Raw genomic sequence first — 143143 nt, 5'->3', positions numbered from 1 at the left:
TAATATTTGTGATGATGCAAAGTCAATAAGTGAAGCTGAAAGTTTAGCTAATTCAATCGAAAAATTTGAATTTTTACTTGGTATGATCATTTGGTATGATATCTTATTTGCTATAAACATGGTGAATAAGAAATTACAATCAAAATCTATGTGCATTGACTCTACCATGAAACAATTAGAAGGTGTAATCTCATTTTTTGAAAAGTATAGGAATGATGGTTATGCTGCAAGTTTGATTATTGCTAAGAGTCTTGCATTAGATATGAATATAGAGCCAATATTTACAACAAAGCGTCGTATTTTTAGAAAAAGATAATTTAATGATAGAGAAGATGATGAAGTTTCACTATAATTAGAAGAGTCTTTTAGAATTGATTATTTTATTGTTGTTGTGGACATGACAATTACTTCTTTAAAATGTAGATTAGAACAAATGAAAACCTTTGAAAATATATTTGGTTTTTTATTTGATTCAAAAACATTAAGAACTTTGAATGATGATGAATTAAGAAAATATTGTGTCAATTTAAAATCAACTCTAACTCATGACAACTCATCAGATGTTGAGTTAGATGATTTATTTGCTGAATTAAAAATATTACAAACGACTTTACCAAATATGATAATGTCTGCAATTGATATTCTTGAATTTGTTCAAAGTGTAGATTGTTATCCAAATCTTGTAATATATTGCTTACAGAATTTTGTTGACTATGCCTATTACAGTAGAATCGGCTGAAAGGAGTTTTTCAAAATTAAAATTATTAAAAACATATATGAGATCATCAATGTCTCAAGAAAGATTAAATGGATTGACAATTTTATGTATTGAGAAAGATATCTTGGAAATTTTTGAAATTGATAGTATTATAGAAGATTTTACAAATAGAAATGCTAGAAGAAGTTATTATAGATAAATTATGTATTATTAAAAATTTATTTAGGATCTTATTTTATTGTTTCGCCCAGGACCTCTTCAGCCGAAGGACCGGAGTTATATATATATATATATATAACATGTTTATCAATTGATAAAGTAATAAAAAAAAATTAATTTAATTGAATAAGTCTCTTTGCGTCTCGGCCGCAGTCGTCTGCGATCCCTTGTCGTGGCCGACGAGCCTCGCAAGGCCGAAATCTGCCAGCTTGGCGATGAAAGCGGAGCCCAGCGTCACGTTGCTCGGCTTCCCGTCGCCGTGCACCACGCACTGCTCCCACTCCTCGTGGACGGGATTCCTCTTTTTCTACCAGGACAAGATGGTGGATTGGATGTAGGCATGCCGTTTCAATTGAAACGGTAAAGAGAATAGACGACGAGATCAAGTGGAAATATATATTACACCTTTTAAAACTGCTGCTATAAATTCCTTCAATAAACGAATTAATTTATGTTCATTCATCTATAAATTAATTATTACATTGTCGTTGTTTTAAAATAAATATTTATTTATTTATTTCTCTTCTCTTGTTTTTTTTTTAATTTCCCCTCTATCACATCTCCGTTGACACACAAATGCTGCTCCGCACTATTTTTTTTTTGTAAAATAAATAGTTTCTAAAGCACCCGTTAAATTTTAGTTAATTTACAAGGAAAATACCATCAATCATGTTTAATATTTTAGCAGATAAAGGATATAACAACTCACAAGTAAATTGAAAGATCTTACACATAAAGACATGGTACCGGAAAAACAGTTGCAAGTTAAAGTTTTAGTTGCTCCATTTCTTCGCTCCCTCCGGCCTCTTTGAAAGACACAACTTCAGCATAAGCAGAAACATCTATCAGCCATAAAAACATATAATATGTTAGATTTTATAACATATACATTACTTGCCTCACGGCTAACTGAGCATTTGTCATCGTAATTTACCTCCTCCGTGTTGACTGTTGATCCTGAACAGACCGGGCAACTGGCCGCTTCCGCCGGGAGAAGTTGCCGAGATACCTGGCTCGGAACTCCTCGTTGGTGAGGTCGGCGAACTGGTTGATCGCGAGCCGAAAGGAGTGCTCCCCGCGGTCGGCCGCCGCGTTGTGCTCGTCCACGCGCCTGAGGTTGTCCTTGAAGACCTCGAAGCGGTCGGCGTCCAGATCGAGGGCGTCCTGGACGATGGGGCGATGCTTCGCCCTCCACTCCAGGTAGAGCAGTCGCACCTCCTCCTCGCTGCGGCCGGTCACGGCACCGGCGGAAGCCATGAGCGGAAAAGGCTTCCTTCCTGTTGATGGAAAAGGAAAGATGCCTTCTTTTCCTGTCGATGGAAAAGGCCTTTTTTTATACAAAACGAGCGCATAGAGTCACTGAGAAGATGATGAATATTTTATGGGTTCATTTATGGGAATTAATTAAATGTATTTAATTAATTAAATAATAAACACTGTTTAATAGGACTGCTGTTTACTTGAAAGTGAGGGACGAATATTAGAAGATAAGATCAACGTTAACTAATGGAAAGTTATTCACGTTTATTTTAATTAGCATTAGTTAAGTCTCCTTTCTTAGCTTCCTCATTTCCATCCCTTCCTCTCCTCTGTGTATCCCCTCTGATAAACATAGCCGTGGAAGGAAAATAATTGATGGTGACAGACTGGAGGACTGTAAATAGTTTCTTTTGTTCTTTCATTTTAATTTAAATATTTTGGATTGCAACCAATTAACGTTATCCTAATTAAGTAATCTAGCTACCTTTTGTTGACGATAATTATTATTTTTTTTTAAAAAAAATATAGTTAATGTTAAAAAACAAACTAAGAAATTAAGAAAATTGAATTCGACTGTACCATTTGACCGAACCCAACTGATAAATTTAAAGAAGTCGAAATAATATGAAATTAATTTATTTATGTTCATCTAGTTTTTTAAATTATAAAAATACTATCAATATCAATTTAATTGAGCAGTAATTTTTTAAATATGAACATATTCAAAAAAAAATTAATTCGTATTTAAAAATCACTATTCTCAACCTATTGGGTCAAATTAGTATTTGAGTGCATAGATATAATCATAAGAATTAAAAGGACTGTTTTCACTTTATTCTGAGGTCTCTAGGTCTATCGATCAATTTTGGTTAAATGAATTTATATTGATTTTATTTAGATTCGACCATAGTTTTAAAAAAAATTACTCTCAATATATTGTGTCAAATTGATATTTGATAGTATTTTTTACGATCAAGAGAACTAGACGAATATATAGGAGTCCATCAGTCAGTTTCAACCAAAATCGGCTGATGGATCTAGAGATTTCGGAATGATATGAAATCAGTTTTTTTTGTTCGTCTGATTTTTTTGAATATTAAAATGCCATTAAATATCAATTTGACATAATATATTGAGAACAAAGATTTTTTGAATACGAATATGTTCGAAAAACTAATTTATGTTCAAAAAATCACAGTTCTCAATATATTGAGTCAAATTGATATTTGATAATATTTTTATATAGGAGACATAGACGAACATATATAAACTGATTTCATATCATTTCGAGATCTCTAAGTCTATCAATACATTTTAATTAAAATTGATTGATAGATTTTTCAAATAAAATGAAATCGATTTGACTATAAAGATAAAATGAAATCGATTTTTCAATCGAATTGATTTGAAATTAAAGATAAAATAGAAAAATATGAAATGAATATATAATTTAATAATTTTAAAATGATGATACGTAAGTTAGATATTTTGAAATTTTTTTTAATGGGTTAGGTATTAAACTGAACGAAAAAACCGAAAGTAACGCGTAACGGATTAGAAAAATATCAATGAATTTCGCGGGATTGTGTACCCACCCGCCACTTACTATCTGTCACGCCGTGAGAGTCCTGTGAGCCCAAGGACTCTATCGTGCACCCGTAAGATCCATACACTTGGCAAAAATCCACTGGAAATATAAAGAGAGAAAATAATATACTGATTAATTAATTAATTTTAAAATGAAAAAAATGATGCACCGTCCATTTATTTGGTAAGTTTTTTAAGCTACTATTAGTTTTTGATTGGATATATTTGTATTACTCCACCTCATTTGGATTGAAGCTAAACGGCGATATTTCAAAGTTGTTGAACTAAACACAATCTTTTTTCAAGTCTTAGTCAAGAAAAACAATAAGAGAAATAGTGATAGTTGAGAAAAGCAATGAAGCAACTATATCATCCTCCTATGAGATGATTCAAGAGTCTTCACATCATGATGATTAGTTGATGATGTAATGATCCGGCCCCTCGGCCTTTTGGGCGGCACAACTGTCGGTCATTTGATTATCAGAATTCATAAACTCTAGTATTTAAGTCTGGAGGTCTAGAGTTCGAATCCTGGGGAAGACAAAAAAATTCACTGGCCAGGGGTGGAAAGTTCTAGTGAGTAACGGCACGGTCGATGATCGACGACCCGAGGGTCGTCAAATGGACCGCCAAATGGGTCGGGTCGTTACAGATGATAAATTCATTATTATAAGATAAAATATTAATTTTTATGGACACATATCTTTAAAAAAAAATCTCTTTTATCTCATAGTTAATTTGACGATGATTATAAACTGTCTTTGTTATTGAATTTCCTTCATATAACCTTGGGATAAATTATGAGAGGACAAAACTTCTAGTCATATTGTTTACCACATGGAAGGACAATGATTACTCATCAATAAGACAATCTCATCAGAATTTTCAAGATGAAATTTAGAAGGTTGTGATCTAGAGGTCCCCGGTCTCATGATTATGATTTTAATTTCTTCAAAATAGCTCGACCAATTGTCAAAAATAATTGTATAGTTATGGTGTTGGAATTCTTCATAAATGACATATTTCTTAAGTTGAGTTGATGATTTACTATGTTTAAATTGCAATCATAATTATATTTATCATTCTTTATATATTTAATATTATCATAGCTATCGATAATATATTACCATATTTATCATAATATTTTTCATATATTACTTTGACAATCTATATAAATAAACTTGTTACAATTATCAATAAAGAATCAATTGTTTTCTCTCTATTCTAATATTTGCGTTTCAATAGGCTATTAGAGTCATATTTCTCTTTACTCTTATTCCTTTTTTTTTAAATTTCTTTAGCCTTTTCAAAGAGTTTCATCTGATTCATCGCCACACTTCCTTTCCACCTTCTTCCATGTTGTTCTAAATTTCACTTTCTCTCTTTTTATTTTTCCTTGCAAAAGAATTAGGTTGCTCTTCCCTTTCTTACATGTTTTCATCTAAAATTCTACTACAGTCACCTCCTTCTTCCTGGCCATTCTCTTATTATCTTTTTTTTTTCAATAAACAACAATAACAGGTCTTCCCTTCCCTTTCTCCATCCCAATACCCTTCCTCCTTTATTTCCGGCAAGCAATAGAGTTTTTATCGTTGTCGTGAGGCACTCGTTGAAGCTCCTCCTCGCGGTGACCTTCTTTCTTTCTCCGCCTCCTTTCCATAGAATCTTGTTCTCCTATCTTATTTCCTTCCTTTGTACATTCTTCTAATATTATTTCTCTATTTTTATTTTTCTACGAGGAACCCATTGTTTTTTTCCCTTCTGAATATTTAGAATTTCTCTCCCTTCTTTTTCTTTTCTTATGTACGTTTTCCCCTTAAAAAAACTTTCCCCTTAAAAAACAATAATGGGTTGCTACCTCCTGCTTTCTCATTCAGGCACTACCCTCTCCCTCCTCTTCCACTACCCGCAATCAAAATCATTTTTTCTCAATTTCAATTGTTTCATATTCTCCTTCTCCCTCTACTTGTGCTTTAGCAATGTCAACACTATTAGGACACTCCTGCACAAGGCTAACGCTTTTAATTTTACTCGGTATCCACCTCCTTGAGTTGATTAATCTAAGGATCTACTCCTCACTTATAGATATACTATGAAAACCATCTTCGTGGAGGTGGAGAAGCCTCGTATAAGTAAATACAACTTAACTTTGAACTCTTTGTCATTATCAAAACATAGATTCGATCGTCTGATACTTCCTGTACCAACAATCTCCTCTCCGCCGAAGCTAAGGTTTCCTCGCCGACCCTCCCTCTCTCGCCGTGACGAGCTCCATTCCTCGCTATGCCTTCCTCTCTCACCGACGAGGTCCTTTCGTTACTTTTATCAAGCTTCCAGATTCTTTCTGCATGGGGATTATTTGCCATAATTTACCTTATAATATTTGTGTTTTTGTTCTTTCATCATTTATTGTTCTTAAACCTCTCTTTTAGCTTACATTTTCTTTGATAATTTGTACTTCCATTCTTTTATTTGAGGGAATAAAAAGCAAAATGACATATTAAATTCCTGGAATAGATAAATGCTTGTTAAGTGAGGTGAGAAATGAAAGATAATAAATTTGGAAATAAAAATTCAATGGGTCTACTGTAGGTGTTCTTGAAGGCATGAGATAAGCCCAGTGGATACATGTGAGATATGTTTCGTTTCAAATCCAAAAATCACTTGAGATATGTCTTACAAAGGTGTAGTTGTTTTCGATTATGTAATTATTAGTTATCTTGCTTAGGTATAGTTCATACAATCATGCCACAATTAATTTAATAAGTGTTAGTTTAATAACCTTATTTGTTTTTTAATCTGTTATTTTTTAAGGAAATTTGCAAAACATCCTTTCCTTTTATCAAAGAATGATAAATCATTTTATTTTAAGTTCTAATATTTTAGTTTATTCAAAAATCTGAATGTTGTTTTTAGTATAAGGAAAAACACATGTTGTGTTTGTTGGACAAAATCCGGACATTTATAGAACATGGATATAAGCATCAAGTCAAGTTACTAACTTTAAGGGCATCATATACTATACTTACAAAAGTAAAGAGAATGCACAAAAAGCTTTTCAAGAACACCTAGATATAGACAAATTAGATATAACTTCAACTTCATATTAAAATCAAATTCAGATAGAAAAATTTTGAAGTTTGAAAAAATAATAAGTTGAAGGATACATTGAAAAAGATCGAGTAACTTTTTGATTCTTTAGAAATTAGTGATAGTGATTAGGCATGTTATGTTGTTTCAAATTGTTTGTGTTGAAAATCAAAGATAATTTTTATTTGAGTTCAAGTTGAAACAATAGTGTTGTAAGTGGTGTATTGAATTTGAAACATATGTAATCTAATATATTGCAAGTGGTGTATTGAATTTGAATTTGGTATTAAAAAACATCTTAATGCATGTTGAAGGAAATGAAAAACATCTTGTAATTGGAATAAATTGAATCAGTGTGGGATTCCTCCTACATTTGTGAACAAATATCTCAAACCTGGAAGGATCATAACATCCAAAGTATCCTAAAAAGATTCAAAGAAAAAACACTACAAATTGGTACCTATAACTAAGGTTGATCATCAAGTCAATCAACTGCCAACAATCTCACTTTCTCTATGAACATTGACCTCATCGAAACCAAAGTCAAGGCAAAGCTTCTCTAACACTGGATTCACAGAAAGAAAGCACACATCAAGATAAATACAACAACAAGGATAGAAATGTTTAACCTTAAACTCTAGAAAAATTATACCTGGGGAGGGAGATCCTTTCCATTTCCATAAACAAAAACTTGTGTTTGTCACCTCAGATCATTCATACCTGCAGCTATGATTTCAACAAATATAGTTAACTAAATATGTGAGAACAAAATGTTGTATATCTGTAATAACAAAATGCAGTTTATATATGAATCTGTTATAAATGCAGAAATTATAGTCTGAAAACTTGTTTATAGACTTGAGTAGTGAGTGAAAGAAATAGGAAAAAAACAAAGGAATGCACACTGTATGCAAATAAAGAAGCATATTGTATGCAAATACCTCAATACAAGAAATGCACTAAACCAATCAAATATACAAACAAAGGAAATAGATGAATATCAACTATAGATAATAACAATAATCCTAGTGCATATTATTAGAATCTACAACAATAAAGATAATTTATTAATTTCATTTTCTCAATAAACCACTATAATTTAACAAATTATAATTTTGATAATACCAGCTATAGATTCCAAATCATGTTCATATATATCGTCAACACTGTTATAATTATTATCTTCAATTGATCTAATAATTAACACATTGTCATATTTACAAAATGTAATAAAATAAATGTGTTTCCAAGTAAACTTATAATAAAAATACAGAATAACACACGGTTGTTGTAAATTTGGAAAGTTACGTTTATCATGTAACACTCTTCGATGTCCACATCCATGACAAAGCCTGGAATTTAAGGTTAATTTCTCCTTTAAGGATTTTAATCTCTTCCCACATCTCTTAGTTTTTACAAAAGAAGGATCAATAATACCAAGACCCTCATGGATTTCTTTATTTGACTTCTATCATTGGATGTTCTACTAGTGTTCATCTCTTGAATTTTATTGTTGTAAATACAATCGAATTGTTCATCCAAGAAGGTGTCCCCTCATTAGTCAAAGATGCATTATTAACTAATACTGAAGCTTTATAGGATAACCTCGAGTGTTTCGACATCAAAAACCTTTCTGAATTTGGATCATCAATGAAATTTTGCTCCCCTAAAGCATATATTGCTACAACTTTTGCATCTTATGTCCATCGTTTGAGTATATACGTATCAAGAAAATAAACACTTGGTTGATATGAAAAAAAAATTAATATATGCTTGCATGGAATGCCCTCAAACTCAAATTTAGTGTAACTACACGATATGTAGTCCCTTTATTTGTCATGTATGAGCCGTCTTGGTTTTGAGGAAGAACAACTTGGAAATTTTATCATATGAGACAACTCCTGTAAATGTCTGTTGCACATAATAACCATGACTCTTGGTCATTTCACTTTGAAACTCCAGCCATTTCTTTTTTGTGTACAGCTTAACCATTTGAGTTTTTATTGGCCAGTTTATCTTAACCTTGGAATACTTATTCATATCAATATGGTTCGTAACTAATTCATTGTATCTTTGGTGTCTCAGTACTCTATTAAAATAGGTAATAAAATCCATTAATGAGTTCTTATTTGAGACATATTTCTTGAAAAATACATATGAGCCTTCAGATCTTTTGACTACTTGATATTCTTGCAAAAAAATACATGGCTAAAATATGCTAGCACTCATCTGTGTTGCAATTCATACATTATAGATAACCAATCATTTTTCTCTAAGTTAGCACACTTGATAGTCTCTTTTCATGACTTCTCAAAATCATCAGGTGCTGTAGAATTTACAATCAGGTTCTTTATGCTTTGAAAGTGGTTTCGAAAAGTTAAAGGGTGTAATTTATTTGGGAATTTGTTCAATATGTGTCACAAACAATATCGATGCACTGTTTGAGGGATAACTTGTGCAATGACTTTTGTTGTAGCAGGGTCCTAATCAGTGATGATAATGTTTGGTGAACCTTTAGGCATGGCTTTTAAAAACTTTGCAAGCAACCAAATAAATGACTCAGTTTTCTCATCACTTAGAAACCCGCAACCAAAAAGAATTGTCTGATGATGATGATTAACCCCTATAAATGGTGTCAAAATCAAGTCATATTTGTTGGTATTATATGTCATATCAAATATAACTACATCACCAAATATACTGTATGCCCTTTTTGATACATGATCAGCTTAAAAATACTTACTAAATATGTTATCTGAATCAGCCTTGTAATTAAAGAAAAATGTTAAATTCTTCTCTTGCTCAGATGTAAAAATTCGATCAGTGTTTCAACATCAATACCCTTTTGTTCATCCTTTTGATTTCTCTCAAAGTTTCTAATATTTTTTTCTATGCAACTTACCCCCTCAGGATCTCCATACTATATCTCCAATAATATTATTTGTTAACAAGTTGGTACATTGGCCTCTGAAAATTATTTTGTCAAAATTTTCGTTGTTGCAGAAACATTACGATGTGAGCATAACAAATATACCTTTAATGGAGTCGAGAGCGGATGACTATGAGTTTCTATGAAGTTACTGATAACCCAATTAAGTCTCGTCTATTTTTTGACAAATGTAATATTTGACATCCAACCTATTCTAACTACGTCACGTGCTCTTTCCCTTGTTAGTTGATCAACGTTTGTATGTTTATTGTTCTGCATTAGATCTGTATGTCCTTTAAAATATATAATTTGTTTCTATATCACTTCATTTGTCATCTTGTTATACCTGCTTGTGTTATTTTTTGAACTAAATCCGGCTTCTCGTGCATATTGGTTATAGAACAAATATGCATCCTCTAGTGATGAGAATTTTATTCTAATTTTTAGTTTTCGATGATATGAAACTTGGGGAATGAATTCCTAATTATCAATTCTATTTTCTTCCTTTTCTGGCGCCCTCGCATTATAGTTGATAATAGATAAGTAGATAAATAAATAACAACTGTTCCAATTAACTTGACAGAGACACTAAACTCTAACAGTTTTCTAAAGCAAAATAACAGAATAAAATAACAGAAGTAAAATAATAGTTTTCTAAAGCAAAATAATTTATTTTTCTGCTGGTATAAAATAGAAATAATTCTGATATATAAAAACAAATTATGCAATTTCTAAAGCAACACAAATTAGCTTCTCTATATACACAAATTAGCTTCTCTATATAAAACAATACAAACAATCAACTTTAATCGAAAGAAATGTCATTCTGCTTTTTATTCCCTCTAATAAAAGAATGGAAGTATAAATTATCAAAGAAAATGCAAACTAAAAGAGAGGTTTAAGAACAATAATTGATGAAAGAACAAAAACACAAATACTTTAAGGTAAATTCCGGCAAATAATCTCCTTGCAGAAAGAATCTGGAAGCCTGATAAAAGCAAGGAAAGGAGCTCGTCGGTGAGAGAGGAAGTCACAGCGGGGAACAGAGCTTGTCGTAGCGAGAGAGGGAGGGCCAGCGGGGAAACCCTAGCTTCGGCGGAGAGGAGGTCGCGGCGTCAGAGAGCTCGGTGCGAGAGAGTCGTAGGCCCCGTAGAGGCACGACAAATGGTCTCGTAGCTTCGACGGAGAGGTGAGAGAGTCATAGGTGCAAGAGAGAGACGAGCGACTAGGGTTTCCACCAAGAGGAACACGTTGTTGGTTTGACATGATAATTTTTTTTTGCTTTAATGCATTATTTGCTTTAGCGCGGATGATGTGGAACATATTAGATCAGCATGTCACACCATTCCGCATGAACCATTCCGTAGGAGAGCTCTGTCATCCATGATATATTATGTATGATAAACGAGGACCATAATATGTTTAAGAGTATTCATTTTATGTAAATCATGTATATATATCGTCAGATATTTACCCATATCTAAGGGGGCGTTTGGTTCTTTCCTAAGAATAGGAATCAGAATGGGAATCATTGTATTGTGGAATGAGAATGAGTATGAGCATGAATATCGCTCTTAAAAGCAATGTTTAGTTAGTTGCATATTTTTTATCGGAATAAATCAAAATTTCCTTTTTTACCCTTAAAGGAAAATAAGAGAAAAAATTAGATGTGAGAGAAAGATGAATGTAAGAGAAAAATATGATGAAAGAGAATGATGAGAGAGAAAATATGATGAGAGAGAAAGTGTGATGAGAAAGAATGAAGAGAGAAAATGAGAAAAGAGAGTGCGATAAGAGAGAGCCCGGTGAGAGAAGATGAGAGAGAAAATATGATGAGAGAGGATGAAGAGAGAGAAAATGTAATGAGAAAAAATGAGGAGAGAGAGTTTGAGGAGAGATAAAGTGTGGTGAGAGAGAAAGTATGATGAGAAAAAAAGAGCACAGTGAGTGTGATGAGAGAAATTGAGGAGAGAGAAAGTATAATGAGAGAGAAAGTGTGTTGAGGAAAAAAAAAGGAGGGAGTGTGACAAGATAGATTGAAAAGAGAGAAAGTGTGATGAGAAAAAAAGAGAAAAGAGAGTGTGATGGGAGAGATTGAGGAGAGAGAAAGTATGATGAGAAAAAAAGAAGGAAGAGAGTGTGATGGAAGAGATTGAGGAAAGAGAAAGTATAATGAGAGAGAAAGTGTAATGAGAAAAAAAAAAGGAAAGAGAGTGTGATAGGAGATATTAAGGAGAGAGAAAGTATGTGATAAAATGATGAGAGAGGAAATATGACGAGAGAGAACAAGGAGAAAGAAGTGATATGAAAGAAAAAATAAATAAATATATTTTGATATTTGATATTAAGGGAGAAAATTTTAGTTTTAGGTCAAGGGTATTTTTGGAATAAGGAAATATTTTGATTGATGAAAATAGGGTAATGACTCATTGTAGGGGAGGTACATGAGAATGAGTTATTACCCAATTTCAAGGATTCATTACCTTATTTGTATTCCTATTTCTATAATCCAAACATTAACAATGATAATCAATGATTCTCATTCTCATTCTCCACTCCTATTCCCCTAAACCAAATACTTCCTAATACTTTATTAGATATAAGGTCCACATTGTACCTCTTACTTTATCATATATAACATTTTATTTTTCTTTTATAAAAGAAAGGTATTGTGAAATCAAAAGGATAAATAATTAAAAAAAACTTGTTGATGATAATAATAAAAAAGAGTGTGAAAAGTACAATAATAATAACTCAGTGTTATTCCACTAAATCTCATTTCATACTTACTCTATGCCTTACAATATTAAATAAAAGAGTTAATAACTTTAAACCTCCTTTATTTTACCGCCCCCCTCCCCCCCTCTATTTAAAAAACTACATTTAACTCTCTTTTGATATAAGTAAAAAAGTGAAACAAATAAATGATCAAAATAACTCTAATCTAAATTAGACTTTTAGAAAAAATAAAAATAATCTCGTAAGATCGTTGAAAACTTCACTTGTTCCTAGAAAAAATATCCTCACAAAATTCATACATACACCAACATAAATAACAAAAAAATAGGAACTCTGAGAGGTTTAATCAATTAAAAACTCATTCCACCAAATAAAAAAGCACCATAATTTTGAGCATATATATAAATCAGGTTGGGTAAATGTTAAACTTTTGACGATCTTACGAAATTATTTTTATTTTCATTTTTCATTTTCTTCTAAAAGTTTGATTTAGGTTAGGATTATTTTGGTTATTTACTTTTTTTTTTTCCTCTTTTCTACTTATGTCAAAAAGGGTTAAGTGTAGTTTTTTAAATAGAGGAGGGCAAAATGCAACCTGCTATAAAATATTAAAGGGGTTTAAAGTTATTAACCCTAAATAAAATTGAAATTAGAAAAATAAAATCAATTATATATTTAAAATTATAATCCTAATTCCATAATACACTTCTCCACTAAATTGTTTACTAAATAAGGAACAAGTCAGTGGAGAATAATCACAGAGAAATGAAGGAAGAACAAATCAAGTGTTCGCCGTCGACGAGGAAGAAGAACCTGGCGAAGTGTTGGTAGCATATCCAGTGACCGTTGAAGTCGTCGTCGTCGTCGCCACCGACGATGTGTACGAAAACCTGCACATCTCCATCGGCGGCGCGTAGAACATCAGCACCGGCATCGCCGGCGGCAGGTCCGGCAACGGCCCGCCGTCGGAATTCATCACGCTGATCGCCTGCTTCATAGACGGCCGCATCGCGTAATCCGGGTGCGCGCACCAGAGGCCCACCACCATCATCCTCTCCATCTCCTCCCCGTCGAACTTACCCCGGAGCCTCCCGTCGGCCGCCTCCAGAACCCTTCTCCGGCCGTAGAGCCCCCACACCCACTCCACTAGCCTGACGTCACTCTCGGCCGGTCGCCTCCCGCAAGCGACCTCCAGCATCACGACCCCGAAGCTGTACACGTCGGACTCCCTGCCGGCTTTCCCGGCGGCGACGCATTCCGGCGCCAGGTACCCCATCGTCCCGGCCGCCGCCGTCGTCTGCGATCCCCTGTCGTGGTCGACGAGCCTCGCGAGGCCGAAATCTCCCAGCTTGGCGTTGAAGGCGGAGTCCAGCATCACGTTGCTCGGCTTCACGTCGCGGTGCACCACGCACTGCTCCCACTCCTCGTGGAGGTACACCAGCGCCGCCGCCAGCCCCTGCGTCACCTGTCGGAAAATTTCGATAATATCGAACCAAACTATTGGATCCCAACGTTCCAACGACGACTACCTTTCGTCTCGCCGGCCAGTCGAGCACCTTCTCGCCGTGGAGGTGGCTATCGAGGCTGCCGTTGGGGACGAACTCGTACACCAGCAGGAACTCGCCGTTCTCGTGGCACCACCCGACGAGCTGCACCAGGTTCCGGTGGCGCAGCCGGCTTATGATCTTCACCTCCGACATGTACTCCTTCCTCCCCTGCTTCGACCCTCTCGCCACTCTCTTGATCGCCACCTCCTTCTTCGACTCCTCCAAGACTCCTCTGTACACCGCCCCGAATCCCCCCTCCCCCAGCTTCACCTCGTCGGAGAATTCCCTTGTCGCGGCGGCGAGTTCCCGGGAAGAAAACCCCATGGGGCCTCTCTCTCCCTCCAACTCTATGTCGATTCGATCTTCTTCCTTTTCTTCATTTATCTTCTTGCAAATCTTGTTCTTAAGTAGCCAAATTGCGAGTCCTGGAACGGAAATTAATCCGGCGACCGAGCCGAGTAGGAGGAGAAGCAGAGGAAACAGAGGATTCCTCTTTTTCTTTCTCGGCTGGAGAGTAGAGGTGAAGGACCAGGAGAGGAGGTTATGAATCTCCGTCGACAGGCCGGTGGCAGCCGAGAAACCGACGGCGACGGTCTCCGGAAGCAGCTCCCGGAGGTCTACCGCGTAGGAGAGGGTGGAGTTTCTGCCGAACACCGGGTTGTCTTTGTAGGTCAAGAAGACTGTCAAGTTGCGGGCGGTGGAGTTGTAGCTCACCCACACGTTGGCCGTCCTGCCGTCCTTGATGCTGCTGTTCCACGTCGACACCGCTGAGGACCGAACGGAGTTGACGTCGATACCGACGTGGTGGTCGTCTTCGTCCCAGTCGTTCTTGTAGGTGTCGAACTCGACGGCGATGAAGACGGCGCTGGCGTTTCCGATGAGGCCGAGGTGGCCGCCGGAGGAGACGTCGGGGATGAAGGAAGGGTAGGGCGAGAGGAAGAAGGCGAGGCCGTCGCCGTAGTCTGGCTGGCGGAAGGAGTCGATGACGAAGGAGAAGTGGGTGACGAAGTCGGTGAGCTCGCCGGTGGTGGCATCCCAGAGGAGGAGCGGTTCCCGGAACACGGCGCGGCCGGAGCTGGAGGTGATCGGAGCGCCGAGCTGGTTCTTGGTGAGGGAGATGTTGGGGTTGTTGTAGAAGGCGTCGCCTTGGAGGTCGATCATGGACGGAGTATCTCGGCCGAAGGTGGAGAAGTTGAAGGAGAGCGAGCCCGCCGAGGTAATCAAGCTCAAAGCTTGGAAGCAGAGGAAGGCGGCGGCGCCCACGGACGCCATTGTTACTGATTCTTGCAGCAGAAATTCAGCTCGAGAAGCAGAAGCATAAAGCTTGGAATTCTTCTTCTTCTTGTTCTTCTTCTCCGGCCATGGAATCTAGGAGATTTCGTCTACTTGAATCATCATCAGTCCTGCATATTAATGGCATTAAAAGACGGCCGGCGAGATTTGGAGTAGATTATTGGAGGATTGTGTGCTGGGAAGCCAAATGGAGGAGATTGATCGAGGGACAAACCGATAAGATCCTGTTTGGATTTGGTCGCCTTGGATTCATCTTCAGTTGGTGACAGTGATTTGTTGGCGTTGACTTCAGGGATCATCGTCCGATCGCCGCCGGTGAAAACAGTTTCAGAATCAATCTCCAACTAGTAATATGTCATTCATAGTACACTGAAGAAACTCTAGAGTTGAACTAAAATATGGGGAGAAAAAACTGAAAATTTTGCAACAATGGATTGAAATTCTAATCTGGTGAGTGAATGAATCAACATGACTAATGACACCGAACATATTCTCACTTATATAACAATTCCAACGATCATTTACAAAGAACACTGCAGGAAAAACAAAAAAGATAAACATAAGCAAAACCTCGGTTTATAATCTCCATCAGCGCTTCAATACCAAATCTGCCTTGAAGGAATCAGAAACTGGAATAGCATGGAATGGAGGTTAACACGGCTGTTGCTTCTTAGACTGCATCATTGCTCGATGGACTGAGAATGAATGAATACAAAAGAATGCAGGGGCAACTCAGATGGTTTATGTTTTATCCATTGGCGCACTTCCACAGAATTGATGGAAGTGTAGTTGTATTTTTGATGTAATTTGAATGATGGTTACCGGCTGCCGATGTACAGGTTGTAGATCTCCATGTATATATATAACTTTGATATGATAGAAGAAAATAAAGTTTACAGATTTGCTGTGCTGCCAATCATAGAAGCTTGCTGGTTCGACGTTTTGCTGGCCCTCCGGGGAAGAGTTTCATTATCCAACCCAACACCCGCTCGACCACCTAGGAGAAAGACAGGAAAAAAAAGGATGTTATTAATTTAGATTCTATAATGATATGGGTTATTGACAACCTATGGCAGACGGAAATCAAAATATCGGAACAAGTGTTTTGGCAACTCAAAGAGGATATATAAAACTTAAAAAAAATGCTAGCATTACAATTAACGATCGATACACAATTACTAAAGTTGCTTCAAATAGTCAGTGAAGTTACTAGCGCAAGGATTTGTCTAGATCCAAAAGGCATGCATCAGCAAAAGCCATTTGATTTGGGAATCCATTGGAGCAAGCAAAGATAGTTTGGCTCAGAAGGTTCATTGGGTAACTTAAAGAGGATATATGAATCTTAAGACAGATAAGTATTGACTCAATACAATAATAAATTTAAACTGCCCTTAATTCTCCAGAAGCTAAAATTACTTTACTAATCAGGAAATACTACTGCAAGGAGCTATCTAGATCCAAAGAGTATGCATGGATTTCCAATTCTCAGATCCAGCCATTTGACTTGGGAGGACAGGAACTGGAAAATTAGGAGGCACATCATCCATGCACAATGCAGTTTCAAGGAACCACCATCATAAATTTGGGTTTAGGGTTTCAACACCATCATAAATTTGGCAATTTTCTTTCCTAAATCCAGTCATGCTCTTTAAAAGAGTACAACATTAAACACCAATAGTGGATCATCATAAGTGAGTATACATGCTTATAAAACATTTCAAGAAGAGAGATAATCTTGGTTACTGTGAAAATAATCAAGAAAAGAAATGAGAACTACTTTGACAAGGCAGATGTGAAATAGGATGACTACAAAATTATTGATAAAATAAACAGAAAGCAAAAGAATATTGTCAAATGACTGGCATACCTCATCACCCTCATCAGCATATTCAGTCATATCATGTGCACCACGGTGGTCCATTGGTTTTACCAAGTGATTTTCGTTAGCCATTCTTTGAGCAGTCAAGAGTTCTAACCTCTGGGTTTGAACCTCAAGTTTCTGGGACAGTTCTTTATTCAATTCCTACAATATATGCAAACAAGTTAAATAGCAAATCACATTAGTTGCCAGTAATAAAGGGATTGAAACAATAATATGCAAACCAGTCAAACACTGAGATACATCTCTTTCCGGTGAATGCTAGCAATAAGAAATCTCAGGAAAAGATTTGCAATGAAAGGAGCCATTTGTACTTGGAGGTTTTCAAATTCCCTACCTGCCACTATAAAGTTCATGCCAAAAACAAATCCCTCTGAATGTAGTAATCTCATATGATACTTCTGTTGAGATCCATTCAGTAAAGCCAGCATACTAAATACTAGTCATGGTCTCTAATAATTAAGAATACGAATTATTTTAAATACCTAAAGTACTTTGTTAATTGTCTAATAGCCTACATTCAAGAGTTCAATGTCAGGGTAAGATGAGTGACCCTAATAATGGTAGTTGCAATTGTATGCATTGTTCAAAAGTTTACCCAACTCCAATTAACAAAAAACGTTGTTTTTAAAATATATATATATATATATATATATATGTGCACGAGGATTATATGTAAAGTGTAATATTTTAAGTTGAAAGAGAGTGCAAAGTAATCAGTTCAGAATGGTCAATGGATAATTTTGCCAAGAAGAGATTAGAGTCACAAACGAATTATAGTTTTTGGCATGAAAGACGTAAAATGAAAAAGATGTTAGCATTTTCTAAATTGAGAAACTAAGATAAATCAGGCAGCTAACCCAATTGAAAACAAAATCACCTAATCAAAAACAGATGATAAAATGGATAAGCTAATATGATCTGGCAAAGGCGTCTCACTTATTACCATCAAACTATCTATTGATAAAGGTTCATTACCTTCATTTTGGAACAGTTAGATGATTCGATTCTCAGAGCTTGTACCAACTCTTCTTTCTCCACCGCTAACTGCAAATGACAAATGTGTCTTAGTAATATGAAACCAGAAGAATTTAAAAAACTACCCACATAAGGGTCTTAACCATGTGCAGTTATTTCTATTAGCACAAATGTAAACTTGAGTAAGGAAAATGAAGTCCAACCTCAGATATTAATGCCCTGATGTTCTCAATCATTCGATGCTGATCATGTGGAAGATCAGCAGATGCATCTGGAAGGTCAATTGTTCTATCATCATGAAGAGAAGAGGATATAGAAGTATCACCAGATAGAGATTCAGATGGCCTGACATCGTGAGTCCTATTTATACTATTTTGCAGCATTGTTCCTTGGATACTAGTCTCAACATCTGAAGAAAAAATGAGAAACAAATAAAACCTCGAAGAAGCATTATCCAATAACTGAAAATCACATCATCAACCATCAAATTCCAAATAAAATTCATGATTTTCAGGCTGCCTAAGACCAAAGGACAGTTTTCAGGGTCAATTTGTTCTCCAAGGGGAAAATATCTGCTTCTAGCATCACATATTCTAACGAGAATAAAAAATACTGGAAACCAATTTATTGACTCCAAACAAGAATAAATTGTTGATTAATAATATATAAGAGGAAATCAAGAGTCCATCTTGAGAAGATAGATCAACATGAAAGGAGAATGCTAGAATTTGCAACACACTTATAACTTCCATATGTTACTCAATTTTGTTCTTCTCTATCCTCACTAGAATGGAAGCACAATAACCAATCTTAACCAAGAATAGTCCCTACTCATTCAATTATAGATATAGATTAAATAGTAGTTCAGTTGAACACAACTGAATGATGTAGTAAACTAGTAATGTTAATAATAGCTTCTATATGCTGTGTATAGCTGTGCTGACATTTCATTTTGTGTTGCAAATGGAAGTCAAAAGGCCCAACTTGCTATTTCAATAAATGTTGCTGCTCCAGCCTCTCCCCTTTTTTACTCTTTGCTATTGAGCTCCGAACTTTAGAAACCAGCCTAGCACTTGTTTTGTTAATTTAAACCAGAGCGGTGCCAAGATACCAAGTATATACCTCCATATCATGATATCAGTATCATTACTCTTAAGGCTCAAGTTAAAACAGTAGTAGTATACTAGATAGAACAGCTCAATATCACTAAAATAATTAAATATTTATATATTGAAAAGCCTTTTGATATAGATCTCTATCTGTCCTTAATTAGACTATTAAGAATTGTTGGTTCTTGTACTATTTCTCAAAAACTCAAACAAGTGGTATATATTTGAGCGAATTTTTAAACAACTAACAGTTTTTATTTCCGCAACAAAGCTAACCTAGCGGTATAGAAGAACTACTAATTACCTAGATCCTCGGTGGAGGTAGCTGCATCCTGTCTAGATGAGGAACTTCCTACTAAATCCTTTGCTTTTCCGTCATTAGATGCTTTTCGCAGCTTAGACTGTAAGACTTTCTTCTCTGTTTAAATACATGTACAAATGGAATCAGATTACTTCAGTAACATATACATGAGCTTGGAAAGATAACCCATATAAATAGTTATGGCAGCATGCAACATAAACAAAATTTCAGAGATATAATAATTGTTATGGCAGCATTAACATATAAATAGTTAAATGCAGAAAATAACTTTGAAGATAAAGACCATCTATTTCTTAGAGGTGGAGACAATAATCGGTACCAAACTACTAGATCAGATATGCTATTTTTTTCTTTTATAATTTTTTAGTGAGAAGACTTTGTTAGCAATGATAAAACATGATAAAATTTATTTAAATATGGATCATGATATAGTAGGGGATTGAGTCCAATGATATAAGAGGATCCATATAGCCGATCCCACTTAATGGGATAACACTTGGCTATTGTAGTTTTTTTAGTACACCTACTCTATGTTGTGGCTTAATAGACAGCTTTTTGTAAAGTTGTCTTATTGCTTTATTTATGAAGCACATTCATCTATTTTGAGAGTCTCTATTCCCTTCTCATGAGATTGTTGATTGAGACTGATTTTAAAATCTCCAATTGAGAAAAGCAACTTAGTGAGAACGTATACTAGTCTCGCATAACAACTAATAGCTAAATAAGCCACTCTTTTTATCTACAGACCAACAGTTGAAATTGTGTTTGCATTCCTCTAATGGGCATTCATAAATTGAATTTTTCACACACTTTAATTTAGAATTAAGAAAATGAAATATGCAACTTCACGAAATCAATTTTCATATTTTTCCCATACAAGAAGGCATGGTGAATTTATAAAATTTCATTGATTAATGGAGAAGCAACCAACAAAAGATACCAAAACTACATTAAAAAAATGAACCTTCTTGCAAGGCATCAACAGTAGATTGAAAATCTTGACGCTCTTTCTCAAGAATGGAAACTTTACGCCTGAACAATGGAAAATGAAGTGATCATACACTACAACAATGAATGCTCAAAGGTTATGTTTTACAAGACCATAGAGAAAAGGTTATATGTTCAAATAAATCCACTAGTTAAATTTTTTTAAAAAATAAATCTGCATTCGAGAGAAATCCACATATTAATAAGTAAGGTTCAAGAATTTGTGGTCCCATATTTGTTGGCAAAAGATGTATATTAGTCTCTAAAACAATAAGCCAGGAATCCTAACTAATTGAGAGTGGCTATGTGGATTTTAACTTAACATCAAACTCATATCACTGAGTAACACCAGATCTTTCAAATCATTTTCAATAATGTTGAGTAGAGTAGCTTATCAGGTTCTAATGTGAGCTAAATCCATATAGAAAAAGCCATGAGTTGATGAGCATTTACAAACATCAAAAATTGCTGGTTAAAATCATGGTCCATAACAGGAAGCATTGGGTAAAGTATTTTCTCACAAACCACAAAAGAAAAGCCATCTACTCACTAACTAATAGTTAACTTCCCTCGCTGGTTAATTATATCAAAACTATGACAATAATTGCTGGTGAAAATAACTGAAGTTATTTTTATTTAGCAGTAGTTAACTACAGCAGTAATACATGATTAAAAATTATTGAAACAGAAAAAATGAAGACAAAAAATGGCTGGAGTAAGCCAATCACAGCTGAAACAAGTTTGACAACATAACAATTCAATTTAATAAAGGCACTCCGTGCTAATTTTTCTTATATTAATACATGCAAAGAATCAAACGAAAAGGAAAAAAGTGTCGCAAAGCCATTGTGTTTTATACTGCATGTGGGAAAGGCATATGAAGTACTCCAAAAACTATATATAAACTTTAATTTCTAACTTTTATTAGTCAGAAAGTAGATAACTTCTTATCACTTGATTGAATTGATAATTTGTTTGAAAAAAATAGAAAAGATACTCAGACATATTATAATTGGTGTGTGTGAACTCTTATTTTCCAACACAAAATGGACACAAAGCCCATCTTGTTAAAAGAACAAAAAGATAAATAAGAGACCAGTAATCAACAAAATTGAAAGGAATGCCAATCTTACTGATATGGTGCTAAATCAGATTTCCAGTTCTCCAATTCCTTTTCCAACTTTAGCTCATTAGACCTCAACCTCAGTGCCTGTTTGAAGTGTACAGAAAAGAACAGGAATGAGTAACAATAAAAATGGCAACTACTTGTAATGTGGAATACGAATTAATTCAAAACCAATTCCTTAGCGAAGGATCAGCACTATCATCATAGAAGAACAAAAAAAAATAGAATTCAATTGACAAGTGTCTTTCCATTAATATAGTCACTCAGCGTGTAATAGATCTATACACCTCAGTCAGATATCTGATGGAGGACTGCAGGTCTCAGTTAGTGATCCCATGCAAGAGAAGAGTGGATACAAGGATAAATGTTTATTAAAGCTTCAATGAATAGAGAGGAACACTTCCACAGGCTTTTACAATAACATGGTCTTAGTAGAAATCATAGATTTGGCATACCAAAAGTAGTAAAAGTAGAAACAAATACATCACATAGGAACCATGTAAACAAAACTATCCACAAACAGTTAGTCAGATTTCAGGGATGCAGATATGTGATAAGCAGAATGCTTGACAGTAAGTAGCAGAAGAATGCAGAAGTGGAAGATAAGGAATTCACCAGGATCAGGTTAGAATGAATATCAACTATGTGCATAAAGTATACATCACATAGGAACCATGTAAACAAAACTATCCATAAACAGGTAGTCAGATTTCAAGGACGCAGATATGTGATAAGCAGTATGCTTGACAGTACGTAGCAGAAGAATGCAGAAATGGAAGATAAGGAATTCACCAGGATCAGGTTAGAATGAATATCAACTATGTGCATAAAGTACATCACATAGGAACCATGTAAACAAAACTATCCATAAACATGAAGAAGAGCAGAAAAAGGAATAACTTCTAGACTTAACTTGTTAAGGTAAATGAGAGTTGTAAAGCAAGTAAGGAATTGTTGACAATCATGGACGAACATAACATGGTTTTGTTAACAAAAGAGAGAGGAACCCCCTAACCCAGTGTTTCAAAAAAAAATCTCCAGGTAAATATTGGTAAGATGTAGCAAGTTAGTAACTTGGTGTCAAAATGTCTATTTCACATTGTTGGGGATTGTGCAAGGTGGGAGAGCATGGAGGAACTCCTAACCAGTGCTTTTGTACTGGAGATAATATCATAATAGAGACACAGAGGCCTGCTGTTTCTTAGTCTTTCCAGTTGAAACGCTAAAAGAACCGATTCAATTGGGTATTTTCCACTAATACAACCAAATTGATTTAGCCTCCACTTTTCAGCTGATCTGGATTTTAAAAACATTTCTTATAACTTGTGAGCTCTATGAACTGAAATGATTGACTTATCTTCCCTGGGAAACACAAACCATAGTGGTGGGTGAATGGGCATTGAATTCAATTTTCTTCTTCATCGTCCTTCTCCCTTCCTTGCTCCTCTTCCTCTTCTTTCTCCTCTATCACGATACATTACCAGCACAAACAATTGGTAACGTCCTGTACCATGTGTCGGCACAACTCAGGATACCAGTTCTGATGAAAGCCTCTAACCAAAACTAGTTCTAATACCAGTTCATTAAACCATGCTCTGAACAATGTTTTGGCACATAGTGACCTTTAGCCCAACATCATATGCTCATGTGATCAACACGAATAAACACATAGAACAGTTTACTTGAATATGCAGCCACATATAGATGAGGACTGTGTATTCAGTTTGCGTAAGCATAAAAACTGACCACAAATGTGAGTTTATGGAATTTATCTGTCTTGTTTCTGCTATCATACTATACAAGATTACAAATCTTTGAAAATGCAGCCACATATAGAAGAGCAAGTGCATTCAGTTTGCATAGGCATCAAATCTGACAACATATGTGAGTTTATGGATTTTTTCCCTTTTGTTTCTACTATCATACTATAAAAGATTACAATGTCAATATCACAAAAAATAAGGTAATAACTAATAAAGGCCTTACAACATCAACCCAGAATAATAATTTTTAATATATTGATTGTTTGTTTTTCAAAATTTTATTTGAACAAATTGTATTATGTATCACATGTACTCCTTAACACAATCAATTTTAAACACATTACACATAGTTCCCAACAATGCTCAAATATATTCATGTTATGATGGCACATGCACATCTGATCAGAAACTTATATATAAGACAAAAAACAAAAGCAAATAAAAGATGATCAAGCAAGCATTTCAAAGAACTGCTAAGTTCTTGGGCCTCCCTTCAGAGCTCCTCCATTCAATATCAAAAATTCTAAAGATATAAGAAGACAACGGTGCAATGGATTTATTCAGCACCAAAGTTTATAGTTATACATTGTGTAAGATATTTTTAAAAGGTTTCATTTTAATATTCATCTAACAACTATGCCAGCCTAGATCAAGAAGAACTATAACTAATCATATAACCAGAATACCATAATCAACTTGGTAAAAGAAAAGCTAAAACAAACAAAGTGTGTAAGCTATATAAATTTATAAACTGTGAGGTGTCTTTTTTAGTTTATTGTGAAGTATAAATGATGTTGCCTTTTCAAGCCTTAAGAATCAAGATTGATAAAAAAGTATAAGCCATATATTGATAAAAAAGTATAAGCCATATATCTCAACTGTTTGGTGTATGGTTCATTGCACATTGAACTTATTGCACCATGTGTAGGCAATAACCAACATTTTGATGATAACTAATTAAAGTAAAACAAATTACCTTCTCTTCTAAGCTTATTACTTCAGATGCAAGTAATTTGGCTCTCTCATCAGCAGCATTGCATTCTAGCTGAGCATTAGTGCACTCCAACTTAACAGTCTGTAGTGCAAGCTGCAGAGATTAATAAAAAAAATCAGAGAATGCCACTACCACTTTAGTTTTATTACTAAATCATCACGCAGCATAAAAACTACACCTGGAAGAAGCAGCAGTCATATAAGAAATTGTTTGTATTTAATAGTTGTCTGTGGAAAAAAGAAACGTACTTCCCAGCAATGTGGATTTATTTGCTGAAAATGTCTACATCAGAATAAATGACTGAAAATTTAGTCTCTATCTACCTCCATTACTTCTCCATAATAGTATCTGTTGGAAATTTAATATTTTTTGTCTCCAATGATTTTATCAATTTCTATGTTAATTACAGTATATAAGATAAGTCAATCTGTTTCTCACCAGCAGTATCCTATGTTCTTTGTCGTTTTATCCTTATCTACAGAGTAATATAGGACTTATGCTCAATCCTTTTCCTGATACTTTCTTCCTTATGTCACCAAAATAGATAATGGTCCTTATCTACAGAGTAATATAGGACTTATACTCGATCCTTTTCCTGATACTTTCTTCCTTGTCACAAAAATAGATAATGGAACCCTAACCTCATTCTCTTCACATGCTTTCATAATTTATCTCTTCATTTCAGTAAATTTCAACGTCCTGTGACACCTTCAATTTGAGGGAAATTGGGAAGATAAAACCTAAGAAGATTTTAACCCTTTTTTTTTCCAAGTACAAAATCAGTCATAAACTTCAGAATCACACTACTAGAGTTTGAGAAGGAGCTTTCAACTTTTACACTTATCTTCATTGTCATCATCAAGAAAGTTAAACAAAATATTTGTGTATCGATTTTGTGAACCAAGTTAGACATCCATTAATATCTATTCTACAGCTTGGGGTGGATATATACCTTTTTTAGAACATATAAATTTAGCCTTGTGTGATATATGTGTGTGATACACCCTTTTTAAATTAATACAACAACAACAACCAAGCCTTTTACCACTCGGTGGGGTTGGCTGTATGAATCATTTTACACCACTGAGCTTTATCTCCTATTATATCATCATCTATATTTAAATAAATTTTATCTTGTTTTATTGTTGCTAACCAAGTCTTTTTTGGTCTTCCTCTTCCTCGTTTGATATGCATGTTTATCATAGTTTCACATCGCCTAACTGAAGCATTTTCAAATTAATAATTTAACTTTATGCCTTGCAACTAAGTGTGACCTAAATTGCTCAAACTGTTGCTCAAACTGCTAAAAGGAGTTACTTTGGACTCTCCTGCTAAAATAATATATAAGAACATCCATCTGTGAGTCTCAACTATTCTGACTATCAGCTCCTCAAACAATGTAGAAAGGAAAAACAGAAAACACTTGGACCTCCAGCAGAAAGACTAACCATTTGTGCCTTCATTTCCTCCTCCAATCTTTCGATGTCAGATTTTAACTGATTGACTACTTTGCCCTGCAAAAATTAAAGGATTTCGAAATTGGAGAATCATTGATGTAGTGGAAAGCATAAGTTCACAAGTTTAGCTTTGACATGGAATAGATGAGCTCATCCAGTCACAGATCACACCTGTTGGTTAAAGCTATCGGTTACTGCTGTATTCTCAGCAGCCAAGGATTCTGATAGAGCTTGAGATGTCTCTAGCGCTCGTTGTAATGAAAATTTCTCTTGAGTTAAATCATCAATATACTGTAGGATAAAAAGAATAATACAGCTCAGAAAAAACACAAACAACCTATCACAGCATAGTAACAAGAAGAAAAATTCAAGTCATTTATATTCACTAATCAAATTTTAAAATATCAAAATCACATAGGATACAAGTTGAACAAATCGCAAATAACTCAACCATGCTGGTTGTGAACATCGTATTGCACCAAACAGACAAGCAGTGAATAAGAATTGTTGTTTACTACTAGCCCTCAAGGTTGTATAAAAAAAATTAAAAGTCCATAGTAATTCTGTAAGCAATGTTCTTCTATGCTGACTTGCAATAAAGCAATAAATTAACAACTTTCAGGCTTCAGCCCACTGAGTACAGGCAGACCTATATTTTATTTGCAGAAAATTTTAAAAATACCGTTCACAGAACTTAGCAAGAGCAACAAAGCATTTTCTAAGGCATGTCTTGCTAAAATGCTATATACAACATTAAGAAAAATGGGTAACCTGTTCCAGAGCAGAAAAATCTTCATCTTTCTTTGTAGATGGGAACTCAGGTTCCTTCTTGTCACTTGTTCTGTAGTCGAGTTGTTGCTCATTATTCAAAGAAGCCAAACTATTAGAAGTGAATAGCTTCTCCTCCAAAGAATCTAAATTTGTAGAGCTTATGGATTTTTCCAAAAGATTTTCTCTAGATGGCTGCACTGTAACCGAAGATAAGTGATTCTCAGTGTTCTTGAACTTTGAGCCATCAAACATTCCAGGAGTAGCATCTCTATCATGCTTGCCATGGAGAGAATTGGACATAGAAGGTACTGTGGAGACACTAAGAGAATCAAGAAATGAAGGACGGGATCGACCAAAATTAGTTCCATAAGACATCAAAGGAAACTGTTCGCTAGAAAAACTTTCAAAACCAGGATCAAAGTTTGTTGATGAAGACTCTGGTGACTGGAAAGATGTATTCACAGCATCAAGACGACGACTAATGGCATCAGAAATTCTTCCTCCGCCCAAGCTAAGAGCACCCATTTTATTATTCAGGTTGCTACTTAGAAATGGTTTTTGTGCTGCATGAAAAACTACTTTGTGAGAACAGAAGTATTGTATTGAAGTATTCAAGAAAAAAGGAGTGAAAGGATCAAGATAATAAAATGCCATTTATAACTAGCATGATTAAAAACTGAGACTCAATTACCATCAATTACCCCAGAAACACCAGCTGATGTGCTCAGCAGATCAATGGTGTTACTTGCAGAAATAGTTTCCAACTTCTCAGGAACATTGCTCATATCATAAGTAACTGGTACATCAATATCATGCTTGTGAGTTGTGGAAGAACTTCTGCTCCCTATATCACCCGACTGAACATTGTGCAAACGAGAACCTGAATAGTCAATTTGTGCATCAACATATGGCTCTCTAATAGCTGGATTAAAAGCAATAGTTTGGTCTCTTTTGAAGCCATCAACTAATCCAGCCTTTGATTCCTTGCTACTGCTAAGCTCATTTTTCTCTTTCCAGTGGTCATAAAAACCATTAGATAATCCAGAAAAGGTTGAGTTTTCCTGCAACTTGGATGTCCTATCCTTTAACTCTTGCACAGCATTATTCTGTAATGCATGATTGCTGAAGTTCAAAGAAGATGAAGAGACAAACATCCTTTTTGAAGAATCAAGATCACTGCTCAACGAAGAAATGACTATTTTATCTTCATTAGGCATTGTAGTGCCTGAAGTTTCAGAAATAGCTCTACCATTCCTATCCAAGGAAGATTCGCCTCCATTATGCTGATTGATTTTAGAAGTATCAAGGTATTGGTCTGAATCAGCTGACTGCAGTTGACTAGCAGATGCAACCTGTTTAGAAGCTTTTTTCTTTCGGAACTCTTCCAGCTGATAAATCAGATCAATAAACCAGTGCAAACAATTAATACACCACTACAATTTTAAAGCAAAGGCAACTGGTAAATCTGTGACATTATGCAGCACAACGATACTGATGGCAGCTGAGACACATAGTATTGATTTGTATGTAGCCATTAATGATGGAATAAGTCAGCTAATCTAAGATGTTAGAAAGGTGGATACACTGATGTTGTGATACTTTGATATCGAAGATTATTAATAACCAATCACATGAGCTTGATCCTGGAGGAACGCCCAATTAGTTCTGGGTCTAGACAAATTGTATTTGGGAGACTGTGGCATAAAAGGCCAACAAAGCCAAACAGGACGCCAGTAAATTGTCCAATGGGAAATTCTGGAAGCAAAATGCCACTGAATGTTTCAAATGCAACCTAGGGTGGTAATGTGTAGCAAGGGATGCATGGGTGTGTTAAGTAGTCAATTTTCCTAATATTATGATTCTGATATAAACAACCTTAGTTAAGGTCCAAATTTAATGTAATATCGCAAGTAATATTTTTTAGATAACACAGCTTTTTTACTAAAGATGTGCATTGGGCAACAACAATAACAATGTAACATTAGATGCTTCCCCCAATTCGAGAATGGAGACTCGACCAGGAAGTTAAATTAACACAGAAAGAAACAACAAGCCAGCCTCAAGACGCAGACGCTCGTAGATAACTCTCAAGATCTAAATTTACTCCGAATAAATCATTGTCGAAGAATTTTATGCTGATCGCCGATAAACCAGAAACTACAGAAACTAGACTGAGATCATACCTTCTTCTTGCCCAATTCGAGATGCCCTTGCTTGCGCGATGAAGCGACCGAACTCGACATGACCTTCGCCGACGCCATCCCGAGGGAAGGAAAAGAAAAAACTCCCTTTCAGAATTCGTCCCCGGACCCCTCCTCCCACGGCGATCCAAAATGATCCGCGAGCACAGCCTTGGGTAAAACAACAGCGGAAGCAGATATCACTTCTTCGAAGGATCCAATCTCGAGGAAATCAAGCGTATCGGAAAAAAAAATTGAAACCCCGAATCGCGGCGGAAGCGAACCCAACGGGATCCCGAGATCAGAAGGAAGCGAGATCCAGAGGAGGGAGTCCGACGAGGCGTTTGTTAGGGATTTAACTATGCGTTCGTCGATCCCTCTCATTCGCTGTTCGCCGTGCGCTGTTTCCTTTTTTGTTTTCATTTTGATTTTGATTTTTGATTTTTTAAAATTGACTAATCCAGTGTGAATAATCTCGTATTATCCCACGTTTTTAATCAATACTTCATTAAAAAAAAAATCATCAGTTAATTTATCAAAAATTAAGATTTTAAATATTAAAATAATTTTTATTAATTTTAAGCCAATGTATTTAATTTCTGATTTAAGAAGTTAAAATAAATCCGAATCAAAAATATTTTAACTACTAATTATAATAATTTTAATCAAAATTACTATAATATAAAATGAGTTTAGTTAAAATTGATTTATATCGTAATATTTTTAGTTAAAATTTAAAAAAAAAATTGCAATTGTTTTATAAATGTGTTTAATCTTAGATTAGACTTTATTTATTTATTTTATTAAATAGTGTTGAAGAATATAAAATTTAGTTTGTCTTAACTCAGCTCTATTTTGTTAAAATTGGATTACAATTCATTTAATTGGCCTTTTAATATTTTTATTGTTTTTTATTATTTTCTTAATTGGCAAATCAAAAAATAATCTAGTCTGTTTGTGTTGGTAATGGAAGATAAAAGGATACAAAATTTAACAATCATTGAGATAAATCAATTTTAATAATATAAAATTTGAAAATAAATATTTAAATTTTAATCAATGCTAATAAAAATATATATTAGCAATTATAATTTATATATGTTCCAATACGAGCACTTTTATTTTTTATCAATTAATCTTACATTATAATAATATTTTAACTTTTATAAATATTAATAACACTATAATATAATAATTATATAATTATTATAAAACGAGCATTTTTATTTTTGATTAATATTATATTATAGTAATTAAAAATTCTAGTTATATTTTATTTCTAAACAATATTATAATGTAGCCATTAATTGGTAATTATTTATAATGGTGTTAAAAAAAATAAGGATAATTTAGTAAATAAAATTTTATAGAATGGAACGTTTATATAGTGAAAGTTATTATGCTCCCCGATCGTCCGTTCATGTCATCAGTCCATAATTGAGTGGTCAGGATGACTGAAAGTGATTCGGACGTCCCGAGTACATTCTTAGGGGTGTCCAAATCACTTCCGAGTGCTCCGGCTACTCACTCGTGACTGAGTGTACACACACGTCGCTTGTCCACGACTGAGTGGTCAGGGGCTTGGAAGTAATTCGAGCGCCTTAAGTGTATTTACTTTACGATGCACGGATCACTTCAAGGAGCCCCAACCACTCAGTCGTGGATGAGTGACACGGACGGACGATCGGGGAGTATATCATAATCGTATATATAGAGAAAGAGTTTCGTGTTCACCTTAATTTTTTTTTATGCTTAATACTTGTTCCTGAAAATCTTCTACACCTTAAACCTAAACATCCTCTGCTACATGCTCGTCTTGTACTTCCTTGCTTGCTTAGGAAAAGACACATTGGCAAAGTTCTTAGCAATTTGATTTGATCTTCCACATCTTTTAGGAAATCAATTTATAGTAGATTTTCTCTAAATCTGATGAAACCAAAGTTGCTATTATTTTTTATGAAAACAGTTACCCAACCAAGTCATTATTGTATATACGCATAAGATTGTCCAATGTCATCGACATATTCTTACAAGGCAAAATTCTTGTGTAGCTATATGATTCTGTTCACATCCAAACCTACAATACAATAAGTATTGTTATAAATTTTGAATCAATAAAGTTACAGTAAGATTTAACAACTTACAACAAATAAGTGTGCAAATCTTTCAACATTAGAGTCTGATTTCCCTCAAGGTCCGATGGCTTGGGCTTTAGTGAGTGCATCACACCAATGCCCTCCATTTGTAGAATGATATAGTCCTATACAGTCTTACACAAATTATATCTACCAAAATTTTCAAAGTCATATACACAATTAAGTAGTAAATTTAATGGTAGTCTAGATATACTGCTAATAATAGTAAATAATATGCATATAAAAAAATAGAAAAATAACAAGTTGACAAAATAAAATATCAAATTCAGGAGATGGCTCTGGTTACTTATTGATGTTGATTAGCTTATTCTCTACTTCATTCTTTGAACCATCTCGATCTATGAAATATTGAAGGTAAGGTGGAGGTGACATCCAAATGCTAAGGGACTTTATCATCAAGAGCTGGAAGTCCTAAAATCAGTACAATATCTTTTCTTATGAATCTAGTTTTTTGATTTTGAATGATGAAACACTTAGCATGATAGTCTCAATTGTCAAACATATTTTGTACAAGGTCTCTAATGTTTGCATTTTACAGTATGTCTAGGGTCCAGACAAATGCTGTTGGGTTTTTCGGGCCGCGAAAACCGCTTTTCGCGTCGCGGAAACCCCGAATCACCCAAAGCCGTAGATCCATGCAAGGAAAAAACCAAATGAAATACAAGTACGAGTTTCAAAACTTTAGATCTACTCCTAGATCTACATGTTAAGAATTTTTACCTTTGAAGCGTGTCCTCGCAAAATTCCTGCTCGTCCAAGGTACGTGTCGGATCTCCAAAGTATCAAGGTAGATACTTCTCTAGTGATATCCACACGAACAAGGAGTGCTCTCTAGCACTCAAGGATGGAGAAGAGAGCCCCAAGTGTGCTAGCACTTTCTAGAGCTCTCGGGTAGGATTTAAAAAGGAAGAAAAGAAAGGATGCAAAAGGAATACCATACACTCAAAAAGTAGTATCCCTCATTTGTGACCTTCACTCTTCCTTTGCTCTTGGAACTCACTCAACCACATTCACCTTCCCTTGGAACCCACGGCAACAGCAAGAGAAGAGGAGGAAGAAGCAAGGAAGAAGATGCATTCACCACACTTAATTGCAAAATAAAAACTCCAATCACAAAATGTGGCCGGCCACACATGTAACTCCCATTCCATTTAATGTGGCCGGCCACATTAAATGAGAATGGTATTTGTAACCTCCTTGACAACTTGGAGATGATGTGGCTGCCATGTAGGATGAGTCATCCTCCATGATGTGGCAATGCATCAAGTCAAACTTGATGTTTCAACTTCCATTTGGTCAAGTCAAAATTGACCAATTCTCTTCCTTGTTGAGTCAAATCCAACATTTGATTCAAGTCAATTTTAATTTAATGAATCTCAATTCATTAATACAAATTGATTCAATGAATCAAATTTAAATTAGACTCATTCAACAATTGAATCTAATTGAGTCTAACTCAATAAGTCTAATTTAAATCAATCCGAATCCAATTGGTTCATCATATGAACCTAATCCAATTGGTTCATCCTATGAACCTAATCTCCATCCACTTGTTCTTTGTGTGTGACCCAATAGGTTATTGTAACGTTGGCAATGTTTCTAAACCCCTTTAAAAACATAAGCAATGAGCGGCATCTAGCAATACATCATTGCTACCCAAGTTACAAGAATGTTGAGATCCAACATCACCTTGTGACTACTAATTGTGACTCCTCACAATATATGACAAGTGTCCTTCTATCCTAGACATCTAGATTGATCAATGTGAGGCATAGACCGTGTCATCCTCTAACCAATCTAAATCTTGAACTCCAAGTAGACTCACTCAATCAAATGATCTCAATATCTCATATTGACTCATTTGGGTATGATCATACACTTCGTGGTCTTACTCTATCAAGAATATCGATGTCACTCCCGTCATATAGGAGGGATAGATCCCATCTACATCACTCACATCCCTCTGCATAATTCGTTACATACCCAGTAATCGCCTTTATAGTCCACCCAGTTACGGGTGACGTTTGACGAAACCAAAGTACATAACTCCTTATGTAGGGATCTATGGTGACTTTAGGTCTAAGGACTAGTAGTCATACTAATAGCCACATGAGAAAATATATGACACTCATATAACGATCCATGATACTTTCTCATGGCGGGTCATTCAGTATACATTCTCTAATGTATACCTATGTGTCAACTTGATATCTCTATATCCATGACTTGTGAGATCAAGTCATCGAGTTGACCTACATGCTAGTCTTATTGCATTAACATTGTCCCTGAATGTTAATACTCGACTAGGAATGATTAAGAGTAGTGTTCCCTATATCATCTCACTATCGGTTCAACTAACCGATTGATATAGGTGAGAACCATCTTACTCAAGGACATTATTATACTTAGTTTATTTGACACCAATACAAGTAAGTATAATAACCAAAATTCAAATGCCTTTATTAATATACAAGAATATGATACAATGAGTCCATACAATCATCAAATGATTGGCTCTAGGGCTCTAACTAACACAAATGTGCTTCTACTTATCAACTCTATATGTCACTCATTTGGTTCTAGTGATAATATGAACAATTTAAATTGGGGAACGTTACTTTTCCATTATAATTTTTATGATATATATGAGAAGTAGAGGCGTAGAGCTTTTAAGGGAGGTTGAAGCACTAGACGCCATTTAATTATGTAAACAAATACTTAATATCTTAGTGATACATTACAATGTTAGTTTTAAACAATAAAATGAACTTAACATGCTAATTTAAGCACATTGTAGCAGCTATGATCCATAACTATTACAACATGCTAATATAATAATATTGTAACAGTAATGATTTCGTAGTTTTTTTATAACATGATGGTCTGATCTAAGCACGTTGTAACAACTACAGTATCGTAGCTGTTATAACGTGTTGATCTAAGAATATTGTAGCAGTTATGGTTTTGTAACTGCTACAACATGATTATCACTTTGTAGCAACTACTGTAGCTACTATAACATTCTGATCTAAGAATATTATAGCAGCTATGAAATCATAGCTCTTACAACGTTCTTAGACTAGAATATTGTAGCAGTTACAAAATTGTAGCTGCTACAACATAGTAGGACCACAAACAAGAGCGTTGTATAAATTTTAAAATTATAATATTTGAATGGAGAAGGAAGATATTTAGGACATATATACGGAGAATACATTGTTGATGAATGGCGATAGATAAGTTCGGCGAGGTGATGTGAGCAGTAGCAAGGGAGTTAATTGATGAAGATGATGATTAACAACTCTAGGAGGTGAGGATGGTTCAAATTTCAAAATGTTTAAATTTTTGGAGGGAAAGGATTTTTTAATTCTGATAAGTGCTGCCGTGAAAATCGTGTAGAGTGGCAGCATATCACTGAGAGGATTTTAAATTTAAGTTTATTAAATTTTATAAAATTCAAACAAATCAAATCGAATTTCAAGAAAATATCCGATCCGAATCCTATCTCCACACTGCCTGCCAAGTTCCTTCTCCATCTGGCAGAGCCTGGAAAGCTCGATTCCCCAAAAACTTCTGGAGTTAGTAGATTAAGAATAAACGGAGGATTAATTAACGGTTTAATAATAAGACGATCGAAATCAAAGGGTGTGGCGTCGCGGGAAGTCTCCAGAAACCCCTGGAGACCGCTCCCACCTCCCTATAAAAGCGTTCGTCCTCTTCCGTCTCCTCGCCAGCACTAGAGTTATCGCGTACAAGCTCTCGAAGCATCCGATTCCCACTTGCGAAGCTACTTTCTCCCGATCGCGGCAATGGCGGACGAGCAGATGGGGGAAACCGAGACGTTCGCTTTTCAGGCGGAGATCAACCAGCTGCTCAGCCTCATCATCAACACCTTTTACTCCAACAAGGAGATCTTCTTGCGGGAGCTGATCAGCAACGCTTCCGATGTGAGTTTCATCGTCAATGCTATTTCATCCTCTTTTGATTCTGTTTTTTTTTTTTTTTACTGAAATTTTATGGTTCGATCGAAGGCCCTGGATAAGATCAGATTTGAGGGACTTACCGACAAGAGCAAGCTGGACGCTCAGCCGGAGCTCTTCATCCGCTTGGTGCCGGACAAGGTGAATAAGACGCTCTCCATCGTAGACAGTGGCATCGGCATGACCAAAGCAGGTAATCCCCCCTTTTCTATTCAGATTTCTTGTTGCATCATTGATCAGACGCAAATCTCTAGCAATTTTACCCACGGATCAACTAATCTTGCTCCAATGATTGGAAATTTTGTGGTTTTTAATTTACTATACACTTTCTTCCCCAGATTTGGTGAATAATTTGGGAACGATCGCAAGGTCGGGCACCAAGGAGTTCATGGAGGCCCTGCAAGCCGGTGCGGACGTGAGCATGATCGGTCAATTCGGCGTCGGCTTCTACTCTGCGTACCTGGTCGCCGAGAAGGTTATCGTAACAACCAAGCACAATGATGACGAGCAGTACGTCTGGGAATCACAAGCCGGTGGTTCCTTCACCGTCACCAGGGACACCTCCGGCGAGCAACTCGGCCGCGGCACTAAGATCACTCTGTATCTCAAAGAAGATCAGGTAATATTTGCCTTGTTTTTAATGAACTTAGATTTGAATTATTAAATTGTCATCTTAATGCAGCTGGAATACTTGGAAGAGAGAAGAATCAAGGACCTGGTGAAGAAGCACTCCGAGTTCATCAGCTATCCGATCTACTTGTGGACTGAGAAAACGACCGAGAAGGAAATCAGCGACGACGAGGATGAGGGCGAGTCGAAAAAGGAAGAGGAAGGAGACGTAGAGGAGGTCGACGAGGGCAAGGAGAACAAAGGAAAGAAGAAGAAAGTGAAGGAAGTCTCCCACGAGTGGCAGCTGATCAACAAGCAGAAACCGATTTGGCTTCGGAAGCCGGAGGAGATTACGAAGGAAGAATACGCCTCTTTCTACAAAAGCCTAACAAACGACTGGGAGGACCACCTCGCCGTAAAGCACTTCTCCGTCGAGGGGCAGCTGGAGTTCAAAGCGATCCTTTTCGTGCCTAAGCGCGCTCCGTTCGATCTCTTCGACACGAGGAAGAAGATGAACAACATCAAGCTCTACGTCCGGCGTGTCTTCATCATGGACAACTGCGAGGAGCTCATCCCGGAGTACCTTGGATTCGTAAAGGGCGTCGTCGACTCCGACGACCTGCCGCTCAACATCTCCCGCGAGATGCTGCAGCAGAACAAGATCCTTAAAGTCATCCGCAAGAACCTCGTGAAGAAATGCATCGAGATGTTCACGGAGATCGCGGAGAACAAAGACGACTACAACAAGTTCTACGAGGCCTTCTCCAAGAACATAAAACTCGGCATCCACGAGGACAGCCAGAACAGGGCCAAGTTAGCGGAGCTCCTCCGCTACTACTCTACCAAGAGCGGGGAGGAGATGACGAGCCTAAAGGACTATGTTACGAGGATGAAGGAGGGGCAGAAGGAGATCTACTACATCACCGGGGAGAGCAAAAAAGCCGTCGAAAATTCCCCCTTTTTGGAGAAACTGAAGAAGAAAGGCTACGAAGTGCTCTTCATGATCGACGCCATCGACGAGTACGCCGTCGGGCAACTGAAAGAGTACGACGGCAAGAAGCTCGTCTCCGCCACCAAGGAAGGGCTCCACCTCGAAGACACAGAGGAGGAGAGGAAGAAGAAGGAAGAGAAGAAAGCCGCCTTCGAGAGCCTGTGCAAGACGATGAAGGAGATCCTGGGCGACAAGGTGGAGAAGGTGGTGGTCTCGGATCGAATCGTGGATTCCCCTTGCTGCTTGGTGACCGGCGAGTACGGGTGGACGGCGAACATGGAGAGGATCATGAAGGCGCAGGCGCTGAGGGACAGCAGCATGGGCGCCTACATGTCGAGCAAGAAGACGATGGAGATCAATCCTGAGAATGGGATCATGGAGGAGCTGCGGAAGAGGGCGGAGGCGGACAAGAACGACAAGTCGGTCAAGGACCTGGTGCTGCTTCTGTACGAGACAGCGCTGTTGACTTCGGGGTTCAGCTTGGAGGATCCGAATACTTTCGCCGGGAGGATTCACAGGATGCTGAAGCTGGGACTCAGCATTGACGAGGAGGATGAAGACGGCGGCGAGGACACCGACATGCCGGCGTTGGAAGAGGGGAACGAGGAGAGCAAGATGGAGGAGGTCGATTAAATTCGACTTCGAGTTTTCTATCTGTATATTTCACGGTTCGTGTCGCTGTTAGTTGTCCGTAGGATCGCTAAAACAGTTGTGGTTTGGTCTGGGGTTTAATACACACTATGGAAATTGGGTATTTTTGGAGGCACACAGATCATGAAATATGTGAATGATCTAAAACCTCGTGACGTCGTTGGTGGTGTTGTTGTTATGGAGTCTTGGTAAGAGGACTACGGCCTTTGGATGGATAAATGGATGTGGAAGTCTCGTGGGCTATTTGTATGTGTTATTATTGTTGGATAAATTTGTTGGCGTGTGTCTAATTGAGGGGGTCGATGATATCGATCCGTTTGAGATGAGGGTTATGCTCTTATGGTGCGGTGTGGTGGTAAAATTTGATATTTTTTCAAGTGGTGATAAAATTTGTGTTTTTTTTCAAGCGAAAGATGCAAATATAACGATTATGAAATGAGGGTTGAGGATTTAGTGTGGCAGTAACTTTAGTGTTTTAGTGTGGTAGTAGAAAGTAGGGTATATTTTTTAAATAATTAGATTCAATTTTTGCATAAGGGATTAATGTGAGATTAAGGCGCCATGGGAGGATTTTTTTAAAAAATAAAATAGTGAAAGCAGAAGTAGAATAAAATAACAGTAACAATAGTAAAAATTAAATTACGGAATAGCAGTATGGAAATATCAGTAATAGTAATAATACTAAGAAGAATAAAATAACAATAGTAAAAAATAGGCATAAGAGAGGGTGGTTGCTTTTTATAGGCGTAAGAGGAAGAGATTGCCATGAAGGAAGAAAAGATATCATTGTGCAAAAGACGGGTCCCGTCGTCCAACGGCTCCCTAGGCCTGGTCCCACAGAGATCTTAGGAGGAGGTAAATCAGCGGTGAATGCTGGCCCGGGTAAAGCGTGGTGTCTCCGAAATTTAACATAGCCGACCCAGATTATTCATCCAGTGCGCGTCCGTGGACCTTCGACCCTACGACTCATTGTGCAAGGATGCCACGCCTTAACCGGTTGATCCAGCCCGCCGGGGCAGGAAGAAAAGATATCATGCATGTTGGAATGGGGGATCTGTCTATAGAGCATTAAGGAGAGATAGGTGGTGAGAGAGAGGAGACGAGTCTGGCTAAAAAGTATTTAGGAGAGACAGGTGATAAGTAAAAATGTCATGGTTGATATTTTGGATGAGTAGAGGTACTGTAATATTTTTAGTGGCGGTGCTGTTGTGGTTTTGGTGGAAAAAAAAACTTCATGATTAACATTTTGGTAAAGTTTACTATTGGAATGAGTGGAGAAAAATGTCATGGCTGAAGTAATGGATGAGTTACTATGTAACTGTTAGAGTGTATACTGAAAGTCTAAGCTTTTGTAAACATTTATTTCGAATAAAGAATCACATTTGGTCAAATCATCTACATTTGTTGTAGTTGTTCAATTAATTTATATTGTAGATAACATAGTATGTGGAGTCACATACAGAAGATGATATTATCAATACCTTATAAATTATAAACAGTAGCTCATGACCAAAATGGAAAGGAACAAACCATTGGAAGGTCATAGTGTAATTAGGAATTAGTTTATCTTGACTATATAATTACACTAGTACACTTAGAGTGTATTGAGTAGGACCATTTGAGGTCATTTCTTTTATACTAACTTTATAAAGGAACAAATACCTCAGTTATTATGGAAGTGTGTGCTCTTAATCCTAATATAATAACAAGCACATATATTTGATATTTATTTCTTTAATTTATCAATGGGTGAGATTTAGTTCGATGAATCAATAAGCTCGATAAGTTGGGAAATGATATTACTTATAGTGTGTGTTGTTGATTATAGAAGGAAACTGTGTCCTAGTAATCTAGGTTGATAATGTCCCCAAGATGAGCTCATAAAGATTGTCATGTTAAACCCTGCAGGTGGACTTAGTCCGACATGACGATAAGGTTGAGTGGTACTATTCTTGGATTAAGATATTGATTAAATGAGTTGTCAGTAACTCACTTAATTAGTGGACATTCGACATCTTAAACACAGGGAGATTGATACACTCATAATAAGAAGGAGCCCAAAAATGTAATTTGGGATTGGTGCGGTAGTTCAATAATAGTTCTCTAGTGGAATGAATTATTATTGATAAAATTAAATTGTGTGTTCGGGGCGAACACGGGATGCTTAATTTTATCGGGAGACCAAAACAAATTCCTCCTCTCGGTCCCTATCGTAGCCTCTTATTTATAGAGTACTATACCCACCTTCATACCCATGAGAAGGGGGCCGGCCAAGCTAGCTTGTGGTTCAAGCTAGGGCCGGCCAAGCCTTGGTTCATGGGTGGCCGACCCTAGCTTGAACCCAAGCTCCCCATTAAATTAAAAAGAATTTTAATTTTAATTTTTATTATGTGGAAGATATAATTTATTACAGAGAATTAAAATTAAAATATCTCTCTTTAAAAGATCTACAAAAGATTAAAAGAAAGAGATTAGATCTCTTTCCTTATTAGTAGATTGGAAAGATATTTTATTTTTTCTCTTTGAAAAATTATTCACATGTTGAAAATTAAAATTATAGAAATTTCTTTTTATCAACCATAAAGGGATTTTAAAAGGAAATTTTATTTTTTAAAATTTCCAAAGACAAATAAGGAAGTTTTAATTGTTGATTAAAACTATCCTATTTGCTCTACATGAGGTGGCCGGCCACATACAATTAATTAGGAAAAGTTATTTAATTTTTCTTAATTAATTGTTGTCAAGGAAAGTTAAGGAAATTTTATTATAAATAAATTTCCTTATTTGTCAAAGCCAAGGAATATAAAAGAAGGGGTAGAGGTGCCTTCATGGGTTACAACTTCTATTGTTCTCTTCCTCTTCTCCTTGGTGTTGTGGCCGGCCATCATCCTCTCCCTCTCTTCCTCTTGTGGTGGCCGAATCCTTCATCTCCCTTGGAGCTCTTGCGGTGGCCGGATATTACTTGAAGAAGAAGAAGAAGAAGGAGAGAAAGCTTGCATCTCTTGGAGCTTGGTTGGTGTTTTGTTCTTCATCCTTGGTAAAGCTTCCTTGTTGTGGCCGAACCTAGCTAGGAGGAGAAGAAGGTGGTTGGTGGTTTCTCATCTCGGAAGATCGTTGCCCACACAACGTCCGAGGTTAGAAGAGGAATACGGTAGAAGATCAAGAGGTCTTTCTAAAAGGTATAACTAGTAATTTTTCTTTCTGCATCATACTAGTTATTTTTGGAAATAATACCAAATACAAGAGGCTTACGATTCTAGGATTTCGAATATGTTTTTCGATATTGTGTTCTTTTGTTTTTTCTTTTCCTTGTGATTTGATTGTTCTTTTCGGTTAACCTAAAGTTATTTTAGGAAATTAAATATTAGCTTTCTATAAAAGGTTTTGTCTAGTCGGTGGTGGTTGCTCTCATATCCAAGAAGGTCATGTGCCTCGCCACGTCAGTACTGGGAACCAATTATGGAAATTAATATTTAATGGAATTAATAACTTAAGGTGACTTGGGTCGAACGTGTTAAGTTCCGCAGGAAATCCAAGTCAAAACCTAAAAGAACAAATAGATTAAGTTTTGGATAAAACTTGTTAAGTTCCGCAGGCGATCCAAAATTTAATTTAAAAGAACACATGGTAGCTAGGAAAAGGTTCAGACCTTTGTACAAAATTTTTGTACAGTGGAACCTCTAGGTTTTCCGAGTAGCAACCAACAGTAACTATGTTTGTTAGGCTAATTTAGGATTCCATCATGTTATCCAAATTATTTTCTCTTGTGAAATCTAAAGGAGTATAAGAGCTACCAGCTGGATCTAGATTCATGTTTCTGTGTAGAGCTGCTCTGTATGCTCTAGCGGCAAGAGTTGAATTGGCTAGTCTCTTATTGCATAACCTTTTAGTTTTTCGCCGGTAATGTTGGAATAAAGTTGTATGTTGTGTCTTAAAAGAGAAAGGAAAAAAAATCTTGTGCCCGTATCCGCCAATAGATTTTTTCAGTATATGTTTCTTCTACTAGTATGTAATTGTCAGGGTCTGTTAAGAGGTCCCAAGCCCAATTGGTTCTTTGTATAGTTGATCGCCAAAAGTAGAAGGAGTTTCCCAATCAAGTTCTGGATCGAATGAATAATTTTCAAGTTCAGCTTGATATCCTCCAACTTCATTTATATCGATTTTAACCAGATGTCTGGCCGATTCTATTTTCAGATCAATCCATTTAAGAGAACTGTCAAAAGTATATACTGCGAAAAGGACAAGAGAAATAATAATTCCAAGTTTCTTAAGAAAATCCTTGACTGAGTCTAAGTCATGTATCCAGATTTTATAGAGAAAATCCTATGGACTGACCTTTGATGAAAGCCACTTGAGCTGAATCTAACAAGATATCCATAACTTTTGCCAATCTTGTTGCCAATACTTTAGAGATGGCCTTATAAAAAATCGTACAACGTAAAATAGGTTTAAAATCTGAAACCCTTGGAGTATGATCAGATTTAGGGATGAGGGCTATCAATGTATGATTCCATTGTTTGAGAAGGCGACCATTAATGAAAAATTCCTTTACTGCCGTGACGAAATTAGCCCCTATTGTGTCCCAAGCCGCCGTGAAAAATTTTGTATTATAGCCATCCAGACCGAGGGCTTTATCGACACCAATATCAAATAAGGCCTTCTTTATTTCTTCCTCCATGATTGGGGACTCTAAGGCTGAGGCTTAAGCTTGAGACAACCGATTTCCATTCAAGAAAGAAACATCAATGGGTAAGCATTGACCGACCTCACCCAAGAGACCTTGAAAAAATTTCACAAACTTTTCGACAACTTCATCCAAACTAGTTGTTTGTTCCTCGGATTATTTGGTGAGTGTAATAATAGCATTTCTCTTGTTGTTGCGCTTCACCAAGTCATGATAAAATTTGGTGCATCGATCACTATTCTTGAGGTAAATGCTCTTGGCATGTTGTTGATAGAAAAGTTTTTCCGCCTCCGTTAGCATAATTGCTTTCTTTCTTATTGTGCCATAATCACTTGGGGACTCTTCGCAATTAAGAAGGGCTCTTTGAACATCCTCTAACACTGATTTTGCTCTTGAGACTTTCTCCTTAATATGTTGAAAGTGAAGCTTACCAAGTTCCCTTAGCTTGTATTTCAATCGTGAAAGTTTTGTCTTGAGAGAGAATTATGCATTGTCATAGACCGATTCCTCCCATGTATTTGTCACTAAGTTTTTGAAATCATCATGTAATGTTCACATATTGTAATATTTGAAAGACCTATTGGATCCTCTCTCCCTTGCATGTGTCAAAATTATGCTACAAGAGTGATCCGATAGACATTCGGGAGGAGTACTGTCATAATCCGCAATAGGCTATTGTGAATTCACCATAGCACGATCTAGCTTGCAAGAAACCCTATCATTTGTCCATGTCAAACGACACCCAATATAGCTAAGATCAACCAAACCACAAGTGTGAACAAAACACTCCAAGTCATGTATCTCATAATTAGAAACTAGTTCCCCACCTTTATCTTGAAGTACCAAAGGTGAGTTAAAATCTTCTATAATGAGCCAAGGTTCCGTAATCATTTCTCCAAGGAGCATGAGAGAAGTCTATAAAGGTCGCCTTATCATGATAGAATGAAAATCATATACAAATGTCACCAAAGAAACCCGAGCCGTAATAGAGAAATGAACACGACAATGTATATATTGATCCGTCGTAGCAAGAATATCCAAAGTGGTCCTGTACATATCCCACAAAAGTAAAATACGACCTCTATTAGAATAAATAAAATTGTTTGTCATCTCCATACCTGAGAACTTTCTTTGCATGATTATATCTAGAGAATCTTCATTGAGCTTGGTTTCGATAAGTGTCATAATTTTAATATTTTTCTGTTTGAGTAGATGATGCACCCCCCCTCCCATGTTTTTGAGACTTGTTAAAGTCCCTAATGTTCCATGCACCCACCTTCATTGGCCACCTCGCCGGGCTACTCGCGCCCAAAGTTGGCTCTCGCTCCTTGGTGCATGCATCACCTCCTTTGTGGCTCCTTTTATGTCTCCATTTGTGGTTGAGGTAGTAGTTGTAGGTATGGAGGAGAATGAGGATTCATTAGATGTATTTCGTGGAGGATGAAGAGGAGCTCTCCCTGCTGGATGTTGCCGTCTGCTGCACACCCAATGACTATTGGAGTTCTTCAACCGCCCTTGTGTTGACAAAAGGTGGATAATTTGCAATGTCATCTTTGGTAGCAACCTCAATAGCTCCTTGAATGCCAACGTGGTCAACATGAAATCCATCATGGTCAACAACTTGGATACCAATGTGATAAACAACATCTTGGACTTGAACATTCTGGAATTCCACGATATGGTCAACAACTTCATGAGCTTCAATATTTTGGACTTCCACGTTTTTAGTAGCTTCTCCTTGGACACCAATGTCTTCAACATCGTGGGCAACATTTTGGTTAACAACTTGGTCTCCAGCATGATCACCAACGTCTTCAACATTTTGGACTTCAACATTGTGGTCAACATCATCTTGGAGTCTAACTTGGTCAACAACACCTTGGACTCCAATGCCTTGAACTTCAACAACAACTTCCACATTCTGTGTTTATTGAGTCGGCCTCCATTGCTGCTTCGAACAAGTTTTATACCTCGTTCTTGTTCTCCCCCATCCCCTTGTTGATTGTGACCTTGGTCTCCATTGCTGCTTCTCATTGGCACCATTTTGCACATTATCTCCTGATCGATTTGCTTGCTGCCCCGCCAAGCCATCACTTCGACGGCAAGTGTCCAAACGATGACCCAATCTTTTACACATTTTATAGAAATCCGATAAGCTTTCATAAATGATACGGAGGTCAACTTGAACTTCAGTAGGCAAAGTGATGGGAACCTCATACACCCTCTCTCCAATGGCTAGAATTTCCACCAAGAGTCTAGCATACTCCAAACGGTCCCTTGTACGTGTTAAGTTATCAGTGTACAACGGTTTTCCAACCTTCGAACCAATCATGTTTAGCACCTTTTGCGTCCAACAATCTGGCGGCAACCCATGGATTTGAATCCAAGCAGGAACAAAGTGACAGTCTTCATTAAAGAGAAAACATCTTGACATGATCTTCAGAAAAATAGGTATACCAAAGATAAAATATGGTCTCCCTGCAGAACCTTTTTATGATCTTCTTTTATGTCAAAGCAGTAGATCACCCACCCATTTCTATACAACAAAAATGTGTGATAAATCTTCCAGCGAGCACCAATAATTCTTACGCCATCTATCCCAGGGTGCTAGCCCATAAAGCAACCGACAAGACAGAACCACATTGGGTTATTCTCTCATGGTATGGTGTGGTGGTAAAATTTGATATTTCTTTCAAGCGAAAGATGCAAATATAGCGATTATGAAACGAGGGTTTAGGTGGTAGTTAAAAAGTAGGGTGTATTTCTTAAATAATTAGGTTTAATTTTCGCATAAGGGCTTACGATGATTAAATTAATGTGACATTAGGGCGCCACAGGAGGATTTTATTTTTTTAACAGAATAGTGAAAGAGTGAAAGTAGTAGTGAAATAACAATAATAATAAGTAGAATAAAGTAACAATAGTAAAATTAAAGTATGGAATAGTAGTATGGAAACATGTAATAGTAATAATAGTAAGCAAAATAAAATAATAATAGTCATAAGAACAATATGGTAAAATTTTAACTCTTTTTTTTTCGAGTCCAAGAAATGATTTGTTTTACTTTGAAGAGAGACTTGGTCAAGTGAGGGAATACTCTATTATTCTTATCTCTTTCTTTTGTTGTTTATTTTCCAAGGAGTCTCACTTGTTCATAATTTCACCATTGAACTGTTGACTTTGGGTAGAAACCCTTCTTACTTAGTCTGCATAAGTTCCTAATATAGTTATTGTTCACCGATTGATTACTAAGAAAAGGACCGAGGAAGAGAAATAAAAAAATATAGGCGGAATATAGATAGATGGTGAGAGAGAGGAGAGGGGTCGGGCTAAAAAGTATTTAGGAGAGACAGGTGGTAGGTGAAAACGTCATGGCTAACGTTTTGGATGAGTGGAGGTACTGTAATATTTTTAGTGGTGGTGTTGTTGTGGTTTTGGTGGAGAAAAATGTCATGGCTGATGTTTAGGTAAAGTTTGTTGTTGTAATGAGTGGAGAAAAATGTCATGGTTGAAGTAATGGATGAGTTACTATGTAACTGTGTTTGTTAGGCTGGTTTAGGATTCCATCGTGTTATCCAGATTATTCACCTGTGAAATCTAAAGGAGTCTAAGAGCTACCAGCCGGATGTGTAGAGCTGCTTTGTATGCTCTAGCGGAGAGAGTTGAATTGGCTAGTCTCTTGTTGCATAACCTTTTAGTTTTTTGCTAGTAATATTGGAATAAAGTTGTATGTTATTGTTGGTGCAACCTTAGGTCAAGGTTGACCTGGTTGACCCGACTCGAGTTGACGTGACTCGAGTTGTATTTTGATGTTTGACTTGGGAAGATTGTCGGTGCAACCTTAGGTCAAGGTTGACCTAGTTGTGTTGCATGTTGATGTTTGACACTCGTGAGAGAGTTGTATTCTTGATGTTTGACAAGAATAGGTGTTTGGGAGATTGTAGGTGCAACCTTAGGTCAAGGTTGACCTGGTTGACCTGAAAAGTCCAAGTGTGGAGACTTGGCAACGGAAAAGTCCAAGCAAGGAGCTTGGCACGCGAAAAGTCCAAGTATGGAGACTTGGCACGGGAAAAGTCCAAGCAGGGAGCTTGGCACAAGGGAAAGTCCTAACTGGGATGTTAGGCAGTGTGGAAAGTCCTGGTGAGTGAAGCCAGGTAGTGGGAAAGTCCTGGTGAGTGAAGCCAGGCAGTGAGAAAGTCCTAACTGAGATGTTAGGCAGTGTGGAAATCCTGGTGAGTGAAGCCAGGTAAAAGTCCTGGTGAGTGAAGCCAGGCAAGGGAAAATCCAGATGGATCAGGGATGATCGGACTTCTGGTGTTGGAAAGTCCAAGTAGGTCAAAGGGATTGACCGGACACTTGGCAGGGAGTTCTAGCAGGTCAAGGGAGTGACCAGATGCTAGGAATGAAGTACCAATAGGTCAAGGTTGACCGGATATTGGTTTGGAAGTCTTGGGACTTGGTTTGGGCAAAAACCAAGCTCTGGATCGGTCACCAGACCGATCCAGTGATACTCTGTTTGCTCTGATCGGTCTGGTGACCGATCGATATCGAAGCTCTGTTTCTTGATCGGTCGGTGACCGATCGATTAGTTCTGATCGGCGCCGCATCGACAACGATCGAGGCGCAAAGTTCGGAGAGAAGCCTGATCGGTCTACGGACCGATCAGAGGTTCCCAGATCCTGAGGTCCGGAGCTTCTGATCGGTCCATGGACCGATCGGAGATCGAAGTTAGGGAATGGATCGGTCTGTGGACCGATCCACATGGAGCCTGATCGGTCCACAGACCGATCCAGGCACTAGCCGTTGCGACGCAACGGCTAGATTTCTTCTGTGTTTTCTTCGCCTTCTTCGTAGGTTATAAAAGGAGGGCTGCTGCTGCGAGCCTCCTTCTTCTTCTTCTTCTTCTTCCTTCTGGAAGTTCTCTCCTGCCTGAAGCTTCTGCTTCTTCTGGTGCTCCGAGCTTTGCTGAGCTCAACCGCTGCTGAAGCTTCGCGTGAGCTTCCCCGACAGTTTTCTCGACTGGCTTGCTGTTGCATCTGTCCGTGGAGTTGCTACTTCATCCGGGACCTCAGTCGACGAGAAGGCAAGCTTGTTTGTTTTACATTCATTTTGTTCTTGCTATTCTCTTGTACTCTTAGCTTGCTGTTGCAAGTGATTGTGGCGAGGTTTCTCCACCCACAAGGAGTTGATATTAGCCGGTTCTCCGGGGACTCATCCACCGACGGATTGATAGGGCTCGTCCACCTTACGGACACGCCGAGGAGTAGGAGTATCATCTCCGAACCTCGTACATCGCTGTGTTAAGGTTTGATTTTCTTCTCTTTCGTTTCTTTGTTGTATTTTCCGCTGCGCTAACCTAATCGTAGGAAGAAACGCGATCGATTTGGGGCGGCTATTCACACCCCCCCCTCTCTAGCCGAGTACGTAAGATCCTAACAAGTGGTATCAGAGCAAGGCCGCTCTTCGACGGATCAACACCCGGGGGAGCACGGGCTAGAGATGGATCTCTATGGAGAAGACATCACCATTCCACCCTTCTACGAATGCGGCGACTTCGCGTATTGGAAGGTAAGGATGAAGTACTTTCTTATGACTAACATAATGAATTGGTTTTGTGTACAAGAAGGTTTTACTCCTCCAGTGGGTAAGGAAGGAAAACCACTTGAGAAGGAGGAGTGGACAAGAGAACAAATTCACAAATCCGAAATCAACGAAGAGGTAACGAGAATAATTGAATTTTCATTGCCTACTAACATCTTGTGTAAGATAGGTTACAACAATGCCAAGGAATTATGGGATAACTTGGCCAAGTACCATGAGGAGAGCTCCACTTCAAGCCATGAAGAGGAGCCTAGTGAGCCAAGTAGCTCACATCATGGAAGGAGCGAATTAGGAGTTGAGGGCTACTCAACATCCAAGGAAGAAGAGGAGGAGAGTTCCTCTTGTTCAAGATCGGAGCAAGAAGAAGATTCTACCTCCGGAAGGGATGAAGGAGAGAGTCATCCATCCCAAACCCTAGGTAACTCAAGCATTTTAGTTTCAAATAAATTACATATATTATGCTTTGAGTGTAGGGAGTATGGACATTACAAGAGCAAATGTCCAAAGAGAGTTAGGAAGACTCCACCGGCGCCAAAGGTCAAGGTAGCCGGAGTCCCAACACGCAAAGGCAAGAAGCACGTGGTGTGCTTTCAATGCAAGCAACGGGGACACTATAGGAGCCATTGTCCGAGGGGGAGGCAACCTCACAAGGGCAAGAGACCGGACACATCGATAGGGGGAGCTAAGGCAAACCCTAAGGTATCTTCTAAGGTTCATTATTGCAATTCTAATAAAACTCATGCTAGTAGTTTTGTTGCAATTGTTAATAATGATAAGCATGTTAACTTTAGGAACCAATACATGTGCTTAGGAGCTAAACATGTTAGCCTAGGTAAGGATAACACTAGAAATATCAACCCTAGGATTAACGCCTCTAAAGTTAAGGAAAACCTAGGTAGAAATCCTAAGAAGACTAGACACATGCCTAGGAATATCTCAAGAGAAAATGACAAATTAAAACTTGAGGTATTAGAGAGAGAAAATCAAGTCTTGAGGTCAAGACTTGATAATCTAGAAAAGGCTCTTAAGAACATGGAGAAGTCATCTCTAGGGTTTAAGAGTCAAAATCTCAAGTCCAAGGACAAAAAGGGTTTGGGTCACAAACCTAAGTCCCAAATGGTCAAGCCCACCTATCATAATGTTCCATTCGATTATGGAACAAAACCTAAGGCTAGGAAGACCATTACCAAGGTCACAAGGGGAGTCACCCCTATAGTTGACCTTGATGAGACCCAAATGACCAAGGCTTTAAAGCCTAAGAGGGTCATTAGGAGGGTTGCTAGGGAAGTCATCCCTAGTGAATTTTTAGTGAACCCAATGAGCTCAAGTAGGTATTGGGTTCCTAGGAGCATTTTCTCTACCCCATAAATGGGTTAGAGAGTGTCAACTCCAATAAGAAGGGTAGTTAACCCAACTTTGAGGAAATTGACACTCAAGGAGCATTTTCAAGGTTTTTGGGAACTTTTGAAAATAAAATGGAATAATCTTTATCATTCACTCCTTGGAAGAGTAAAGTGTGCCAAAGTGAGAATATATTAATCTTACTTTAATTTGACACAATTTGGAAAAACCTAGAGAAATATCAAATTGGGATTTTGATATTCTCTTAGGTAATCAAGGCAATCCGGGCCTTAACTTAGAAGTGCTACTCTTGTAGAATTTTAAATGGTATAAATCAAACAAGAGATCAAGAAATGTCAATTTGGGTTTTGACATTTTCTTGGAGCACTTTGGGCAATCTAGGATTAGAATTTAAGTTAGCTAAGTGATTAAGGATACTTAGATAGGTAATCTAGGTATTTTATTTGTGTTAACTTACCATGGTTGTTTGCCATATGCCATGTCATGACATCATATTTAATTTATGATCATTTGAAATGCCATGATAATGCTTAGGTTATTATATGTCATGTGTTAGTTTAGTTTCAAACTTTATGCCATGACATCATGACATTGGCACATGTTTTCATTTATGATACCATTTTATGCCATGTCATCATCTCTTGCATTAATAATCAATTGAATTGATTTAAGGATGAAAAACACATTTTGATATTGAGATCAAATTTGTGTTTAGAAAATGCATGAGAACTTAGTCTAAGATACCTAAACCCATATCTCACATCAAATTGACTTGAATGTGGTTTGATACACCTTAGATGTGTGTGAGATATTAGGATCATGAGTTAGGATCAAGGTGCATTGTCCTTGTACCTAGATGACCCTAATTCAAGAAATTAAGGATCATAGGGAAAGCTTGTGTACAAGTTATGTACATCTAGCCCTAAGATTATGGTCCTAAATTCAAATGGTTTTAAAAGCATTTTAAAATTGATTTGAAAAACCTTGATGAAGCTTTCCTAGTGATAGCATTCATCATTGAACATTGTGATACAAAGTTGAGTTAAACTTGAACTATTTCAAAGTTTTTGAACTTTGTATCAAGATTGAAAAATGGAAGTTATTTTCATAGAAAACTATTTTTCCATGATAGTATATGTTATGAGGAATGTATCCTCAAAATTTCACAATTTTTCGAATTTTCTGGAATTTTCTAGGAGTTTCTGAATTTCGGGAAGGAAATTTCAGAAATCTGCCTATCAGAGTCTGGATCGGTCTGGGGACCGATCCAGGTAAGTCCTGATCGGTCTGTGGACCGATCCAGTGAAGCGTGGATCGGTCTGCAGACCGATCCAGGTGAAGGCCTGATCGGTCTGGGGACCGATCCATGGGGTTTCTGATCGGTCTGGGGACCGATCAGAGCGTGCCAGTTTCTGATTTCAGCTGTTGGTCTGAAATTTCAGCTGGAAGTTGGGTTTTGTGGATTTCTAAAGGTTTGGAACTCACAAAGACATTGTTGGTGCAATGGTCAAGGGGGAGTTGACCTTTAGGGGGAGTTTTACCTAATTGTCAAGGGGGAGTTGACTTTTAGGGGGAGTTTTTACTCCTTAAGACTTTTGAGGATTAGTGATATGGGATTATCACTAAGTTGATTGTTGAGTTTAGTATCAAGGGGGAAATTAAGAGTTTCAATGAAAGGTATGGGACTTTCATTAGGAAGAAACTCTTGACCTTGATACCCTCCTTGTTCTTTTTGATGTGTGTCAAAAAGGGGAGAGTGTTCATTGGAGAATTATTGAAAGAATGTCAAGGAATGTTCAAGGAAGAACATTGGAATTCTTTTTGATGTATGTCAAAAAGGGGGAGAATTATTGGAGAACCCAAGTTAGGTTATCGGGTTAACCGAATGGGAGAATGTCCAGAGAATGTTCAAGGAAAGAACATTGGACATTGGAAGATGATTGAAAACCTAAGTTAGGTTATCGGGTTAACCTAACTTGATTATGGTTTTGTCAAACATCAAAAAGGGGGAGATTGTTGGTGCAACCTTAGGTCAAGGTTGACCTGGTTGACCCGACTCGAGTTGACGTGACTCGAGTTGTATTTTGATGTTTGACTTGGGAAGATTGTTGATGCAACCTCAGGTCAAGATTGACCTAGTTGAGTTGCATGTTGATGTTTGACACTCGTGAGAGAGTTGTATTCTTGATGTTTGACAAGAATAGGTGTTTGGGAGATTGTAGGTGCAACCTTAGGTCAAGGTTGACCTGGTTGACCTGAAAAGTCCAAGTGTGGAGACTTGGCAACGGAAAAGTCCAAGCAAGGAGCTTGGCACGCGAAAAGTCCAAGTATGGAGACTTGGCACGGGAAAAGTCCAAGCAGGGAGCTTGGCACAGTGGAAAGTCCTAACTGGGATGTTAGGCAGTGTGGAAAGTCCTGGTGAGTGAAGCCAGGCAGTGGGAAAGTCCTGGTGAGTGAAGCCAGGCAGTGAGAAAGTCCTAACTGGGATGTTAGGCAGTGTGGAAATCCTGGTGAGTGAAGCCAGGTGAAAGTCCTGGTGAGTGAAGCCAGGCAAGGGAAAATCCAGATGGATCAGGGATGATCGGACTTCTGGTGTTGGAAAGTCCAAGTAGGTCAAAGGGATTGACCGGACACTTGGCAGGGAGTTCTAGCAGGTCAAGGGAGTGACCAGATGCTAGGGATGAAGTACCAATAGGTCAAGGTTGACCGGATATTGGTTTGGAAGTCTTGGGACTTGGTTTGGGCAAAAACCAAGCTCTGGATCGGTCACCAGACCGATCCAGTGATACCTTGTTTTCTCTGATCGGTCTGGTGACCGATCAGATACCGAACAGAAGCTCTCTGTTCGGTTACTGATCGGTCTGGTGACCGATCAGTAAGAAAACAGAGGCGAAAAGAAGCCTGATCGGTCTACGGACCGATCAGGAGGTTCCCTGATCGGTCCATGGACCGATCAGAGACGGAACAGAAGCGAAGGCTAGGGAATGGATCGGTCTGTGGACCGATCCACATGGAGCCTGATCGGTCCACAGACCGATCCAGGCACTAGCCGTTGCGACGCAACGGCTAGATTTCTTCTGTGTTTTCTTCGCCTTCTTCGCAGGTTATAAAAGGAGGGCTGCTGCTGCGAGCCTCCTTCTTCTTCTTCTTCTTCTTCCTTCTGGAAGTTCTCTCCTGCCTGAAGCTTCTGCTTCTTCTGGTGCTCCGAGCTTTGCTGAGCTCAACCGCTGCTGAAGCTTCGCATGAGCTTCCCCGACAGTTTTCTCGACTGGCTTGCTGTTGCATCTGTCCGTGGAGTTGCTACTTCATCCGGGACCTCAGTCGACGAGAAGGCAAGCTTGTTTGTTTTACATTCATTTTGTTCTTGCTATTCTCTTGTACTCTTAGCTTGCTGTTGCAAGTGATTGTGGCGAGGTTTCTCCACCCACAAGGAGTTGATATTAGCCGGTTCTCCGGGGACTCATCCACCGACGGATTGATAGGGCTCGTCCACCTTACGGACACGCCGAGGAGTAGGAGTATCATCTCCGAACCTCGTACATCGCTGTGTTAAGGTTTGATTTTCTTCTCTTTCGTTTCTTTGTTGTATTTTCCGCTGCGCTAACCTAATCGTAGGAAGAAACGCGATCGATTTGGGGCGGCTATTCACACCCCCCCCTCTCTAGCCGAGTACGTAGGATCCTAACAGTTATGTCTTAAAAGAGAAAGGAAAAAAAATCTTATGCTCGTATCCTTGGGCCAATAGATTTTTTCAGTATATGTTTCTTCTACCAGTAGGTAATTGTCAGGGTCTGGCAAGAGGTCCCAAGCCCAATTGGTACCTTGTACTGAAGCTTGTCAATGTTTTAGTTGATCGCCAAAAGTAGAATGAGCTTCCCAATCAAGTTCTGGATCGGAAGGATAATTTTCAAGTTCAGCTTGATATCCTCCAACTTCATTTATATCGATTTTAACCAGATGTCTGGCCGGTTCTATTTTAAGATCAATCCATTTTGGAGAACTGTCAAAAGTATATACTATGAAAAGGACAAGAGAAATAATAATTCCAAGTTTCTTAAGAAAATCCTTGACTGAATCTAAGTCATGTATCCAGAATTTATAGAGAAGTTCATAGTTCATTAAAGTGAAAGGAGTGATTAACCTTCCTTTATATGAGGTTGTTTCTATACTTTTCATAATCTAAATTAACTTTGTGGAAAGAGTATAGAAGTTGATATGGACATCCATATTTAGCAGAATCTTCACAGGCTGGGTCAAGCTTCTGGCATTTGAGTTTTGGCCTAAATTTTGCTTCATAGACAATAGTTATCCCAGGTGGGGGATTTTTATGGAAAGCTTTCAAGGCTTCGCATAGTTCAATGAAAGTCTATAATGTCGACCTCTCTACTAGATTTCAAACATAAGAGTTAATGTCATCCTGTAGTGTTAGGAAGGCTCAATAAATGAGCTTCTGAAGTTCTTTGGGCTGATGTTGTAACGATTTGCTCCTTTAATCGAGCCAGTGTTAAGTAAGTACGTCGATAAAGCTTTTTGTCTGTTGAAGGTGTAGGAGAGGAAGGAGGCACATGGGCTCCTTCGATAATTTGTGCATATGTTTGAGGGGAAACCTAAAAATCATGAGGTTGTGAAATAGCCGGGCTTGTAACCAAAGTTGTTGTCTTTAATAAGGTACTAATAAAGAAATTAGGACCAAGTTGGGTCCTAGCAGCATTGAAACCCTTTTCAAAAGAATAGTACTCTTTAGAGCATCCACATCAATTACCCCAAACTAAATCTTTACCTTAAATTTTATATTTTGCATTAAAAAAACATCCGCATCAGGTACCCTACTCATTCTCTAAATATACATTTTATAAATAGTAATTCTTTAAATTTAGGAAATGGATTCTATTCCCTAAACATTAAAATACTATTTCTCTCTCCTTCCTCTAATAATAAAAAATTTCTCTCTCCTCTATCTCTTTCCTCCATCTAATAATAAAAAATATGAAGGAAAGAGGAAAAATAATAAAAAAATAAATATATGGTAAATTATAGGGAAGCTGATGTATCATGTAGTTAAAAATGAATATCTAAATTTAATAAAGTAGTTCTTTTACCCTAAATTTTAGATTTTAGATGAGGATACTGATGTGGATGGTCTTAAAGAAGGAATGTTCTAAATCTTATATTGCTACATTTCTTTCTTTCCAAGTAGCATAGACACTAGCTTGTGTTCCAGAGAAAATTACATAACAAGAAAATTTCTTGCTAGCTAGTTTCTGTATAGTTGTCAGAAAGTAGTTTGATAAAGTGTTAATAACTGCAATATTATGTTCAGAACTACCAGGAATAATTGGAATGTGCCAAATATTATCAATAAAGCAATATTGAATATGATCTAACTTGTCTCTAAATGTAGAATGGAACTGATCTTCATGTTGTGTAAATTGTTGTAGTTCTTGGTTTCCAAACCTTAATATCTTAGTAGCAAAATTATGTACCTTCCGTGGTCGATCCATTGTCTAAAAAAAATTAAATTAGTATAATAAATGAGATAATGTATTTGCTAAAGAATTGTTAATTCCTTTGATGTGTTCTTAGTGGATGCATAAACATTTATTAATAATAATATCTATAAATTTAAGCCATCTTTTATGTCCTAAATCTTTTCGTAAGCCTTGTGTTTGTTGACTATATTTTACAATAACTTCATAATCAGTTCTGATAGTAATTTCTTGTTTATTACATATAAATAGTCTAAATGTTTCTAGGCAGTAGATAATAGCTAATATTTCATAATCTAGGGAAGTAAGGTGTCCCTTTTCTTGATATTTCCCAAAGGCATAATGACATAAGATTATAGAGTTTTTAGGTTCATATTTAGAAGTTTTGGGAATAAAATACCATCCCATTCAGATTCACAGTCGTTTGTCTCAATAACTAAATATATGAATTAATGGTAGAACCAATATTGGAATTATTTTAACTAGTTATTTTATTTGTTGGACGAGAGCTACATCTTGTTAATTAAAGTATTTTTGTCCTGTTAATGAAGTTTTATTATACAAAGGGCCACTAATTTTTCCTATATCTTTTAAATAAGGGTGTGCATAATTGAGAAGGCCTAAAAAAGAGCGTAGAGTTTTGGTATCTTCTATTTTATCAAGAAAATTGAGAATCTTGGTTGAAATATGTGCTTGAAGTGCTATTATTCCTTGACCCATTTCAGTATCAAGAAAAGAGATGTGGGTAGTTGCTAGTTGTATTTTTTTGCGAGAAATAATAAGACCACGGGTTTCAAAAAGATTAAAAATTATGTATAATGAGCATAATGTTCTTGCTCAGTTTAGAAAAGACTAAGACATCATCAATATAGACACTAGTGAACATGAATACATTTCTGAAAATATCATCCATTTTTCTTTAAAATATTTGGGGGGCAACTTCAGACCAAATGGCATGATGAGCCATTCAAAATGTCTTTCTAGGCATGTTAAGGTTGTTTATTCAACATACTTAGGGTACATTTTTGCTTATCAAAACCTTGATTTCATGTCAAACTTAGAGTACCATTTAGAGTTCTGAATTTTATTCAAGAGTTGATCATTGTTAGGAATTTTATAATCGTCTTCTTGACAATTATGATTAAGTTTTTTGTAATTAAACATCATCCTTGATTGACCCCGTTTTTGTTCTGCTCTCTTATTAACTATAAAAGTTGGACTTTTGTATCTAGATGTTGATCTCTGGATGACTCCTAGAGTTAGTAGTTGGTTTATATGCATATTATATTCTTTAGTTTTCCAATTTGTGTATCTTAAGTCCTGAGCTTTAATTGTGAGATCTAGGTTAATTATTGATAATTTACCGTAGACTTTATCTTTGTCCCAATATTTAGTATAATTTTCTCTAATCTAGAAATGAGAGAGTCTAAATCAATATTTATTATTTGAAACAACTATTTTGAGAGTATAAAATTAGGTGGGATAGTCCTGGTGTCATCAAGATCTAATATAGGGCTTGACCAGCCAAGTAATTCTAGTTTTCTTGATCCTGATAGTTAGAAAGAGCTAGAGCACAAGTTTAACATGGGTTATTAAGAGACGTTGTTGGCTCACTTGACTATTTATAGACATGTTTAGTAGAACATTTACAAGAGGTATTATCGGTACTGTCAAGAGGCAAGGGTTCTATGAGTGGTTTGGTGGTTAAGGGATGGACAATAGATGGATAGTTTGAGACTATGGGTGAGGAGTAGGAAAGAGCATAATCTTTGGTTAGAAGGAAAGCTCTGTCTAGTGCTAAAAGAAAATATAATCCTAAGATCAAGTGTATATTAGGATGTAATAATGGTTTAATTCATAGTTTAGAGAGTGGAAGGGTATACTGTATGTGTCATAATTATCATAAAATTATAAATCTATATTATGTGCATTCTAATTATGTGCATTCTAATTATTGACCATCAAATTGAGTACTAATTAATGGTTGGGAGGCAATTTTGATAAGGGTTTTTAGTAATATTAAAAAAAGTGTGGCTTTATCTATTGTGGAGTTAGTAGTCCCACTATCTAGAAAGGCATGTAATATGAATTCACGTCCATGAATATTAGCAAGACATTTGACTCTAATGTCTAGGGTTTTTCCTGTGTTACATATTCTAGAGGATTTGATAAAAACTAGATCAGTATCTAATGGAGTAATAAAAAGTTGCAGGCCTTTACCTTTATCAGGAACCTATGAAGAAGGTGGAATCTGTAAAACCGGTGGAGTAAGGAGTCCATTTAATGTTTTATGTATGGTAGCAAGTTCAATTTCCAATTGATTAAGATGGGTTTCTAATGCAGAGACTCGCGTTTCAAGTAAAAAGTTTCAAGTGTTACCCTTAGATGGCTGGCTTATGGGTATTACAATAGAAAAGAGTTGATGGAGGCATAGGTTACAGGCATGTTTCCTACATATCTTACATGTGCCTCTGTTATCTAAAGATGGATAATAACTACAAAAAAATGTTATCAGTTCCTATTTTTAGTACCCAATCATGGGAACAGTTAAGTTCTTCTATAGTTTTAGTGTTAAGTTGTTTGAGCATTAAATTTATGTCTGAAATTTTTTTCCCATAATTCTTATAAATTATCTAAAAGCATGTAATCTGATGTTTCAAGGTTAGGAGGGTATAAAGGATATAAGAAAGAATTTACTAGGCTATAGTCAGAAGATGACAGTATTTCTTCCAAATCATCTACTGAAATAATAAAGTAAATCGAAGATGTATCAGAGATATCTGATTGTAGTTCTACTAAGTCAAGATTGGTACATATAACTAATTTTGCTTCTCTTATATATAGATTTTTTTTATTTGGGCAAGCATAAGATAAATATCTAAGTTCATTACAGGCAAAACAAGTAATAGTATTGACATAAGTTTTCTGTGACTTAAATTTTCTTACATGTTTATCTTTGTTTAGGTATGATTTCTGTTTTCTACTTTTTCTAACATAGTATGTTTTTCTAGATCTAGCTATTTTAGGTTTTGTTACATGGTTTGGGCACTCTTGATAAAATATTTCTATGGTTTGTTTGTGTTTTAGGTTGGGAGAGACCATATTATTGTGAGGTATAAATCTAGCTATAGAATCCATATTGTTAATTTTAAAGTTATTCTTATATATGAATATAGGTATACTTTTCTTTAAGTATTAAGATAATATGTTGAATTCGTACTCTAATATTATCATATTGTGGTGCTACTTTCATATTTGTCCAAGCTTTATGTATTTCTTTTGCTAAATCTCCTTAAAGTTTGCTAAAGAGTTGCTCTCCTAATTCTGGGTTACAATAATTGTCTAAGGCTGCTGTTAATGCTAAAAAGTCATTACAAAAGGGTTAATCTAGTTCCAACTAAAGAGTTGCAATTGTTCTAAATCTTGCATAGCTCCTCTTTGCCTTATGTCTAGTCCTGTGTTAGCATCTCTGGCAGTAAATAGCCGATGAATGGTATAACAAAAATTAAGTATGTTGTTTCTTTGTGAAGCAATCCTTGTTACTTCCTCAGGATAAGTAGTTTTATAAGCTTCTCATGCTGCTCTAGCAACATTTCATAAGTAATTTTCTTCTACTCTTATCATGGCTTCATAGATTCTATATCTAGTTCATGTCTGGCTTGGTAATCTTTTTTTAACAGAGATTATCCATTGTTCTAAATAGGTATCATATAGTTGTGGATCATCGCATTCTCCTATGTTTAATAAGATTGATTTTTTTTTACCAAAGTAAGTAATTTCTAGTGGTCTTCTTTTACCTATTGTTCTCAACAAGGGATTGTTATTAGTCCATAATCTATAGTTCTCATAAAACTTTTAGGATAACTCACTTGTGGAGGTTGTGGTCTGAAATTGCTAGTGCTACTAGATTTAGCTGGATTCATTAAATTGATGTTTGAGAAATAATCTTTCTTTTTAGCAATTATATTATAATTGTCATCAAAATATAACATCCAGTCAGGTTCTAATTTATGGTATAGGAGATCAAAAGTTTCTAATTCTATTAAATCTTCATTAGTGAAATAGATAGCTATTTCAGCTGAGATGTAAACATATTCATTCAAGTCATAAAATAAATAATTTGCCTCATTATTTTGGTCTGGTTGTGTGGTGTATTCTATATTCATTAAGTTCATATTAGTTGGTTATCATCATGATCCTCTTCTTGTGATGTTAAGGGTTTATAATTATGAAATTTTACTATAGAACTACCATGTCTATCTTTATAAATAATAGATTTCATTGGTTGTAAAGTTTATTATTTAGTACTGAGTTCTAGATTAAGGGTTCAGTCTAACCCAACTAGTAGATTAGATGAAAAGTATTTAGGCTTAAGAAAATAAATTCTTTTTTAGTAAGTGTTTCAATAATATTGTTTATTTGTACTTTAAAACTATTATTAATATTAGTCATTATTTTTTCTAGAAAAATTATGTCAATTTGGATATTATGACGTTGAAAATCTCCATAACGTCTTACTTGGACTGAGATTTTAATATGTTCTATAAAGTCTGAAATAGTCATATTAAAATTAGATAAAAATAAGTAATTTCCAAGTTATTATTCATATTGACTTCAATAAGTCCAATAACTATTTTATCATTATTAGAAAATCTTGAGTTATAAAGGGTTAAAAAGACTTTAGCTCCTATGTTTTTTCTAATAAGTCCTCTTAGACCAAACACAATTAGTCCTAGATACATGTAATTATGTTTTCGTTGTAAAAGTGCTCTTATTGATTCTTCAGTCATAAGTGTGAAATGTTCTTCCCCTCCATCTGGTAAATGAAGTGGCTGTGTTCTGTAACATCTATAGAGTGCTATAGAAAAGGATAACAATCTTTGACTGTATATTCTTCTTGGATTTAGGGTTCATTTGAAAAAGTATCTAAATTTTGTTCAATATTTATAAGTTTTTCTAATTGATAAATAGTAATATTAGTAAGGACCATATAAGTAAGAATTGAATATGTAAATTATATAAAATACTAATAATTAATTTTTTTTAACACCAATCAAAATTAGAAATATAAAAGAAAATTTGATGATATTAAAGTATTTTAAATCATAGACATTTCTCAATTTATTAAAATCTCATGATACGGCACGCGATCCGAATTGTCAGTTGTCACCAGGCCGTTTCCTCTCCAAACTCTCTCTCGTTCACTCGCTTGCTCCTCCTCCATCTTCTCCCCCCTCTCTCTCTCTCTCTGCTTTTCAACTCTTCGGATCCGTCGGTTTCCTCACAGCGTGCGATCGAGTCTTCGACGAATACTGGATCGACTCATTCTGTGGTTCGGTATCGCTGAGGAAATTAAGTGGGAAGGATGGGGCTGATCTCGGGGTTAATTATGGGAGCGATGGTTGGAATTTCTCTGATGGCCGGATGGAACCGCATGATGAAGCGCCGAAGCTCTAAGCGCGCCGCCAAGGTACGATCTCTTCCCCTACGCGCACCCCTCTCGCTCTGGCGTTCAGTTGTTTGTTGGAAGTCGGTGCGTAATGTAGCTTGATGCGTGTTTCATAATCTGTTCTACGAGGTTGCTTTTGGATCTGGAATTTTGTTTGCCTATGAAAATTGTAAAGAGACGTAGTAGATTAGCAAGGTCCGCGCTCAAGGATGATGTGCATAAATTGAGATTTGGATCAGGAATTATGATAGAATTTTTAGGGTCTCCTTGAACAGTATGCGATCAGCTTGCAGTCGTGCCAACTAAAAACTGGTTTTTATGTGGGAATGAGAATTACTCAAGGTTCTTGATATATAGTGGCTCTATGGTTTAATTCAATTGGTATAGCAACACATTGTTCATGCCTAGATTAGATAGTGATTGTAGTGGTTTATCTATCATGTATGTACTAGCATTTTATCTTTCGCATTAACTGTGTTATGCTTCTTCACATTATAATATGCTAGGATTAGTTGAAAAAGGTCATATTTATGTTATTGTTCACATTCACTTCTCTACAGGCTGCTGATATAAAACTCCTTGCGTCTATGGGCAGAGATGAGTTGAAGAAACTTTGTGGTGACAGTTACCCTGAATGGGTTTCGTTTCCTGCATTTGAACAGGTTATTGCACAATATTGATTAATATTATAAAAGCCCAAACACTTTCAAAGTGCATACATCTGAAATATATGGCCCATTCAGTTATTTTAGTCATGTTGGGTATTCAGTCACAGTCTTATTATAACATCTCACAAAGATTTGAATGGACTTTCAAATTGCTGATGCCGAATGAGGAAGAAGAGAGATGAATGACAGTGAGAACTAGTTCTCACAAAGTCTACGGATGTTCTCAATATTGGAAATAGCTGTAAATTTTGAAGTGTACTCCACTTGGTGGTGACTTTTGTATTTATGGATAACTTAGTATTTGATACATATTAAGTAAATAAATATTATTAAATTTCTTTTTAGCCAGAATTGTGGTAAAATTAATTGCTGTCTGATTACTTTTTATAATGATTTGTCAACTATTTACTTGCTTTCTGTCTAATAAGGAAAAAAGCACACAAATGGAGACAAAGACCGCATAATCTCATCTTTGAACTAATTCGTAATTTAGGCAAAGACACTTTATTGTAGGGAGATCTGGAAAATCATTGTTTAGATTAGCTAGAGAGGTTTCAAAAGTTGAAGTGTTCATTACTATTTTTCTTACAAACTTCTGGCTTCCAGATTCCAGATTTATGGATGGAGTGTGGCTAATAAATTTATTAGCTAGGAGTTTCATAGTTACCTGCTTCTTCTGCCTTTTGAAATAATTCATGCAGGGAAAAGATATTTGAGAATTTTTCCATGCAGGGAAAAGGTGCTTGAGAATTTTGCCAATTGTGTAGTTCTGTGATAGCCATCTTTCTTCTTTATAATATGGCTATATAGGTGCATAATTGACTCCCATTTCTAGATTTAAGTACGGAGTAGAGTTGGGCTAATTGATTTATTAGCTAGGTGTTTCATGTGTAGTGAATAACTACATGTTTCTTGATAATTTGCTTTTTGATTTGATCCCTGTGCTGTTGTATTGCATCTTCTTTTAGTTCTTTTATTCACTTGGGCCAGTTTTAATCATGTACTTTGTTCGGTGAAGTTATGTTTCAATGTTTTCAGGTGAAATGGCTAAACAAGTTGTTAGGCAAAATGTGGCCCTTTATTGCAGAAGTAAGCTTAGCTACTACTTGTTTAGAGTTGTACTGCTATTCCAAGATTGGAAACTTTGATAGAGCTTTAATTCTATTTTTACGAGATCACAGTGACATTGAATCATTGGAATGACAATGCTGACAGAGCCTCTCTTTTTTTTGTTTTTTTTATCCTTTATTTTTTACTGTGTTGGAGCATTTCTACCAGCAAGATCATGCAATGAGAAGAAAATTTTCTTCTATATTTCTTGTATTAGGCTTCAAGTATATTTATTAATCACAAAACAATCTGAACTCTGATCACTCTGACATCTGTATACAGGATTACAGAGTGATCTATCCAAGTATCCAGTAACAACCTACAGGCACAGGTGCCTTGTGTGTAGTATAATGTGTAATTTTGAGTAAGTTGTGACTGGTTGTTCATTGTCTTTCTTTGGTAGGATTGAAAAATGTAAATGAAAAGTATGGTAAAGAAGGATGAAAAAGAAACTAATCTATATTATATGGGAAGAGATTGAAATATATGTATTATGAACTAAAAAGGAACATATAAAACAAAATGGAAGGTGATAGGGATCAAATTTTGAATTATTTAATAAAAAGATGTACAGGACAAAACCATTCAATATGATGAGAAATTCTTGGTGACTGAAGGAAAACTCAATCTACCTTTTCAAAAGCATCATGCACTAATGAATAGCAAAAATTACAAAAGATAGCACATAAATACTAGCGATTCATATGCTATCCCAAATGCAGACATATGCATTCTCTCACAATTAGAACATGGATTGATTATAATCAGTTAGTGTTAATTCTCCAACCATAGTCTTATGATTCTTTATGATTTTGGTATTTTATTGTCTGATCAACTAGTCAAATTCTACCTGAATCTAATTTATTGGTTTACATGGTTTGAGGCAGCAACGCTGGTAATCAAGGATACAGTTGAACCATTACTGGATGATTATAGGCCATCAGGAATATCTTCACTCAAGTTCAGCAAGCTCTCTCTTGGGAATGTGCCACCTAAAATTGAAGGTTTGTTTACGGTGCAGTTCTAACTTCTAAATATCAAGTATCTATATATTTAGTAATTTTCTTATATGCTTTCCTAATTGCTACATGTTTTACGGTGCTGGGTTGTTAGAATGATTTAGTTACATTGTGCTTTGTTCTATTGCTTAAAATATTTCACTGAGGCTGTTAATGTATTGAGAGGTTCTTGTTTTCACTAGTTTGTTGTTTTTACAGTGAAATGATATATGAGCTAACTTCACTGTTGAATTGGTTATTTATGCTTAAAACTTACAAGGATTGATATGCTTTCTTCTCCTTAATTTCGTCTTCCTCGAGAGAAACTGAGTTTGTGTATTACTTTTCTTTTCACTAAGATTCCTGGATTTATTTACTTCCTTTCGGGAGTCTTAATATTTTTAGTGATTCTAAGCTTCTATGCTAAATGCTTTTTGTTTTATAAGATGTTCACATTTTAGTATTCCTAGTATTTTTACGGAAAGGGGTAACTCTACAGGAGAAATTTCTACCTAATTAGCTGTTCCATCTGAATTAAGTTTTACACTGCATTTGATATATTCATCTTTTACCAAAGGTATTAGAGTTCAGTGTCTCAAGAAAGGACAACTTACAATGGACATTGATTTTCTATGGGGTGGAGATCTGAGCATAATTCTTGTAGTCGATGCATTCGTTGCTTCACTGCCTATTCAGGTTAGTTTAGTTGATTGTATTTTTCTAACAGCCTACTATGCCCTTGATTACTCTGTACCTTTGTAAATTTGATGCTGCTACATTTCTCTGGGTGTAGTTAAAGGATCTACAGGTCTTCACTGTAATACGTGTTATATTTCAACTTTCCGAAGAGATTCCCTGCATTTCTGCTGTTGTCGTTGCACTACTCGCCGAGGTATGTCGAAAATGATCACCGTCGCACTACTCTACACCAGCATGTTTGCGTAGAGCTGACGTGATCTGCTTTGGGTCTTCTTCATGTTTAAAATGACTGATTCATTGATTTTGTTTCTTTCTTTTCAGCCAAAGCCTAGAATAGATTATACATTGAAGGCTGTGGGAGGGAGCCTCACTGCTATTCCTGGCCTTTCAGACATGATCGATGTGAGTTGAATTTGATACACACACACACACACTCCAAATTCATCAAAATAAATGTGATGAAGATCATTCTAAATCTTGTTATGTAGGATACTGTCACTTCAATAATCACTGACATGCTTGAATGGCCCCACAGAATTGTCGTTCCACTAGGTGGAGTAGATGTCGATATTAGGTAACAATCATTTTAGTTTGGCTTGTGCGTGGACTACTTGTACAATCGTAATGTTCTACTGAAAGTTGTATTATCGATTTCTGCAGTGAGCTAGAGCTCAAACCACAAGGGAAGCTCACAGTAACAATTGTCAGAGCGACCAGCTTAAAGAATCAAGAACTTGTCGGTAAATCCGATCCGTACGTAGTTCTATACGTCCGCCCGGTTTTCAAAGTCAAAACCAAAGTCGTCGACGACAATCTCAACCCTGTGTGGAATGAGACATTCGAACTGCTTGCCGAGGACAAGGAAACGCAATCTATTAATTTCGAAGTCATTTCTCTATCTCAATCCTTTCAAACAGTTTGGTTGCACATCGGCTTAATTACCGATTGTTATTTATTCATTTTCAGGTTTACGATGAAGACAACCTTCAACAGGATAAAAAGATGGGCGTTGCGAAATTAAGTTTGCAGGAACTGAAACCTGAAGCCACCAAAGAGATGGAGCTGAAGCTGCTTTCATCACTGGACACTCTAAGCATCAAGGATAAGAAGGACAGAGGGAGCCTTACGGTGAAGGTCGGCTTTAAGTTTACATAAATAAGAAAATAATATTCGTTTTGTTTATCAGATTAATATTGTAACTAAATACTTGCTGAAATCCTTCATCAGGTGCTATACCATTCGTTCACGAAAGAAGAACAGCTGGTGGCGCTGGAAGAAGAAAAGAGAGCTCTAGAGGCGAGGAAGAAGCTGAAGGATGAGGGGGTCATCGGAAGCACGAAGGCTGTCATCGGCAGGGCGGCTTCCTTGGTCGGCTCAGGCGTCGGCATGGTCGACACCGGCATCGTGGCCGGCGCCGACCTGGTGCAGACAGGCGTCGGTGCCGGTGTCGGGCTGGTCGGGTCCGGCCTCGGCGCCGGCGCCGGGATAGTCGGGTCCGGCGTCGGCGCCGGCGCAGACTTGGTGCAGACCGGCGTCGGCGCCGGCGTCGGGATGGTCGGATCCGGCCTCGGCGCCGGCGTTGGACTCGTCGGAAGCGGGCTCGGCGCCGTAAGCAGAGCTGGGAAGTTCATGGGCAAAAGCGTGACGAACCAGTTCAGCAGCTCTAAGAAGACCAGCCATCCGGAGAAAGGAGGTGAACTAAAATAATAATAATAAAAAAAAATCACAATAAATTTAATTTATTTAAAAAGAAAAACTTTTAGCACAATAAAAAATTTCATTATTCATCACTCAGCGCCATTAAAATAATGTTATTGATTCTGTGGGAGATAATGTGAGTTTTAAAGAAATAAAAAAATTATTTTTAATTATTTTCGATTTATATATCTCAGCACGTGGAAATGTCAGTCAGCGAAATTGATTTAATATGTTGCGTGATCTGTTTCTTCGCTGATGAGCAAAATTTTCTAATACGTCCACCGACACTACTCCTCCTCCTCCTCTTTTCTTTAAGTAGTTCAGAAACCATCATCCGATCGATCGATCGATCGACCGAGATGAAGAGTTTTTTATGCCAATTTATTGTAAGAAATTTCGTTTCTTCCTTTAATTCCCCGTCTCTTATTTTAATTTTACGCTAAGAAAAGTACTAATTAATCCTTTGGCAGCTGTCGATTGACGACGGATCAGGAAGAAGAGGATCGATGAAGACGAGGATATCAGCCATAGCAATAGCTCTGCAATTGTCAGTGCTATTTGGGTTTCTCCCTCTCTCTGCTTGCGATGATCTACGGAGGAGTCACTTCCCTGCTTCGTTCATCTTCGGCACTTCGACTTCCTCTTTTCAGGTACGCTCCTTCGATTGCTTTCGATCGATGATGTTATCAGAATTATATTGCCAAGTTACGCAACCATGTATTAAAGTTTTCAAAATATCCACCCAAATTTCAAAATGATTAGCCCTTACTCTCATTTTACCCCTTACCGTTCCGGATCGCGACCTGTTCATCAATATAGTAAATTCCAAATTTGTAGCAATTGATTATGATTATTTTTTAAATAATCAATTTGTTGCAATTGATTATGATTATTTATATATATACTCTTATTCTGCATAACTCAGGAACGACTGAGTATAAATTTAGATAAATATATAAATATATCTTCAAAATATATTATAATACTCCATAAATATTTAAATTTATTTTTTTTATTTTTATTTTTACTAAACACTATAACCTAATTAGGATGCCTGAACCATAAAGGTAAAATCTTTTAAAAAAAAATAGCTTGAAAATTATAACCCAATTGGGATGCATGAACCCTAAAATTTTTTGGTCGGTCATGATAGTGGCAAATCGGCTAGGAAGAGTGGCGGATCTGTCAGAAAGAGTGACAGATCGACCAAGAAAAATGACGGATTAGCGAGAGTGATGGGATCGGTCAAAGTGATGGGTCGGCTAGGATGAGTTGCGGATCGATCAGAGTGACGGATTGACAAGGAAGAATGGCGGATGAACCAGAGTGGTAGATCGACCAAAGTGATGGGTCGACCAGAATGAGTGGCGGATCGACCATATATAGTGGAGGATCGACAAGGAAGAATGACGGATCAGTCAGGAAGACTAGCTCGGCTCGACCAAGCGGAGTGGCAGATCGGCTAAGAAAGAGTGACGGGTCAGCCATAAAGAGTGGCGGATCAGCTAGGAAGAGTAGCGGATCATCCAAGATGATTGATCGGCTAGTTAGGTCAGTCGGGAAAGATGATGACTCCCTTGAACTTATCACAACTCAATCTGTCAATTTAACCTTTTTTTATCCTCGTGGCCGCTCTTCCTATTCTTCGTGTATATATATATATATAATTTCAAACTCTGTAAGTCCATTAATCAATATCAACAATCGATTAATATATTTTGAGAATTCAGAATAATATAGAATTAGGTCCTATAGATTCTTCTAATTCTTTATTTATACTAATGTCCTCATTTATTAATTTAATATAATATATTAAAAACAGTAAAAAATTTTAATACAAATCGAACATTTAAAAAAAACTGATGAATAATCTCCTGAATTGCTACACAGGAGCAATTGACTCGAAAAAAAGGTTAAAAAAAAAATATAAGGTATCTGAATTGTTAATTTTGAAAAGTGATTTAGATGTTTTGAAACTTAGATAATTTATCAAAACTACATACATCTATAATTTAATTAATTAATTAATTAATTAAATTGCAGATCGAAGGAGCTTACTTGGATGATCAAAAAAGCTTAAGCAATTGGGACGTTTTCTCTCATATTCCCGGTACAAAATAATTACTTAATTCTTATTTTTTTTAGCATTATTTTATTTTCATTTTCATATTAATTTTTGCAGGCCGCATTGAGGACGCTAGCAACGCAGACATAGCTGACGATCATTATCATCTTTACTTGGTAACTTTTTCATTTTATTTTTTTTTAAAAATAAAATAAATAATAATAATAATAATAATAATAATTTTTTCAGGAAGATGTTAAATTAATGGCGTCTCTCGGAGTCAACGCATATAGATTTTCTATATCATGGTCAAGAGTTCTACCAAGTGAGTAGTTTTTTTTTAAAAAAAAATATTTTATATATTAATTTTAATTCTTTAAAATACATATAAATTGGTATTTATTTTTTTATTCGGCAGGAGGAAGAAATGGAGGAATTAATTCACTAGGAATTGCTTTCTATAACAAACTCATCGATGCCTTACTGCTTAAAGGTAATCTTTTTTATTTTAAAAAATGAATAAAAATTCATTTTAAAATATATTTTACTTTATTAGGAATTCAGCCATTTATCACCCTGAACCATTATGACATTCCACAAGAGCTTGAAGAACAATACGGTGGATGGTTGAACTCTCAAATACAGTAATTATTAAATCCTAAATTAATTATTTCACTCTTATTTTCATTTTCTCTCTCAAAAAAAAAATCATGAATAAAAAAAATATTTTTCAGGGAGGATTTTGGATATTTTGCGAATACATGTTTTAAGGAATTCGGCGACCGAGTCAAGTACTGGATCACTTTTAACGAACCCAACATCGTAGCCGCTAATGGATACATGGCCGGAACATACCCTCCCAATCGCTGCTCACATCCATTCAGTAATTGTTCTTCGGGTGATTCATCCATCGAACCGTATATCGTAGCCCATAACATAATACTAGCTCACGCGACTGCCGTCGACTTATACAGACTGAAATACCAGGTAAATAAATAGACCTTTCGCTATATTTCACAAAATTAAATTTTAATTATATATATATATATATATATATATATATATATATATATATATATATATATATATATATATATATATATATATATTTATTTTTAATTAATTAATTAATTAGGAAAAGCAAGGGGGCAGCGTAGGCATCGTAGTGGCCACCGATTGGTTCGAGCCGCTCAGGAACGTAACGGCAGATTACGAGGCATGTCAACGAGCATCAGCGTTTTATTTCTCATGGTAAAAAGGAAAAAAGGAAAACTACAGGGCGTGAACCGAATATTTATTTCCCTTCGACTAGATCTTATTTTACAAAAAAGCCTGTTAATTTATCTCTATTTACTTTCGGGGCGCAGGTTTCTCGATCCCTTTGTGCACGGGGATTATCCTCCTGAAATGAGGCAAATTCTGGGGGCCAGATTGCCCAAGTTTTCAGCGAGCGAGAAGGAGAAATTGCGAAACAAGCTGGACTTCATTGGAATTAATCATTACACGAGTCTCTGCGTGAAAGATTGCATGCTCTCCGCGTGTGACGTCGTGGACCTCGGACTGGACGCGTTTGTGGCGACGGTTGGAGAGAAAATGGGGGTCCCAATTGGAAAACCGGTAAATTAAATTAAATTTAAATTAAATTGCTTGTTAATTTAATTAACTCATAATTAATCCTTTTCAGACTGTAATGCCGGACTTCTACGTGGTTCCACGTGGCATGAAAAACATTGTGATGTACATGAAGCGAAGATACAACAACATGCCCATGATTATTACTGAAAATGGTTAGTATTAATTCTTTAATTACTCGCCATTAAATCAATGCAAGCCTAATTAATTAGGTTTAATTTGTGTAGGTTATCCACAAGGGAGCTATCGCAATACTACACTGAAGGAATTACTAAACGACAAGGAGAGAGTAGAATACTTGCAAAGCTACCTCTCTTCTTTGCACGAAGCAATGAGGTAAACAATTAATTTAAATGCGATCTTAATGAGTCTGATTAATGGCTAATTAATCATGATTAATTTGGGTGGTAGGCAAGGGGCTGATGTGAGGGGATATTTCATATGGTCTTTGTTGGATAACTTTGAATGGCTATATGGGTATAGTTTGAGGTTTGGGATTTATCATGTGGATTATGAGACACAAGTAAGGACTCCGAAGCTCTCGGCCAATTGGTATCGAAAATTTCTCGGCCACTCAAAATTATTGATTAAGAAAGACGCGGAAGAGGACGAAATTATTGTGATGTAATTTGGCATGTATTTGAAAAAATTTGGGTGTGAATATGATAAACGTGTGTGATTGTTACATTTTGATGATTGATGATTACTATTGTAAAGGAATTGATAGAGGTATAGTGAGGGTATTTCAATAATTGACGATATTAGTGGTGTGTTGTATGTATTCTTATGCTTAATTCCTCCTCCTCCTCCTATTCCCTCTTCTGCTCTTTTCTGTAAAGGCAGTTAGCTCCGGGCAGCCTTGACAAAATAGTCGGGAACCATCATCGACCGAGTAGGCAATCGAATAGGTCATCTTCATGATTGGTAATTAAACTAGTGATCAATCCACAAAGAATCCTCTTTCGTTCTGCTTTTAATTTTGATTTTATGCTAAGAATAGTAATCCTTTAGCAACTCCGATCCCATTCACATCGATCCGACTGACTTGTTGTTTCACTCGGAGCGAATGGAGGATAAGAGATTGCTAGTGCAATTGTCCATCATAGTGCTCGGCATGCTCTCTTTCTCAGTTGATTGCATTGATCGGACTTACTTTCCTTCCTCATTTCTCTTTGGCACTGCGACTTCATCGTTTCAGGTATGAATATTTAAGAAATATCATTCCAACTCCTGAAAAAGGAGGGAGGAAGGGGTAGAATCATAATTTCTTATAATTTTATAGCATTATATGACATATTTTTATATATATACAGATCGAGGGAGCCTACTTGGAAGATAATAAGAGCTTAAGCAATTGGGATATACTCACACATATTCCCGGTATAATTATATTATATATTGAATAATTATATAATACAAATTATATATTTAAGTTTTTATTTATTTATTTATTCAGGACGAATCAGGGACGGTAGCAATGCAGAAATAGCAGATGATCATTACCATCGTTACATGGTGCTAATAATTTTCTAAATATGCATAAATATTAATTAATTATTATTGTTTTAATTAATATGATTTAATTGAGTACAAATATTAATTCTGAACAGGAAGATATAGAATTAATGGAATCTCTTGGAGTTAATGCATATAGATTTTCTATATCATGGTCGAGAATTTTACCTAGTGAGTATTTTTTATATTATTTTTTATTCTTTTAATTTTAATTTTAATTAATTAATTAATTTTCTTAATTTAATTTGGCAGGAGGGAGGCTTGGAGGAACTAATTCACTAGGAATTGCTTTCTACAACAGACTCATTAATGCCTTGTTGCTTAAAGGTAATCTTAATTAAAAACACAAAATTATTAATCCAAAATTGATTAATTTTATTTTTTTAATGAATATATTTTTTTATTTTTTTTTAAAAATAAAATATTAGGAATAAAGCCATTTGCTAGCTTGAATCATTATGACATTCCACAAGAGCTCGAAGACAGATACGGTGGATGGCTAAACCCACAACTACAGTGCGGACCTTTTTGCATATTTTAGAAAAAATTGTAATCTTTTTATAAAAATGAAGCTCACAGTGTGTGTAAATTATTTTCTACCAGGGAGGAATTTGGAGAATTTGCAGATATTTGTTTTAGGGAATTCGGCGACCGAGTCAAGTATTGGACGACTTTCAATGAACCCAACATCGCAGTCACTTATGGGTATCGAATCGGATCGTATCCTCCCAACCGTTGTTCGCGTGGATTTGAAGATTGTTTGTCGGGCAACTCAAGCACCGAGCCTTATGTCGCGGCTCATCACATAATCTTGGCCCATGCTACTGCAGTAGAAACTTACCGGAGCAAGTATCAGGTATAGGAAAATTCTATTTTTTAAAAAAATACAATTTAGAATTTCAAAATTATGGCATTTTACCCCTGAAAGTTTATTAAATTAGATAAAACAAGAAGGTGCTATTGGAATTGCGATGTCGACCACTTGGTTTGAGCCACTCAGGAATATAACGGAGGATTTCAAGGCCTCTCAGCGAGCATTAGCATTTAATGCTGCATGGTAATTGATTAATTAACTCTTTAATTATTCTCTTAATTATGCATCAAAAAAATGTTATGGAAAAATAATAATTCATTATTTTTTGGGGTGAAGGTTTCTTGATCCCATTATACGCGGCGATTATCCTTATGAAATGAGGCAAATTTTAGGGTCCAGACTGCCAAAGTTCTCAGGGAGTGACAAGAGAAAATTGCAAAGTAAATTGGACTTCATTGGAATAAATCATTATACGAGTCTCTATGCGAAAGATTGTCCGGAGTGTGGCTCCGTGGGGCCCCGAGGCGATGCCCTCGTGCTCACCACCGGAGAAAGAAACGGAGTCCCAATTGGAAAAAAGGTGAAGGAAATTTATTTTATATAATTATTTGAGAATTTCTTAGATTTTTTCCAGTCCTTTATTTTTTTTAGATTCTTTTACTTGATCTTCACAATACTAACAGATCCGATTTACTTGATCGAAGGTAACTAATATAAAAATTTACATCATACACACAGTTCCACTATGACCATACTTTTTTTTCGAAAACTTTCCAGAAAGTCTTATACAACCTCAAACATGAGAAGTACAATAAGAATATAAGTTAAGAATATAAGTGAAAATGAAAGTAAACATTTTACAATGAGATCTTGCTTGGCTTGCTATCTTGTTGTGTAGAAATGCCTCTTGATCGATTGGAAATATAACAACACTTCTTTCTCAGGGTCCCGAGAACTGACGGCGAAAACCCTAGATGAACTTCCTTTTATATGGATGTTATTCGAACTACTTTTCGCCTCCTAATCGATTAGGTTTTCTCCTAATCGATTGTCACGTCAACTAACCGTCCAACAACCTACAGAACAACTCTTTTTCAAACCCTTAATCGATTAGTGAGCTATACCAATCGATTTGACAGTTTTTAATCAATTGTCCCAATCAATTTAGAAGTTTTACGTTCACGAGAGAAAACAACATAATCTATTGCACAATCTATTCTCAAGTTCTCTATTCTCTCATGACAAAGGTCCCAATCGATAAGGTCAATAGATTGAGAAGGGCATAATTGATTCCCTCAATCAATTCACAACCTTTTTGTGCTCCGGATAAAATAAGTTGATTGATTGGCTCAATCAATCAAACTTCAGTCCAATCATTTCCCAGTGCGCTCTTGCAAAAAAACTCTGAATCGATTGTCTAATTAATTCACATAAGAGTTGAATCGATTCCACGCCAATCAATTCAATTTTTTTTTAAAGGATATCTGATGTTTAATTCTTATAAATTCATTTATTTGAAAATAACTATTTGAAAAAATATATAGACTTGCATATATGAACCTCCACTTAGAATTTTTTTTATATTTTTTCTCTATCTTTTTCATTTTATTTATTCATATTTATTGATGTAATTAAAGAGATATAATTAATAGGCGTTAAGTTTAGGAGAGGACTAAATTGTAGAGTTTTATGTTTTAAATTATTTTAACCTAAATTATTTATTGTTTAATTTTCCTAACTTTAATTCAGGTTGATGCACATTAAAAAGGAGGAGATTGTAAGTATCTTGGGTTAGTTTTGATGTTGATAACCGAGTTAAATTAGGTCTGGTGTGTTTGATGCATTGTGTCTAAGTGTGTAGAAACTTAGGAGCATAAGAAGTTGAGCGACAAATACAGCGAGTGAGAAGAATGATACGAAAAGAGAGCCGACGGGCTCGATGCATCCAAGAGATGTGGAGCTACGAAAGAGGACACCGGTGGAGTGAGAAGGATGTGCAAGGCGTATCTGAGGGATGAGAAGCCAAGAGGAAGACTGTTTGAGGAGAAGGACAGAGTTGAGTCGAGTGAGTTTAATTCTGGATGTTCGGAGCATCACCCATGCCACCGGAAATGAAGAATAGTTGGCCTCCACTACAAGAAAATAGATATTTTGCGACGATTTTTCTCGTCGCTAATATTATTTTTTCGTCGTTGAAAAATATTCGAGACGATAAAATTTTGTCGCTAGAATCACCGTTATAAGCTTGTCGTAAACATATATTAGCGACGAAAATATATATTTCGTCGCTACTATTTTTGGGACGTTAAACTATTCGTCGCTAAATTAAATTACTTCGCCGTAAAATATTTAACGATGATTTAAATAGTATCGTTGCTATAATTAATGTTAACGACGATTTTATTTATTTCGTCGCTAACATATTCCCTACGATTTATATAAAATCGTTGCTAAAACTACGTCCCCAATCTGAGTTATCAGCGATTAGCGACACATTATGAGAGGTTCGTCGCTGACCTCTTTGCTACGAATTAGTCGTCGCTAATAAATCAAAGTTCGTCGCAACAGTTACGATATGTTTCGATATGCAGACAGGTTAGCGATGAATGCAACCAAATTCGTCACTAACCACTGGTTTAAAAAAAAAAATCGTTCATATCCTGTATACAAATTTATAAACATACAAATCATCATAACTATAACAACAAATTCACAAATACTCTAACAATTAACTCATACTTCAACACAAATATAATCATAACATTCACAAACCAAGTTCAAAACATGTTCACAACCAACAATCCAACCAAGTTCACAACAAAAAATCCAAACAAGTTCAAAACAAGTCTAGAACATCTTGTTTCTATACAAAAGTCCACAACATCAAAAACTAAGACGGAGGAGGAGGAGGTGGAGCTGAAGATGAATCATGGATCAAGGAATCTAATGCTCCAGGTGCCAATCGGTTAAGTATTTGCTCAAACATATCTTGTCTTGATTTAATTGATGCTAACTCATCTTGGGTGTTTGCTAGCTGAATTTTGGTGTTCGCTCTCATCTTGGGTCGATTCAAGTCTTTCACGCAATGCTGCGTTAATTGATCTGGATGAGGATGTGGCATCTGAAGAAATGGACCTAACTGGCTTTGACCCACTTCCAAGTCCTCTGATGTATCCAAACCGAGTACCGAGGACCTAATACAAAATTTTAAAGGTAGTAAAACATATGATATGATATGATGATACAACAGTAAATAACAATCAAATAAGATAATTATGAAATATAGATATACTGAAAAATAAGATGATATTGAAATGTAATATAAGAAAAGCATGAATTTAAAAGAGCTTTATAAGCTTTCCTGCAAGTCAAAGTAAGTGACTCGAGTGAATAAACTAAAGAAATGAATATAACAACTTAATCACTATTTTATATGAAATACTTTAAATAGAACACTACCATCAGTGGGAGCTTAAAAGAAGGGGGTGGGTTTGTTACAAGAGCATTTGCCATACCAACCTTGATCTGAACTTAAGGCATTTGCCATACCTTCAACTAAATTACAAGAGCAATGCTGTCTAATTAAGATTAATAAAAAAACAACTTAAGCTTCATAAAACCTTAATTGAAAACTTATAAATAAACTTGTTAAGAAAGCAAACAAGTTTAATACATCAACTCAATCCTCATTGACCTAAGGATCTTTAGTGCTTGAGCTGTGCTCGCGCTACAACAAAAGCTCAATCTTTTCATCCTTATTTGTGATGCTTTTTAGCATATATATATATGTACCTCCCTGTGTTAATTTGTCTAATTAAATTCACTAGCTTATTCTCAACTCTTCTATGCGACACTTCGTCTATCATTCTAGATCAGCCTTCTTAAGACCACCTACTAGGAGTGCCAAAATGTTTATTGCCATTTACAACCTTAATAACACATATCTAATATTGTTACTCAGGTCAGTTAGAGATTTTTTTAAAAAAAATTATTAAGCAAATTCTTTGTCAGCCAACAAGTGAACACCTTTATGCGAATGAACCATAATTGAAGCAGATAATTTCATATAATATTAATAGCAGTTGATGGAAATATCGAGATAAGTATGTTTTGCAAGAAGTATTGAAAGAAGATGGACAACATTTCATATAAATATCGAGACAACATGTCATATATATTTTGAAAAAAATGGAAATTGTATCGGTGGTTATTAAATAATATTTTCATGGACCTGATCATAAACTATATCTGTAATTTGGACTACATCATGCCACCTTCTGAATTTTGTGATAGAATACATTTATCACGTAGTCTCACCATATCATCCTAGAAAAAACAAACATGTTAAAAATGTTGTAAAAAATAATTATGCACAGTTAAGAACAAATTCACTAAATAAGGTCAACATATATATGCAGTTTTTGTCGTGTCTCCATTCCACCATTTCTTCGAGCTATAATGAGTTTCATTAAAGATAGTAATCCGATCTTTTCTTTGTGACTGATCGATCTAAAAAAAAATAATGTGTTAATATTTTAATCAACAAACAATATAAGATAACTATAAAATTAATACTTACACCGTCGTAACTATACCCGATGAATGATTTAGAACCTCCGCGATGGTTATATGGGAGTTTTCCTCGATTTTTGACATTTATTGCATATCGTTTCTACAACACAAAATTTTGTATAAACAAAACAATAGTTATAGAACAAATAATTAAATTTTTATATAAATAAGACATTTGTTATAGAATGAGTTACCTGAAATGCCTCAGATTCAAACAGAGCACACATGTAGTCCCAAACATCATGAGTCTCATAGAACTCAATCGGAATATGCTGTCGGCGCTCAGCAGGAGGAAGGCGCGATAGCTTCTTATAATGGTTATGCATTTTAGATCTATTATCTCTATATTATGCACTCATCAATTGGTCGGTCTCCTTCATGACCGAAGATGAACCCTCTTGAAAACTTATATCAAAAGCAGTCTAAAAAAATAAATTTATTTTGCACATGGTTAGTAATAAAGGAGTGGTTATAAATATGTTGAATTACTTATACTTACTGATATTCGATCGTATATCATCCTTTTATTCTCAGTAGGGATGTGCTTCCAACTCTTAGCTTGTAAGGGAGCAAACTTCTTTAACGAGAGGCCTAACTCGGTCATAAATGAAGCTGCATTAGGGCCAATGGGATGCTCATCGCTCTGACGGAAAGTAACAGGCAATCTACCCCGATCACTAATTTGGCGTTGCAGCCGATCAGAATGTGTGCCACGTGTCTCCTTATATAGCGGTCGGCCTGTAAATGCAATAGTGTTAACAATTAACAGATGAAATATCTAGATAAATTTTTTGTAAATTAAATACAAAATAACTAACCACTGGGAGAACTATCATCTATAGGTATCTCCAAAACTGGTAAGTGCTCAATCCTCTTAGGTGGCATGGCTGTCGCATATTCATCATATATAGATCAACAAATATACATCAATATATATAGATATCTACAAGTAATGAATTAAAAATAAAGAAAAACATATTTACCATGTTCATAAAAATTAATTAACACTATCATCTGAAAGAGATAATTGATCATCTGTGTCACTATCAATTTCAGTATCTTCATCCTCATCGTTAAAAAAACTTTGAGCATCCCTAGTTAGCTCCACTTGTGCATTTGACATATTTATATGTTGATACTCAACATCAAATCTACAAAGTTAGGATATCTCTAATTCTTCACCAACTACTAAAGTTGCTTCATTAGAAGAATTATCTTGGTTAGTCTCAATATTGAAATTATTTCCGGATTCAATTTCTTCTGATACTTCATCAACTTCAGTTGCTTCGTATATTTTTCGGTGTTGAACCTTTTGCACTACCTTTTAATGACCTCCACGTTTTATATCATTTAAATAATAAACTTGGTTTGCTTGGTTGGCCAAAATGAATGGGTCATCAGCGTACCATGTTTTAGAAGTGTCAATAGATAACAAACCAAACTCTTTAACTATTGATTTTTTTTTTTCGGATTACATTGGAACCATTCACATCAAAATAATTGTACTTTATATCTGAAAGAGTAAAATAGTTGAACAACATCCTTCAACACTCCAAAAAAATCTAAATTGTCACCATCATCAGATGATGGTACGCTAACCCCGTTATTTTGAGTAGTTCTGCGAGCATCACAAGATCTTGTATGGTATCGAATACCATTTACAATGCAGGCATCATATAGTTGAACTTCAACATCAAGTCTAATTGCTAAATAATATAACTCGTTTATGATTTTTGAATTTGTTAAATTCTTTAACTTTATCATTCTATCCCTAAACCATTGTGGAAAATCTTGCTCATGGTATTGGAGAAGTAGATTTAAATGAATTTTATGTGACAGAAGTTGTAGATGTTCAGTGCAAAAACAAATAATTATTTTACAATTGTATAATGAAATATAAACAATAAAATTACATAATGTAAAAAACTTACTTCCTATATTGGTCAACTTCCTTGCAATTGTTGAGAATATACCAATGTGCTCTCTTATACAAAGTCAAAGGTAATTTTAGATTATGTGGATTGCCAAATACTCTTATTTCTTGTGAGAAAACACTTAAATTGCATGTTACTGGTTGAACATTTTGGTTTTGTTCTGGCCTACTAAATCTTGTCTCAATTTGCCTCATATAAAAGGAACTGAAAGTCAATGCCTCATTTACAATATACCCTTCTGCAATAGATATCCTTCAAGCCTTGCTTTATTACGAACATACTTTTTTTAGTCTGCCCAAATATCATTCAAAGGGATACATCCATCGTGAAGAAACAGGTCCAACTAACATGGCTTCACGGGGTAACTGAACTGTCAAATGAATCATAATGTCAAAAAATGTTGGAGGAAATATTTGTTCCATCTTACATAATATGAAGACTATTTCCTCCTCCATACATAAGTCCGCTAAGTGTAAAGATCTTGCAGTTATCTTTTTGAAAAAAATCATATAACTCAATTAGTGTGCTGCATATGTCTTTTGGAAAGAATTTTTGTACGACCACTGAAAGTATTCTTTGCAACAAGACATGTCAATCATGTGATTTTAGTCCATGTAACTTTCCATCATTTGCATTCACATTTCTAGATATATTAGCAGCATATCCATCAGGAAACTTCATGGATTTTAAAAATTGACAAAATTCACGTCTTTCTTCTATGTCAATGTGTAACTTGCATATGGTTTACTAAATTTGTCTCCAACTTTCTTTAAATGCAATTCACTTCTGATTCCCATATCCTGCAAGTCTAACCTTGCTTTAAATGTATCTTTTGACTTTCCATCTATATTAAATAATGTGCCAACCAAAGCGTCACAGATGTTTTTTTCGATGTGCATCACATCTAAATTGTATCTCAATTTTAAATCTGACCAATAATTTAACTCAAAAAATATAGACTTTTTTACCTAATTTGTTTCATCCAAAGATCGCTGCCCTTTTTACTTAATGTAGGATCCTTACTGGATGTCACTTGGGGTAATGCATTTAACTGTGCTAAAATCTCATAACCAGATTTAATTTCATCAAGATATACTAGACATGCTTTATAATCCTTTGTGCTCCATCCATATATTGTTTCATATGCTAGAAATTCATGAATGATCCATATCACATCAACATGTAATTGAAATACTTGTTCAGTCGATGCATCATATGCTTCCACCCCATCATCCCATAGCTCCTTTAGTTCGTTGATCAGAGTTCGTAAGTACACATCTATCTCTTTCCTAGGTGATTTAGGACTAGGAATTAAAAGAGACATTATCAAATATGAAGGCTTCATCATTTTCCATGGTGGTAAATTATAATTCACAAGTATAACAGACCGCATACTATAAGCATTTGACATGTTTCCAAATGGATTAAAACCATCAGTAGCCAACCCTAAGCAAATATTTCATGGATAACTAGCAAATATTTCATGTGAAGTGTCAAATTCTTTTCATGATTTACTATCTGCTGGGTATCTTAATACACCATCTGTTTCAACCCTCTTTTCTTTATGTCATCTTATATCTTTTGCTGTATGTTTGGCAATAAACAACCACTTAAGTTTGGTATTCAAAGGAAAATATCAAAGAATTTTCTGAGCATTCTTTTTCTTATTCATCCCATCGTACTTGTATCTGGGCTCCTTGCACACTGGACATATATCTTTATTCTCGTGCTCACCTCAAAATAATATACAATCATTCTCACATGCATGTATCTTCTCATATGTCAATCCTATCTCTTTTAACATTTTTTTTGCTTCATAATGAGAGTTTGGAATCACATTCGATTTTGAAAATGCCTCTTGCAATAACTGAAGTAACATATCAAAAGATTTATTACTCCACCCATTTAACACCTTCACATGCATTAACTTGGCCAAAAAACTCAATGCCGAAAAATTAGTACAAGTGTGATACAACTCTTTTTGTGCTTCTTCAAACATTAAGGTATAATTTCCTCTAATATCATCTGCATTAATATCATCTAATTGAGGTCCACTGGTATTGATATTTTTTGCATTTCTTAAATCAGTAAATATTTCTTCAAAATCATCTTCTTCAAAACCACAATCATGTTTCTCTTCATTGACAATATTTATATTAATAGATGATGTAGTAGCTTCTCCATGAAAGTTTCAAACTTTGTATGATTTATCAAATCCCCATCTATAAAGATGTCCTCGAATATAATCCAACTCATATTTAAACAAATTGCCACACCTTCGACAACGAATTTTGAATAAATTCAAACTTATCATATAATTCTCTGTCACCTTAAAAAACTGATTTAACCCATTTATATATTCAGGTTCAATCTGATTCTCAATCATTATCCAACTTTTATTCATATTTATGACCTGATTAAATATATAAAAAAATTCATATTATTCAATAAAATAATCCTAAAATTAATTAATAACATCAAAATAACCCTAAAATTATCATCTAAGCATTAAAATAATCCTAAAATTATCATCTAAGCGTTGAGGTCAACAAAGGAAAAAAAAATAAATTGGACTCAAAGATTTGAATTCCGAAGGAAAAAAGAGTAAAAATATATCACTACCTAAGCCAAATTGATATAAGTGAACATGGAGACTTGAAGTTTGAAATGTCATATTAAACAAATAAAAACTAAAGTATGACCAGAATGCATCACAAAAGAATAGGCTGCATGACTAAGAAATTTTCTACACACATGGCCTAACATTACATACCATAAATGACTATATTACCAAAAAAAAATATTACAATTCTAAACTAGGTATAGCTACTATAATCACCTAGAGACAAGGTTACCAAACTTTCTGGAATCATAATCCATTTTAATTACCAAGCTAAGGTTTGACACTGAGGAGTGGACGGGGATAGCAAAGATGTAGGCAAGAGATCATCAAGGACTAAAGAACTAAACTAGACAAAAGCACATAAAGATGAATAAAAATGAAAAACACAATTGACAGCCCTAAAGATCAATTTCTGATATAAAAGCATGATCATATAGACCTGTATCAGATCAGTTACTGAAAATGCCAATGAATTCCCCAAAACTACCTGAGCACTAATCATACATCAGATCAACATCAAAACAACTTCGTGAATTTATTAAGGCAACACTGATCTCTACCGATCATAAGACCAATCATGTCAGTGCATGTACTAGTTATATATGATGCACAATCCTAAATCAACCAGCACAAGGATATACATTCACCAATAAGAAATCATCACAGGTTTACCACTACAAAATTTTCAATAAATCAAATCTACAACTAGATTTTCTGGTTTCTGATGGTTAAAAGAGAGTGAATATACCTTACTAAAAAGTAGCAGATTTCTAAAGGGAGTAGTCAGTCGCTTGCCAAATCGCCAGAAATAGGAGGGAAGATGAACCGAGATGTGGTGCTTCTGTAAACAATAAACAGACAAGGGGCAGGAGGTAGTGTGGATGGTCTCTGCTGGCTGTTGGAAAGTAAAACTCAATGAGGGGAAGGCACCAGAGGAGAAGTGCGGTGTAGGATGGCGCAGGAGAAGGGAGCAGGAGGCTTCCATCAGAGTCACTAGAGTCGCCGGAGAAGAGGTGTGCGTGGAGAAGAAGAGGAGGTGTGGTGCGAGGAGAAAGACAGAGTGGCGTTAGGGAAATTAGGTCATTTTTATCAATGTTAGCGGCGAGTTATAGATTTCGTAGCTAAAATAATATGTTAGCGGTGAGTTAGAGTATTTTCGCTGCTAAAATATCAGCGACGACTTTTGCAACACATCGTCGCTAATATATATTAGCGATGATGTTGGCATATTTCGTTGCTAATATACGAATATTAGTGGCATTTTTCCCACCGCTATCATATTAATTAACAACAAACTCCATATTTCGCCGCTAAAAAAATAACGATGATTTATTTTCCACAAATTCGTCGCTAACATATATTTTGATAAAAAAATATTTAAAAAAATAATATTTGCGACAAATTAATATGTCGTCGTAAATTGCGATGATTTGCTTTGAAATTTAATTTCGTCGCTAAAAATTCGTCGTTATTTTACTAATTTTTTATAGTGCTCTAAGTTGATCATTCCAAGCGCCCTGAATGAGCAGTCAAGTCAGCAGAGCAATTGTTGAAGAGGATTAGCATAAGTCCACATCAGTAGACTCCAAGCGCCTGGATTGCATACAAGCGATCGAAATGATCGAAATCATCTAGAACCATTGAGTGACTCGTTGCCAAGTGGATCAACTCGACCGAATCCAGGTGCCCGGACTACTTCTAGGTGCTCAAAATGTGCCACATCAACAAATGACTATCTTGGCCATAAGGCTATAAAAAGAGCCCTTGATACTTGAGGTTTCTATACACACTCTGTACTTTTATTTCAAACATTGTAAAGGGATACTTAGCCTCCAACCCTTATCGAAGAAGGAGCTTGATAATGCACTTAATGTTACCTAGGATTAGTAACCATTCATGTTGTAAACTAAGTAAATCCTTAGTCTCCTTACTTTCTTGATGTTATTTCTTTTTAACTGATGTGTATCTTTGCTAAGTAGAAAGCAAGAGAAATTATAATTTAAAATTTATAGGCTATTCACCCCCTCTAGCCGGTCCAACGATCCCAACAAGTTGTATCAAAGCCCAACTATCTTAGAAAAACTAACCACTAACTAAAATAATAAGAAGAATGGTCGGATCAAGCATTAACCCACCAAAGTTCAAGGGAAAGTTCACTTTTTGGAAGCGACGAATGGAGATATTTTTTAAAACAGATTTCGATATCTTATTAATAATTTAATATAGTTTTGAAGCACCAAAGAATAAGAACAGAGAAGAAAAGGAAGAGTACCTTTAGAACAAAAAGCAACATATTGGCTTTGTAGCCAATGGTAAAGTAGAATTCCATTTGTTAAGCATATTATCACCTCAGGAAGTCAACCAAATTAACACTTACTACACCGCTAAAAAACTCTGAGAGAAGTTCCTAAACCTTCATGAAAAAAGCTCGGAGGCCAAACTATCAAGATGTGACCTGCTTTGAAATCAACTAACCAACTTTCAGATGGAAAGGTGAGAAATGGTGGCTCAACTGCATGCAAAGATCAAGAAGTTGATCACTGGACTAACCAACGTCGGAGAAATGATGTCTAATTGGGATTCCCTCTGATATACAGTAGTCAACGCCTTTCCTAGAATCTAAGAGTGGACATCAATAGTGGATTTCTACTACATCTTGAAGGACTTGGAGATAAATACTTACAAGAGTTATTTTCGACTTTGGAATTACAATAATCCCGATGTGTAGAATTTAAAGACACAGAAAAGTCAAACAATAATATCACTTTAAAAGCTAAGAAGATTGAACTAGATTCAAAGTCATCACTGGACAAAGATGAAGAAGAATACATGGTAATAAACTTAAATAAATTTCTTATAACTAACAAATTTGATAAGACATAAACTAAGAAGCTTCTACGAGAAAATAGGAAAGTGAGGTGCTATGACTACAGTAAAGAAGAGCATATCAAGGACAACCACCCCAGATTGAAAAATAAAGGAAAAGAAAAGGACAAAGGTGTTAGGACACTTTGAGAGTAGGAGGGCGGGGGTGATTAGCTCCAATCGTTTTGTTAATGATTTGTTGTAGTGGAAACTCGAAGCAATGCTAACTCATTAGATTTTACTAGGTCTCCACCTCCTTAAGGTGACTAATCCAAGGATTCATTGCTCACTCACAAATACACAATGAAAATCTCTTTCTTGGAGGTCGAGAAGTCTCATACAAACTCATATATGAGATAATACAACAAGGGTACAACAAGAATAAAGAAATAAATACAACAATAAAGAACCTTTCCCTTGATCTCTTATTGCACTAGATTGCCTCTTGATCGGTTGTAAAGTGTAGCAACACTTCTCTTACAAAACCTTAAGAACTGGCGAAGAATAGCGGGGAAGAAGAAGTGTGTTTGAATCTTTGTAAAATCCCTTTATCGTGTTGATTTAGGTCTTCCAATCGATTACCAAATCAAATTAGATTCAATCTAGTCGTCCAAATTTTGCAACGACTTTTTTCTGCTTCTCCCAATCGATCACTTGATCAATTCACTTTCGGATGAATCAATTACGTAATCGATTCACCAAGCTTCTGTTTTCTCGCAATAAAACTCCCAATCAATTGTGCACCTTCCCAATCGATTCAGCTTGGTGAGAAAGCTTCTCCCAATCGATTACCCAATCGATTGAGAGAGACTGAATTGATTACCCAATCGATTCACCATGCCTCTGTGCTTCGTGAAAATTATATTCAGTCGATTCACTGATTGATTAACACTAGCCATGATCGATTCATCAATCGATCCAGAGCCCCACTGTGCTGTTGTGAACACACTCCCAATAGATCTACTAATCAATTGAACTTGGGCTAATTGATTACTCATGCCTAAAATCTGAACCTGAGCTTAGCTCAACTCTAAAGCCGTCCATGACTCATTGAGACTTCCCTTTGCCTAGCATCCGGTCACCCTTGACCTGCTATGACTTCTTCACTAAGTGTCTATTCAATCCTTGACCAACTTGGACTTTCCTTTGCCGAATTCCCAACTAGGATTTCTCATGTACCAAGTGTTTAGCTTCTAGATAATCCACCTTGGACTTAACCTATTTCCCAACTAAATTTGCCTAGTCCCACTAGGACTTTACTTGTGCCAAGTATTTAGCTCCCAGCTAATCCACCCACCTTGAATTTAACCTAGTTCCCAACTAGGTTTGCCTAGTCCTACTAGGACTTCACTTGTGCCAAGTGTTTAGCTCCCAGCTTATCTACCTTGAACTTAACCTAGTTCCCAACTAGGTTTATTTAGTCCCCTAGGACTTTACTTGTGCAAAGTGTTTAGCTCCCAGCTAACCTACCTTGAACTTAACCTAGTTCCCAACTAGGTTTATTTAGTCCCTCTAGGACTTTACTTGTGCCAAGTGTTTATCTCCCAACTAACCTACCTTTGACTTAACCTAGTTCTCAACTAGATTTGCCTAATTTTACTTAGGCTTCTATTTGTCTAATCTCCAGGTAGGAATTCTCGTTTGCCTAACTTCCAATTAGGGCTTTGCTAGTCAAGTCTCTGATCATCCTTGACCCACTTGACTTCTCATTCACATATATTATTCAAATATCGAAACTCAAGCTCGAGCCTGTTGGGATATGCTCGATGCGGTGTGTGCTAAAACACATTTCGTAAACATGCGCAGTAGAAAATAAAATAATAATAATTCCTAAATCATTACATCACACGCACCACACCCATACAAGGATACAATATGCTAAACATGATCGCATAATTAAATTTTTATGGAAAGTAAATTTACGTTATGTATACCTTACGGATGACCTGTAACGAGAAGAGCATCAATCATAGCGACGTTGTCGAACCTCGCCTCTATTCGTATCCACGTTGAGCTCCTGAAAACAGATCCTTGAGTATAAGCCTCTCTTTTGAAAGTTACTAGCCACAAGCGAAGAAGAGGGATCAAGAGGAAGAGGAAGAGAAGCATACAAGGAAGAGATTTCTTCCTTGTGGTGGTCACGACAACAAGGGGAAAAGCTTCCCCTTATTGGTGGCGACAAAGAGAAAGGGGAGAGGGAGAGAAGAAGAGAAATTGGGTTACAATTTTTCAAAAATCTTACAAGCCAATTAATGATTTTATGTGTATAATCTTCTCTCAATCATATCAATATATAACCCTCATTAATGAGTTGGATTAGAAAGCCCAAATCCAACCCATTATCCCTCAACAAAAAATTAGCCCATTAACCCCTTGGTTTGGTTCACAACTAAACCAAGTTGGTTTATGACTAATTCATGATTAAAGAGATGTGGCCTATCCGCGGTTTCATTGTGATAAATATTTTCATATTTGTCTTATGTATGATCCAACCAAACATTTATCTCTTGATCTAAGAATTCTATTCTTTAACTTATTTTACGTCTTTTAGAGACTCGTTAGTGCGTGTAACCCAATATGTTCCCGATTTATCTTGGTCATCCATAATTAACTACTTAATTATAGAATGGTCATGAATGTCACCTAGTAGTACATCATGATCCCTAATTAGCCAGAAAATCATAGTTGATCTTAGAATTAATTCTAAACCCTTCAGCAGCTATAGTGAGTCGTGCCTCGTTCCTTTCACTCGTCTTATTTTCACTTGGTTCAGGACATGGTTTATGTGTCTTGTCCCTACTAGGTTGACTACGTCACACCTAGCCCAAGTAATACTTCCTCATTCTGCGGATTCAAATTACTCATGCATGTGTACAAGAGTCTCACACTCTTAACATATGATTTTTTGGCCAAAGACTTTGAGTAATAATCCTAACGAGTGACCATATGGAATACATCTCCTTGTAAGGAGTGGTGAATCCTCTGTGAGCTATCCAAACACCTTCAGACACTTCAACTTATACCCAATCATCTCGGCTCCACACCTCAATGAGATGCTTGCTTAAGATGTCAAAGTATTAGTCTCTATGACCAAGATAACTTATATGCCTCAAGTCGAAGGAAACCTGCACTCGTGCTGTAGTAAGAACTTCACAGACAAATATATATATATATATGTAGAGAACCATATGAAGTCTTACAGTAAGTCACTCCAATGAACTAGTTACCATAATCAACATCCACGTTTAACTCTCGACATCCCAATGTCTCTAGCCAATGAGAAAATAGCTGCTTGGCCGAACCAAGGAGTATAACCCGTGCTAGTCTTACAGAATTGATGATGCCCGAAAGAATCAATTCAACGACTAGAGAAATTTCAATATATTCATAATTACGTATGTAGAGATAATCACTAGTTACGATCCAATCATAAATTCTCTCATGCTATGAATTATATTACGGATATTTAGTAAGTGAGTTTAAGATAATCAAATATATAATATGCACTTAAATAGTAAATCTATACTTATCAAATAAATAAAAAAAAATTGTAAGGTGATTGCCTTAGGACATCTCTCAAATTCTAACAGAACCAACTCGAACTTAGTTAACCTGTCAACCTTGACCCAAGGAAGATGTTGGATCGAGACCGCGCTAGAGGGGGGAGGGGTGAATATCGCTCGTGGCTTTCACGCGTTTTGGATTCGGAAATCGTTCGAGTAAATACAGCGGAAATAGAAAGAAAACAACACACAAACAGTTGTTTTCTTGGTTCGGAGCCTGTGGCGACTCCTACTCCAAGACCCACGCTCGTTGAGCGTTTACGCTAGGCAACGACTATAATTTCGAAAAGGTGTTACAAATTACGTACAATAAAAGATGTTAAATTTACCAACAACAAAAGAAATAGTAGATTAAGAGCTTCGGGTTGTCGGCTTCGTGTTGTAGCGTCGTTGGGTCGTTTCTTGAGCAGCTCGTTGCACAAAGATGGCTTAGGAAAGTATGTCTTGAAGGTGCTGCTTGAGACTACTTAAATAACCTGTTGGAGGCGCCTCAAAGCTCCTCGAGGGCGCCTCCAACGAGCCGATTCAGCCGCGTGGATCAGCGCTGAAATCTTCTCCTCTGATCCACATGAAGGCACCTCCGTACCAGTCCAAGGAGCCTCCAAGCTGCGGTCCAAGGCGCCTCCAGCTCAGTCCGAGGCGCCTGCAGCTCTTCCGCGCAGACTTCGGCTCCCTTTGCACCCGAGGCGCCTTCAAGCTCCATGGAGGCGCCTAGGACATTGTTCATCCGAGGCTTAACTTGTTCCTTTTGTACCTACAAGACACGTTAGTCCCAAAACAACAACATACCCTGCAAGACAAAGTTAGAACAGAATAAACATAATAAATAAAATGTTTGACAGCCTTCGGGCTGTCCGGTTCTGACTTCGGATTTCGTACCGAAAATCCTAGGTCGAACCTACGCCTACTGTTCCCTCTTCTGGGGAACGCATCCTCACCTATTCCACTCAGGAGAGTTTACCTTTTGCCAGTTCGATCCTCCAGACCGACTGGACTTTTGCTCAGCGTCCGATGCTTCCGGTCTTCATGCTGGATGTCCGGTACACGACCCATTCAGACTTCTACCCGGTTCGCGACACCAGGATTTTAACCTAGGGTTTCCACCCCCTAGGATTTTTGCCCGAAGCTCCGACTCGCCAAGGATTTTCACATAGGGTTACCACCCCCTATAACCTAGGGTTACTGCCTCCTAGGGGTTTCTACTTGCCTAACCGCAGCTAGGACTTTTGCCTAAATATACTTAGGACTTTTCCTGCAAAGCTCATTCACCACATCAGAAAACAAAATACCTTAACTTTGATTCTTTTGACATAATCAAAACATAGGTTCGATCATCGGATGCTTCCCACACCAACAATCTCCCCCTTTTTGATTATGACAACATGGTTCAAAGTTAAGTAAAACTATGACAGTAAAATAAAGAATTTTAAACATATAAGAAATGCAAAGAAAATAATTCCCTATATTCCCTCTTAATTTCCCCTTAACTTGGACCTCTCTCCCCCTTTGATATAAATCAAAAAGATGTTAATTAGGGAGAATGGCAATATATCCTGGGTAATTTTGAGCTCCCGCTGAAGAGTAGTTAAACTTGAACCAAAAAATGTTTAAGAGTTTGTGAAAGTGTTTGAAAAACACTTAGCTATGTTCATTTGAAACTATTTAGAAAATTTTGAAAACTATTTAGCAAAATTTGAAAAAGACTTAGATAAATTTAAAAAGCTTTTGACAATAATTGTTGTTTTGAAAAACAAAGTTTTTTAAAATAATTTTTCAAATAATTTTTAAATGAGTTTTTAAAAGATTTTTAAAATTATTTTTCAAATAATTTTTAAAAGAGTTTTTAAAAGATTTTTAAAATGATTTTAAAATAATTTTTCAAATAATTTTTAAAAGATTTTTAAAATGATTTTTAAATAATTTTTAAAAGAGTTTTTTAAAAGATTTTTAAATAAAATTTTCAAATAATTTTTAAAAGAGTCTTTAAAATATTTTAAAATGATTTTTAAATAATTTTAAAAAGAGTTTTTAAAATGATTTTTCAAATAATTTTTAAAAGAGTTTTAAAAAGATTTTTAAAATGATTTTTAAATAATTTTTCAAATATTTTTGAAAGAGTTTTGAAAAGATTTTGAAAATGAGTTTTAAATAATTAAGTTGATTCATTTGATTAAATTGAATTTATTTGATTAACTTGAATTTATTTGAAGATTAATCCTGTTGATTCAGCCTAGATCCATCTCACCCAATTCTAAGTTATCAATCAGGTAATCTTAAATAATTTTGTGAGATGGTTATCTTGAATTTAGATTATTTCTAAGGATTAATTTACATTTGAGTTAAACTTAGGTTTTTCAGCTAGTCAATTAAATACGCATTTATAAGATTGGTTCCCAAGTCGTGGCGAGGCACTCGACCTTCTTGGGTATGGGATCATCCACCACTTCCTAGACAGAGCCACTCAAAGAAATTATATATTTAATTTTCTTTTTGAAACCCCTAGGTTTAACTGGATAAGTGTAAATTACACCTACGTCCTTAAACTATCCTGAATCTAAACATGTATATAAAAAAATCAAGCATCAAACAATTCTATCTATTGGTAAAGATGGTCTTTCTATTGGCTCCCCCTGGATCATAGCCTCGATATGGTCTATCAAGGTAGTAGATCTGATCCTTGGGGACCCAATATAGTCCTAATCCAACTTGATTAACCAAGTTTGACTTGGGGACCCATGCTTGGACTATGTTTCTATTTTTTCTATTAACTAAGGATAGATATGCTTTGTATTTTCTTTTGGTTTTAAATTCAAGTCCAGATTTGTTGAAAATGACTCGCTGTTTTCCAAGAATCAGATCAAGATTCTTGGAACCCAGGGTGAACCGTTCCAACATGTCCTTGAGTTCTTTAATTTGAGTTTTCAAATTAGAATTTTCTTCCTCAAGTTGCTGGACTTGAGTTGAACTTCTAATTTGAACTGACTCAGTTAAAGAACTCGAGTCAGTCATTTCCTTAAGGGCTGTTATCTCCTTTTGGAGTGACTTGACCCGGATGTTGGATTTAGCCAACTTTTTTAACAAGTAAGGAACTAAATTCTTTAAATCATCTAACTGAGTTTCGGCGAGTAGAGAACTTACAGTGGGGTTCGGTCCTTCGGAAACAGATGCGGATCCGTGGCTTCGCTCGGACTCGGTTTCTGACTCGCTCTCGGTTTCAGACTCGAGCTCGGACTCAGTTTTGATAATGTTGGCTTGCACTGGTAACGCGAGGAAGCTTGTCGGTTCTTCTTCATCAGTCTCGGATTCATCTGATGACTCGGACCAAGTTGCCTTCAATGCCTTCTTTCTTCATTGTTTTTTGTTTGAACAATCTGATTTGTAGTGCCCCTTCTAGTTACAGCCGTAGCAGGTGACTCCGGACTTGTCCCTCGTGTTCGTTTGAGTCGCCTTTTTATTTCTTTAGATCTTTCGTACGAGCTTTAATAGCTCGGAAACAATCTCGTCTTCATCCTCCGATTCGTCTTTGGACTCGATTTTGGTTTTGCGCTTTGTTTTAGATTCCCGGGTTCTGCTTGTACCTGCAACCAAAGCAACACCTTTCTCGACCGGGTGTGCATTAGTCTGCTCATGGAGTTCAAACTCTGCAAATAATTCATCTAATTAATTTAATAAAGGAAAGGTCCTTAGAAACCTTGTACGTATCTACCATGGATGCCCACAAGGTATTCCTCGGAAAGACATTTAAGGAGTACCTGATTATGTCCCTGTTGTCTACCTTTTGTCCGATCGCATGAAGCCCATTGAGTAGATCTTGTATCCGGGCGTGGAGTTGGCTAGCCGTCTCATTTTCCTGCATTTTAATATTATACAATTTATTGGAAATTAAGTCGCGCTTACTTACTTTAGCGTCGGAAGTGCTCTCGTGTAGCTCGATTAGCTTTTCCCATAGCTCTTTGGCGCTCGAGAATGATCATACTCTGTTGAGTTCTTCTTTTGTCAGTCCACATTGTAGCATGCAAGTTGCTTTGACATCGGCTTCAACCTTCTTCTTTATACTACCGTCCCAGTTGATGCATGAGACTAATTCTCCCGCGCCGTCACGTGGAAGTTCGAGACCGGTCTAGATAATAATCCACATCTCGACTTGCGTCTTGAGGTGGTATTTCATCCGGTTCTTCCAATAGCCAAAGTCCTCGCTGGAAAAGAGTGGCGGGCGGACTATGCTAAAACCTTCTTGGAGAGTCATTAAAGAGTCTAGCACACAATGAAAAATAAAAACAAATCCCAAGACTTTATCCTAGATTAGCAGTGCGGGATGTATAATAAAAAGAACACGAACTCGAGTGGTGTTGCATCAACTTCGAGCAAAAATTGATTCGAACGTGAACACATATCAGAATATAGCAATTATACTAATTCCGATTGACTTCAAAAAATTGAAAAGACCACGAAAAAATTGCTTAATTGGTGATTGTACCAAATCGAAGCGACCCCGCTCTGATACCAATTGTTGGATCGAGATCGCGCTAGAGGGAGGGGGTGAATAGCGCTCGTGGCTTTCACGTGTTTCGGATTCGGAAATCGTTCGAGTAAATGCAGCAGAAATAGAAAGAAAACAACACACGAACACAAGCTATTTACTTGGTTCGGAGCCTGTGGCGACTCCTACTCCAAGGCTCATGCTCATTGAGCGTTTATGCTGGGCAACAACTATAATTTCGAAAATGTGTTACAAATTACGTACAATAAAAGCTGTTAAATTTACCAACAACAAAAGAAATAGTAGATTAAGAGCTTCGGGTTGTCGGCTTCGTGTTGTAGCGTCGTTGGGTCGTTTCTTGAGCAGCTCGTTGCACAAAGATGGCTTAGGAAAGTATGTCTTGAAGGTGCTGCTTGAGACTACTTAAATAACCTGTTGGAGGCGCCTCAAACTCCTCGAGGGTGCCTCCAACGAGCTGAGTTAGCTGCGTGGATCAGCGCTGAAATCTTCTCCTCCGATCCACATGAAAGCGCCTCCAAGCTGCGGTCCAAGGCGCCTCCAAGCTCCATGGAGGCGCCTCAGACACTGTTCATCCGAGGCTTAACTTATTCCTTTTGTACCCGCAAGACACGTTAATTCCAAAACAACAATATACCCTGCAAGACAAAGTTAGAACAGAATAAACATAATAAATAAAATGTTTGACAACCTTCGGCCTGTCCGATTCTGACTTCGAATTTCATACCGGAAATCCTAGGTCGAACCGACGCCTACTGTTCCCTCTTTGGGGAGCGCGTCCTCACCTACTCCACTCAGGAGAGTTTACCTTTTACCAGTTCGGTCCTCCAAACCGATTAGACTTTTGCTTAGCGTCTGATGCTTCCGGTTTTCATGCTAGACGTCTGGTCCACGACCCATCCAGACTTCTACCCGGTTCGAGACACCAGGATTTTAACCTAGGGGTTCCACCCCCAAGGATATTTGCCCGAAGCTCCGACCCGCCAAGGCTTTCCACATAGGGTTACCACCCCCTATGACCTAGAGTTACTGCTCCCTAGGGTTTTCCACTTGCCTAACCGTAGCTAAGACTTTTGCCTAAGTATACTTAGGACTTTTCCTGCAAAGCTCATTCAACACATCAAAAAATAAAACACCTTAACTTTGATCCCTTTGACATAATCAAAACATAGGTTCGATCGTCGGATGCTTCCTACACTAATAGAAGATTGCACCAACAAAAGGGTCAAGAAGGTCCAAGCAAAGGAACTTCAAAACAACATTGAGCAAGTCGTCATCAGAAGAGTCCGAGATTGAGAAATACGCCAGATTAGCACTATTGGCCAACCACCAAGAAAAAGACGATGAAAGCATTCAAGAGAAAGCATTGACGAAGGAAGAGCATTCACATACGAATTCAACACAGTAAGTGAGGTACAATTCTTATCCTATGATAAAATGCATGATACTATTAAAATATTATCTACAACTCTATGTAAGACTAGGACCAAATATATAAATTCAAAGAAAGACTATGCATGTTTATTAGAAGATTTTGATAAAATTAAGGTTGAAAATAAAAAATTGAAAGATCAAATTGAAATGTTAGAAATGGAACATACATACTCAAATTCAAACTTCTTATAAGTTTCAAATTATAGATATTATAGAGGGTCTAATTGGTATGTCAGAAATTATAAGGTCAAATTATAAAAGTATCAAAAAATGATATTTCTAGAAAATATTTAATTAATCCAGTAGGTAAACATTTATATTAGATTTCAAAATCTATTTTTACCTGTTAGATTTTTTTAGATTTAATTGTTAGAAATTAATTCGTTTTATTTATTAACATTATTGATAAAATTATATTTCATTAACTTTTTGTTCCATTTTCTTTATGTTTAAATTTTTCGATAAATAAATCTGTTAACTATTAGCATTTTTTTTTTTCAAAATTTTCAACAATTACATAAATTTTTATGAATTTTTTAACTAAAAATGGAATTTAAAAATTTAAAAATTTTCATAGATTAATTTTTAAAAATTTGATTTTCCCAAAATTAATCAGGTTTTGAATGTTTAGAAAAATTAGTAAGAGTTTTAGAAGTCAAAATTTATTTTACAAAAAAAAAATACTCATTTCTATTAAGAAAAATATTGTTTTAATAAAATAAAAATAGTTTTTTCTATTATTAGATTGATTATGTTGTACATTAATTTTTTTTGATATTTTGAGGAAGTTATTTTTTTTTAGAAAATCTGATGTTTAATTCTTAGATTTTTTTTTTGAAAATAACGACTTGAAAAACTATATAGACTTGCATACTATATAAACATTCCCTAGAAAAAATTTCATATTTTTTCTCTATCTTTTTCATTTTATTTACCTATATTTTTGGTGCGTCAAAGAGGGAGAATTAATGAGTGTTAAGTTTAGAAGAGGATTAAATTGTAAAATTTCATGTTTTCAATTATTTTAACATAAATCATTTATTATTTGATTTCCCTAACTTTAACTCAGGTTGATGTACATCAAAAAGAGAGATATTGAAAGTACCCTAGGGAAGGAGTTGAGTTCAGATGAGTTCAATTCTGGATGTCGTGAGCATCACCCATGCAATAAGAATGAAGAATAGTCAACTTCTAAGTTGACCATTCTAAATGCCCTAAATGAGCGGCCACATTAATAGAGCCTTTGCCAAAGTGAATCAGCACGGAGTCTACGTCAACAGACTCGAGGTACCCGAATCATATACAACTGTTCGGAATGACCGAAACCATTTAGAGTCATTAAGTGGCCCATTGCTAAGTGGATCGACTCAACCGAGTCGAAGGGCCCGAACTGCTTCCAAGAGCTCGAAATGTGCCATGTCAGCAAACAAATATCTCGACCAGAAGGCTATAAAAAGAGCCCTTGATGCTCGAGGTTTCTATACACATTTTGTACTTTCAACTTCTAATTCTGTATTCACAAATATTATTTTCAAATACTATAAGGGATTACTCCACCTCCGACCCTTATCAAAGAAGGAGTTTGATAGTGTACTTAATATTACCTTATATTAATAATCATCTAAAATTTATATATTTTTATAATAGTATGATATTATTATTTTGAGTCTGAGAACTGTATGAAAAAAAATTCATGCCAACAAATAAATCTGCCATCTTATAAATTCACCATCTTCTTCCTATATTTTTAATATAGGAATATTCCCTAAAATAAAAATATCATGAAAATCTTGTAGCTAAAAGTTTTCGTGAGATCCCCCCTCCAATATAATCTGTGCTTTCTTATGCATCTATTTTAATTATTCTTATTTCATTTACATTTATTTAGTTATTCATTTTTACACATACAGGCAGCTATGAAAGACTTCTTTGTAGTTCCACGTGGCATGGAGAAGGTCGTGATGTACATGAAGCAAAGATACGGAAATATACCCATGTTTATCACAGAAAATGGTTAGTATATATGCTCATTAATTATATTACATGCGAAAATTAATGATGAGAATTTCAATATTTTTTATTATTTTTATATAAAACTATTTATGAAATATAAATTTTACTCAGGATATCCACAAAGCAGCGACCATAGTACTCCATTGAACACACTGTTAAATGATAAGGAGAGAGTCGAATACTTACAAACCTACCTCACTTCTTTGCATCGAGCAATGAGGTATAATTAATTCATCAATTAATTACTTTTATAGGGTAGTAATTGTGATTTTAATGAGGTTGATTAATGACTAATGATGATTAATTTTGGCTGTAGGCAAGGTGCTGACGTGAGAGGGTATTTCATATGGTCTTTGATGGATAACTTTGAATGGTTATCTGGGTATAGTTTGAGGTTTGGATTTTATCACGTGGATTATGAAACACAAGTGAGGACTCCAAAGCTCTCGGCCACTTGGTATCAAGAGTTCCTTGACAATTCAAAATTGCTAATTAACGAATTGTAATTAAGTCGTCCCTAGGTGTAGCATAGCTAGGGGCGCACACGTGATCGAGAGTTCAGGGTTTAATCTTTAGGATGTCATTATCTGGGGTTAGCGTCTCGGTCAACGTGGTCATACGTTTTTAGTTGTGTATCTGTATTTATCTCCCTCTATATCCGTAGGACTGTACGTCCTAATCATGTGCTTTTGATGTCATTTTTTTAATCTAAATTTGTAGATCACTATTAGTATTATTCTTGATATGGCGGTTGTACATTTATGATATGTAATTGAGTTGATTAAGTGGAATTTGTTCAATTTTATTGGTATAATTATATTTCAATGGCATGATCTTTTGTGATAGAAAGTATTTTATTTACTGGTAATATCTACTAAATTTATAATTGATAATGTACTAATATATTTATTAAAAAGGCAAAAAAAAAAAGAATCTTTTTGTTAAGATATGAAAACGTTGTGCTAGACAATTTGTCGATGTTATTTTTTTAATCTAAATTTGTGGACGATTAGTATTAATGCTGATTAATCACGTAATTAGTTATGAGAATTCAACTTTTATAAAACTGAAATAGGAATATTAGTCGATTGACTAATATCATGTCATGTTAATTGCAATTTTTATGCTTATGATACATCTTGATGATAATATATGTTGAAAAATAGCTTAAACTTAAATAGATTATCAAATATAAAAAAGGGGGAGATTGTTGATACAATCATGCCCTGGGTGAGAAGTTTCAATGATTGCCAATTATTTAAGTTTAGGTTAATACATTGGATCTAACTTGAGTTACAAGTTTGCAAGATAAGAGAAGTCTAAGAAGGTCAAGGATCGAATTCTTGGCAAGATGAAGTCCTTACAAGTTGGAAGACTAGATGTAAGGTAAGCTAAGTCCAAGAAGCTCGAGGATCGGATTCTTGGCAAATGGTGGGAACCCAAGCAGATCGCATACTAAGGTAGATGAAGACTCGAAGATGAGGAAACTCCAGACACAAAGTCTAGGAAATAGGAGGCTATCTAGCATGAGGTAATTGGAATAATGTGTTTATCAATTGATGGGTAACCCTAAACCCTTCTCAAATCAATTAACCAATTGATTATGCACTAGCCTAATAGATTGGTGCAATCGATTACCAAGCTCTCTGTGACGCATAAAGAGTTGCCGAATCAATAGCACAATCGATTATCAATCGATTGGTGCAATCGATTATCAATCGATTGGTGCAATCGATTATCAACTTTCTGCAAGGACATAGAGTTGCCAAATCGATTACATAATCGATTAGGTTATGGTACAATCGATTAGCAAGCTCTCTGCAATACACAGAGAGTTGTCAAATCGATTGGACAATCAATTAGGAATGTCTAATCGATTGGTGTAATTGATTAGCAAGTTCTTTGCGATGCACTAAGAGTTGCCGAATCAATTGCACAATCAATTAGGCACGTCTAATCGATTGGTACAACTGATTAGCAACTTTCTGTGAGCACACATAGAGTTGCTGAATCAATTGCATAATTGATTAGGCACTAGACTAATCAATTGGTGAAATCGATTAGTGGTTTTCTATGAGCACACAAAGAGTTTTCGAATTGATTGTAAAATCTATTAGGAATGGCTAATCAATTGGTACAATCGATTAGAATGCTTTCTTTGTGAGAAAACAAGGTTGGCAGATCGATTGTGCAATTGATTAAGGTTACAAATATGTTAGAAACTCCCACCAATCGATTAAGATTCAAAATGGAGTAATCTTAGCCATTGATATGAAGTCAGTGACCGTTTAATGGATAAATCAGAAATCCATAATCGATTAAGGGTTCTTGATAATCAATTAGCAGCGACGAAAAGTTGAGAAACAACTAGATTTTGAACATTCAAAGGGGAGATTTGGGCACGAAGCGAAACTACTGTTCCATTACTATCATCCCATGCTAAGCTCTCATTTTCAATCTTCAAGCAATCAAGAAAAGGAGAACCAAGCCAAAAACTTGTAATCCTTCGTTTCTTCTTCTTGTTAGGACACTCCGGGTACTAGAGAAGTGAATAGCTTTGATCGCTTCGTCAATGATGATTTGTAGCGGATATCTTGAAGGGAAAACTCACCAATGCAAACACTTTAGATTTTACTTGATATCCACCTCCTTGAGGTGACTAATCCAAGAATCCACACTGTACACACACTCCACTATAAAAATCCTCTTTCTCGAAAATACTCTGGAGGTAGAGAAATCTCATATAAGCTCAAACACAGAAGAATACAATAAGAACAAGGAAATAAAAACACATTACAATAAACACCTTGTTTGTTTGATCTCTTGTTGCTTCAAATGCCTCTTGATTGATTGGAAATGCAATAACACTTCTTTCTCAATGTTCCAAGAACCGGCACTAAAGAGTCATGTGAGTGTTGTTTTCAATAATTGACAAAATAAAAAAATAAGAAAGTACAGAGGTCGTTCAATGATTAGATACCATATCAATCGACTGATGGATAAAATCAGTCAACTGATAGACAAAAATCGGACCCAACCTAAAGGCCTTAGAGAAGGGATTTCGAGGAGTTTTTTCAGAGCCAGTTCTTGAGGATTTGGAGAGAAAGTGTTCCTACATTTTCTACCACCAAAAGGTAATCCAAAGCAATAAAATAGCAAACAAAGTAAGGTTCTTCATTATAAAGTTATTTCCAATTTCATTTGTCATTGCATTCTCATTTTCTTATTATATTCTTGTGCTCAATCTTATAAAAAGGCTTCTCCACCTCCAGAAGATTTCTAAGAAGGAGGAAGTTCTTAGTGGAAGTGGTGAGAAAGGAGTGGACCTTTAGATTAGTCACCTCAAGGAAGTGGATACCAAGTAAAATCAAAGTGTTGTGTATATGGAATTGAGTTTGAATCAAGGCTTCTGCTCGCACTGACCTACATGTTTATCTTGCCAGAAGTACCACAGCCTCTCACACCGACCTACAGAGGAGATGATGGTTTCCACTGTTTCCTGTTCGTTCGACCAATGGGGTATGGACAATGTAGGATCATTCCCCATGGAGACCGGTTAGCAGAAGTTCCTGCTCGTGGTGGTGGACTACTTCTCCAAGTGGGTTGAAGTCGAGCCCCTAGCCAAGATAACGGAGCAGATGGTCATGAAGTTCGTATGGCAAAACATCATCTGCCGGTTCGGCATCCCCCGCTAGCTCGTTGATGATCGCAACTGTCTGTCACACCCGCAAATCAAATTAACAAATGATATCCATGAACCCCTTACATACACAATGATGTTGTAATAACGAGCACAGGATTGAACCTTTCGAGGAACCAACGGTAGGATGTAATCTTAGGATCGTATTCTATTCCTATTTTTGAGATTTTTAACATGAAAATGGGGGGTGGTTTAACTTTGAATCTAAATCTAATAAATGAAAAGCACAGCAAATAAGAACTTAATCCAATGCATAAATGAAACCTAACTAGGTGTCACTGATCAGTCCAAGACGCATTGTCACACTACGTAATGAATCTCATCTTCAACACACTTAAACTAGCAATGAAATACAAAACACAATTAAATCTGATCCTAAGCATAATTTAAACCCTAATTTAAAACTTAACAACTTAACAATTAAACAGCTCTAACAAAACTTAAACTAAATTGCATCAATGAAATTCTAGCTACTAAACATGAATTAAACTTCAATAAGACAAAGAAATGCAAGATTGCAAAGATAAGAACATGACAAACATTAAAAGAAATCTGTTCTAGAATTAAAGAAATGCAAGAAATAAAGAAAACCATCTCCTTATCCAAACCACACTACACGACAACTTCTCCTTGCCGTCACACAAGGAAGCTCGGTGAAACCTCACTTCAGCAATCGAAGAAGAAGATCTCAGCAACTAAACATCAGTTCGATCTGACTAGAAATCGCGCAAAGGAACCCTCGACGCGAAGTTACAAGGAACGAACTGCCAATTCCCTTCCAAATATGCAATTCTGAATTCCTGAGGTTCTGATATGGTGTGGAGCTTATGGAGAATGGAATGTCATCGGAAGTGGTCAAGTGCCACCGGAGGAACGCTGCCGATGATCATTGTTGTGAGGCGGAGCCGCTGGATCGGAGGAATGCTGCCGATCAGGGTAGAAGCAGAACATCCAAAATTGAATTGTCGCCGCAGGAAGGCCTTTAAGCGAGCTCAGATGGACGGAAGATGATCACCAGTAGCTGGGAACCTCGTCGCCGATGAAGTTGGCCGGAATGTAGATCTGGAAATGGAGAAGGGTCGGAATCATTGAGATGCGCTGCATGACGCGAAGGACAGGGGATCGACGAAGGATGAAGCACTATAGCTTCTCATTTAAATCAGATATGAGATCTGAATGGACGGTTGTGGGTGATTTGGCTCCTGATCAACGGTGGAAAGTCACCTAAAATCCTATCCGGAGGTACTGATTTTGATCAAGGGTCTGGATCTACTCTCCCTTAGGTCGGATGGACCAGATCTTCAATGGATGGTTCAAATCTGTCCAATCTTTGATGAACGGTCCATAATGCTCCGTAGCTTGATCTTCTCGTTAAAACTCCAATTCGAGCACAACTTCGGTTCGAATATATCCAAATCCAAGATCCTTTGATGCCTACAAAATAAGAATCAAATATTAGCATCAAATAACACAAAAAGAAGATAATTTATAATTAAGTCCAAGAATAAGGACAATGTATGAAATGTGACGCAAATATAGGTTTTATCTATAAACATAACATCAAACCATACATGTATAAATCAAAATAATACAATAAAATCATGGTTATCACACGTCTCAAACAATGGAATACAATTCGCCGGTCAAAGGCTCAGGGAGTGGTGCGAAGGATATGGTATCCAACAGGCCTTCATGTCCATGGCTTATCTGTAGAGCAACGGGCAAGCTGAAGTCACTAATTGGGAGATCTTTCGAATCTTGCACGCTTGGCTTGACCACATGGGGGCAGCTGGGTGGATGAGCTCTCCAGTGTATTGTGGACGCTCCGTACGACTCCAAAAGAAGCGACCGGCGTAACCCCATTCCAATTGGTATACGGTGGAAAAGCGGTCGTCCCGGTGGAAGTCGGAGTAGAGTCCAATCGGGTGCAACACTACGACGAAGGGAACGCCGAGCGGAGGAGGATGAAGCTTGACTTGGTGGGAAAAACTGTTGGTTGCTACTCGGAATATCGTATTGGGTCCCCTGTATAAAAATTTTGTACAAGTCCCGAACCTTCCCTAATAACCTATTGTGTTCTTTAGAAATTAAATTTGGAATCGCAAACAGAACTTAACATTATTGATTCCAAATTCAACTTATCTGTTCTTAGAGGTTTAGACTTGGATCGCAAACGATGCTTAACATTATTAATCCAAATCCACCCATGTTACAAATTTGATTAAATATTTATTTCAGAGATCGGCTTCCAGGTTAAACATGGCGAGGCACTAGGCCTTCTTGGTTATGGGAGCATCCACCACTTCCTAGACAAAGCCTTTCAACGAAATTCAATACTTAATCTCCTTATAGTAACCCTAGGTTTAACCATTAAGAACAATCGAATCACAAGATTGAAAAAACAAAAGAAACACAAAATCGAATCATAAATTCGAAACCTAGAATCGTTAGCCTCTTGTGTTTGGTATTTCAAAATCCATACAAAGAAAACTAGTATGATGTGGAATAAGACAACTAGTTATACCTTTCTTTGTATCTTATAGACCTCACGATTTTCTATTGTATTCCTCTTCTTATCTTGGACGTCGTGTGGGCGACGATCTACCAAGATGAGACTCCACCAAAACCTTCTTCTTCCTACCAAGTTTCGGCCACCAACAATCTCCTAGACATGAAGAACTTCGGCCACCAACCAAGCTCCAAGGGATGCTAAGAAACAATGTCTCCTATCTCTCCTTCTTCCTCTAACAAGATCCAACCACCTTGAACTCCTTGAGATGAGATGCCGCCGACCACCAAGGAAGAAGAATAGGAGGAAGAAGAGGGCCGACTACAACCAAGGAAAAGAGGAGAGGAATAATAGATGTGTTGTTATGAGGTGAGGCACCTCTACCTTCTCTTTTATATTCATTGGTCTTGGAAACTAGGCGCAGGCCCTCCGATGCTCAAGTCAGGTACTTTTTTCCTAGAAGAACAGTGTACGAAGGAAAAAAGAATTGTAGAAGACGAGTGCGAATGTGTGCGTCTGCGTACCTGCTCAAGGGAGAAGACCTCCCTTTTTATATGACAATACGTATCTTTGGAACCTGACCGATATCAGAGAATGTTGGGTGTCAGGGCCTGTTGGATGATAGAGGACATGTGGCACCCTCTTATTGGTTAAAAGAAGGTTACATTTGCAAATGATAGCAGACCATTGGAATATTCTCTGACATATGATAATTATTCCCTGACAGAAGGTTATGATTCCCTGACATTATTGTCGCCTAGTGCTTCTTGTCTCGCCCGGGTTTAGTTACGGTCAGCTCGGGATAATCATTCGGGTGTGACACTTGGCTTGAATCTTGATGAAGGAGATGAGCTGTGGCAAGGGTCTCATCTTTCACGCCTGGATCACTTAAGGGTCGACCAAGAGCTGCCTTACTAAAAGTGTCAGGCCTGGCTATGTGAACCGGGCTGTGGAAACCCTACCAGTCGAGGCAGGTTAGGCATTACTCCAGGCTATATCTCATGTCTCAGATCTGGAACCCTAACCTATCTGTACTCGACCGGGAATTATGCGTTCGATGATGTCATGCGGTCTAACTTCTTCTTTCTCCTCCTAAATGCTGACTGTCACGTCCCCTTGACTTTTGACCGTCATATCTCCTTGACTTTGGACTATCCTTGACTATCATGTCCTTTTGACTTCTAACTGCCTGACCTTATCAGATCCATCTTTATACACTATATCAATAATAATTAATAATAATAATAATATAATTTCAGGAAGATGTTAAATTAATGGAGTCTCTTGGAGTCAACGCATATAGATTTTCTATATCATGGTCAAGAGTTCTACCAAGTATGTTTTTTATTATATTTATATATTAATTTTAATACCTTAAAATATATATAAATTGGTATTTATTTTTTTATTCGGCAGAGGAAGAAATGGAGGAATTAATTCACTAGGAATTGCTTTCTATAACAAACTCATCGATGCCTCACTGCTTAAAGGTAATCTTTTTTATTTTAAAAAATGAATAAAAATTCATTTTTAAATATATTTTATTTTATTAGGAATTCAGCCATTTATTACCCTGAACCATTATGACATTCCACAAGAGCTTGAAGAACAATACGGTGGATGGTTGGACTCTCAAATACAGTAATTATATAATTAAATCCAAAATTAATTTCACCTAATTTCTTTTACTCTATTTTCATTTTTCTCAAAAAATAAAGTATATTTCAGGGAGGATTTTGGATATTTTGCGGACATATGTTTTAAGAAATTTGACGACCGAGTGAAGTACTGGACCACCTTTAAGGCTTTAACGAACCCAACGCCGTAGCCACTTACGGATACATGACCGGAGCATACCCTCTCAATCACTGCTCGCATCCATTCGGTAACTATTCTTCGGATGACTCAATCATTGAACCATATATCGTGGCCCATAATATAATACTAGCTCATGCGACTGCCGTAAATATATACAGACGGAAATATCAGGTAAAAAAATTTAAGAAAATTATAAATTGCATTTTAATTATATATATATATTATTAATTAATTAATTAGGAAAAGGATGGGGACAGCGTCGGCATTGTGGTGGGGACCGATTGGTTCGAGCCGCTCAGGAACATAACTGCAGATTACGATGCATGTCGACGGGCATCAGCGTTTTATTTCGCATGGTAAAAAAGAAAAAAGGAAAACTACAGGGGGTGGAACGAATATTTTATTTCCCTTCGACTAAATCTTATTTTACAATAAAATCTGTTAATTTATCTTTATTTACATTTGGGGCGCAGGTTTCTTGATCCCTTTGTGCGCGGGATTATCCTCCGGAAATGAGGCAAATTTTGGGGGGCAGATTGCCAAAGTTTTCAACGAGCGAGAAGGAGAAATTGCGACACAAACTGGACTTCATTGGAATTAACCATTACTCGAGTGTCTACGTGAAAGATTGCATGTTTACCACGTGTGACGTCGTGGGACCCCTACTGGCTGGGTTTGCGGCTCCGGTCGAGACAAAAAGGGGGTCCCAATTGGAAAACCGGTAAATTAAATTAAATTAAATTAAAATTAATTTAATTACTTGCAAAGCGACCTTTCTTCTTTGCACGAAGCAATGAGGTAATTAACAATTAATTTAAATGCGATCTTAATGAGTCTGATTAATCATGATTAATTTGGGTGATAGGCAAGGGGCTGATGTGAGGGTGTATTTCATATGTTTGATGGATAACTTTGAAAGTTTCTCAGCCACTCAAAATTATTGATTAAGAAAGACATGGACATTATTGTGATGTAATTTGGCATTTACTTGAAAAAAGAAATTAATAAAAGTATGGTGCCGGCATTTCAATAATTGACGGTGATGTGTTGTATGTATTCTTATGCTTAATTCCTCCTCCTCCCTCTTCTGATCTTTTCTGTAAAGGCAGTTAATTAGCTCCGGCAGCCTTGACCGAATAGTCGGGAACCATCATCGGCCGAGTAGACGATCACATAGGTCAGCTTCACGATTGGTAAGCTAGCAATCAATCGACAAAGAATCCTCTTTCTTTCTACTTTTAGTTTTGATTTTATGCTAAGAATAGTAATCCTGTAGCAGCTCCCATGCATACAAGGCCAAATTCATGCACGGACAAACAGTTGGGCATTTGGATTCACCCTAATTATTACGTGTTAATTAATTATAACTAGTGCATATCTATCTCCCTTCCCCTTGACTTCTAGTTTATAGAGACTTTATTGTCGATATATAATTTGTTTTCGACACACCGATCCAATAGACTTGTTGTTTCACTCAGAGCGAATGGAGACCAAGAGATTACTAGTCCAATTGTCCATCGTAGTACACGGCATGCTCTCTTTCTCAGTGGATTGCATTGATCGGACTTACTTTCCTTCCTCATTTCTCTTTGGCACCGCAACTTCATCGTTTCAGGTATGAATATTTAAGAAATATCATTCCAACCCTTGAAAAAGGAGGGAGGTAGGGGGTAGAATCATTATTTCTTATAATTTTATAGCATTATATGACATATTTTTATATATATACAGATTGAGGGGGCCTACTTGGAAGATAATAAGAGCTTAAGCAATTGGGATATACTCACACATATTCCTGGTATAATTATATTATATATTGAATAATTATAATATACTTATTTATTTATTATATATTCAGGGCGAATAAGGGACGGTAGCAATGCAGAAATAGCAGACGATCATTATCATCGTTACACGGTGCCAATACTTTTCTAAATAATGCATAAAATATTAATTAATTATTATTGTTTTAATTAATATGATTTAATTGAGTGAAAATATTAATTATGCACAGGAAGATATAGAATTAATGGAATCTCTTGGAGTCAATGCATATAGATTTTCTATATCATGGTCGAGAATTTTACCTAGTGAGTATTTTTTATATTATTTTTTTATTCTTTTAATTTTAATTTTAATTAATTAATTTATTTTCTTAATTTAATTTGGCAGGAGGGAGGCTTGGAGGAACTAATTCACTAGGAATTGCTTTCTACAACAGACTTATTAATGCCTTGTTGCTTAAAGGTAATCTTAAAACCACAACATTATTAATCAAAAATTGATTAATTATTTTTGTAAATGAATATATATTTTTTTTGCTTTTTTAAAAAAAATATTAGGAATAAAGCCATTTGCTACCTTGAATCATTATGACATTCCACAAGAGCTCGAAGTCGGATACGGTGGATGGCTCAACCCACAACTACAGTGAGGACCTTTTTGCATATTTTAGAAAACAAATTGCTATCTTTTTATAAAAATGAAGCTCACAATGTGTGTAAATTATTTTCTACTAGGGAGGAATTTGGAGACTTTGCAGATATTTGTTTTAGGGAATTTGGCGACCGGGTCAAGTATTGGGCGACTTTCAACGAACCCAACATCGTAGCCACTTACGGGTATCGACTCGGATCGTTTCCTCCCAACCGTTGTTCGCGTGGGTTTGGAGATTGTCGGTCGGGCGACTCTAGCACCGAGCCTTATGTTGCGGCTCACAACATAATCTTGGCCCATGCTACTGCAGTAGAAATTTACCGGAGCAAGTATCAGGTAGAAAAATTATATTTTTTTAAAAAAATACATTTAAAAATTATGGCATTTTACCCCTGAAAGTTTACTAAATTAGATAAAACAAGAAGGTGCTATTGGAATTGCGGTGTCGACCACTTGGTTTGAGCCACTGAGGAATATAACGGAGGATTACAAGGCCTCTCAGCGAGCATTAGCATTTAATGCTCCATGGTAATTGATTAATTAACTCTTTAATTATTCTCTTAATTATGCATAAAAAAATGTTAAGGAAAAATAATAATTCATTATTTTTTTGGGTGAAGGTTTCTTGATCCCATTATCCGCGGCGATTATCCTTCTGAAATGAGGCAAATTTTAGGGTCCAGACTGCCAAAGTTCTCAGGGAGTGACAAGAGAAAATTGCAAAGTAAATTGGACTTCATTGGAATAAATCATTATATGAGTCTGTATGCGAAAGATTGCCCAGAGTGTGGCTCCGTGGGGCCCGAAGGCGATGCCCTCGTGCTCACCACCGGAGAAAGAAACGGAGTCCCCATTGGAAAAAGGGTGAGAGAAATTTATTTTATATAATTATTTGAGGATTTCTTAGATTTTTTTTTCAGTTCTTTATATTTTCTAGATTCTTTTACTTGATCTCCATAATACTAACCCATCCAATTTACTTGATAAAGTAATTGATCTAAAAATTCACACCGTACACACAACTCCATTATGATATACAACCTCAAACACAAGAAATATAACAAGAATATAAGTTAAGAATATAAGTGAAAATAAAAGTAAACAATTTACAATGAGATCTTACTTGACTTATTATCTTATTGTATAGAAATGTCTCTTGATCGATTGGAAATACAACAACACTTCTTGCTCAGGGTCTCGAGAACTGGCGGCCAAAACTCTTGATGAACTTCCTTTTATATGGATGTTGTTCGAATTATTTTTCGCCTCCTAATCGATTAGGTTTTCTCTTAATCAATTGTCATGTCAATTAATCGTCCAACAACATGCAAAACAACTCTTTTTCAAACCCTTAATCGATTGGTGAATTATACCAATCGATTTGACAGTTTTTAATCAATTGTCCTAATCAATTTAGAAGCTATCTGTTCACGAGAGAAAACAACATAATCTATTACACAATCTATTCTCAAGTTCTCTATTCTCTCATGGCAAAAGTCCCAATCGATAAGGTCAATTGATCGAGAAGGGCATAATTGATTCCCTCAATCAATTCACAACCTTTTTGTGCTCCCGCTAAAACAAGTTGATTGATTGGCTCAATCAATCAAACTTCAGCCCAATCATTTCCCAGTGTGCTCTTACGAAAAAACTCTGAATCGATTGTCCAATCAATTCACATAAGGGTTGAATCAATTAGTCAATCGATTCCACGCCAATCGATTCAATTTTTTTTAAAGGAAATCTTGTTTAATTCCTAGAAATTCATTTATTTGAAAATAACTACTTGGAAAATATATAGACTTGCATACTATATGAACATCCACTAGAAAAATTTATAGATTTTTTTCTATCATTTTCATTTTATTTATCCATATTTGTTGATGTGATTAAAGGAAGAGAATTAATAGGTGTTAAGTTTAGGAGATGACTAAACTGTAAAATTTTATGTTTTAAAACATTTTAACATAAATCATTTATTGTTTAATTTCCCTAACTTTAACTCAAGTTGATGCACATTAAAAAGGAGAAGGTTGTAAGTATCTTGGGTTAGTTTTGATGTTGATCAACCGAGTTAAATTAGGTCTTGTGTGTTTGATGTCTTGTGTCTAAGTGTGTAGAAACTTAGGAGCATAAGAAGTTGAGCGAAAAATGCAGTGAGTGAGAAGAATGATATGAAAAGAGAGCCAACGGGCTCGATGCATCCAAGAGATAAGGAGCTGCGAAAGAGTACACCGGTGGAGTGAGAAGGGTGTGCAAGGCGCATCTGAGGGATGAGAAGCCGAGAGGAAACTTGTTTGAGGAGAAGGACAAAGTTGAGTTCGGGTGAGTTTAATTCTGGATGTCCGGAGCATCACCCATGCGACCAGAAATGAAGAATAGTCATCCTCTAAGTTGACCATTCCAAGTGCCCTAAATGAGCAGTCAAGTCATCAGAGCAATTGTCGAAGCGGATCAGCATAAGTCCACATTAGTAGACTCCAGGCGCCCAGATTGCATACAAGTGGTCGAAATGACCGAAATCATCTAGAACCATTGAGTGACCCGTTGCCAAGTGGATCAACTCGACTGAATCCAGGCGCCCAGATTGCATACAAGTGGTCGAAATGACCGAAATCATCTAGAACCATTGAGTGACCCGTTGCCAAGTGGATCAACTCGACTGAATCCAGGAGCCCAGACTACTTCTAGGCGCTCGAAATGTGCCACATCAGCAAATGACTATCTTGGTCAGAAGGGTATAAAAAGAGCCCTTAATATTTGAGGTTTCTATACACACTCTGTACTTTTAATTTCCAATTTTGTATTCCCAAAGATTGTTTTCAAACACTGTAAGGGGATACTTAGCCTCCGACCCTTATCGAAGAAGGAGCTTGATAATACACTTAATATTATCTTGGATTAGTATCCATCCATGTTGTAAACTAAGTAAATCCTTAGTCTCCTTACTCTCTTGATGTTATTTCTTTTTAACTGATGTGTATCTTTGCTAAGTAGAAAGCAAGAGAAATTATAATTTAAAATTTACAGGCTATTCACCCCTCTCTAGTCGGTCCAACGATCCCAATAAGTTGTATCAAAGCCCAACTGTTTTAGAAGAACTAACCACTGACTAAAACAATAATAAGAATGGTCGGATCAAGCATTAACCCACCAAAGTTCGAGGGAAAGTTCGCTTTTTAGAAACGACTAATGGAGATATTTTTTAAAACATATTTCAATGTCTTATTAATAATTAAATATAGTTTTGAAGACCAAAGAAAAAGAACAAAGAAGAAAAGGAAGAGTACCTACATATTGACTTTGTAGTTAATGGTAAAGTAGAATTCCATTTTTTAAGCATACTACCACCTCAGGAAGTCAACCGAATTGACACTTATTACACCGCTAAAAAACTCTGAGAGGAATTCCTAAAGCTTCATGAAAAAAGCTCGGAGGCCAAACTATCAAGATGTGACCTGCTCTGAAATCAACTAACCAACATTCAGATGGAAAGGTGAGAAATGGTGGCTCAACTACATGCAAAGATCAAGAAGCTGATCACTGGACTAACCAACTTCGGAGAAATGATGTCTAATTGAGATTCCTTTTGATATACAGTAGTCAACGCCTTTCCTAGAATCTAAGAGTAGACATCAATACTGAATTTCTACTACATCTTGAAGGACTTGGAGATAAGTACTTAGAAGAGTTATTTTCAACTTTGGAATTACAATAATCCCGATGTGCAGAATTTAAAGACATAGAAAAGTCAAACAACAATATCACTTTAAAAGCTAAGAAGATTGAACTAGATTTGGAGTCATCAACTGACAAAGATGAAGAAGAATACATGGTAATAAAATTAAATAAATTTCTTACAACTAACAAATTTGATAAGACATAAGCTAAGAAGTACGAGAAAACAGGAGAGTGAGGTACTATAACTACAGTAAAGAAGAGCATATCAAGGACAACCACCCCAGATTGAAGAATAAAGGAAAAGAAAAAGACAAAGGTGTTAGGGCACTTTGAGAGCAGGAGGGGGGGGGGGGTGATTAGCTCCAATCGTTTCATTAATGATTTATTATAGTGAAAACTCAAAGCAATGTTAACTCATTAGATTTTACTAGGTCTCCACCTCTTTGAGGTGACTAATCCAAGGGTTCATTGTTCACTCACAAATACATAATGAAAATCTCCTTCTTGGAGGTGGAGAAGTCTCATACGAATTCATACATGAGAAAATACAACAAGGGTACAACAAGAACAAAGAAATAAATACAACAATGAAGAACCTTGCCCTTGATCTGTTATTGCACTAGATTGCCTCTTGATCGGTTGTAAAGTGTAGCAACACTTCTCTTACAAAACCTCAAGAACTAGCGAAGAATAGCGGAGAAGAAGTGTGTTTGAATCTTCGTGAAATCCTTTTATTGTGTTGATTTAGGTCTTCCAATCGATTACTAAATCAAATTAGATTCAATCTAGTTGTCCAAATCCTGCAACAACTTTTTTCTACTTTTCCCAATCGATCACTTGATCAATTCACTTTCGGATGAATCAATTACGTAATCGATTCACCATGCTTCTGTTTTCTCGCAATAAAACTCTCAATTAGTTGGGCACCTTCCCAATCGATTCAGCTTGGTGAGAAAGCTTCTCCCAATCGATTACCCAATCGATTGAGAGAGACTGAATTGATTACCCAATCTATTCACCACGCCTCTGTGCTTCATGAAAATTATATTCAGTCGATTCACTGATTGATTAACTTTAGCCGTGATCGATTCATCAATCGATCCAGAACTCCACTGTGCTTTCATGAACACACTCCCAATAGATCCACTAATCTATTGAACTTGGGCTAATTGATTACTCATGCCTAAAATCTGAACCTGAGCTTAGCTCAACTCTAAAGTCATCCATGACTCGTTGAGACTTCTCTTTGCCTAGCATCCGATCACCCTTGACCTGCTATGACTTCTTCACTAAGTGTCTATTCAATCCTTGACCAAATTGGACTTTCCCTTGCCTAATTCCCAACTTGGATTTCTCACGTACCAAGTGTTTAGCTCCTAGCTAATCCACCTTGGACTTAACCTAGTTCCCAACTAGATTTTCCTAGTCCCACTAAGACTTTACTTGTGCCAAGTGTTTAGCTCCCAGCTAATCCACCCACCTTGAATTTAACCTAGTTTCCAACTAGGGTTGCCTAGTCCCACTAGGACTTCACTTGCTCCAAGTGTTTAGCTTCCAGTTAACCTACCTTGAACTTAACCTAGTTCCTAACTATGTTTATTTAGTCTCACTAGGACTTTACTTGTGCCAAGTGTTTATCTCTCAGCTAACCCACATTTGACTTAACCTGGTTTTCAACTAGATTTGCCTAATTTTACTAGGGCTTCTATTTGTCTAATCTCCAGTTAGGAATTCTCGTTTGCCTAACTTTCAATTAGTTCTTTGCTAGTCAAGTCTCTGATCATCCTTGACCCACTTGACTTCTCATTCACACATATTATTCAAACATCGAAACTCAAGCTGGAGCCTGTTGGGATATGCTCGATGCGGTGTGTGCTAAAACACGTTTCGTAAATATACGCAGCAGAAAATAAAATAATAATAATTCCTAAATTATTACATCACACGCACCACACGCATACAAGGATACAATATACTAAACATTATTGCATAATTAAATTTTTATGGAAAGTAAATTTACACTAGGTATGTCTTACAGATAACCTGTAACGAGAAGAGCATCAATCGTAGCGACGTTGTCGAACTTCACCTCTATTCGTATCCACACTGAGCTCCTTAAAACAACTCCTTGAGTATAAGCCTCTCCTTTGGAAGTTACTAGCCACAAGCAAAGAAGAGGGATCAAGAGGAAGAGGAAGAGAAGCACACAAGGAAGAGATTTCTTCCTTGTGGTGGTCACGACAACAAGGGGAAAAGCTTTCCCTTATTAGCGGCGGCAAAGAGAAAGGGGATAGGGAGAGGATAAGAGAAATTGTCTTATATCCACTTGGTTCAGGAGCTACAGTGAGTCGTACCTCGTTCCTTTCACTCGTCTTATATCCACTTAGTTCAGGACATGGTCTATGTGTCTTGTCCCCACTAGGCTGACTACGTCACACCTAGCCCAAGTAATACTTCGTCGTTCTGAGGATTCAAATTACTCATACATATGTACAAGAGTCTCGCACTCTTAACATATGATGCTTTAGCCAAACACTTTGAGTAATAATCCTAACGAGTGGCCATAGGGTATACGTCTTCTCGCAAGATGCGATAAATCCTCTGTGGGCTATCCAACACCTTCAAGCACTTCAACTTATACCCAATTATCCCGGGTCTACACCTCAATGAGATGTTTACTTAAGATGTTAAAGTATAAGTCTTCATGACCAAGATGACTTATATACCTCAAGTCGAAGAAAACCTGCACTCGTGCTACAGTAAGAATTTCATAGACATATCTATATATATGTAGAGAACCATATAAAGTCTTACAATGAGCCACTCTAATGAAGTAGTTATCATAACTAGCATCCACGTTTACCTCTCAACATCCCAATGTCTCCCACCAGTGAGAAAACAGTTGCTTGGCCGAACCAAGGAGTATAACTCGTGCTAGTCTTACATAATTGATGATGTCCGAAAGCATCAATTCGATGACTAGGGAAATTTCAATGTATTCATAATTGCGCATGTAGAGATAATCACTAGTTGTGATCTAATCACAAATTCTCTCATGCTATGAATTATATTACGGACATTTAGTAAGTGAGTTTAAGACAATCAAACATATAATATATTAATATGCACTCAAATAATGAATCTATACTTATCAAATAAATAGAAAAAAATCGTAAGGCGATTGCCTTAGGACATCCCTCAAATTATAACAAAGCTAACTCGAACTTAGTCAACCTGTCAAGAAGGTCCAAGCAAAGGAACTTTAAAACAACATGGAGCAAGTCGTCATCAGAAGAGTTCGAGATTGAGAAATACGTCGGACTAGCACTATTGGCCAACCACCAAGAAAAAGACGATGAAAGCATTCAGGAGAGAGCATCGACGAAGGAGGAGCATTCACCTATGAATTCAACACAGTAAGTGAGGTACAATTCTTACCTTTTGATAAAATGCATGATACTATTAAAATATTATCTAGAACTCTACGTAAAACTAGGATCAGATATATAAATTCAAAGAAAGATTATGCATGCTTATTAGAAGATTTTAATAAAATTAAGATTAAAAATAAAAAATTAAAAGATTAAATAGAAATGTTAGAAATGAATCATACATAGAGGGTCTAATTGGTATGTTAGAAATTATAAAGTCAAATTATAGAAGTATCAAAAAATGATATTCCTAGAAAATATTTAATCAATCCAATAGGTAAATTTATATTAAATTCCAAAATATATTTTTACCTGTTAGATTTTTTTTAGATTTAATTGTTAGAAATTAATTGTTTTATTTATTAACATTATTGATAAAATTATATTTCAAAAACTTTTTGTTCAATTTTCTTTATGTTTAAATTTTTTGATAAATAAATATGTTAACTATTAGCAATTTTTTTTTTCCAAAATTTTCAACAATTACATAAATTTTTATTAATTTTTTTTACTAAAAATGAAAGTTTATGAATTTTTTTTTCTAAAAATGAAATTTTAAAATTAAAATTTTTTCATAGATTAATTTTTAAAAATTTGATTTTCTAAAAATAACCTGATTTTGAATGTTTAGAAAAATTAATAAGATTTTTAGAAGTCAAAATTTATTTTACAAAAAAAAATACTCATTTATATAAAAAAATATTTTTTTAATAAAATAAAAATAATATTCTCTGATTAGATTGAATATGTTGTACATTATTTTTTTTTGATATTTTTAGGAAGTTCTTATTTTAGAAAATCTGATGTTTAATTCTAAGAAATTCATTTTTTTTTTAATAACGACTTGAAAAAATATATAGACTTGCATACTATATAAACATCCCCTAGAAAAAATTTCATATTTTTCTCTCTATCTTTTTCATTTTATTTACCCATATTTTTGGTGCATCAAGGGGGAGAATTAATTGGTGTTAAGTTTAGAAAAGGAGTAAATTGTAAAATTTCATGTTTTCAATTATTTTAACATAAATCATTTATTGTTTGATTTCTCTAACTTTAATTCAGATTGATGTACATCAAAAAAGGAGAGATTGCATGTAAGTACCCTAATTAGTTGTGATATTGATCAACTCAGTTAAATTATGTCATATGTGTTTGATATCGTGTGTCTAAGTGTGTAGAAACTTAGGAACATAAGAAGTCGAGCGGAAGATGTAGCGAGCAAGAAGGATAACACGGTAAGGGAACCGACGGGCTCGGTGTTCGAGGGATGAGGAGCTGTAGAAAAGTATACCAGTAGAGCAAGAAGGGCGCGTGAGGCGCATCCAAAGGATAAAAAACCAAGAGAAGACCTGCTAGAGGAGAAGGACGGAGTTGAGTTGTGGTGAGCTCAATTCTGGATGTCGTGAGCATCACCCATGCAATCAGAATGAAGAATAGTTAACTTCTAAGTTAACCATTCTAAATGCCTTGATGGGCGGCCACGTTAGCAGAGCCTTTGCCAAAGTGGATCAGCCGGAGTCTACGTCAACAGAGGCGCCCGAATCATATACAACTATTTGGAATGACTGAAACCATTTAGAGTCATTAAGCGACCCGTTGCTAAGTGGATTGACTCGATCAAGTCGAAGCACCTGAACTGCTTCCAGGCGCTCAAAATGTGCCACATCAGTAAACAAATATCTCGACTAGAAGGCTATAAAAAAAGCCTTTGATGCTCGAGGTTTCTACACACATTTTGTACTTTCAATTTCTAATTCTGTATTCACAAATATTATTTTCAAATACTGTAAGGGGCTACTCTGCCTCCAACCCTTGTCAAAGAAGGAGCTTGATAGTGCACTTAATATTGTCTTAGATATAGCAACGATTTAGAATATAACCAAGGAAATTCTTAGTCTCCTTACTCTCTTTATGTTATTTATATTTTAACTAAGGTGTGTATTTATGAAGTAGAAAGTAAGGGAAGTTATAATTTAAAATTTATAGGCTATTCACTCCCTTTAGTCGGTTCAACGATCCTAATAGTTAGGACTTTCATTTGCTAACATGTGATCCTCTTTGACTCACTTAGACTTTCCTTTACCTAACCTTACTAGGACCTTCATTGTCTAGTTTCCAACTAGGGTTTTATTGTCGTCTAACCTCCAGTTAGGACTTTTCATTGTCTAGCCTTCAGTTAAGATTTTCTCAAAAAAGTATACGGTCATTCCTTGACCTACTTAACTTCTTTCTCACACATTGCCAAACATGAAAACTCAAGCTTGACTTAACTCAAACTTAGTCAAACTGGTCAACCTTAACCTGAGGATAAATACACCAATAATTTTTTATTTTTGATGTTTAACAATATTTTTAAGTTATACTAACCCATTAGCTTAACTTATATTTTAATTCTATGTCAAAATCTGAATGAGAGATTTCTAATTTAAATCCTACATATTCAATTCCATCCTCACGATTTAATCTAATCATGATTCTAATATCATTTGCTAGGACTAAATTTTTTTATATATATTCCTATAATAATATAATATTATTATTTTAATCTAAGCCTTTATAATTTTATTTTTAGAAAAAAAAATTCGTGGCAATAAATAAATCTGCCATCTTATCAATTCACCATCTTCTTCGTATATTTGTAATATAAGAATATTTCCCAAAATAAAAATATCATCAAAACCTTGTAGCTAAAAGTTTTCGTGAAATCCACCTCCAATATAATATATAATCTGTTCTTTCTTATGCATTTATTTAAATTATTCATATTTCATTTACATTTATTTATTTATTTATACACATACAGACAGCCATGCCAGACATGTTTGTAGTTCCACGTGGCATGGAGAAGATCGTGATGTACATGAAGCAAAGATACGAAAATATACCTATTTTTATCACAGAAAATGGTTAGTATATATGCTCATTAATTATATTACATGCGAAAATTAATGATGAGAATTTCAATATTTTTATTATTTTTATATAAAATTATTTATGAAATATAAATTTTACTCAGGATATCCACAAAGCAGCGACCATAGTACTCCATTGACAACACTGTTAAATGATAAGGAGAGAGTAGAATACTTACAAACCTACCTCACTTCTTTGCATCGAGCAATGAGGTATAATTAACTAATTAATTAATTTTATTTGTTATTAATTGTGATCTTAATGAGCTTGATTAATGACTAATGATGATTAATTTTGGCTGTAGGCAAGGTGCTGACGTGAGAGGGTATTTCATATGGTCTTTGATGGATAACTTCGAATGGTTATGTGGGTATAGTTTGAGGTTTGGATTTTATCACGTCGATTATGAAACACAAGTGAGGACTCCAAAGCTCTCGGCCAATTGGTATCAAGAGTTCCTTGACAATTCAAAATTGCTAATTAAAGAAATGTAATTAGGTCATCCCCAGGACGTAGCACAGCGAGGGACACAAGCGTAATCTTTAGGGTGTCATTATCTGAAGTTAACGTCTCGATTATGCGCTTTTAGTTGTGTACATGTATTTACCTCCTTTCATATCCATGGGATCGTGCATCTCAATCATGTGCTTTTGATGTCATTTTTTTAATCTAAATTTGTAGACTATCAGTATTATTGTTGATATGGCGTTTTCACATTTATGATATGTAATTAAGTTGATTAATTAGTGGAATTTGTTCATCTTTTGTGATAGAAAGTATTTTATTTACTGATAATATCTACTAAATTTATAATTGATAATGTACTAATATATTTTTTAAAAAGGCAAAGAAATAAAAAAAAAAAGGAATCTTTTTGTAAGATATGAAAACGTTGTGCTAGACAATATATATCGATGTTATTTTTTAATCTAAATTTGTGGACGATTAGTATTAATGCTGATTAATCACGTGATTAGTTACTTATGATGATATTTGTTAGTGCAATTGTCTCCTAATCAAGGTTGATCAAACTAAGGTTGATCAAACTCGAGTTGACTTAATTAGAATATTGATATTTGATCGATATGTTAATTGGTCGAGACGCTATGTAAAACAAGGTTGAATGAATATTTGACAATCGTTGATCAATATGTTAGTCGGTTGAGGAAAAGTCAAGTAGATTAAGGATAGTGATATACTTGACGAGATGGAAAGTCCAAGTAGACTACGATTGACCGAACACTTAGTGATTGGAAGTCCAACATTGACTCGACACGAGAAGAAAGTCCAAGTGGATCATGATTGACTGAACATTTGGTGGTCAAACGTCCAACAAAGAGTTGACATATGACGTAAATTACTAGTAGATAAAGGTTTAACGAAGGTTAGGCAATGAAAAAGTCTCAGAAGTCAAGGCTGATTGGATGTTAGATAATGAGGAAGTTCGAACAGGTTAAGATTGACGAGAGATTAGACAATGAGGAAGTCCTGCTAGGTCAAGATTGATGAGATGCTAGGCAACAAAAAGTTTCGGTAGGTTAAGATTGATCGAATATCGGGCAAAGGAAGTCCCGGTAAATTGAGGTCAACTGGGTACTTGACAAGATGAGAATTCAACTTTGATAAGACTGAAACAGGAATATTAGTCAATTGACTAACGTCATGTTAATTGCAATTTTTATGCTTATGATAAATCTTGATGATATTATATGTTTAAAAATAGTCTAAACTTAAATAGATTGTCAAACATAAAAAGGGGGGAGATTGTTGATACTATCATGCCTTGGGTGAGAAGTTTCAATGATTGCCAATTATTTAAGTTTAGGTTAATACATTGAATCTAACTTGAGTTACAAGTTTGCAGGATAAGAGAAGTCTAAGAAGGTCAAAGATCGAATTCTTGACAAGATGAAGTCCTTACAGGTTGAAAAACTGGATACAAGGTAAGCTAAGTCCAAGAAGCTCGAGAACTGGATTCTTGGCAAACGGTGGGAACCTAGGCAGATTGCATACTAGGGTAGACGAAAACTCGAAGATGAGGAAGCTCCCAACACAAAGTCTAGGAAATAGGAGGTTATCTAGCATGAGGTAATTGGAATCAATTGATGTATTTATCAATGGATGGGTAACCCTAAACTCTTCTCAAATCAAGTAACCAATCGATTATGCACTAGCCTAATAGATTGGTGCAATCGATTATCAAACTCTCTGTGACGCACAAAGAGTTGTCAAATCAATTACACAATCGATTATCAATCGATTGGTGCAATCGATTAGCAACTTTCTACGAGCACATGGAGTTGCCAAATCGATTACATAATCGATTAGGTTCTGGTACAATCGATTAGCAAGCTCTCTGCAATACACAAAGAGTTGTCAAATCAATTGCACAATCGATTAGGAATGTCTAATCGATTGGTGTAATTGATTAGCAAGTTCTATACAACGCACTAAGAGTAGCCGAATCGATTTCACAATCAATTAGGCACGTCTAATAAATTGGTGCAACCGATTAGCAACTTTCTGTGAGCGCACAGAGAGTTGCTGAATCAATTGCATAATCGATTAGACACTAGACTAATCGATTGGTGCAATCGATTAGTGGTTTTCTGTGAGCACATAGAGAGTTTTCGAATTGATTGTAAAATCTATTAGGAATGACTAATCAATTGGTACAATCGATTAGAATACTTTCTTCGTGAGGAAAGAAGGCTGGCAGATCGATTGTGCAATTGATTAAGGTTACAAATCGATTAGAAACTCCCACCAATCGATTAAGATTCAAAATGAAGTAATCTTAGTCGTTGATATGAAGTCAGTGACCGTTCAATAGATAAATAGAAATCCATAATCGATTAAGGGTTCTTGATAATCAATTAGCAGCGACGAAAAGCTGAGAAACAACTAGATTTCGAAGCATTCAAAGGGGAGATTGGGAACGAAGCGAAACTACTGTTCCATTACTATCATCCCATGCTAAGCTCTCATCTTCAATCTTCAAGCAATCAAGAGAAGGAGAACCAAGCCAAAAACTTATAATCCTTCCTTTCTTCTTCTTGTTAGGACACTCTGGGTACTAGAGAGGTGAATAGCTTCGATCGCTTTGTCAATGATGATTTGTAGTAGATATCTCGAAGGGAAAACTCACCAATGCTAACACTTTAGATTTTACTTGATATCAACCTCCTTGAGATGACTAATACAAGAATCCACACGGTACATACACTGCACTATAAAAAAATCCTCTTTCTCGAAAATTCTTTGGAGGTGAAGAAATCTCATATAAGCTCAAATACAGAAGAATACAACAAGAACAAGGAAATAAAAATGCATTACAATAAACACCTTGTTTGTTTGATCTGTTGTTGCTTCAAATGCCTCTTGATCGATTGGAAATGCAATAGCACTTCTTTCTCAATGTGCCAAGAATCGGCACTGAAGAGTCATGTGAGTGTTGTTTTCAATAATCGACAAAATAAAAAAAAAATTAGAAAGTGCAGAGGTCGTTCAATGATTAGATATTATATCAATCGACTGACGAATAAGATCAGTCAACTGATAGACAAAAATTGGACTCAACCTAAAGGCCTTGAGAAGGGATTTCGAGAAGTTTTTTAGAGCCAATTCTTGAGGGTTTGGAGAGAAAGTGCTCCTGCATTTTCTACCACCAAAAGATAATCCAGAGCAAGAAAATAGTAAACAAAGTAAGATTCTTCATTATAAAGTTATTTCCAATTTCATTTATCTTTGCATTCTCGTTTTCTTATTATATTCTTGTGATCAATCTTATAAAAGGCTTCTTCACCACCAGAAGGTTTCTAAGAAGGAGGAAGTTCTTTGCGGAAGTGGTGATGTAGGAGTGGACCCTTGGATTAGTTACCTCAAGGAGGTGGATACCAAGTAAAATCAAAGTGTTGTGTATGTGGAATTGAGTTTGAATCAAGGTTTCTACTGTGCATTCAAATGATGACAATGACAAGATCAAGAGAAGCGATCTAAGCTATTCACCTCCTCTAACTCGCACAAGTCCTAACATCTCGAAGTGGGTCAAGATTCACCAGATGCTTGCGAGAAGGGCCGAAGCAAGTCAAGAGTAATCGAATACTTGCGATGAAGCCCGGAGTAGATCAACAGTGACCAGATATTTGAGGAGAGGTCCGTGAATACTTTTGGTCTCAATAGGGAATACGATCAAAGTTTCACATTGGAAATACATATTCTAAGTTTATAAAATGGAAGATATTTCTCCATTAGTATAAAACCTGTTGGGTAGAGTTCAAAAATAAATGCATAAAGCTTAGGTCTAAAGTGGACAATATCATACTATTATGAAGATATGTGAATTTTTCTAATCCTAATATTGTTACATTTCCGGACCAACAAGAGATATTCTCAAACAATCAACAACTATCAAAAGTGAGATTCTTGTAAAATTGTTTACATTCTTATATTTACTTCTATATCTTATATTGTTGTTGTATTATTATGAAATATGTTGTAAGTGGTTTCTCCACCTCTAATAAATTTTCGAGAATGAGAAGATTTAGTACTGGAGGTGGATCATTAGGGCTACACCTTGGATTAGTCGTCTTAAGAGACGAATATCACGTAAAACCAATGTGTTGTACATGTAACGTCAAGTTTGATTCAAATATTCCGTAACGCATTCAAATGATGAGCTCATGATCGAGATGAAACTATCGAAGTTATTCATCCCACCTCTAGATCGCACATGTCCTAACAATTTTTTTTCACTTTTACCTTATATTTTCTCACCTTTTCAAAACTCTCCCAAGTGTTTTAATTCTTTAATTACTCATCGTTAAATTATAATTTGTGCTTGATATATATCCACAAGCGAGTTATTTGAAGTGTTTGCTGAAGATAAGGAAACGCAATCTATTATTTTGAGGTCATTGCTCTATCTAAAAATCCATTCAAACAGTTTGTTATTATTTATTTATTTATTTATTACGATGAAGACAACTGACAATTGTCGACAGGATAAAAACAAATGGAGCTGAATCTGCTTTCATCACTAGACACACTAAACATCAAGATGAGGATATAGATAGGAAAAATAATAATAAATTTTATTAATAGTTCTAGGATGATCGATCCGATTTTATTAAATTGGACGGATTATATTTTACCTTTTGAAATTTGGTTAAAATACGAAACGATGCTCATAATTTCAAAAGTAACAAAAAAAAAAAATTGGCTAAAGTAACAAAAAAAAAAAAAATCCTTTCACTAGTCGGTGATAGTACTCAATCGACAAAGATAAGAAAAAAATATATATCCCTGTGTTTCATAGCTAGGGCAAAAAAGTAAACAATTATCGAAAGTAATTAAAAATTAACTAAAGTCAAAAGTTACTGTAGCTTGATAGAGTCATTCCACTAATAAATTACTCTTTACAGTGAAAAAAACAAAACGTGGGAAAGAAGAGTTTGGTTGGGAGCATAAGATGAGGAGAACGGCTGGTTGTGGTTTGGAGCATAAGACAAGGAGAACGGAATTTTACAATACATACATTTTGATAAGGAATTTATAATCAAAGATATTCTGACTTTATGGGTTTAGAGTTTACACACTCGATCAGTGGAATGACTCTCTCAAGCTGTAGTAATTTTTTACTTTAGTTAATTTTTAGTTGCTTCAGGTAATTTTTTATTTTTTCCCCACTAAAACATAGGGGTATATATGTCTTTTCCTTATCTTTGTCGGTTTACTATCGTCGACTAATCAAGGGGCTTTTTTATTACTTTTGAAACCACGAGGATTGTTTCGTACTTTAACCAAACCTCAGGAGTAAAATGTAATTCGCTCTATTAAATTTCTTCATTTATCATTGGGATAAATTAGGAAGTGCAGGTGGTGGGTAGCTTAGAAATTTTTACCAATTAACATCCTAGAAGATTTCACAAAACCTTTATCTCTTAGTTTTCGACTTTTCGGAAATATATTAGTCGATGAATTAGTAGTTGTTATTTTTGTTTCTTTAGTCCCTTCAGTAGTTCCTATACCTGTCATGTTTCTTGGATTATTTACAAGAGGTATTCAAGCTCTTATTTTTGCAACCTTAGCCGCGGCTTATATAGGTGAATCCATGGAAGGTCATCATTAACTAGCTGGGTAGCTTAGAAATTCAGTATTCTTTGGTTGTGCGTTCTATTTGGAGAAAAAATTCCTATAAATACGCTATAGCTAGAAATCGAACCATGGATACCTGAATGACAACTTAAATATCCTACTGCGATACCATAGTCTCGGGGACAAAAAGGACATAGATAGAGCAATCAGTTTAAGTTTACTATGCACTTAATTTTGATCTTAATGAGTCTGATTAATGGCTAAACATGATTAATTTTGGTCGTAGCTAGGTTAATTACATGCTTTATAGTATAAGGTTTGGACCTTATCATGTGGATTATGAGACAAAGGGAGGATCCCCAAAACTCTCGGTCAATTGGTATCGAAAGTTTCTTGGTGATTCAAAATTATTGATTAAATAAGACATAGAAAGAAGACGAAATTATAATTGTGATGTCATCTGGGACATTTTTTTTATTGTAATTTGAAAAAAAAAATTGGGTTATAAATAAAATTGAATGGTAATTACTTTTTAAAAAAATATATATATAAAAATGGTATCACTATTATAAAGAATATAATAGAGATAGGGAAAATAATAGAGATAGGGACATTTAACTAATTGAGGATATCATTAAGTATGAAAAATTATATTTATATTAATGTCTTCCTAGTACTGACTCCATGAATATAGAGAGAGATAAATATGAATATATAGATGCTAAGTACATGATGAGATCCAGAGATATCATGTGTACCGTCTATACTACGTTTTGGGAGTAAACAATACTAGGAGGAAAAATGATATTTACATGAACAGATGGACTATAGATGAGTCCAGCTTTATATATTATTTGATAAGGTAAGTGAAATTGAATTTAAAATGAATCAAACCATTAACATGAGTGGAAAATAAATCATAATGAGCCACCTTATCTCTCCCATCTAAATTAATTGCATTTAAAACGTTGCATGATTGGTTTCCTCACTAATTAGCAACATTTTGGATCCATACGCTGCTCCTGCTCCTCCTCCTCCTCCTCTTTTAGCTAAAGGCAGCTACCTCCGGGGAGCCTCGACAAAATAGTTGGGAACCATCATCAATTGAGTAGGCGATATATCGAATAGACCATCTCTGGTAGGCGTTTTTTATGCCAACTTTGAGATCTTATGATTCTTGTTTCCTAACTCCTTCTGTCTCTAAGAAAAAAAGGTAAGACGAAGAGGATGAGGACGACAAGAATATTAGCCATAGCTATGCAATTGTTTGTGCTAATTGAGTTTCTCCCCTTCTCTACTTGCAATGCTCTACGAAGGAGTGACTTCCCTGATTCATTCATCTTCGGCACTTCCACTTCCTCTTTTCAGGTAGACAGTTGCTGTTCTATTGCTTTAGATGAATATCCTATTCGAAACTATATTGATTAATTTAATTAATTAAATAAATTGCAGATAGAGGGAGCTTACTTGGATGATCGAAAAAGCTTAAGCAATTGGGACGTTTTTTCTCATATTCCTGGTACAAAATAATTACTTGACTCCTATTTTTTTATCATTAATTTATTTTCGTTTTCATATTAATTTTTGCAGGCCACATTCAGGATGCTGCCAACGCTGACATAGCTGACGATCATTATCATCTCTACCTGGTAATTATTTTATTTTATTTTTTGAAAATAATAATAATTGATCTGGTTAGAAATTTAAGTCAGACAAAAATCGAGTGAGATAATATCAATGTTGATGGAAAGATGACTTGGACACACATAGTGTATGTAAACCGGAAGACGGATCTCCAAGTGGAACTGAAGGACAATGGTGACGAAAACGGTCCTACTTAGGCTCTGTGCACACTCAGATAAGTACATGGAACGTTAGAAATCAGAAACTACGGAAAAAGCCCTCGGCGTAGGTCCTGCGATTCTCAAGTCAAATACTTTTTTTCCATAAGAACAGTGTATGAAGGAAAAAAAGAATTGTAGAAGATGAGTGCAAATGTGTGCGTGTGCGTGCGCGTACCTGCTAAGATAGAGAATCTCCCTTTTTATATGATAATACGTACCTCTGGAGCCTAACCGATGTCAGAGAATGTCGGGTGTCAGAGTCTGTTCGGTGATGGAGGACACATGACGTCCTCTTATTAGTTAAAAGAAGATTCCATTCGTAAATAATAGTAGACCATTGGAATATTCCCTAACATATGACAGTTATTTCCTGACAGGAGATTACGATTTTCTGACATTGTTGTCGCCTAGTGCTTCTTGTCCCGCCCGGGTTTAGTTACGGCCGGCTCGGGATAACTGTTCGGGTGTGGCACCTAGCTCGAGTCTTGATGAAGGAGACGAGCTGTGGCGAGGGTCTCATCTTTCACGCATGGATCACTGAAGGGCCGACCGGGAGCTGTCTTACTGAAAGTGTCAGATCTGGCTATGCGGACCGGGCTGTGGAAACCCGACCAGTCGAGGTAGGTCAAACATTACTCCAAGTTACATCTCATATCTCAGAACTGGGACCCTGACCTATCTGTACCCGACCGGGAATTATGCAGCCGATGATGTCATGCGAGCTAACTCCTTCTTTCTCCTCCTAACTGCTGACTGTCACGTCACTTTGACTTCTGACCGCCACGTCCCCTTGACCTTGGACTGTCCTTGACTGCTACGTCCCCTTAACTTCTGACTGTCTAACCTTATCAGACCCCACCTTTATGCACCATATCACAAGCCTCCCCTCCAAGTCTAGTCGTAGAAAGCTCAAGTCTGGCTGACTAGACTTCAACTCAAGTATCATTTACTTCCTCATTATGATTATAAATGCCGCTTCTTTTCCCAGACCATCGATATTGTAACATGTTTAATTGCTCAATCAATCTTGGGGGAAAAGTCGCTTTAATCTATATAGAAGTTGACTTCCCCCCTCTTCCTCTTTAAAAAGGGCTGACCTTTGCCCACAGAGACATACTTCCTTTAACTAATGCCCCTTAATCATGGATTTGGACTCCAAGTTGGATGAACTGCAACACCTTCGCCAGCAATTGGCTCACATGACCCAACTGTTTGCCCAGAAGGATATGACCTTAGCCGAGCTAGCACAAGAGAAGGATCTTCAGTCTTCCCTTCGTAGGGAAATTGAAGAACTCTGGCTAGCTGCTAAATCTCGAGCTCGAGCTAAGGTAGCGCTAAAACAAAAAAGCTTATTCAGACTTGGAGAGTCAAGCTCAATTCATGATCTATTTAAAAGTGAAACATGCCTCTTCAATATCCCTTCTGCAAGTTGAAACAAAGATTAAAGATGAAACGATCGCTCAACAATGACGCGCTCTTCAGTTGACTCAGGCTGAGTTAGAACAAGCTCGAATCCATCTTGAGCAAGCAGGTCAAACAGAATGCTATTGCTTGGGGTGCCGACTCACGACTGACATTGGAAGAGAGTTTTGAGCATTTAGAGGACCTCTATGTCTTTACAGATTTAAGAATGAGATTTTGTTTGAGGGGCATTCCCCTATAGTTTATCAACTAAATGTAGATCTTGTTAGGACCTTTGGCGGCCGGCTAGAGGGGGGTGAATAGCCCCTGCACAAATCAAGAAAAAAGACCTTTCTTGAACTTATAACTTAATTAAAACACTTGCATAAATATAGAACTAATAATAAACTAAAAAGATGAAGCTCAATAGATTTACTTGGTTACAACCAAGGAGGTTGTTAACCTAAGGTAGATGAAAAAGCGCACTAAAAATCTCCTCTGAGCGGAAAAGCCTCTTATAGCAATGAACGCACAGAATCAGAAAGCTAAACTCAAACAAACTCAAGCACAAGTGTTGTTACTTTGTAATTCTAGTTCTTCTTTAGCTTTGGGAGCAGGGTTGCTTATATAGCCTTGCTCGGGGTGCCTGGAAGGGTTCCAAGCGCCTAGAGGGATTCCAGGCGCATGAAGGGAGATAAAACTTTATCCCCTTTGCAACGGATCGTGGTCAGACGTGATCCAGATAAAATCCAGTTCCGAGCGCCCGAACCAGGAAAGTCAACCAAGTTGACTTTTTCAGTCCGGGCCTTCCACTCCAGTTTTGCACGCCTTAGCCCGGGTCTTCTGCTCCGGTTCCTCTTGCTTGATGATCTTGGCCATCCAGAATAGGGCTCACCCGAACCCAATTTCCGGCCTTCTCGAGCAAGCTTCCGCTCCTGGCTTCTCGTCCCTCGAAAACGCCACGCGTCTCCTTCTCGTCCACTCGTGTACTCTTCCACAACACCTCGTCTCTCAGACGCACTGATCCCATCAGCTCTCTCATGTGCGGTCCTTCTCGCTAGCTACGTTTTTTGCTTGACATCCTGTGCTCCTGTGTTCCTGCACACTTAAACATAGGATCAAACACAACAGGACCTAACCTAACTTATTTGATCACATCAAAATAACCTTGGGGTATCAATAGATCTGATCGAGATTCAGTCTTTATTCCTGTATCTTTACTCCTTTCCCACTATAACTCTCTTGCTTCATGCAGACATCTTTAATAGAAAAGATAATTTTGAATATCCATGAATGATGCGACGATAGCGACGCTAATTGCCTCCAGAAACACTACTTCTCTGAGCCATGGCAAGGGCCCTGCCCATCTATCACCCATGATGTGGTGAGTTTAAAATACTGACCGAGAGATCATTGGACGTGACAGCATGCTCACTTATAACTTGCGCTGGGGCGAGAGTCTGGAATGTCGATCGAGAGGTCATTAGTCGTGAGAGCATGCTCACTTATAACTCACGCTGAGACGAAAGTCTGGGATACCGACCGAGAGGTCGTTAGGTGTAAGAACATGCTCACTTGTAACTCGTGTTGGGGTGAGAGTCTAGAATCTCGACCAAGATGTTATTGGTCGTGAGAATATGCTCACTTATAACTCGCGCTGGGGCGAGAGTCTATAATCTCAATCGAGAGGTCGTTGGTCGTGAGAGCATACTGACTTATAACTCGCACTGGGGCAAGAGTTTGAAATCCCGATTTAGAGGTGGTTGCTCGTGAGAGCATGCTCACTTATAACTCACGCTGGGGCAAGAGTCTGGAATACCGATCGAGATGTCGTTGGTCGTGAGAGCATGCTCACTTATAACTCGCGCTGGGGCGAAAGTCTGGAATGTTGATCGAGACGTCGTTGGTCATGAGAACATTCTCACTTATAACTCGCGCTGGGACGAGAGTCTAGGATACCGACCGAGAGGTCGTTAGGCGTGAGAACATGCTCACTTATAACTCGCGCTGAGGCGAGAGTCTGGAATCCCGAACAAGAGGTCGTTTGTTGTGAGAGCATATTCACTTATAACTCGCGTTGGAGCGAGACTCTAAAATGCCAACTAGGAGGTCGTTGGTCGTGAAAGCATGCTCACTTATAACTCGTGTTGGGGAGAGAGTCTAGAATCCAGACCGAGAGGTCATTTGATCGTGTAGGCATGCTCACTTATAACTCGCGCTAGAGCGAGAGTCTGGAATCCCAATCGAGAGGTCATTGGTTGTGAGAGCATACTCACTTATAACTCGTATTGGGGCGAGAGTCTGGAATTCCGACCGAGAAGTCGTTGTAGATTGAAGGAAGCGCCCCTGTGGACTTAGTCTCATTCACCTGGGATCATGAAGTGTATTAGATAAGACATTAGTTAAATTTGAATCTTACTCTGATTCCGAGGTTACGATGAGACATTAAATTTTGACCAACGCTTCCCGCTGCCTCTTACTCCACTTCCTGAGGCAGCCAAATGGAATTTTCGGTCCTCGAGAGTGGTACCAATGAGACATGGTGCCACTATTCTCATATCTACTCCATGATTTTCCTGTCCTTTCCATCATAAATGCTCTTTCATAGGGAGCTGACACGTGTCTTATGAACTCTCCTCGATATGATGTCTAACGCATACTTTTTGCACGCGGCCCGATGGTGCTTCTCTCCCTTAATCTGATGGTTGTCGTAGCTCAATATTTCGATTGTCTAGCTCAAATCCCCATGTTCCTTAAGAGTTTTGGTTTAAAAACCCTAAAGGCTTCCGACGGCTACTCATCAGTGCTTCGTCTTCCTTCGACCTTTCCTTCTCTGCTTGTTCACTTTCCCCTTCGTGCATCTCCTTTGTAAGTGCTTCTCCTCCCACATCTTCTGCTTCTTTGTTTTCGATTCAACAATGGCCGGAGAAGTAGTAGTATTGTAGTATGCATATTTTCGTTCTGAGTTTGATAGGAGTGACCTCCGGTCGATGCAATCTAGCTTGCAGCTTTCTGAAGCATACTAGTTTCACGTTCCGGGACCCAATGACCATCCTTATCCTTCTCCCACCTGCTTCATGACCTTCTTCAAAGACCAGCTTCTTGGCGGTCTCCATTTTCCTATCCCTTCTTTCTTTTCCTCCTTGAGTCGGTATTTTGGTATCCCCTTATCCCAGTTCGCCCCCAATGCTTTCTGCGCCATATGTGGAATGATAATTCTTTGTCTCTTGTATGAAATTCCTTTGACTCCTCAACTTTTTTACCATTTCTATTCCATTAAGTGATCAGAGTCGGGTGTCTCCATAGTGCAATCCAGGACCGGGTATAAATTTTTCGACAGTATGCCTTCCTCCAATAAAGGCTGGAAGTACCATTTTTTCTATGTTCAGTTGTCTGATTTCGTGACTTGGCCTGTTGAATGGCGTCCCAATCTTCCCTCTCCTTTTGAGTTGAGTGATCATTAGCACTGACCTGCCTGCTTCCTTGCTTCTGAGAAATTGGACGGAGTGCAACTTCGACTCTCTTCTTTGCTACGGGAGAGCATGTTGTATACTTTCAGGCTGAGCCCCATCCGGACGCCTTTGAGCGCACCTTTCAATAAGATTACCAGACTCTTCTTTCATATCTTCACTAACTGAGGTGTTTTTGTTTGCCTGCAGAAGTCATCATGTTTCGAACCTTCGCCCTTGGCTCTTCCGTAATGCCCAGAAAAATCCTACGGAAGCGAGACAGAGAGATTATGTCTAGCCAGAATGTTCCCCAGGCTAGTGCTTCAGCAGAAGCCTCTTATTAATAGTCAGGGGCATGAGGTCCTCTATCAATTAGCTAATGTTAAGTATCAGGAGGAACTGACCCTCAAGGAAAAGGCTCAGTCAGAGCTGGCTCAACAAACTACAGCCCTGGAGAACTTCAAGCTTATGCACAAGTAAGAGATGGATCGCCTAACCAAGGAACTTAATGCTAAGGATGTGATCCTCATACACCATAGAAGGGATATGGAATCTCAAGTTATAGAGCTGGACTATTTGTAGGCAGAACTGTCTCAAGCCCAATCTACCTTGTCTCACTCAACCCAGGCATAGGAAACTTATAAGGAGGGGGAGAACGAGCATCGCTGATCGGGCAGAGTACCTTCACTCTCCGAAGTTTGGCTCTCAAGTAGGAAATCACTTCGTCCGATCACTGGCCTATGGAGAAGTGGGAGCAGTCCAACTACTCCAAGAGGGAGGGTATTTGTCATCCAACCCTCCTAAAGATTTTCTAGACTATCATCGGATCATTAAAGAAATGTCCGATGATGTTTTTTCAGAGTTTAAGTGACTCAGCCCATGTACTGCTTCATTTTTCTATTGCCTCCCATGTTTATAAGAGCTTGCTCTTAGCTTCTTAGTCTCCGCTCTCCATTAGGATTTTCCTACTTTCCTTAGGCTGGACCCGTGTGTGTAAGTGAGGCAGAGCTCGTTAGGCCGAGAGATAAAAGAACTTATTGTGAGAGATCTTTTAGATCTTTGCCCCTCTTGGCTGGGACAGTCGACCGAGGATTATAAGAGCTTTGTTCAAGGCTTGCACAAGGAGCGTAGTAAGACTTAACTAAGTCCTACGTCCGTGACTTGAGGGCTTCAGGAGTTCCTCATTGAAAAAGTTAAGCCTAGTCCAGGTTAAGATTACCCGATGCCTATAGTACTCATTCCCTAGCCTTAGATCTTTCTCTCAAACAACTACTATTACAAGGAATAACACCCTCAGACACAATAAGGCTAGAGGTAATTAGCACTCCATGGGCAGTCCAACCTTCTACCTTGAGCATCCTGTAGGTAATAGGCACTAGACGTTAGTTTCTTAATGATCTTATAAGGGTCATCCCACTGAGATGCTAACTTGGTTACCTCTCCTACTGGTCTGATCCTTTTCCATACTAGGTTCCCTTCTCCGAAGAAGCCGGGGATCACCTTCTTATCATAGTTCTGCCGCATTTTTTGTCAGTAGGTTATCAATCGGGCGGCCGTCCTCTCACAAGTTTCACTGATAAGATCTAGCTCTAGCAGCCGCCGCTCAGCATTCTCAGGGTCATATAATAAACGCCGAACGGATGAAACTCTAACCTCAACCGGCACAATTACTTCGTTGTCGTAGATAAGATGGAAGGGAGTAAGTCCTGTACTCTCTCACGGAGTCGTTCGATATGCCCAAAGAATATTGGGGAGATCTTCAACCCACTTGCCGCCCATATGGTCCAGCTTGACCTTCAGCTCATGAACTATCTCTCTGTTAGTAACTTCGGTCTGTCCATTACTCTATGAATACGCCACGAAGGTGAAGGCCTGGGTGATGCCAAATCCTCGACACCATTCTTGGATCCCGCGCCCTTGGAATTGTTGACCATTGTCCGAGACTAACTTGTAAGAAAATCTGAATCGGCATAAGATGTTCTTCCATAGGAACTGGATGATAGCTCCTTCCATTATCCTAGTCAGGGCTTCTACCTCTACTCACTTAGAGAAGTAATCTACTGCCACGAGTAAAAAGCGTCTTTACCCGGGAGCCTTGGGAAAAAGTCTCACAATGTCCATACCCCATTGGTCAAAGGGACAAGAAATTATTGAGGTCTTCAAAATCTCGGTCGATGGGTGGGTTAGGTTTTGGTGCTTTTGGCAAGAGAGGCAAGTGTCCACCAGCTGTTGAGCATCTCTCTGCAATGTAGGCCAAAAATACCCGGCCACAAGTACTTTTCGGGCTAGCATCCTTCCTCCTACATGGCTACCGCAACATCCCTAGTGAACTTCTAGCAGGGCATACTCCGCTTTGTCGAACCTAGGCATTTGAGTAGTGGTCGAGAGAATACCCGCTTGTATAATTGATCCCCGATCAGTGTTTATGCATGAGCACTCTTCCTAATCAATCTAGCTTCTTCGGCATCAGTCGACAAAACTCCTTGTTGAAGATAAATGATCATTAGCGCTCTCCAGTCAATTGATTCATCTAAATTGTTCTGCAGGTTAATCTGGGCTATCAACTTATCCAACACCCAAGTAGTCAAAGAACTAGCCATTTTGGTTAGTTCATTTGCTCTCTGGTTGTCCGCTCGGGGAATCTTGGTCACTATAACTTCCTTGAAGCCCTCCTTCATTTGGTCATATGCTTCTCTATATAGCTGCAGCTTCTCATTGTTGATTTCAAAGTTACCAGCCACTTGCTGAGCCATCAGCTGAGAATCTGAATAAATGATTACCCAAGTTATCCCTACATGTCGAGCTACCTGCAATCTAGCTAGTACTGCCTCATACTCCGCCTCATTATTGGTAGCTCTGAAGTTTAGTCGGACAGCTAGTTGCATAATATCTTCTTGAGAGGATATAAGGAGTATCCTCACTTTGCTTTCTTACTGAGTGGATGACCCATCAACATATATTTTCCATGTTTCCTCAACATCATCTTGATGGATTTCTGTTAGGAAGTCGGCCAGGGCTTGTGCTTTGATCATCTTTCAGGGTTGATATTGTATATCATATTCCCCCAACTCGGTTTCCCATTTGATGAGATGGTCGGTTATCTCCATGTTGGTAAGGGTCTTCCATATGGTACTATTGGTCATGATAATAATTGGGTGTACCAGAAAGTAAGGTATTAAGTGGCGAGCCATAAGAATCAATCCATAAACTAATTTTTTCAGGGTCGTGTATCGAGACTCGACCCCTTTCAATGGGTGGCTAAAGAAGTACACTGACCGTTGTACATGGTCTGTTCTTTTACCAACACTACCCCACGACCTTAGGGGTAGCTGACAGATATACCCAGAGCGGCTCTCCGGCTATAGGTTTAAACAACGAAGGCAAGGTCTCCAGGTGTTGCTTTAGTTCCTCAAAAGTTTTGCTGCACTCTTTGTCTCACTAAAACTTAGCAGCCCTTCTGAGTATTTTAAAGAAAGGGAGCACCCGATCTGCAAATCGAGATATGAACCTAGAGAGTGTCATAATCCTGTCCACCAGCTTCTGTGTTTCTTTCAAATTCCTGAGCGCTTGCATATCTCGAAGGGACTGAGCCTTCTCCGGGTTGGCTTCGATTTCGCGCTAAGTAACGAGGTACCCCAGGAATTTTCTCCCTCGAGCTCCAAACAGGCACTTTAGTGGATTTAACTTTAAGTCATACTACCGCAGCGCGCCACAGGTTTCCTCCACGAGAGCAATAATAAGGTTTGTTGCTACAGTGGACTTGAACGACATAACTATATACTAGAAAGTACCATCGGCTGTGATGAAGCTAACTTTCTCTTGATCTTCCCAGGTGAGAGGGATTTAGTGGTATCCTTGATAAGCACCAAGCATGCAGATTCTCTCATAGCCCGAGGTGGAGTCCACCATCTAGTCAATCCTTGGAAGCGGGTAGCAGTTCTTAGGGCTGGCTCGATTGAGGTCTCGGAAGTTGATGCAAGTCCTCCACTTATTGTTAGGTTGGACACCATGATCACGTTAGAGAGCCATGATGGAAATTGTACTTCTCTAACATGTCCCGCTTTCAAGAGCTGATCAACTTCAGCTTGAATGATTTTATTTTGTTCGATCGAGAAGTTCCACTTCTTCTGTTTAACCGGTTGGGAATCAGGCAGGAAGTGTAGCTTGTGCTCAGCTATCTCGGGCTTAACTCCTGGTAGCTCCTCGGGGAACCAGGAGAACATGTCCCTATTGCGTGTCAGGCATTTGACCAGATTTGTCTTGATCTCGATTAGCAAATCGCCTGATATGCAGGTGATGCTCTCCAGACCCTCTGGATAGAGCTGGACCTCCTCCCAAGGGATGAGTTCCTCTGCCATAGGCAGAGGCTCCTCTTGGATGATATGGATTCTTCCATCCTGGGTTCTTTGAGTTTTGTGAGCCTCCACCTTCACAATGTCGACGTAATACCTACGGGAGACCAGTTGCTCACCCTTGACTTCCCCGACCTGGTCGCCCACAAGAAATTTCATCTTCTAATGGAAAGTGGAGATGGCCGCTCGAAACTCGTGCAGTGTGAGCCTTCCCAAGATGACGTTATAGGAGGATAAAGGGTCCACTACAATAAAAGTGCTCCTCTGAGTCCTCGCTAATAGTTCGCTACCTAAAGAGATGGCTAGCTTAATTTGACACATTAGTCGTACCACGTTTCCAGTGAACCTATATAAGGAAGTAGCTACGGGCTGAAGCTCGCTACCGTCGATCTGCATGCCTTCAAACGCATTCTTGAACAGCACATTGACAAAGCTTCCGATGTCAACGAAAACCTAGCCACATGGCTGTTGACGATGACAGCTTTGATTATGAGGGCATCATCATGGGGGAGCTCCACTCCCTCTAGGTCTTGAGGCCTAAAGTTGATTATGGGTCTAGCAGCTTGTTCCCAGCGACACCCCACCGCATGTATTTCCAAGCGGTGCTCATGGAACTTACGGGCCCGGGTAGAATCTCCATCAGTGGGCCCCCCGCAGATCATGACGATCTCTCGGATGATGACATTTCCCATGTTCTCCTCCTAAGGGAATTTCATTGGCTCCTTGCCCCGACCTGGCTACTGGATTCCCTAACCTGCATTTTCGGGCAGGGGTTTACCTGATTGCCCTGAGGCAGCGGGCGAGTTGGCTAATAGCTTCTGAATCTTGGGCACGATCTCAGGCGGAGGCAAGCCCAGTTCAATCGTCCTCCGAGAATCTCGAGCGAACTGGATGCAATCTCCAGTGGAATGGGTATGTGACCTATGGTAGGTGCAATAACAGGGCCCCCATTGACCGAGTCTAAGGGCTTGGACAGTTTCTACCCGTTGCACCGCCCTGGAATCTTGACTGAGCGGAAATCATGGTCGGGCATCCTTGGAACAGGGAAAGGGTCGAGCTAGAGGTTGGGGTGACTTTTTCTCTTATTTATTGACAGGAGCAGGTGCCTTGTCTGCTTTCTGCCGAGCTGTCTGGGCTTCTTCTTCATTGATGTAGTTGGCTTCCTTCCCCAACATCTCATCAAAATTCTTTACTGGCTCTTGGATGAGAGCCCGAAAGAACTCCCCCTCCACCAGACTGTGGGAGAAGGCACTCATCAAGATCTCTGAGGTAGCGGATGGTACGTCCAGGGCTACCTCATTTGAAGCATTTGATATAGCTCCTCAAGGGTTCTGCAGACTCTTGCTTGAGGGCGAAGAGACAGTGGTTTGCCTTATGATACTTCCTGCTACTGCCGAAATGGCGCAGGAAAACGTTCTTGAAGTCTTGAAAGCAGGTGATGGACCTGTTCAGCAATCCATTTAATCACTTTTGTGTCGAGCCATATAGAGTGTTTAAGAACACTCATCACTTGATGACATCGTTATACTGGTGCAGCAATGCAGCGTTCTGAAATTTTCGGAGAAGATCTTCTGGATCTTTGCTACCATCATATTCTCTAATAGCTGGGGGTTTGTACCCCTTCGACAGTTTTTCCTCGAATAACCTAAGAGAGAAGGGCACCTGCTCTTCGAGCATCTCCTTCAGCTCTTCCTGAAGGACTATGACTTTCCCCTTCTTCGAATCTCTGGGCAGGGAACTCTCGGCCATGGAGGTCTGCGGTTGCTCTTTCTTATTATAATAGTCCGGACCCTTGTTATAATAATCCAGGCAGGGCTCGCGATAGAAGTCTTGAGGGAAATCCTCAGGCTGTTTCCACTTAGACCTCCTTTCAGAAACGCGGATCTAGTCCTTTAAAACTATGGGCATCTAGTTTGGGTGTGAAGCAGTGGTATGTTTTTCTGAAGCCGCTCGTCTCTTGCCCTCCTTGAATAGTTCGTACTCTCCTACTGTCATGGTGACGTTGATCCTTCCTGTATCCTCCATCGTCACATTCTAGAGCAGGTGAAGGAAGTTCCCACAGATGACGCTAAATTGATTCTTGTTGGGGCAATTTTTTCAGGTCAAGTTTGACCAGTTTGACTAAGCTTGAGTTGAGTCAAGCTTGAGTTGAGTCAAGCTTGAGTCGGGATTTGAGTTTTGATGTTTGACAATATATGGAGATTACTGGAGCAATCGTCTGGTTGTGGAGATGGTCAAAGGGTTGACCAGGTTGATGAGAATACAAGTTAAATAGGTCAAGGATGACAGAAGACTTGAATGGGTAAGTCCTAACTGGAGGTTAGGCAATGGTGAAGTCCTAACTGGAGTTTAAGCAGTGGTGGAAGTCCTAACTGGAGGTTAGGCGTCTGTAAGTCCTAACTGGAGGTTAGGCGTCTGGAAGTCTTAACTGGAGGTTAGGCAGTGGTGAAGTCCTAGCTGGAGTTTAGGCAGTGGTGGAAGTCCTAACTGGAGGTTAGGCAAAGGAGAAAGTCCTGGTGAGGAGTCAGGCAATTGGAAAGTCCAAGTGTGATCTTGGCAAAGATTGTAAGTCCAAGCATGTGGTCTTGGCAAGATAAGTCCTAGTGTGACTTGGCAAGGAGAACTCGATAACTAGGATGAGGCCGAAGGAAACTCTTGAAGGCAAGGCGTGAAGGATGGGAGATATCCGAGGGACGTAAGGCTGATGGAGGAGGCTAGAAGGATAGTTCGAGGTTGGTCAGGTGTGGCCAAATGCTAGGCATGGAGACCCAACAGGTCACGGTTGAACAGAATTGGGTTTGGGGATTTAGACTTGAGTTTGAATCAAGTCCAGGCTGGTCAATCGATCGGGCGATCGATTGAACCAGAGTCCAATCGATCAGTGGATCAATTGGAGTGTGCTGCGATTGTGGGAAGGCTCAATCGATTGGTCGATCGATTGGGATGTGAAATCGCGAGCACGAAAGCTTTCCCAATCGATCGGGTGATCAATTGGGAGCTGCCAATCGATCTGTCGATCGATTGGGCAGGGGAGTTCTCACGCAATCGCGAGAACACAGAAAGCTTCTGAATCGATCCACCGATCGATTCAGATGTTCCCAATCGATCGGTCGATCGATTGGGATTCGACCGTTGGGTAGGATGTAGGTGATGGACGGCTGCGATGGAGCGGTGCTGACGTGGCAATCGATTGGGGATGGATTGGATCGATTGGGAGCACTGTTTAAAGCCTTGGCGGAGCGTTTTCTCTGCAGAACTTTGCGTTCTTCTTCTGTAGTTTACTGCGATTTTCACCAGCGATCTTCTCCGAGATTCTTGCCAGTTCTTGAGAGTTCTTGGAGTGCATCTCCAAGATTTAAGAGACAACAACAACACATAGTAAGTAAGCAAGAAGAGTGTGTTTTCACTTGTATTTTTGTATTTCTCATCTTGTATGAGTTCTATTTGTGTGTTTGGGTTTGTACGAGGCTTCTCCGCCTTTGGCTGCGACCGAGAAGGAGTACTTCATAGTGGAGGAGTGAGTCAGTGTGTGGATCCTTGGATTAGTCACATCTTTTTGAGGTGGATACCAAGTAAATCCTACTTGTTAGCATTGTATAGTTTGTCTTCGAGTTGTATTCCGCTGCAAAACATCAAGACGAAGCAAACGACGCAAGCGCACAACGAATCACTATTCACCCCCCTCTAGCGGGCACAAAGGTCCCAACAATTCTGTCCGGAATTTGAGTCAGACGAAGGTCGGTTGAGATGGAGTCGATGTTGACGTAGAGGTGACTTGGGCACACCTAGCGTATGTGCACCGGAAGACGGACCCCCACGTAGAGCTGAAGGACAATGGTGACAAAAACGACGCTACTTAGGCTCTGCGCACACTCAGATAAGTACCCGGAATGTTAAAGACCAGAAACCAGAAAAAAAAGTCCCGGGCGCAGGCCCTCCGACGCTCAAGTCAGATAATTTTCCTCCAGAAGAACAGTGTACAAAGGAAAAAAGAATTGTAGAAGACAAGTGCGAATGTGTGCGTCCGTGTACCTGCTCAAGGGAGAAGACATCCCTTTTATATGATAATACGTACCTCTGGAGTCTAACCGATGTCAGATAATGTCGGATGTCAGGGCATGTTGGGTGATAGAGGACACGTGACGCCCTCTTATTGGTTAAAAGAAGGTTCAATTCGCAAATGATAGTAGACCATTGAAATATTTCCTGACATATAGCAGTTATTCCCTGACAGGAGGTTACGATTCCCTGACATTGTTGTCACCTAGTGCTTCTTGTCTCGCCCGGGTTTAGTTACGATCGGCTCGGGATAACCGTTCGGGTGTGGCACTTGGCTCTAGTATTGATGAAGGGCACGAGCTGTGGCGAGGGTCCCATCTTTCACGCCTGGATCACTTAAGGGTTGATCGGGAGCTGTCTTACTGAAAGTGGCAGGCCTGACTATGCCAATCGAGCTGTGGAAACCCGACCAGTTGAGGCAGGTTAGGCATTACTCCAGGCTATATCTCATGTCTCAGATCTGGAACCTTGACCTGTCTATACCCGATAAAGAATTATGCGGCCGATGACGTCATGTGGTCTAACTCCTTTCCTCTCCTAACTGTTGACTGTCATGTCCCTTTGACTTCTAACTAGGAGTGAGCAATCAACCCGCCAAACCCACCAACCCGCTTATACCAACCCGAATCGAACCGAAAAAAATAATCCGCCGGATATAGGGTCGGATGTAAGGTCCTAATATTGCATTATCTGATCTAGTATGGCCGGATATTTTTTTTATCCCAATAACCGAACCAGCCCGATCCGTGATCGCCCCTATTTGTAGCAACTAATGTTGATAAGCTGTTACACGTTGTAGCAACTACTGCCGATAAGCTGCTACACGTTCTAATAGCTATTTCCGACTAGCTGCTATAACGTATAATGAGTAATGTCTATTATCATTTTAAATTTTATTTTATTTTTGTTATATTTATATTTATATTTTATATTTCATTGGATATATGGTCGGATATCCAAATAACTGACAACCCGTCGGATATCTGATACATAAGAACCGCCGGATATAGGGTCGAATGTAGGTCCCAATTTTGCATTATCTGATCTAGTAGGGCCGGATAATTTTTTAGCCCAATAACCGAACCAACCCGATCCGTGATCACCTCTACTTCTAACTGTCATGTCCCCTTGACCTTGGACTGTCCTTAACTATTACGTCCCCTTAATTTCTGACTGTCTGATTTTATCGAACCCTATTTTTATGCATCGTATCAATAATAATAATAATAATAATAATAATATAATTTCATTTCAGGAAGATGTTAAATTAATGGAGTCTCTCGGAGTCAACGCTTATCGATTTTCTATATCATGGTCAAGAGTTCTACCAAGTGAGTATTTTTTTATTATATTTATATATTAATTTTAATACTTTAAAATATATATATAAATTGGTATTTATTTTTTATTCGGCAGGAGGAAGAAATGGAGGAATTAATTCACTAGGAATTGCTTTCTATAACAAACTCATCGATGCCTTACTGCTTAAAGGTAATCTTTTTATTTTAAAAAATGAATAAAAATTCATTTTTAAATATATTTTACTTTATTAGGAATTCAGCCATTTATTACCCTGAACCATTATGACATTCCACAAGAGCTTGAAGAACAATACGGTGGATGGTTGAACTCTCAAATACAGTAATTATATAATTAAATCCAAAATTAATTTCACATAATTTATTTTACTCTATTTTCATTTTTCTCAAAAAATAAAGTATATTTCAGGGAGGATTTTGGATATTTTGCGGACATATGTTTTAAGGAATTCGGCGACCGAGTGAAGTACTGGACCACCTTTAACGAACCCAACGCCGTAGCCACTTACGGATACATGACCGGAACATACCCTCCCAATCGTTGCTCGCATCCATTCGGTAACTGTTCTTCGGGTGACTCAACCATCGAACCGTATATCGCGGCCCATAACATAATACTAGCACATGCGACTGCCGTAGGCATTTACAGACGAAAATACCAGGTAAAAAAAACCAAAAAAAATTTATAAATTGTATTTTAATTATATATATTTTTTGTTAATTAATTAATTAATTAGGAAAAGCAAGGGGGCAGCGTCGGCATCGTGGTGGGGACCGATTGGTTCGAGCCGCTCAGGAACATAACTGCAGATTACGAAGCATGTCGACGGGCATCAGCGTTTTATTTCGCATGGTAAAAAAGAAAAAAGAAAAACTATAGAGGGTGGAACGAATAATTTATTTCCCTTGGGCCTTGGCTAGATCTTATTTTACAATAAAGTCTGTTAATTTATCTTTATTTACATTTGGGGCGCAGGTTTCTCGATCCCTTTGTGCGCGGGGATTATCCTCCGGAAATGAGGCAAATTTTGGGGGGCAGATTGCCAAAGTTTTCAACGAGCGAGAAGAAGAAATTGCGAAACAAACTGGACTTCATTGGAATTAACCATTACTCGAGTCTCTACGTGAAAGATTGCATGTTTACCACGTGTGACGTCGTGGGACCCCTACTGGCTGGGTTTGCGGCTCCGGTTCGAGACAAAAAGGGGGTCCCAATTGGAAAACCGGTAAAAAAAAATTAAATTAAATTACTTGTTAATTCATAATTACTCCATTAATTCATAATTAATCCTTTTTAGACTGCAAAGCCGAACTTCTACGTGGTTCCACGTGGCATGAAAAACATTGTGATGTACATGAAGCGAAGATACAACAACATGCCCATGATTATTACAGAAAATGGTTAGTATTAATTCTTTAATTACTCACCATTAAATCAATGCAACCCTAATTAATTAGGCTTAATTTGTGTAGGTTATCCACAAGGGAGCTATCACAATACTACATTGAAGGAATTACTAAACGACAAGGAGAGAGTAGAATACTTGCAAAGCTACCTCTCTTCTTTGCATGAAGCAATGAGGTATACAATTAATTTAAATGTGATCTTAATGAGGTTGATTAATGGCTAATCATGATTAATTTTGTTTGAAGGCAAGGTGCTGATGTGAGGGGGTATTTCATATGGTCTTTGATAGATAACTTTGAGTGGCTATATGGGTATAGTATGAGATTTGGGCTTTATCATGTGGATTATGAGACACAAGTAAGGACTCCAAAGCTCTCTGCCGATTGGTATCGAAAGTTTATTGGCGACGCAAAATTGTTGATTAAGAAAGACATGGAAGAAGATGGCGAAATTATTGTGATGTAATTGGGGACATTATTATTGTAATTTGAAAAGGTTTGAGTGTGGAGATGATTAATGTGTATGATTGTATTGCAAAAGATGATGAATGATAGTTACATATTTAAATTTTTTAAATAATAGAGATAGGGAAAATAATAGAGATAGGGACATTTAAATAATTGAGGATATTGGTCATGAGTGATGTTTTATTCCATCATGACACATTAGATATAACTAAACTAAATTTTATATTGTTGTAAGTGAGTCGAGTAAGTCAAATTTTGAATGAATGGGCCATTGAAATGGTTATTGATGTTTAACTTGATTTTTTTATAAGCTTCGGTTGGGTTCAAATTTATATTTATTTAATTATTTATATTTTATATTTTAAAATTTATCTAGTTGATTAGTAAATTTAATTTTCAGATTTGATTTGTTTATTTTCATAGTTCACAAATTTTATTCGGGACATTATTAGGATAAAAAAAATTCATATATTTTCATAATAGTATGATATTACATACTTTGGACCTAATAGTATGATATTATATACTTTGGACCTAATTGCTCTTGAATTTATATTTGAGCTCTACTAAAAAGGTTTCATACTAATATAGAACTTTTCATAACAATCTTTCCTTCAAACGAAAGACTATCATTAATTATCCTCTTAAGCATCTAATCACCCTTGTCCTATTCCGACACTCCCCTAAAGCATCAGGTCAATTGAAGTCACTCCTCTCCTCTAAGATTCTTTTCACCATCTAGGTTCACTTTCCTAGGATTTTCATCAAGCATCCAGTTACCCATAATTTGCTTAGGCCATTATTCCATCCACATGGCTCAATCTGAACCATGACTCTAATACCACTTATTAAGATAAAAAAATTTACATATCTCCATAATAATACGATATTGTCCACTTTGGACTTAAATCCTCATAGATTTATTTTTGGGCTCTACCCAAAATGTCGTATAGTATTAGAGATATCTTCTATCTTATAAAACTATGATCTTTTCCATATATTTTTAATGTGAGACTTTGATTGTATTCCCAACAAACATTACTCACAAACAATTCACAATCTATATTCATTTTTTATTAGTAATTCAGGTATTTAATTCTTTAAATTGACTAGTCCTAGAGGTGATCAGTCCAACCCCACGAAAGTTTTCCACCGGCCACCAGGATAAATTGAGAAGTGTTGGTGGAGGCACATCCAAGCAGTCAAACATTCTTAAGTTTGTAGCAGAAACTTGAAGCGAAGACTCCGTAATGCTAACTTTTTCAATTTTACTTAGTATCAACCTCCTTGAGGTGACTAATCTAAGGGTTCACTCCTCACTCACAGCTTCACTATGAAAACCTCCTTCCCGGAGATGGAGAAGCATTGTACTATCTCAAACATGAGAAATACAAGAATACAATAGAACCATACAAAACAAGAGATGATAATACAAATACAAAGAACTCCTTACTTTCTTGATCTCTTGTAGTTCGAAAATGTCTCTTGATCAGTTGGCAATGCAGCAACACTTCTTCTTCAACTTCCCAAGAACTGACATTAGCTTTCTTTTCATGAAACCCCCTTTTCTAGGGTTTCTCTTAGGATGGAAAACACCTCCTAATCCATTAACCTTACCCTTAATCCATTGTCACGTCAGATTGACTATTCAAAACCTACAGAATGTTCTTTTTTACCTAACTAATCGATTGGTGAGTCACGCCAATCGATTGGTTAGCCTCTAATTATTAGGACATGTAGAGAGCTAGAGGGGGTGAATAGCTCATTTCGCTTCTTCAAAATTGATGTTGCAGTGGAAAACTTAGAGCAATGCTAACACCTTCATTTTACTTGGTATCCACCTCCTTAAGGTGACTAATGTAAGAGTCCACTCCTCACTCTCACATATGCACGATGAAAGCCTCCTTCCCGGAGGTTGAGAAGCCTTGTACAAGGTCAAGCATGAGAACACAACAAGAAAATAAGAATGCAAACACAAAATACAATCGAGAACGACTTTTAGGGTTTACAATGAGGAACCTTGTGTTAATTGCTTGCTCTTTTCTTACTTTAGATTGTCTCTTGGTGGATGGAAATACAACAACACATTTTTTATCCAAATACCCAAGAATTAGCTCTAGCTATATATGCTTTAAACCTTCGCGAAAACCTTTTCTAGGGCTAACTTGTGCCTTCTAATCGATTTACCTTACTCTCAATCGATTGTCATGTCAGATGACCATTCAAAAACCTATAGAATGACTCTTTTTCACTCATCTAATCAATTGGTGAATCATATCAATCGATTCGGTAGCTACTAATCGATTGTCCAATCGATTCAGAAGCTTTCTGTTTTCATGACAAATACTGTGTAATCGATTACTCTAATCAATTAACATAAGGCTTAATCGATTAACCAATCATTTCTGATCCTTACTGTGTCTCACGAAAACACCTGATTATCTAATCAATTAGAATAGGTCTCAATCGATTAGGCAATCTGCCAAATGGATTCGAACATCTTCTGTTTGAATGGCATCTCTTGCATGATCGATTGGCACTGCTCAATCAATTACATTAATTGATTCAAGCACCAAAATCCAAAAATTCAAGTTTGAGTTTATCAATCGATTCCACTCCTTGACAATCGATTACTAACCCAAATTTCAACCTTTCTAAGGCCAAAATCATATCTTGCTCGATATTCGGTTGACCTCAATCTACCAGGACTTTCATTGCTCAACATCTAGTCATCTGTGACCTGTTGGGACTTATCGTTGTCTATCATCCTGTCAACCTTTACCTGCAAGGGCTTCTTCACCAAGTATCTGGTCCTCCTTGAACTTTTCATCTTGTGTCAACTTTCTATTGGACTTTTGATCACTAAGTGTCAAGTCAACCTTTGACTCATTGAACTTTCCCTTGTCTAGCCCCTCTAGGACTTCCATTACCTAACCTCCTGTTAAGTCTTCCACATTCTAGCCCCACTAGTACTTCTATTGTCTAGTTCCTATTGGTTCCGTGTAGTCCAGCTAGAGAGGGTGAATAGCTCTGAAAGAAAGTTAGCACTTCTCTTGCTTTCAGAACTTACCAATGAACACACATTAATTTAACAATAATAAAAACATAAAAATAAAGTAAGAGACACAAAAGAATTTACTTAGTTTGCAATAGAGAGGTTACTAATCCAAGACAATAGAAGCTCAACTAGAAAGATATCCTTCGTTGAAGGCTGAGTAGCCTTTTACAGCAATTTAAGCACAAGCGAAATGGAAACAAAATTCATAGATTAAAGTACAAGTGTGTTGTTTCAAACTTCGAGGACCAGAGCTCTATTTATTCACGTATCAAACTAGCCATTTACTGATGTGGTGGCTCCCAGGTGTCTGGACATGGTTGCCTCGATCCACTTTGCAACGACTCTTCGTCAATGAAATTATCATCATCCCGGCCCCTAGATCTGGTCCGAGAGTCTGGATTCTTGTTGATGTGGGCTCTAGTCTAATCCTTGTTGCAACGGGTCGTTGACGTGGCTGGGACATCCCAAGCACTTGGTCCTAGTCCAGGTGCTTAGAGTTCTGGCACCTGGACTTGGTTCAAGCGCCTAGACACAGTCAACTTAAGTTGACTTGTCCGATAGCTTGGATGATTTTTCAGCCG

At 37.1% G+C, this 143143-nt stretch overlaps 11 protein-coding genes and 1 pseudogene across 19 annotated transcripts; 7 read left to right on the top strand and 5 right to left on the bottom strand.

The window, feature by feature from the left end:
* Nucleotides 1-1595: 1595 nt before the first annotated feature.
* On the bottom strand, nt 1596-2287 carry LOC121987180 (oryzain alpha chain-like). Its single transcript, XM_042541072.1, has 2 exons — nt 1872-2287; nt 1596-1779 (listed from the first exon to the last, which is right to left on the bottom strand). Exons 1-2 carry the CDS (start codon nt 2192-2194, stop codon nt 1761-1763), a joined length of 342 nt encoding a protein of 113 aa, XP_042397006.1. The 5' UTR covers nt 2195-2287; the 3' UTR covers nt 1596-1760.
* A 10904-nt stretch (nt 2288-13191) lies between these two features.
* LOC121983774 (L-type lectin-domain containing receptor kinase IX.1-like) lies at nt 13192-15739 on the bottom strand. The gene is made up of 3 exons (XM_042536387.1): nt 15597-15739; nt 14072-15492; nt 13192-14007 (listed from the first exon to the last, which is right to left on the bottom strand). Exons 2-3 carry the CDS (start codon nt 15359-15361, stop codon nt 13324-13326), a joined length of 1974 nt encoding a protein of 657 aa, XP_042392321.1. The 5' UTR covers nt 15362-15492; nt 15597-15739; the 3' UTR covers nt 13192-13323.
* Nucleotides 15740-15858: 119 nt separating this feature from the next.
* LOC121983773 (protein BLISTER-like) lies at nt 15859-29358 on the bottom strand. 2 transcript variants are annotated; one of them, XR_006112705.1, is made up of 14 exons: nt 28952-29358; nt 27460-28156; nt 26769-27331; nt 26169-26288; nt 25989-26054; nt 24523-24633; nt 21791-21867; nt 20635-20702; nt 19653-19766; nt 18443-18648; nt 18240-18308; nt 17250-17405; nt 16205-16379; nt 15859-16077 (listed from the first exon to the last, which is right to left on the bottom strand). XR_006112705.1 is itself a non-coding variant. In XM_042536386.1 (13 exons), the coding sequence occupies exons 1-13, from the start codon at nt 29027-29029 to the stop codon at nt 16299-16301; spliced, it is 2406 nt and encodes an 801-aa protein (XP_042392320.1). In that variant the 5' UTR covers nt 29030-29358; the 3' UTR covers nt 15859-16298. The 2 variants fall into 2 exon arrangements, 1 of the variants encoding a protein (XP_042392320.1); XM_042536386.1 differs by having other exon boundaries at nt 15859-16379.
* Nucleotides 29359-34822: 5464 nt separating this feature from the next.
* On the top strand, nt 34823-37661 carry LOC121983772 (heat shock protein 83-like). The gene is made up of 4 exons (XM_042536385.1): nt 34823-35051; nt 35136-35277; nt 35423-35703; nt 35767-37661. The coding sequence occupies exons 1-4, from the start codon at nt 34914-34916 to the stop codon at nt 37315-37317; spliced, it is 2112 nt and encodes a 703-aa protein (XP_042392319.1). The 5' UTR covers nt 34823-34913; the 3' UTR covers nt 37318-37661.
* Nucleotides 37662-43511: 5850 nt separating this feature from the next.
* LOC121987954 lies at nt 43512-44453 on the bottom strand. The gene is made up of 2 exons (XM_042541654.1): nt 43990-44453; nt 43512-43878 (listed from the first exon to the last, which is right to left on the bottom strand). Exons 1-2 carry the CDS (start codon nt 44451-44453, stop codon nt 43512-43514), a joined length of 831 nt encoding a protein of 276 aa, XP_042397588.1.
* A 15178-nt stretch (nt 44454-59631) lies between these two features.
* LOC121983765 (calcium-dependent lipid-binding protein-like) lies at nt 59632-65698 on the top strand. Its single transcript, XM_042536373.1, has 12 exons — nt 59632-59938; nt 60478-60579; nt 61624-61674; nt 62579-62699; nt 63271-63389; nt 63487-63585; nt 63714-63794; nt 63881-63966; nt 64053-64278; nt 64359-64526; nt 64620-65085; nt 65561-65698. The coding sequence occupies exons 1-12, from the start codon at nt 59834-59836 to the stop codon at nt 65569-65571; spliced, it is 1635 nt and encodes a 544-aa protein (XP_042392307.1). The 5' UTR covers nt 59632-59833; the 3' UTR covers nt 65572-65698.
* LOC121983764 (beta-glucosidase 18-like) lies at nt 65315-69539 on the top strand. The gene is made up of 13 exons (XM_042536372.1): nt 65315-65476; nt 65561-65740; nt 67134-67200; nt 67273-67331; nt 67405-67480; nt 67574-67648; nt 67712-67799; nt 67890-68142; nt 68291-68406; nt 68523-68772; nt 68840-68942; nt 69015-69123; nt 69199-69539. The coding sequence occupies exons 1-13, from the start codon at nt 65450-65452 to the stop codon at nt 69413-69415; spliced, it is 1620 nt and encodes a 539-aa protein (XP_042392306.1). The 5' UTR covers nt 65315-65449; the 3' UTR covers nt 69416-69539.
* A 154-nt stretch (nt 69540-69693) lies between these two features.
* On the top strand, nt 69694-95390 carry LOC121983769 (beta-glucosidase 18-like). The gene is made up of 12 exons (XM_042536380.1): nt 69694-69985; nt 70101-70167; nt 70244-70302; nt 70398-70473; nt 70555-70629; nt 70731-70818; nt 70906-71158; nt 71244-71359; nt 71453-71696; nt 94516-94618; nt 94730-94838; nt 94935-95390. Exons 1-12 carry the CDS (start codon nt 69854-69856, stop codon nt 95122-95124), a joined length of 1512 nt encoding a protein of 503 aa, XP_042392314.1. The 5' UTR covers nt 69694-69853; the 3' UTR covers nt 95125-95390.
* Nucleotides 73836-81388, bottom strand: LOC121983771. Of its 6 annotated transcripts, XR_006112700.1 has the most exons (8): nt 80994-81382; nt 76507-76575; nt 76188-76426; nt 75883-76110; nt 75696-75788; nt 75523-75625; nt 75348-75442; nt 73836-74310 (listed from the first exon to the last, which is right to left on the bottom strand). XR_006112700.1 is itself a non-coding variant. In XM_042536384.1 (2 exons), the coding sequence occupies exons 1-2, from the start codon at nt 81228-81230 to the stop codon at nt 74131-74133; spliced, it is 417 nt and encodes a 138-aa protein (XP_042392318.1). In that variant the 5' UTR covers nt 81231-81388; the 3' UTR covers nt 73836-74130. The 6 variants fall into 6 exon arrangements, 1 of the variants encoding a protein (XP_042392318.1); XR_006112704.1 differs by having other exon boundaries at nt 73836-75442; nt 75523-75616; nt 80994-81383; XR_006112701.1 differs by having other exon boundaries at nt 75348-75625; nt 80994-81381.
* Nucleotides 95391-98132: 2742 nt separating the features above from the next.
* On the top strand, nt 98133-103589 carry LOC121987953 (annotated as a pseudogene).
* A 115-nt stretch (nt 103590-103704) lies between these two features.
* On the top strand, nt 103705-115812 carry LOC121983770 (beta-glucosidase 18-like). Of its 2 annotated transcripts, XM_042536381.1 has the most exons (13): nt 103705-103838; nt 104124-104260; nt 104377-104443; nt 104504-104562; nt 104660-104735; nt 104818-104892; nt 104988-105075; nt 105165-105417; nt 105494-105609; nt 105702-105945; nt 115000-115102; nt 115213-115321; nt 115414-115812. In XM_042536381.1, the coding sequence occupies exons 2-13, from the start codon at nt 104129-104131 to the stop codon at nt 115601-115603; spliced, it is 1512 nt and encodes a 503-aa protein (XP_042392315.1). In that variant the 5' UTR covers nt 103705-103838; nt 104124-104128; the 3' UTR covers nt 115604-115812. The 2 variants fall into 2 exon arrangements, with proteins under 2 accessions (XP_042392315.1, XP_042392316.1); XM_042536382.1 differs by lacking the exons at nt 105702-105945; nt 115000-115102; nt 115213-115321; nt 115414-115812 and having other exon boundaries at nt 105494-105613.
* Nucleotides 115813-122216: 6404 nt separating this feature from the next.
* Nucleotides 122217-139661, top strand: LOC121983766 (beta-glucosidase 18-like). 2 transcript variants are annotated; one of them, XM_042536376.1, is made up of 13 exons: nt 122217-122343; nt 122419-122573; nt 122658-122724; nt 122796-122854; nt 137566-137641; nt 137727-137801; nt 137864-137951; nt 138039-138291; nt 138367-138482; nt 138606-138855; nt 138928-139030; nt 139103-139211; nt 139283-139661. In XM_042536376.1, the coding sequence occupies exons 2-13, from the start codon at nt 122433-122435 to the stop codon at nt 139500-139502; spliced, it is 1557 nt and encodes a 518-aa protein (XP_042392310.1). In that variant the 5' UTR covers nt 122217-122343; nt 122419-122432; the 3' UTR covers nt 139503-139661. The 2 variants fall into 2 exon arrangements, with proteins under 2 accessions (XP_042392310.1, XP_042392308.1); XM_042536374.1 differs by having other exon boundaries at nt 122223-122343; nt 122411-122573.
* The last annotated feature ends 3482 nt before the right edge of the window (nt 139662-143143 follow it).

This window comes from Zingiber officinale, chromosome 5B (genome assembly GCF_018446385.1).
Source record: "Zingiber officinale cultivar Zhangliang chromosome 5B, Zo_v1.1, whole genome shotgun sequence".
NCBI lineage: Eukaryota > Viridiplantae > Streptophyta > Magnoliopsida > Zingiberales > Zingiberaceae > Zingiber > Zingiber officinale.
Note: the sequence above shows the minus strand (reverse complement) of the source record. Positions and strands in the feature narration are given on the sequence as shown.

Excerpts from the sequence above, each read along its gene's own strand:
- LOC121987180 (XM_042541072.1), bottom strand. The coding sequence starts at position 2,194 with ATGGCTTCCGCCGGTGCCGTGACCGGCCGCAGCGAGGAGGAGGTGCGA.
- LOC121983774 (XM_042536387.1), bottom strand. The coding sequence starts at position 15,361 with ATGGCGTCCGTGGGCGCCGCCGCCTTCCTCTGCTTCCAAGCTTTGAGC. Across the intron at positions 14,008-14,071 it reads ACTGGCCGGCGAGACGAAAG|GTGACGCAGGGGCTGGCGGC; the intron begins GTAGTCGTCGTT and ends ATTTTCCGACAG.
- LOC121983773 (XM_042536386.1), bottom strand. The coding sequence starts at position 29,029 with ATGGCGTCGGCGAAGGTCATGTCGAGTTCGGTCGCTTCATCGCGCAAG. Across the intron at positions 17,406-18,239 it reads CTAACTGTTCCAAAATGAAG|GAATTGAATAAAGAACTGTC; the intron begins GTAATGAACCTT and ends CATATATTGTAG. Across the intron at positions 16,380-17,249 it reads ATGCTGATGAGGGTGATGAG|GTGGTCGAGCGGGTGTTGGG; the intron begins GTATGCCAGTCA and ends TCTTTCTCCTAG.
- LOC121983772 (XM_042536385.1), top strand. The coding sequence starts at position 34,914 with ATGGCGGACGAGCAGATGGGGGAAACCGAGACGTTCGCTTTTCAGGCG. Across the intron at positions 35,278-35,422 it reads CATCGGCATGACCAAAGCAG|ATTTGGTGAATAATTTGGGA; the intron begins GTAATCCCCCCT and ends TTTCTTCCCCAG. Across the intron at positions 35,704-35,766 it reads TGTATCTCAAAGAAGATCAG|CTGGAATACTTGGAAGAGAG; the intron begins GTAATATTTGCC and ends ATCTTAATGCAG.
- LOC121987954 (XM_042541654.1), bottom strand. The coding sequence starts at position 44,453 with ATGTCAAGATGTTTTCTCTTTAATGAAGACTGTCACTTTGTTCCTGCT. Across the intron at positions 43,879-43,989 it reads TGGGGGAGAACAAGAACGAG|ACTCCAAGATGATGTTGACC; the intron begins GTATAAAACTTG and ends TGACCAAGTTAG.
- LOC121983765 (XM_042536373.1), top strand. The coding sequence starts at position 59,834 with ATGGGGCTGATCTCGGGGTTAATTATGGGAGCGATGGTTGGAATTTCT. Across the intron at positions 63,390-63,486 it reads TTGCTTCACTGCCTATTCAG|TTAAAGGATCTACAGGTCTT; the intron begins GTTAGTTTAGTT and ends CTCTGGGTGTAG. Across the intron at positions 63,795-63,880 it reads GCCTTTCAGACATGATCGAT|GATACTGTCACTTCAATAAT; the intron begins GTGAGTTGAATT and ends CTTGTTATGTAG.
- LOC121983764 (XM_042536372.1), top strand. The coding sequence starts at position 65,450 with ATGAAGAGTTTTTTATGCCAATTTATT. Across the intron at positions 67,481-67,573 it reads ATGGTCAAGAGTTCTACCAA|GAGGAAGAAATGGAGGAATT; the intron begins GTGAGTAGTTTT and ends TTTATTCGGCAG. Across the intron at positions 67,800-67,889 it reads TGGTTGAACTCTCAAATACA|GGAGGATTTTGGATATTTTG; the intron begins GTAATTATTAAA and ends AATATTTTTCAG.
- LOC121983769 (XM_042536380.1), top strand. The coding sequence starts at position 69,854 with ATGGAGGATAAGAGATTGCTAGTGCAATTGTCCATCATAGTGCTCGGC. Across the intron at positions 70,474-70,554 it reads ATGGTCGAGAATTTTACCTA|GAGGGAGGCTTGGAGGAACT; the intron begins GTGAGTATTTTT and ends TTAATTTGGCAG. Across the intron at positions 94,839-94,934 it reads TCTTTGCATCGAGCAATGAG|GCAAGGTGCTGACGTGAGAG; the intron begins GTATAATTAATT and ends TTTTGGCTGTAG.
- LOC121983771 (XM_042536384.1), bottom strand. The coding sequence starts at position 81,230 with ATGGAAGCCTCCTGCTCCCTTCTCCTGCGCCATCCTACACCGCACTTC. Across the intron at positions 74,311-80,993 it reads ATCTGCTACTTTTTAGTAAG|GTCCTCGGTACTCGGTTTGG; the intron begins GTATATTCACTC and ends ATTTTGTATTAG.
- LOC121983770 (XM_042536381.1), top strand. The coding sequence starts at position 104,129 with ATGGAGACCAAGAGATTACTAGTCCAATTGTCCATCGTAGTACACGGC. Across the intron at positions 104,444-104,503 it reads TATACTCACACATATTCCTG|GGCGAATAAGGGACGGTAGC; the intron begins GTATAATTATAT and ends TTATATATTCAG. Across the intron at positions 105,418-105,493 it reads TTTACCGGAGCAAGTATCAG|ATAAAACAAGAAGGTGCTAT; the intron begins GTAGAAAAATTA and ends TTACTAAATTAG.
- LOC121983766 (XM_042536376.1), top strand. The coding sequence starts at position 122,433 with ATGAGGACGACAAGAATATTAGCCATAGCTATGCAATTGTTTGTGCTA. Across the intron at positions 122,574-122,657 it reads CTTCCACTTCCTCTTTTCAG|ATAGAGGGAGCTTACTTGGA; the intron begins GTAGACAGTTGC and ends AATAAATTGCAG. Across the intron at positions 139,212-139,282 it reads TCTTTGCATGAAGCAATGAG|GCAAGGTGCTGATGTGAGGG; the intron begins GTATACAATTAA and ends TTTTGTTTGAAG.